Source organism: Phyllobates terribilis, unplaced genomic scaffold (assembly GCF_046119375.1).
Source record: "Phyllobates terribilis strain yellow unplaced genomic scaffold, ASM4611937v1 Scaffold_7__3_contigs__length_470593459, whole genome shotgun sequence".
NCBI classification, from domain to species: domain Eukaryota; kingdom Metazoa; phylum Chordata; class Amphibia; order Anura; family Dendrobatidae; genus Phyllobates; species Phyllobates terribilis.
Genome location: NW_027362767.1, coordinates 267,145,681 through 267,289,859, shown reverse-complemented (window position 1 = coordinate 267,289,859; position 144,179 = coordinate 267,145,681). Strand labels below are relative to the sequence as shown.

General features: G+C 42.5%; 1 protein-coding gene across 2 annotated transcripts; it reads left to right on the top strand.

Annotated features, from left to right (window-relative positions):
* The first annotated feature begins 32,822 nt into the window (after window positions 1-32,822).
* On the top strand, window positions 32,823-143,155 carry NTNG2 (netrin G2). Of its 2 annotated transcripts, none has more exons than XM_073640673.1 (8): window positions 32,823-33,806; window positions 69,709-70,561; window positions 90,624-91,267; window positions 100,133-100,305; window positions 102,467-102,490; window positions 112,270-112,437; window positions 131,242-131,376; window positions 142,427-143,155. In XM_073640673.1, the coding sequence occupies exons 2-8, from the start codon at window positions 70,349-70,351 to the stop codon at window positions 142,639-142,641; spliced, it is 1,572 nt and encodes a 523-aa protein (XP_073496774.1). In that variant the 5' UTR covers window positions 32,823-33,806; window positions 69,709-70,348; the 3' UTR covers window positions 142,642-143,155. The 2 variants fall into 2 exon arrangements, with proteins under 2 accessions (XP_073496774.1, XP_073496775.1); XM_073640674.1 differs by lacking the exon at window positions 32,823-33,806 and adding an exon at window positions 46,996-47,015.
* The last annotated feature ends 1,024 nt before the right edge of the window (window positions 143,156-144,179 follow it).

Here is a 144,179-nt window from a genome sequence, read left to right as displayed (position 1 = left end):
GAATAGTGAGTGCAGCTCTGGAGTATAATACAGGATGTAACTCAGGATCAGTACAGGCAGGGGTGGATTAAGAGTAGCAAGGGCCCCGGGCAGTTTAGAAGGCGCGCCCCCACCCCCCACACACACACACCTGATTTATCACGTGACATGTCACATGATCCCCTGTGATAGATCATGTGATAGTTCACGGGAAATTAATTTAGCACAATATTAATTGTGCTGCCCCATCTGAGAGCAGCACAATATAGGGGCAGATACCCTGATTCCAGCAATGTGTCACTTTTTCAGCTGCTTGTTGTCATTTTGAGAAAATCACTGTTTTATCTGCTGCAGATCTAGCAGCTCTCTGAATGCTGCGCTCTGTATAGCCCCGCCCACACCACTGATTGGCAGCTTTCTGCCCATGCTCAGTGTACACAGAAATCTACTGATCAGTGATGGGGGTGGGGTCCTACAGAACTTACTAGTCAATTACCTTCTGACAAATCAATGATTTTATCAAAACAACACTAAGCAGCCCAGTAAGTGACACATTACTGGAATCAGTGCCTCAAACCCTACATTATGCTGCTCTCAGATTAGGTGGCAAAAACCTTATGACAGATTCCCTTTAAAGGAGCTGTAAACACAAAAAAAGTTTGTATTAAAAAAAATACAAGCCATTTGTGAAATTAACTTTTTTTCATTGTTAATTCACATTAGACTGTATCTTCAACACTTTTGTCAGCAGGTCTTATTACAGACTCTGAATAGGGCAGCTCTCTCCCTCTCCCTCAGCAGAAAGTCACAGCATGGTTAAAAAACGGGATCTTTTATGATTTTCTCATAATAAATAAAAAAGGACATGCAAGTCCTCCAAACTATTTTCCGTTTCTGTATAGGGGAGGTCCTAAATCTTTCTTGTTCTTTAGTTGATCACATGTCAAAAAGGCAAAGCATTTACTATGAACTCGTCTAAAAAAATATGCACTTGGAGAGTAATATCATCATCTGCATGTAAATATTCCTTGACTCTAAGGGCTCTCTCACACTGTCGTATAACACGGCCGAATGCTATGTGATGTTTTATCGGATAGGACTCGGCCCTATGTTATACTATGGGACAGTGCAGATCTGCGATTATTGGCATCAGAAAATAATCTCATTCGATATTCGGACCATGTGCACCCATACAAGTCTACGGGTGCACGTAAAACATTGGACTGCACTCGGATGTCATCCAAGTGCAGTCCGATGAACACTCACAGAGACTATGGAGAAGATGGAGAAATTAAGTTCTCCATCTTCTCCATATCTGTGCTGCGAGAGAATCGGATCACACTCAGTTGAAACTCTGACAGAGTTTGAGCCGAGTGTCATTAGCATAATTGGCCCTATTCTCTTGCATGAGAGAATATATGGCTTAGTGAGTGGACCCTAAAACTGAATAGTAGTGACGGACAGGCACCTCACAAGCGGGATCCATGTAGCTCTCAGATGTCATGTAGGTAGGGCTTCATTCCATGGGGTAGGGCTTAATTTCAAGGTATATAAAAAAAATGGACTTCAAATAAAAATTAAATGAACACAAAAAGCACTAATTGAATTATTTTTTTCGTATTTATGTTTGCAGCCCCTTTAAAAACCCTTTGAGGACCAAGGCACATATATGTCCCATAGTTTTAAACTGGAAAAAAATTTGAAAAAAATTTAAGGTCCTCGAAGGTTTAAGTAGGTCATAGATTCATATGAATACTTGCTCATACAATTGCACATGCCAAAAGATGAAGAAGAACAGAATCAAAAATATGACATTAAGTGGAGCACTTACAGGTATTCAAGGTGAAAGAGACCAGCAAAGGCATCGTCTCGAATGACAGTAAATGAGTTAGAATTCAGCAAGCTGAAAATGAAGACAGCAGGTTAGAAGCGAACCAGACTTTATGGTGCTCAGAATTAGTCAAGCAGAATTTATTGACTGCTGTTGCAAAGCACTGAGACTCCCGCAGTGTATAGATGGCGCCGTGCGGCCTCCCGCTGTGTATAGATGGCGCCGTGCGGCCTCCAGCTGTGTATAGATGGCACCGTATAGATGGCTACGTGCGGCCTCCTGCTGAGTATACGTGTATAGATGGCTACGTGCGGCCCCCCGCTGAGTATAGATGTCGCCGTGTGGCCTCCTGCTGTGTATAGATGGCTACGTGCGGCCTCCTGCTGAGTATAGATGCCGCACGGCGCTCCCCCCAGAGACAGCAGGAGGCCGCACAGCGGCATCTATACTCAGCAGGAGACCGCACGTAGCCATCTATACACAGCAGGAGGCCACACGGCGACATCTATACTCAGCGGGGGGCCGCACGTAGCCATCTATACACAGCTTGGGGCGCACGTAGCCATCTATACAAAGCGGGGGGGCGCACGGCGCCGTCTATACACAGCGGGGGGCGCACGTAGCCATCTATACACAGCGGGGGCCGCACGTAGCCATCTATACTCAGCGGGAGACCGCACGTAGCCATCTATACACAGCGGGAGGCCGCACGGCGCCCCCCCAGAGACATCAGGAGGCCGCTCGGCACCAACTATACTCAGCAGGAGGCCGCATGCAGTCATACACACACACAAACATATACAGACACGCATAAACACATTTGAAACACAAAAATACATACAAACAGACATCACACAATGACATCTGCCCACACACACACACACACAAACAGACAGACATCACACACACACACACCTGCCCACACACACACACCTGCCCACACACACACACCTGCCCACACACACACACCTGCCCACACACACCTGCCCACACACACACACACCTGCCCACACACACCTGCCCACACACACATCTGTGTGTGTATGTATAGTGTGTGTGTGTATAATGTGTGTGTATGTATAGTGTGTGTGTATGTATAGTGTGTGTGTGTGTGTGTATAATGTGTGTATGTATAGTGTGTGTGTGTATAATGTGTGTGTATGTATAGTGTGTGTATGTATAGTGTGTATGTATAGTGTGTATAATGTGTGTATATGTATAGTGTGTGTGTGTGTGTATAATTTGTGTGTATAATTTGTGTGTATTTTTTTTTAAGTTAAAAACAAGTAAAATGCATGTGGCATCAATATCAAGACTCCAGATATAAGGGCCTATTCACACTGAATTTTGCAATGCATTCATCTCCTCTTTCCAGGCTTCTATCTGAATGTAGTGTGAATAGGTCCTTACATCCTACACCACCTCAGGGGATTGTTGTTATGGAGTATTGCCCCTGGGTGGCCGCAGTTATGACCACCACCAGGGCTCGCGGTCACCCACCCTAGCTTTGGTATTCTGGGGAGCTGGTATAATGAATATCTGAGAAGAGCCCTAGAGAAGCCAGAACATTGGAGAACCAAGAGGTGGTGGCCTCAAGTCAGGTGTAGTGTTCAACAGGGCAAGACTTTCTAACTTGCCCACACACACACACCTGCCCACACAGACACATACACACACACCTGCCCACACACACACACAGACACACACAACACACCTGCCCACACACACACACACCCACCTGCCCACACACACACACATATACACACACACACACACATATACACACACACACACCTGCCCACACACACACACACACACACATATACACACGCACACACCTGCCCACACACACACACACATCTGCCCACACACACCTGCCCACACACACACACACACACCTGCCCACACACACACACACCTGCCCACACACACACCTGCCCACACACACCTGCCCACACACACACACACACACCTGCCCACACACACACACCCACACACCTGCCCACACCCACACCCACACACCTGCCCACACACACACCTTCCCACACACACACACCTGCCCACACACACACCTGCCCACACTCACACACCTGCCCACACACACACATATACACACACACCTGCCCACACACACACACACATATACACACACACCTGCCCACACACAGCTGCCCACAAACACACACATCCTCACACATATACACACACACCTGCCCACACACACACACACCTGCCCACACACACCTGCCCACACAGACACCTGCCCACAAACACACACACACCTGCCCACACACACACATATACACACACACACACACCAGCCCACAAACACACACACACACACATATACACACACCTGCCCACACACACACACCTGCCCACACACACACACATATACACACACACACATATACACACACACACACATATACACACACACCTGCCCACACAGACACCTGCCCACAAACACACACACACCTGCCCACACACACACCTGCCTACACACACACACACATATACACACACACACACCTGCCCACACAGACGCCTGCCCACACACACATCTGCCCCCACACACACACACATACACACACACACTCACCATCCCCCGGCTCCATTCCTCCTGCCTGCTCTGTCTCTTTTCCGGTGCAGCACTGCAGGCCAGGGCGCACGGCGTGACGTCACAGCTAGGAGACACAGCCGCGCACAGGGCCGTGTCTCCTAGCAGTGACGCGGCCGGGCCAGCACAGGGTAGTTAACTGCTGCAGTGCTGACCCGGCCGAGGAAGAAGTAGCGGCGGCCGCTGCTGGGGGAGCGGTCCGGGCCCCCCCCTCCCGCCACTGCTACCGCTATGTGCCGCGGCGGCCCGCACATATAGTGAGGGCAATCCGGCATTAGACACCCCGCCTGGAGCCGCGGGCCCCCTGCCGGCTCAGGGCCCCGGGCGGTCGCCCGGATTGCCCTCATTATAATCCGCCTATGAGTACAGGATAAGTAATGTAATATATGTACACAGTGACTGCACCAGCAGAATAGTGAGTGCAGCTCTGAAGTATAGTACAGGATGTAACTCAGGATCAGTACAGGATAAGTAATGTAATGTATGTACACAGTGACTGCACCAGCAGAATAGTGAGTGCAGCTCTGAAGTATAATACAGGATGTAAATCAGGAGCAGTACAATATGGAAATTTCATGCACTTTGTTGATTTTCAGACAGCTGTAGATCCTCCTACAAAGCATAATCTGGGTCACTTCCGCTTGTGGTTCTGGAACTCTCTATAAGGATGCAGGTGCGTTCAGTGGAGATACCTGCTGTGCATAACAGTGAGGATCACAATATTAAAGGCTAAGCAGATGCAAACATATGTAAATGTTCTGTATAACGAGCTGCAACAGATTACAGGGTAATATTAGAATGGCATCAATGACATGGAAAACAACGCATGGTACACATCAGGATGATGGGTGATTGCCGGCTGTGGTATAATGGTTTATGCTGTATGTGACGATGATGTCATAGACCGATTGATCAGTGATGTCAGAGATAGATAGATACAGTATATAAATAGATACAGTAGATATATAGTAGATAAAAAGATAGATAGATACAGTAGATAGATACATAGCTAGATAGTTACAGTAGATTGATAGATACAGTACATAGATAGACAGATAGATAGATACAGTACATAGATCGATAGATAGATAGATAGATAGATAGATAGATAGATAGATACAGTACATAGATCGATAGATAGATAGATAGATAGAGAGAGATAGATAGATAGATAGATACATACATAGATGCAAAGATAGATAGATACAGTATATAGATAGATACAGTAGATATATAGTAGATAAAAAGATAGATAGATAGATAGATACAGTAGATAGATACATAGCTAGATAGATACAGTAGATTGATAGATATGGTACATAGATAGACAGATAGATAGATAGATAGATAGATAGATAGATAGATAGATAGATACAGTAGATAGATATATTATTTCTGTCTTTCTGTGATATATTTGGCAGCTGTTTCTCTGGTTTTTCCTTGACTTCCTTTGGATCAATAGAAACAAAATTATAAGCAGAGAATCCCAGAAGCCGCGGTCCGGGTGACGGTTGATGGAGCTCTGCCTGTTCTAAAACTCATCAATTATCCTTAGCCCCGGAGAGGGTCAGGGCAGCAGTATTGGATTATTAAATACTTAAAGCCGTCCGCATTGTCTCTTACACCTCTCTGTCAGGAGACAATTAATGGGCGCTCAGGCAACCTGGACCCCGGACAAGAGGCAAACATCACAGCGCAAACTGACTGTGGCCACCTAGATGCTTCTGTATAACTGTCCAACTAGAGAGATGTGCTGCCTACTAGAGAGCTGTGTAATTTCATATTAATCTGTCTACTAACCGCATATCTACTATAAAAAGTCTACACACCCCTATTAAAATTCCAGGTTTTTGTTATATAAATAAATCCTACCAAGAAGAATCATTTCAGAGCTTTTTCCACCTTTAATGTCTCACATAATCTGTACAAACTGAAATCATTTTGAGGTGGAAAATAACAAAACTAAAATAATGTGGTTGCATAAAACAGGCTGGCCAGTACTTGTTGTGCCAGCCTGTGACAACAATCTCCTGTATTCTTCATACAGGGGTAAGACAGAAGCCTTTTCTTACATAGAAAACATCAGAGCCCTGCTATAATTTGCCAAAAGCAGGGAACATAGTTGCGTCTAATGAGACCAGGGTGGAACTTTTTGGCCATAATTCTAAAAGGTGCAAAGCCAACATTGCGCATCATCAGAAGATCACCATCCCCATAGTGAGGCATGGTGGGGGCAGCATTGTGCTGTGGGGCTGTCTTCCAGCAGCTGAAACTGGGCCTTTAATCAAGGTGAAGGGAATGATGAGCAGTCCAAACATCAGGCAATTTTGCTTCAAAACCTTCATCCTCTGCTAAAAAGCTGAAGCTGAAGATGAAGAAGAATTTCTCGACAACGACCCTAAGCAACCTCCAAATCACCAAGAGAACAGCTTCATCAGAAGAAGATGGAAGTTCTGGAATGGCCAAGCATGAGCCCAAACCTGAACCCAAGTGACAATCTGTCGTGACCTGAAGAGGGCGCTGTACACAAAAGATTCCCCCGCAATCTGACAGATGTGGATGCAAGGCGGAACGGGCAAAGATCACCCATTCTCAATGTGCTTTACTGATAGTCTCCAACCCAAAAAGACTGAATGCTGTCAGAAACTCACAGGGGACTGCAACAAAGTATTAGTGTAAGGGTGTGCAGATTTATGCAACCACATTATTTTTCTTTTTCCACCCTCCCAATATTTCAGTCTATTTTTCAATGGATTTGTACAGATTATGGGCAACATTAAAGGGGAAAATCCTGAAATGATTTTTCTTGGTAGCAATTTTTTCATGACAAAAATCTGACATTTTTTGGGGTTGTGGTAGAGGCGCTCACTCTGCTGCACGTAGAGGTAGATACAGGACACTGTCTCTTTAAATGACTTAGTAGTTTATTTGTAGGAAGGAGCATAAACCACTGTCAAGTGCATAACATAAACGTAGCCATTCTGGCATAACAGGAGACACATAGGAAAAAGGTACAGAACAGTCTTTACTTCGGCCGGGGTCCGGCCACTCAGTGTTAGCAAGAGCACATGGTCCAGTCTTAGCTCAAACACAAGCTCCTCTCTCTCAGGAGCTAGATTCCACACACTGAACAACACCTGAGTGAAAAGGCTAGCTATTTAAAGCCCAGACCACACCCTGGGGTGGAGATATATTGGATGGCCTCCCGCCCGTACTGCAGCCATCCACCTATAAAATATGGCTGTTTAACCCTCTCTGCACCTACTATGCAGGTCAAACTTCCATGTTTCACATCACTGAAGCTAACAGCCTCAGTGAAACATATCTCCCCTCCAGTATTCTGCCAGTGACTTTGACACAGGGTGTATATGATATTTTATGATATATACTCCCCTATATTTATACAGGAGGTATATGATATTTACCTGCAGATTACTCAGATATCTGTATGCAAATGGCCTTTCTGGATGTGACAAGTTCCCTTTAAAAGTTACAATTGATAAATCTGTTTTTCTAAACAAAGTGGGTGAAGGTTCTGCACTCTTATCGAATCTATCTACAGTTCTGTTCATCGTTATTGGCACCCATGAAGTTTATGTACATAATGTGGAATATCTCCTGAAAAAAAAGAATCAAGTGAAAGTTTTTTTTGTATAGAGACTCGTGTTAAATACAAAAGAGCAAATGATAAACAATAATTTAAAACAAAAAACAATGGGAGGGAAAAATAGATAAAACCTAAAGCTTGCTGTGTCACTGGTATTGGCACCCTTTACATTAATTTAGTATGGAAAAAAACATTTTGACTCGCCTGTGGTAAATCAGAAAAGAGATTAATCTGTGATTAATTGTCGGTGCCCATGTGACATTAATTAGCCAATAAATGATGACTTCAGTATTGTAAAAAGCCACATGGTAGGCCCTGTTCCTTTGTCACAATGGTGAAGACAAAGGAGTTGTCTGAGGATATCAGAACTGCTATTATTAGCAAACACAAGACTTCCAAAGGGTTTAAGGCCATCTCCAAAGACCTTAGTATCCCAGTTTCAACAGTGCGCAATGTTATTAAGAAGTTTGCCAAGCATGGAACTGTTAAAAACCTTGCTGGACATGTGGGAAAGAGGAAAATTGACAAGAGATGTCTGCGAAGATTGGTGCGAATGGTGGAAAAAACACCACGTCAAACATCCAAAGACCTGAAAGCCAATCTGGAACAGTCTGGGGTCATGGCTTCAACAAGTACCATACGCTGCACACTAAACCAGGCAGAGCTTTATGGGCGAAGGCCAAGGAAGAAACTATTGCTGAAAAAAAACACAAAAAGTAACAACTGATCTTTGCCAAAGAGTACCTTGACAAACCACAATCCTTCTGGGAAAATGTTCTGTGTACAGATTAAACAAAAATAGAGCTCTTTGGCAATGCCAAGCAACAGATTGTGTACAGACGGCGCAATCAAGCTTATAAGGAAAAGAACACCTTACCAAAAGTTAAGCATGGTGGAGGATCCATAATGCTGTGGGGTTGCTTTGCTGCGTGTGGTACTGGAGTCCTTGACTGTATCATGAAATCAGAGAATTATCAAGAGATTTTGGAGCAAAATGTCCTACCCAGTGTAAGAAAGCTTGGTTTGAGTCAGAGATTATGGGTCCTCCAGCAAGACAATGACCCAAAGCACACATCCAAAAATACACAGGAATGGTTGAAAAAGAAACAATGGACTGTTTTAAAATGACCAGCAATGAGTCCTGACCTAAATCACATTGAAAATCTTTGGGGTGAGCTGAAATCTGCCCTTGGGAAAAAGAACCCTGCAAACATTCAAGAGCTTGAACAAACTGCAAAGGAAGGGTGGGAGAAAATTCCAGCTGAGAAGTGCAAGAAGCTTATAGATGGCTACAAGAAACATTTGGAGGCTGTCAGCAATGCCAAAGGGTGGGCAACCAAGTATAAATTACAGGTGCCTTTACTTCTGCACATGCTGTTTATTCTGTTTCTTCTTTGAATTTGCAACATGGAAGTTGAAAAACAATGTTTTATTGTTGTATTATTTTGGACCACTAATTAAAAAATCCTGAGGATATAACTTTGGTACATTTCCATTTATTTCTGAAGATATTGTACAGTCTATGAAAAAAATGAAGGGGTGCCAATAATGGTGACCAGCACTCTATCTATCTATCTATCTATCTATCTATCTATCTATCTATCTATCTATCTATCTATCTATGTATTATCTATCTATCTATCTATCTCGCTATTATCAATCTGTCCGCATATCTATCTACAGTGGGGGAAATAATTATTTGATCCCTTGCTGTTTTTGTAAGTTTGCCCACTGACAAAGACATCAACAGTCTATACAGGGAGGTTAATTTTAACATTGAGAGATAGAATATCCCCAAAAAAATCAAGAAAATCACATTGTATAAATTAGATAAATTTATTTGCATTTTGCAGTGAGAAATAAGTATTTGATTCCTCTGGTAAACAACACTTAATACTTGGTGGCAATACCCTTGTTGGCAAGCACAGCAGTCAGACGTTTTTTGTAGTTGATGATGAGGGTTCCACACATGTCGGGAGGAATTTTGGTCCACTCCTCTTTGCAGATCATCTCTAAATCATTAAGATTTTGAGGCTGTCGCTTGGCAACTCGGAGCTTCAACTCCATGCACAAGTTTTCTATGGGATTAAGGTCTGGAGACTGGCTAGGACACTCCATGACCTTACTGTGCTTCTTTTTTGAGCCACTCCTTTGTTGCCTTGGCTGTATGATTTGGGTCAATGTCTTGCTGGAAGACCCAGCCACGACCCATCTTCAATGCTCTTACTGAGGGAAGGAGGTTGTTGGCCAAAATCTCGCGATACATGACCCAATCCATCTTCCCTTCAGTACGGTGCAGTCGTCATGTCCCCCTAGCAGAAAAACACCCCCAAACTATAATGTTTCCCCCACCATGCTTCACAGTTGGGACGATGTTCTTAGGGTTGTACTCATCCTTCTTCTTCCTCCAAACACGGCGAGTTGAGTTAATGCCAAAGAGCTCAATTTTTGTCTCATCTCACCACAGCACCTTCTCCCAATAACTAAATCATCCAGGTGTTCATTGGCAAACTTCAGACGGGCCTGCACATGTGCCTTCTTAAGCAGGGGGACCTTCCGGGCACTGCAGGATTTTAAACCTTTAAGGCATAATGTGTTACCAGTGGTTTTCTTGGTGACTGTGGTCCCAGCTGCCTTGAGATCATTAACAAGTTCCCCCGTGTAGTTTTAGGCTGATCTCTCACCTTCCTCTTGATCAAGGATACCCCACGAGGTGAGATTTTGCATGGTGCCCCAGATCGATGTCGATTGACAGTCATTTTGTATTTCTTCCATTTTCTTACTATTGCGCCAACAGTTGTCTCCTTCTCACCCAGCGTTTTACTTGTGGTTTTGTAGCCCATTCCAGCTTTGTGCAGGTCTATGATCTTGTCCCTGTCATCCTTAGAAAGCTCTTTGGTCTTGTCCATGTTGTAGAGGTTAGAGGCTGACTGATTAATTGAGTCTGTGGACAGGAGTCTTTAATACAGGTGACTATGTAAGACAGCTGTCTTTAATGCAGATAACGAGTTGATTAGGAGCGTCTAACTGGTCTGTAGGAGCCAGAACTCATAATGGTTTGTAGGGGATCAAATATTTATTTCTCACTGCAAAATGCAAAAAAATTTATCTAATTTATACAATGTGATTTTCTTGATTTTTTTGGATATTCTATCTCTCAATATTAAAATTAACCTCCTCTTAAAATTATAGACTGTTCATGTCTTTGTCAGTGGGCAAACTTACAAAAACAGCAAGGGATCAAATACTTATTTCCCCCAATGTATCTATCTATCTATCTCAATATGCATTAGATAGCTATTTTGGCGCATGCCATTTTTACGCAATAATTTTAATTTTTTAACAATTTGACGCCGCTCTCGCCACTTTCAAAAACTAGGTGTCATTGTGGGTGTAGTTTGCTATATAAGTGATCTTCAACCAATATTTCTGAATTGCAACTTTCCAAAAACAAAAAATCTAAATTCTGCTCCAGTATTAGGGTTGGAGTAAAATGTGCAGAAACTGTTTTTGACAGGTCGTGCAACATTTTGATATATTTTGGGCAAATAACAGCAACGTAGCCAAAATTAAAAGTGATTGAAATAAAAAAAAGTCCTCTCCTAATTACCCCCCAACAGTAAAGTTCCTCCTTAACAGCAAAGGATTCAGTTTCTTACATTCAGGCTGAGTTCACACGATGCGTATTTCATGCGTTTCCGCGGCGTTTTTGCAGTTGCGTAAACGCCGCGGATACGCATGAAAAACGCATGGTAGAAGGGAAGCAATGTTTCCCAATGGAAATCCGCATGTGCTGTGCCCATGATGCGGATTTTTCCGCAGCGTAAACGCTGCGCTCAAAAATCCGCAGCATGTCATTTAATTTTGCGGAAACGCGGCGTTTTCGCCGCCATTGACTTGCATTAGAACGCGCCAATTCCGCAAGACAGCATCTGTACTTGCGTAATTGGTGCGTTCTAATGTGCGGATGGTACCCGAGTGTGGAGAAGATGAGACTCTCCTCCACACCCAGGTACCATAAAAAGCTGTAAAAACAAGAATAAAATAAAAAATATATATATACTTACCATCTGTCGGCCCGCGCAGCGCTCCTGCTTGCTTCCCGGCACTTGCAGTGAGTTGTAGGACCTGCGGTGACGTCAGAGTCATGTGACGGGTCACGTGACGCTGACGTCGGCAGGTCTTTCAATTCAAAGTTGCCGGCAGCCGGGAGAACGGAGTGAGCAGGACAGCGCGGGCCATCGGAGGTAAGTATATACACTCTCTCGGGTCACACTATATAAATCCATGCTGTTTGCATGGATTTATATAGTGTGACCTAGTTGTCAAGCACTTTCCAGGTGATGCTAAAATCGCCTGGAAAGCGCTTGTCAATCTGCATGCGGAAACGCATGTGAATCTGCATGTGGATCCGCATGTATTCTGCAGGAAAAACGCATGCACAATCTGCATGCGTTTTTTCTGCCAGGGAGATGCAGAAATGATGCAGAAATTTTCTGCTTCATTTCTGCATCGTGTGCACATAGCCTCAAGGGAGACTTGTGGCTCAGTATGACGTGTTATTATGTCTTAGATGTATCTGTTTCCGGAAAAGCAGGACGAGTCGGGGTCCTGGGTTTATATCCCATCAAGGACAACATCTGCAAGGAGTTTGTATGTTCTCCCCGTGTTTGTGTGGGTTTCCTCCGGGTTCTCCGGTTTCCTCCCACACTCCAATGACAGACTGATAGGGAATGACGATGCCTGTAGATCGCTGCGGAATGTGTGGACGCTATATAAGAAAGTTAAAAAAAAACAAAACATTTTAGCCACCATTATGGAGATTTTTATTCTGGAATCCTGGGTGGTAAACTGTCAGGTTATACTGTACATGCAATGCCCCCATTCAGGAATCTAGGAAAGCCTGGTACCTCTCTGATCTGTGATTAACCCTGCAATCACCACCTTTGTCTCTCACATAGGATTATGGCAAATCTGACTTTTTTGTATATTTTTCCACTTTTTGCTCATGCCAGATCCCCCAGGTACAAAGCGCACCTGCTGTATTACAATGTGAGCACAAATCCCTACGGTCGACCCAAACTGGTGATTCGTACTGGAAGAGCACCTGCATCGCTCGTTCTTAACCCCTGCTCCACCAGAACTTTATTGAGCAGGATTGATCGTAATTCTTCATGTGCCCAGTATCCATCCTTGTACCCGCAGGCTCTGATTGATAGGAAAGTGAGTGAAATGTGATCAGTTCTGCAGAGATTTACAGGATTTCTTCCACTGAATTAACCCTTGGCTCGCAAGAAGCGTCCTGGAAGGCCGCCCTGTAATATAATATGGCGCTCCACTATAATGCACATGCGGCAGAGGGTTAAGACTCAATTTCTGCAAGGTCTTATTAGATTTTCTGAGTTCATAATTCAGCATTTTCATCTAGAAGTCACCTTAAATAACCCAAGTGAGCACCTGCTGATGTATTCTGTGCTCCTCTACACGTCCTTATGAATGTAGCAGAGCTGACTTTGTCAGAGAAGCATATTGCTGATGGAATTTGTGTTCCGCAGCTCATGTATATGAATGTAGCAGAGCTGACTTTGTCAGAGAAGCATATTGCTGATGGAATTTGTGTTCCGCAGCTCATGTATATGAAGGTAGCAGAGCTGACTTTGTCAGAGAAGCATATTGCTGATGGAATTTGTGTTCCGCAGCTCATGTATATGAATGTAGCAGAGCTGACTTTGTCAGAGAAGCATATTGCTGATGGAATTTGTGTTCCGCAGCTCATGTATATGAATGTAGCAGAGCTGACTTTGTCAGAGAAGCATATTGCTGATGGAATTTGTGTTCCGCAGCTCATGTATATGAATGTAGCAGAGCTGACTTTGTCAGAGAAGCATATTGCTGATGGAATTTGTGTTCCGCAGCTCATGTATATGAATGTAGCAGAGCTGACTTTGTCAGAGAAGCATATTGCTGATGGAATTTGTGTTCCGCAGCTCATGTATATGAATGTAGCAGAGCTGACTTTGTCAGAGAAGCATATTGCTGATGGAATTTGTGTTCTGCAGCTCATGTATATGAATGTAGCAGAGCTGACTTTGTCAGAGAAGCATATTGCTGATGGAATTTGTGTTCCGCAGCTCATGTATATGAATGTAGCAGAGCTGACTTTGTCAGAGAAGCATATTGCTGATGGAATTTGTGTTCCGCAGCTCATGTATATGAATGTAGCAGAGCTGACTTTGTCAGAGAAGCATACTGCTGATGGAATTTGTGTTCCGCAGCTCATGTATATGAATGTAGCAGAGCTGACTTTGTCAGAGAAGCATATTGCTGATGGAATTTGTGTTCCGCAGCTCATGTATATGAATGTAGCAGAGCTGACTTTGTCAGAGAAGTATATTGCTGATGGAATTTGTGTTCCGCAGCTCATGTATATGAATGTAGCAGAGCTGACTTTGTCAGAGAAGCATATTGCTGATGGAATTTGTGTTCCGCAGCTCATGTATATGAATGTAGCAGAGCTGACTTTGTCAGAGAAGTATATTGCTGATGGAATTTGTGTTCCGCAGCTCATGTATATGAATGTAGCAGAGCTGACTTTGTCAGAGAAGCATATTGCTGATGGAATTTGTGTTCCGCAGCTCATGTATATGAATGTAGCAGAGCTGACTTTGTCAGAGAAGTATATTGCTGATGGAATTTGTGTTCCGCAGCTCATGTATATGAATGTAGCAGAGCTGACTTTGTCAGAGAAGCATATTGCTGATGGAATTTGTGTTCCGCAGCTCATGTATATGAATGTAGCAGAGCTGACTTTGTCAGAGAAGTATATTGCTGATGGAATTTGTGTTCCGCAGCTCATGTATATGAATGTAGCAGAGCTGACTTTGTCAGAGAAGCATATTGCTGATGGAATTTGTGTTCCGCAGCTCATGTATATGAATGTAGCAGAGCTAACTTTGTCACAGAAGGATATTGCTGATGGAATTTGTGGTCTGCAGCTCATGTATATGAATGTAGCAGAGCTGACTTTGTCAGAGAAGTATATTGCTGATGGAATTTATGTTCCGCAGCTCATGTATATGAATGTAGCAGAGCTGACTTTGTCAGAGAAGTATATTGCTGATGGAATTTGTGTTCCGCAGCTCATGTATATGAATGTAGCAGAGCTGACTTTCTCAGAGAAGCATATTGCTGATGGAATTTGTGTTCCGCAGCTCATATATATAAATGTAGCAGAGCTGACTTTGTCAGAGAAGCATATTGCTGATGGAATTTGTGTTCCGCAGCTCATGTATATGAAGGTAGCAGAGCTGACTTTGTCAGAGAAGCATATTGCTGATGGAATTTGTGTTCCGCAGCTCATGTATATGAATGTAGCAGAGCTGACTTTGTCAGAGAAGCATATTGCTGATGGAATTTGTGTTCCGCAGCTCATGTATATGAATGTAGCAGAGCTGACTTTGTCAGAGAAGCATATTGCTGATGGAATTTGTTTTCCGCAGCTTATGTATATGAATGTAGCAGAGCTGACTTTGTCAGGGAAATATATTGCTGATGGAATTTGTGTTCCGCAGCTCATATATATGAATATAGCAGAGCTGACTTTGTCAGAGAAGTATATTGCTGATGGAATTTGTGTTCCGCAGCTCATGTATATGAATGTAGCAGAGCTGACTTTGTCAGAGAAATATATTGCTGATGGAATTTGTGTTCCGCAGCTCATGTATATGAATGTAGCAGAGCTGACTTTGTCAGAGAAGCATATTGCTGATGGAATTTGTGTTCCGCAGCTCATATATATGAATATAGCAGAGCTGACTTTGTCAGAGAAGTATATTGCTGATGGAATTTGTGTTCCGCAGCTCATGTATATGAATGTAGCAGAGCTGACTTTGTCAGAGAAGCATATTGCTGATGGAATTTGTGTTCCGCAGCTCATGTATATGAATGTAGCAGAGCTGACTTTGTCAGAGAAGCATATTGCTGATGGAATTTGTTTTCCGCAGCTTATGTATATGAATGTAGCAGAGCTGACTTTGTCAGAGAAATATATTGCTGATGGAATTTGTGTTCCGCAGCTCATATATATGAATATAGCAGAGCTGACTTTGACAGAGAAGTATATTGCTGATGGAATTTGTGTTCCGCAGCTCATGTATATGAATGTAGCAGAGCTGACTTTGTCAGAGAAATATATTGCTGATGGAATTTGTGTTCCGCAGCTCATGTATATGAATGTAGCAGAGCTGACTTTGTCAGAGAAGCATATTGCTGATGGAATTTGTGTTCCGCAGCTCATGTATATGAATGTAGCAGAGCTGACTTTGTCAGAGAAGTATATTGCTGATGGAATTTGTGTTCCGCAGCTCATGTATATGAATGTAGCAGAGCTGAGTTGGTTGGACGGGCTTAATGTTAACTAGTTCCTTATTCTCATTATCTATATAGTTGGTTGGATGAATGTATTGCAACCCATATATGTGGCACCGCAGGGCTGAGTTGGTCACTAGAGCATATTCTTAATCTCCACTGATATGGGAGAACTGAGTTTGTCAAATGCAGCAGAGTTGACTTATTTGATTTTTTTTCCAGTATGACCAGAAGCAAACCTGCTAAATTTTTCTAATGCAGGTCTGTTTAGGTGACAAATTCAGCTCTACTACATCTGTTCCTTACAAAGGCTGTGATATATCATGCAGAGCCGAGGAGCAGGTGTGTGCGCGTCAGATGCATCGGCATGGAATGTTACCCTTGCAGTTTTTCAGGAGTAACAGTGCTGAGTTTGTCATTTAACCATAGTGGAGTCTGTGGCTGACTTTCGCAAATGGACAGAGCTGAGTTATCTTTAGATATTTGCATAGGACTGCAGCTAGAATTAATTCGCAAATCCAGCTCTGCTACATCTCTGTTATGCACAAATTCATTGGCATCATTGCAGAAAACAAAAATAAGGAAATCTTTGAAATGTGTATCAAATTGTTGCCATCTTTAGCACCAAATTCTTCAAAACTATTCATTATTGTGTTTGTGCACCTTTCTTTGCTTAGTTTTTCCTGTTTCAAGGCTGTTGTTTTGTTTTGTGCCACATCATTCCAATTTGCACCAAAAGTTTATTTTTTTTCTTCTGTTTTTTTTTTCCTTTGTTCATCATTGTGGCTTTTATTATAATTATAGCGCCATTTGTTCCATGGCACTTTTATAAACAATTCATTATTTGCAATGTTTCAAAAAGTGTCAAAATTTTTGCGCAAATGTGCTCCAGTCTCCCCTCCCCCACTCCAACAACCCCCAGAGTGATATTTTTGTGTATCATAAATTTTTACACAAATGGTAGTGTTCAACATTTTAATGGATCATGGGACTTTTTTTGCTCTAAAAAAGGCAATAATAAAGAGAATTTTTGAATTTGAGCAAAATTTGTGAACCTGCTTGTGCAGTTTTTGAAGAACTAAAGACATGCATGGAATGAAAAATAGAAAAGTGACTTAAAAAAAAAGGAAAATGATGAACTGGACCCTTTTATTTTTGTCTTTCATCTTTTTTGCACCTTTTTTTTTTAGAGCAAAAACTCACATGATCCGCTAAAAAGTTGCACGTAACTCTAACATTTGCAAAAAAAAAAAATGATATACAAAAACATCACTCTGAGGGGGAGGACTGGAGGATATTTGTGCCAAAATATTGCAACTTTTTTATAAAGTTGCAAAAAAAATGAACTGACACGTGAATTACAAAAACCATGTTACAATGGCAAATAGAGAAAATTACAAATAAGTAAAAATGGTGCAAAGTAATAGAATTTGGCGCAAAACAAAAAATGGCCTTAAACCAGGAAAAAGGAGACAAAAAATAGGCGCCACTGCGGTAAAGTATCGGACCCTCAGTGTTGCTGTTTTTCCTGCTTTCTGTATAAACAGATACAATGTTGCGCTGATTTCCTACAACATTCCGGCCTGGAATCCACATACTGTTCCCGCGCTCTGTGTCCGCCAGACGCCATCGTCTTACACTGAACACAGATTTGAGGAGGACGTGTGATATATTATCACTAATTCATTTATTCTCCTGCTCTCTTTCCATTTTGTAATCGCATTTTCACCAACCTTTTTCCCCAAATTTCCATATTCTTTGTGCGCGGAGCTTCCACAGATGTGACATTTGTAGGACAATCAGATTTAGCTCTGCAATGGAAATTTCAGGCTTTGGTTTGCAGCGAAGGCACAAGAAAAGATTCTAGAAATAGAGATATTGAAATAACTGATGAAGCCAATCCTCAGGGCCTGCCCCCTTTATAATGACCCCTCCCCTTATTTTCTGGGGATTTCGTTGCTTGTATGATATATTCATTCCTCCATTATTATAATGGAGATCAGCTCTCCATGCACTGCCTTCCTTCTGCTAATCTGAGCAAGAACAGCTGCAGTGCAAAGCATGGGGGACAAAGGAAAAATCTGAACCCCTAAAGGTTATAGCCATCATTATTTCAGCTTTCATTTAGACAAATAATTGTCAGCAGGTTTTGCTCAGTTGTTTCCATGGATAAGGATCATTCACCTGAAATTCAAGATACAATGGTTGCCAAAAATAGTCTAAATCAGTCATTTTGGCTGATCCTTAGCTAAGGCATATGCCAGATGTAAATGGCAGGAGGTAGATTTCAGACTACTGTAAACTTCAATAGACAATGCAACAAAAACTGGAATTCAAGACATAGTCTGGATTAATAAAGTAGAGCTGCAGTGTAAAGCATGGACACAATTACGGTTTAGTAGCCTTTGCTGAGACAATTCATACATTTCATACTACCACAAACTCCACAGACAATGCAGCAAGCTGGAGACACTAATCATAGCAATGTGGCTAATTCTAAGTCACTGACCACTGCTTCACTCCAATGGAGTAGAGCTGCAGTGTGAAGCACAGGGGACAGAGCTGCAGCCTCTGATAAGACATCCGTCTCCTGAAGTCAATGCAGCTAAACTGAAGTCACTCATCATGGCAATGCACCAAAGCTGGAGCCAGAAATCGCTGCTTTCCACTAATGGAGTAAAGCTGGAGTGTAAAGCATGAGGGACAGAGCAGAAACCAAAGAAGAAGAGATAGTAGCTGAGTTTCCGACTACCACAGACTCTAGGCTACGTTCCCATGATGAGTTTTTGGTGAGTTTTTGATGTTGCAGAATGTCTTCACCATTTCTGCACCTATTATATAAATTAGGTTACTAGAGTTTTTTTATTGCATATTTTCATTGCGTTTTTATCACGTTTTTGTCTCTGCTTGTTGTGTCATGCTTTAAATAAAGCTGCTTTGTTTTTGATACTTCCTGGTATTTGCCTTTCACAAAACTTTATTGACATACTTAGGTACAGATCACATGCATTTTTTATACGTTTCCGTGGCAGAACTGCACTTAAAATACATGTGCATTTGTAGCTGGCAGAATTTCCAGATCTAATGCAAGTTTATGAAAATCTGCACAGAAAACTCAGCGTACCCGCAAGAAAAACTGACATGCTGCAGATTTGAAACCCGCAGCACACGTCAGGAGATTTGGGCGTGGAGAAGAGTGAATATTCATTCTCTTTAGTAGCGGGCACAGAAGATAGCGGAGCAGCAGCAGGAGCTGCGGCCATGCTGACAGTGCGTGCTATTAAGGAGAATGACTATTCACTCCTCTCCACACCCATAATCCCGGCATGGAGAGGAGTGAATATCCCCGCAGCTCACCTCAGCATCTGAGGGCGCATGGCAGTGACGTCATACGCTGCTCAAATGCTGAGATCAGCTACTGACAGACAGGACACGGCACTGGAGCAGAGGGGAGGAAGGAAGGTGAGTAGAAGTGTTTATTTTTTTCATGTGTGCAGTGATGGGGGGCCATATATACCAGGATAGGGGGCCATACATGTCAAGATTGGGGATGAGGAGGCCATGTGTTATGCACACGCCCGGGCTGAGCGGCGTGTGCGTGTGATTGTAGTGATTCCACTGGACCATGAACCGGAGAGTGCCTGGAGGGGCGTGACTAAGTATCTGGCCGATCCGACCAAGATGGCACGACGGCATACGACGCCAGTGCACCAGGGAGAAACCGGGCAGAGGGACCAGGTGCTACTCCAGGTCAAACTCCGGACACGGGGGTTGACCCACACAGGGATTACTGGATCAGGCTGGTTAGGCTGGCGCACAGACTGGAGGGTATAGGCAGGCACGACTGGTATGCAGGCAGGCGGGTAAAGGCAAGCGCAGCTAGAGTGCAGACAGGGAGGCACTAGCAGGTAGGAACACAGGCGGGATAGGACCCAGTACACACTGGGACTCAGGAACAATACAGGTAGAGGGGTACAGGCAAGCACAGCTAGAGTGCAGACAGGGAGGCACTAGCAGGTAGGAACACAGGCGGGATAGGACCCAGTACACACTGGGACTCAGGAACAGGCAGGTTAGGCTGGCACAGACTGGTGGATATAAGCAAACACGGCAGGTATGCAGATGGGTGGATACAGGCGAGTATGCAGGCAGGGAGGTACTGGCCGAAAGGACGGGCTGGAGCACAGAAAGGTTAAGACCCAGTACAGACTGGGTCACAGAACCGCAGATGCGGTAGACAACCACAGCAGAGAGGGAACGCCCGAAGCGGTGGGCAAGAACAGAGCAGGACGGGACTGCAGGAGCAGCGAGCACAAGCAGGGCAGGACAGGACTGCCGGAACAGCGGGCAGAAGCAGGGCAGGACAGGACTGCCGGAGCAGCGGGCAGAAGCAGGGCAGGACAGGACTGCCGGAGCAGCAGGCAGAAGCAGGGCAGGACAGGACTGCCGGAGCAGCGGGCAGAAACAGGGCAGGACAGGACTGCCGGAGCAGCGGGCAGAAGCAGGGCAGGACAGGACTGCCGGAGCAGCGGGCAGAAGCAGGGCAGGACAGGACTGCCGGAGCAGCGGGCAGAAGCAGGGCAGGACAGGACTGCCGGAGCAGTGGGCAGAAGCAGGGCAGGACAGGACTGCCGGAGCAGTGAGCAAGGAGTCAGAGCAGACTAGAACCGCCGGAGCGGTAAGCAAAGGAGTCAGAGCAGACTAGAACCGCCGGAGCGGTGAGCAAAGGAGTCAGAGCAGGCTAGAACCGCCGGAGCGGTGAGCAAAGGAGTCAGAGCAGGCTAGAACCGCCGGAGCGGTGAGCAAAGGAGTCAGAGCAGGCTAGGCTGAGTAGGGGGGACAGGGCTCTGTTCACACGGAACAGACAGGAAGGGAAAGGCAGAGCCAGACACCCACAGGGTACTTGCAGTGAAGTAGCGAGTGGACCACAAACTCACAAACGGGAGTACAGAGACAACAAGCAGGAGTTAGGTACGAGTTCAGACTCTGCAGAAAAAGGAAGGGAACGGACATAGAGGCAAAACAGGTAAAGGATAGGAGAGAGTTCAGACTGGAACTGAGTGTACGGAGGAGACCGACACTGCAGCGGGATACAGTAGCGGGTCTGGGAATACGGCCCCCAGAGAGGCAGGACGAACAGGCAAGGAGCGTGTTCAGACAGGACAGACAAGATACAGGAGCGGGTCTAGGTAAATCAGCCCCTAGAAGGCGAGAGGAACAGGCTAGGAGCGTGTTCAGACAGGTCAGACAAGATACAGGAACAGGTCTAGGTAATCGGCCCCTAGAAGGCAGGAGGAACAGGCTAGGAGCGTGTTCAGACAGGCCTGGAAATACAGCCTCCAGGATAGGCAGACAAGAGAACACAGAACGGGACCTGGCACCTTCAGAGTGCAAGCGCACACTGAAAGAAACACTATGCTCAGGCAGGGATAGATGGGCGCAGCTGAGCTATATACCAGGTGACAGACAGCAATAGGCTGAGGACGCACAAGAGGTGTGACCCACAGCAGGTACAAAAAGCAGGAAGTGATCGGGCGCCGCCCTTAAGCAGCAGAAACAGACACAAACAGACAGCATGGAGGGAAGCCAGAGAGACATTCTGGACAGGAGATCAAGTGCGCGCTCTTGCACAGTGGGAGATGGACCACTATGCAAGGACGCCGCCAGGTATGTTACAGTACCCCCCCCCTTACGCCCCCTCTTCTTCAGGCCTGCCAGAATCTTCCGCAGGGAATTCGAGGGCCAATTCTTCACTTCGAAGAGATCACTTCCACTGTCCACCGGAAAAACTGGTCTCCTCTGGGTAGCTAGGATGCTACCTCCCATCCAGCCACCCTTAGCAACAGACGAAACGGGTGGAGTACCAGGAACAGCACACAAGGAAGTCTCTCTCCACATATTTTCAGGTGGCACCCCAGAGGGTACAGGAGACAACTGGAAGTCCTCCACCGGGTTGGAGGGGGACAGAGACTTGGGGGTAATCTCTGCTTCGAGGTACATCTTGTCAAGCTCACAGGAAGAAATAGACGGGTTATCAGGTACATAATGAGGAAAAGTCACTGTCTCTTTGTTTTCTGGTGGTACCCCGGAGGATTCAGGAAACAACTGGAGGTCCTCCGCCGGGTCAGAAGAGTGCAGAGGCTCAGAGAAAACATCTGCTTCAGAGTACACTAGGTCGGACTCACTGGACGAAGCAGGCGAGGTATCGGGTACCGAGTATAGGAAAGTCTCTGTCCATTCTCCACCAGGTGGCACCCCGAAGGGTTCTGGAGACAACTGGTGGTCCTCCGCCTGGTCAGAGGGGTGTAGAGACTCACGGGTAACCTCTGCTTCAGAGTACACTAGGTCGGACTCACTGGACGAAGCAAGCGAGGTATCAGATCCAGGATATAGGAAAGTCTCTGTCCATTTACCACCAGGTGGCACCCCGAAGGGTTCTGGAGACAACTGGAGGTCCTCCGCCTGGTCAGAGGAGTGTAGAGACTCGGGAGTAACCACTGCTTCGGAGCATCCTTGGACATGCACACCGGTTAAAGTGGGTGAAGCATCTGATGCCGGGTGCAGGAAGTTCTCCTGTGTGGAGTCTGGATGGGCAGAAGTCTCTTCGGGCAGGAGAACTGGTGCACTACCCACGCACATTACCCGTTGGGGCTTCTCCGGGATACAGGGAGATGAAGCTTCAGTAGGGACTTCAAGGTTGGGGTCAGGAGGTCTCAGGGAGGACAGACCCTGGCGTGACGGCTTGCCTCTACGTCTAGCACGTCTGGACTGCCTCTTGAGGTTGGGAGAAGTATTCCGGAAAGCGTAGTCACCCTGTGAGGATTCTGGGTGGGCAGTAGTCTCATCGGGCTGGAGGACTATTGCGCTACCCACACACATTACCCATTGGGGCTGCTCCGGGATATTGGGAAGTGAAGCTTCAGCAGGAGCCTCCGGGTTAGGATCATCGAAGACCATTAGAAAGGCCACCAGGAAGGCCATTAGGTCCAGGAGGATCGGATCCTGTGTTTCATATAGGGGGTTGATCCATTCCAAGGCATCACCCGCCAGGTAAGACATAATGAATGCCACCTTAACCCGATCGGTGGGAAAACATAGAGGGTAGAACTTGAAGTGTAGCATGCATTGCTCCACAAATGCACGACTTTGTCTAGGATCCCCATAATAACGTAGCGGATCCGCGGGAACGAGAGCAGATAGATCCATCTGGACGGGTGCGTAATTCGCCTGGAACTCAGCTAAAGGAAAAAAAAAATATTTATTTATTTATTTTAATGCATGTATTCGCTGGAAAACTTCTCAGAGAGCGAAGGCCGTGGGGCTCAATGGGAACCATGGCCTGAGCATGCTGTTATGCACACGCCCGGGCTGAGCGGCGTGTGCGTGTGATTGTAGTGATTCCACTGGACCATGAACCGGAGAGTGCCTGGAGGGGCGTGACTAAGTATCTGGCCGATCCGACCAAGATGGCACGACGGCATACGACGCCAGTGCACCAGGGAGAAACCGGGCAGAGGGACCAGGTGCTACTCCAGGTCAAACTCCGGACACGGGGGTTGACCCACACAGGGATTACTGGATCAGGCTGGTTAGGCTGGCGCACAGACTGGAGGGTATAGGCAGGCACGACTGGTATGCAGGCAGGCGGGTAAAGGCAAGCGCAGCTAGAGTGCAGACAGGGAGGCACTAGCAGGTAGGAACACAGGCGGGATAGGACCCAGTACACACTGGGACTCAGGAACAATATAGGTAGAGGGGTACAGGCAAGCACAGCTAGAGTGCAGACAGGGAGGCACTAGCAGGTAGGAACACAGGCGGGATAGGACCCAGTACACACTGGGACTCAGGAACAGGCAGGTTAGGCTGGCACAGACTGGTGGATATAAGCAAACACGGCAGGTATGCAGATGGGTGGATACAGGCGAGTATGCAGGCAGGGAGGTACTGGCCGAAAGGACGGGCTGGAGCACAGAAAGGTTAAGACCCAGTACAGACTGGGTCACAGAACCGCAGATGCGGTAGACAACCACAGCAGAGAGGGAACGCCCGAAGCGGTGGGCAAGAACAGAGCAGGACGGGACTGCAGGAGCAGCGAGCACAAGCAGGGCAGGACAGGACTGCCGGAACAGCGGGCAGAAGCAGGGCAGGACAGGACTGCCGGAGCAGCGGGCAGAAGCAGGGCAGGACAGGACTGCCGGAGCAGCAGGCAGAAGCAGGGCAGGACAGGACTGCCGGAGCAGCGGGCAGAAACAGGGCAGGACAGGACTGCCGGAGCAGCGGGCAGAAGCAGGGCAGGACAGGACTGCCGGAGCAGCGGGCAGAAGCAGGGCAGGACAGGACTGCCGGAGCAGCGGGCAGAAGCAGGGCAGGACAGGGCTGCCGGAGCAGTGGGCAGAAGCAGGGCAGGACAGGACTGCCGGAGCAGTGAGCAAGGAGTCAGAGCAGACTAGAACCGCCGGAGCGGTAAGCAAAGGAGTCAGAGCAGACTAGAACCGCCGGAGCGGTGAGCAAAGGAGTCAGAGCAGGCTAGAACCGCCGGAGCGGTGAGCAAAGGAGTCAGAGCAGGCTAGAACCGCCGGAGCGGTGAGCAAAGGAGTCAGAGCAGGCTAGGCTGAGTAGGGGGGACAGGGCTCTGTTCACACGGAACAGACAGGAAGGGAAAGGCAGAGCCAGACACCCACAGGGTACTTGCAGTGAAGTAGCGAGTGGACCACAAACTCACAAACGGGAGTACAGAGACAACAAGCAGGAGTTAGGTACGAGTTCAGACTCTGCAGAAAAAGGAAGGGAACGGACATAGAGGCAAAACAGGTAAAGGATAGGAGAGAGTTCAGACTGGAACTGAGTGTACGGAGGAGACCGACACTGCAGCGGGATACAGGAGCGGGTCTGGGAATACGGCCCCCAGAGAGGCAGGACGAACAGGCAAGGAGCGTGTTCAGACAGGACAGACAAGATACAGGAGCGGGTCTAGGTAAATCAGCCCCTAGAAGGCGAGAGGAACAGGCTAGGAGCGTGTTCAGACAGGTCAGACAAGATACAGGAACAGGTCTAGGTAATCGGCCCCTAGAAGGCAGGAGGAACAGGCTAGGAGCGTGTTCAGACAGGCCTGGAAATACAGCCTCCAGGATAGGCAGACAAGAGAACACAGAACGGGACCTGGCACCTTCAGAGTGCAAGCACACACTGAAAGAAACACTATGCTCAGGCAGGGATAGATGGGCGCAGCTGAGCTATATACCAGGTGACAGACAGCAATAGGCTGAGGACGCACAAGAAGTGTGACCCACAGCAGGTACAAAAAGCAGGAAGTGATCGGGCGCCGCCCTTAAGCAGCAGAAACAGACACAAACAGACAGCATGGAGGGAAGCCAGAGAGACATTCTGGACAGGATATCAAGTGCGCGCTCTTGCACAGTGGGAGATGGACCACTATGCAAGGACGCCGCCAGGTATGTTACACCATGCATATCAAGATTGGGGGTGAGGGGACCATGCATATCAAGATTGTGGATGAGGGGGCCATGCATACCAGGATTGGGGATGAGGGGGTCATGCATACCAGGATTGGGTCTGAGGGGGCCATGCATATCAGAATTGGGGATGAGGGGGCAATGTATACCAGGATAGGGGAGCCATGCATATCAAGATTGGGGATGAGGGGGCCTTGCATATCAGAATTCGGGATGAGGGGGCCATGTATATCAGGATTGGGGATGAGGGAGCCATGCATACCAAGATTGGGGATGAGGGGGCCATGCATATCAGGATTGGGTCTGAGGGGGCCATGCATACCAGGATTGGGTCTGAGGGGGCCATGCATATCAGGATTGGTGATGAGGGGGCCATATATATCAAGATAGGGGGGCCATGCATATCAAGATTGGGGATGAGGGGGGCCATGCATATCAAGATTGGGGATGAGGGAGCCATGCATATCAGGATTGGGGATGAGGGGCCCATGCATTCCAGGATTGAGAATGAGGGGGCCATGCATATCAGGATTGGGTCTGAGGGGGCCATGCATACCAGGATTGGGTCTGAGGGGGCCATGCATATCAGGATTGGTGATGAGGGGGCCATATATATCAAGATAGGGGGGCCATGCATATCAAGATTGGGGATGAGGGGGCCATGCATATCAAGATTGGGGATGAGGGAGCCATGCATATCAGGATTGGGGATGAGGGGCCCATGCATACCAGGATTGGGAATGAGGGGCCCATGTATACCAGGATTTTGGATGAGTGGGTCATGCATATCAGGATTCGGGATGAGGTGTGCCACGCATACCAGGATTGGGGATGAGGGGGCCATGCATACCAGGATTGGGTCTGAGGGGGCCATGCATACCAGGATTGGGTCTGAGGAGGCCATGCATATCAGGATTGGAGATGAGGGGGCCATGTATACCAGGATAGGGGGGCCATGCATATCAAGATTGGGATATGAGGGGGCCATGCATATCAGGATTGGGGATAAGGGGCCCATGCATACCAGGATTGGGGATGAGGGGCCCATGTGTACCAGGATTGGGTCTGAGGGTGCCATGCATACCAGGATTGAGTCTGAGGGGGCCATGCATACCAGGAATGGGGATGAGGGGGCCATGCATACTAGGAAAGAGGATGAAGGCCATCTGCTGAATGCCCCTCATTACCAGCGCTCCTCTGACAACTCCTCCTGCCAGGGGAGAAAGAAATGTTAAATGGGCGTGGCCAAAAATCTGTCCCTATTTCTCTTTTTCAAAAGTTGGAAGGCATGGTATGTCCGTAATGCAGACCGCCCCATGTAGTCAGGATTTCCAATAGATTCACTGCAGAGCAAGGAGGAAAAGGTGGTCTAATCGAGCATCATTGTAGGATCCACCCTTTTTACTTAGGCTTGTCCTCTATTTATATGCTCCTCCCCTTTACAGAGGCACCCTCTCTTTACCGAGGCCCCTCCCTTTTATGTTAACACCTCCCCTTTGCAGAAGCCCCTCCTCTTTACAAAGGCCCTCCCCTTTACTCAAGCCCCTCCTCTTTGCAGATGCTCCTCCCTCCGTGTGTGACAGTTTCCTCACTGGGGTTTAACCTCTTGTAGTCTGTAGCCTTCTTCCTCTGGTGATCATCTCTCCAGACACTGATTCCTGCAGAGCTTGTGCTTCTACACCGCAGCCAATCAGAACGAGCCGAGCTGCAGTGTATGGTTGAGGGACAGAAGAGCAACCTGGACCTTTGGTGAGACAGGAGGTGGACTTCAGACTATCTCTGATTCCAGTGCAGATAAGGTGGAGTCACTGATCATACCTGTATTCTGAAGGAGCAGAGCTGCAATGTAAAGTATAGAGGAGTTACAGATTTCAGCTATTGCTACACTCCAATAGGCAATGTGTTTACCTGGATTCACTGATCATAGCTGTAATCTGAAGGAGCAAAGCTGCAGTGTAAAGCATGTTGGAGAAACAACTAGCTGCTCGCATGCCTGTCAGTAGGCAGTGCCCCTTTAACCTTGACTTGTCATTGACATCTTCCATCCTGACCTGGCTGGTCCTGGGCTGTTCCTATCTGCTGTGCCCCAGACCCTCCTGGGCTGTAGGTTGCCAGTTTTCCCCATGGTACACACTGACTCAGAACTCTCTGCTGGTGCATGGGCTTCTATGTACTGTAGAAGCATTGGTCACTCAGCATGTAGCCTGCGCCCCCTCCCCCACTGCATAACACACCACATGGCAAAGCTTTTAAAAAATTGGGTCATTGTGTCTTTAAATAACACTGACATTAGTGCAGTCCTAGCTAAGGCCCCTGTCTCCCAGCAAACAACAGGCAGCCAGGGAATGGTTAATGCTTTGCTTCCAGCTCCTGCTCTCCCACACAGAGTCTCTGTATTAGTGAACTGCTCTGGAAGCCAAAAGAAGCATTTGGAGAGGTAGATCCTGAAAACAGATCCATCAATACAGATCCCAGGCAGCATCATTTATACTGCCCCACACGAATCACCCACTGCTATACACAGGGGAGCAGGTATAGGGCCGACATAGGGGACAGGAGAAGCAAAGGGGGCCCTGAACCCCAATAGACCCCCTCTGGGCACAGCACCTGGCAGGGGCTTGTGATCTGCCCTCTAGTGTCAGTGTCAGGACCTTGGTGAGTATGGTGCGGCTACAGACGAGGGCAGGTGGGGCCTGTATGGTACTATTATATATGGTAGTATTGCCCGGGCAATACAGGGGAGTGCTTAACTCAAGTGTGCAGAGACTGTCCATGCATGGGAGTGGTTAGCACAAATGAGCAGAGACTGTCCATGCAGGGGAGTGCTTAACCAAAGTGTGCAGAGTCAGTCCATGGAGGGAAGTGCTTAACCCAAGTGTGCAGAGTCAGTCCATGGAGGGGAGTGCTTAACCCAAGTGTGCAGAGACTGTCCATGGAGGGGAGTGCTTAAGCCAAGTGTGCAGAGACTGTCCATGAAGGGAAGTGCTTAACCCAAGTGTGCAGAGTCAGTCCATGGAGGGGAGTGCTTAACCCAAGTGTGCAGAGTCAGTCCATGGAGGGAAGTGCTTAACCCAAGTGTGCAGAGACTGTCCATGGAGGGGAGTGCTTAACCCAAGTGTGCAGAGACTGTCCAGGGAGGGGAGTGCTTAACCCAAGTGTGCAGAGACTGTCCATGGAGGGGAGTGCTTAACCCAAGTGTGCAGAGTCAGTCCATGGAGGGGAGTGCTTAACCCAAGTGTGCAGAGACTGTCCATGGAGGGAAGTGCTTAACCCAAGTGTGCAGAGTCAGTCCATGGAGGGGAGTGCTTAACCCAAGTGTAGAGACTGTCCATGGAGAGGAGTGCTTAACCCAAGTGTGCAGAGACTGTCCATGGAGGGAAGTGCTTAACCCAAGTGTGCAGAGTCAGTCCATGGAGGGGAGTGCTTAAGCCAAGTGTGCAGAGACTGTCCATGGAGGGGAGTGCTTAACCCAAGTGTGCAGAGTCAGTCCATGGAGAGGAGTGCTTAACCCAAGTGTGCAGAGTCTGTCCATGGAGGGAAGTGCTTAACCCAAGTGTGCAGAGACTGTCCATGGAGGGGAGTGCTTAACCCAAGTGTGCAGAGACTGTCCAGGGAGGGGAATGCTTAACCCAAGTGTGCAGAGGCTGTCCATGGAGGGAAGTGCTTAACCCAAGTGTGCAGAGTCAGTCCATGGAGGGGAGTGCTTAACCCAAGTGTGCAGAGACTGTCCATGGAGGGGAGTGCTTAACCCAAGTGTGCAGAGACTGTCCATGGAGGGAAGTGCTTAACCCAAGTGTGCAGAGACTGTCCATGCAGGGGAGTGCTTAACCCAAGTGTGCAGAGACTGTCCATGGAGGGGAGTGCTTAACCCAAGTGTGCAGAGACTGTCCATGCAGATGAGCGCTTAACCCAAGTATGCAAAGACTGTCAATGCAGGGGAGTGCTTAACCCAAGTGTGCAGAGACTGTCCATGCAGGGGAGTGCGTAAACAAAATGTGCAGAGACTGTCCATGGAGGGGAGTGCTTAACCCAAGTGTGCAGAGACTGTCCATGGAGGGGAGTGCTTAACCCAAGTGTGTAGAGACTGTCCATGGAGGGGAGTGCTTAACGCAAGTGTGCAGAGACTGTCCATGGAGGGGAGTGCTTAACCCAAGTGTGCAGAGACTGTCCATGGAGGGGAGTGCTTAACCCAAGTGTGCAGAGACTGTCCATGGAGGGGGGTGCTTAACCCAAGTGTGCAGAGACTGTCCATGGAGGGGAGTGCTTAACCCAAGTGTGCAGAGACTGTCCATGGAGGGGAGTGCTTAACCCAAGTGTGCAGAGACTGTCCATGGGGGTGGAGTGCTTAACCCAATGGTGCAGAGACTGTCCATGGAGGGGAGTGCTTAACCCAAGTGTGCAGAGACTGTCCATGGAGGGGAGTGCTTAAACAAAATGTGCAGAGACTGTCCATGGAGGGGAGTGCTTAACCCAAGTGTGCAGAGACTGTCCATGGAGGGGAGTGCTTAACCCAAGTGTGCAGAGACTGTCCATGGAGGGGAGTGCTTAACCCAAGTGTGCAGAGACTGTCCATGGAGGGGAGTGCTTAACCCAAGTGTGTAGAGACTGTCCATGGAGGGGAGTGCTTAACCCAAGTGTGTAGAGACTGTCCATGGAGGGGAGTGCTTAACCCAAGTTTGTAGGGACTGTCCATGCAGGGTAGTGCTTAACCCAAGTGTGCAGAGACTGTCCATGGAGGGAAGTGCTTAACCCAAGTGTGCAGAAACTGTCCATGGAGAGGAGTGCTTAACCCAAGTGTGCAGAGACTGTTCATGGAGGGGAGTGCTTAACCCAAGTGTGCAGAGACTGTTCATGGAGGGGAGTGCTTAACCCAAGTGTGCAGAGACTGTCCATGGAGGGGAGTGCTTAACCCAAGTGTGCAGAGACTGTCCATGGAGGGGAGTGCTTAAACAAAATGTGCAGAGACTGTCCATGGAGGGAAATGCTTAACCCAAGTGTGCAGAGACTGTCCATGGAGGGGAGTGCTTAACCCAAGTGTGCAGAGACTGTCCATGGGGGTGGAGTGCTTAACCCAATGGTGCAGAGACTGTCCATGGAGGGGAGTGCTTAACCCAAGTGTGCAGAGACTGTCCATGGAGGGGAGTGCTTAAACAAAATGTGCAGAGACTGTCCATGGAGGGGAGTGCTTAACCCAAGTGTGCAGAGACTGTCCATGGAGGGGAGTGCTTAACCCAAGTGTGCAGAGACTGTCCATGGAGGGGAGTGCTTAACCCAAGTGTGCAGAGACTGTCCATGGAGGGGAGTGCTTAACCCAAGTGTGTAGAGACTGTCCATGGAGGGGAGTGCTTAACCCAAGTGTGTAGAGACTGTCCATGGAGGGGAGTGCTTAACCCAAGTGTGCAGAGACTGTCCATGGAGGGGAGTGCTTAACCCAAGTTTGTAGGGACTGTCCATGCAGGGTAGTGCTTAACCCAAGTGTGCAGAGACTGTCCATGGAGGGAAGTGCTTAACCCAAGTGTGCAGAAACTGTCCATGGAGAGGAGTGCTTAACCCAAGTGTGCAGAGACTGTTCATGGAGGGGAGTGCTTAACCCAAGTGTGCAGAGACTGTTCATGGAGGGGAGTGCTTAACCCAAGTGTGCAGAGACTGTCCATGGAGGGGAGTGCTTAACCCAAGTGTGCAGAGACTGTCCATGGAGGGGAGTGCTTAAACAAAATGTGCAGAGACTGTCCATGGAGGGAAATGCTTAACCCAAGTGTGCAGAGACTGTCCATGGAGGGGAGTGCTTAACCCAAGTGTGCAGAGACTGTCCATGGGGGTGGAGTGCTTAACCCAATGGTGCAGAGACTGTCCATGGAGGGGAGTGCTTAACCCAAGTGTGCAGAGACTGTCCATGGAGGGGAGTGCTTAAACAAAATGTGCAGAGACTGTCCATGGAGGGGAGTGCTTAACCCAAGTGTGCAGAGACTGTCCATGGAGGGGAGTGCTTAACCCAAGTGTGCAGAGACTGTCCATGGAGGGGAGTGCTTAACCCAAGTGTGCAGAGACTGTCCATGGAGGGGAGTGCTTAACCCAAGTGTGTAGAGACTGTCCATGGAGGGGAGTGCTTAACCCAAGTGTGTAGAGACTGTCCATGGAGGGGAGTGCTTAACCCAAGTTTGTAGGGACTGTCCATGCAGGGTAGTGCTTAACCCAAGTGTGCAGAGACTGTCCATGGAGGGAAGTGCTTAACCCAAGTGTGCAGAAACTGTCCATGGAGAGGAGTGCTTAACCCAAGTGTGCAGAGACTGTTCATGGAGGGGAGTGCTTAACCCAAGTGTGCAGAGACTGTTCATGGAGGGGAGTGCTTAACCCAAGTGTGCAGAGACTGTCCATGGAGGGGAGTGCTTAACCCAAGTGTGCAGAGACTGTCCATGGAGGGGAGTGCTTAAACAAAATGTGCAGAGACTGTCCATGGAGGGAAATGCTTAACCCAAGTGTGCAGAGACTGTCCATGGAGGGGAGTGCTTAACCCAAGTGTGCAGAGACTGTCCATGGGGGTGGAGTGCTTAACCCAATGGTGCAGAGACTGTCCATGGAGGGGAGTGCTTAACCCAAGTGTGCAGAGACTGTCCATGGAGGGGAGTGCTTAACCCAAGTGTGCAGAGACTGTCCATGGAGGGGAGTGCTTAACCCAAGTGTGCAGAGACTGTCCATGGAGGGGAGTGCTTAACCCAAGTCTGCAGGACAGGTTTGCGCAGGTGGTCCTTAAACCTAGCCTGTAGGGAAGAGTTCATACACAGTGGTTCTGAATACAGATCGTCCAGTGAATTATCAATGCTGGGGAGTGCTTAGCCCTAGCGTACAGGTATTGTGAATACAGGGGGTCCTTACTCCCACCATGTGGATTTTTGTCCATACAAGCTGGTGGTGAATAGTTGGTGTGCAGAGATTGTGCATGTAGTGGGGCAGCGTGCAGGTACATGTCCATACAGACCAGTGCTAGCTAAGTAGTCAGGGAACTGTCCATGCAGAGGGCCTTCATTCCAGCATGCGAGGAGCTGTCTATAGGATGATCCTGAATAATGAGCGTGCAGGAACTGTCCATACAGGGTGGTGCTGATCAGATGAAGATCTCCATACAGGGTGGTGCTGATCAGATGAAGATCTCCATACAGGGTGGCGCTGAATTGTCGGAGTTCAGGGAGTTGTTCTTGCAGGGTGGTGCTGAATAGATGGAGATGTCTATACAGAGTGCTGCTGATTAGCAGGAACTGTCCATACAGAGTGGTGCTGATCAGACCAGACTCTCCATACAGGGTGGTGCTGATCAGACCAGACTCTCCATACAGGGTGGTGCTGATCAGACCAGACTCTCCATACAGGGTGGTGCTGATCAGACCAGGCTCTCCATACAGGGTGGTGCCGATCAGACCAGACTCTCCATACAGGGTGGTGCTGATCAGACCAGGCTCTCCAAACAGGGTGGTGCTGAACCGTGTAAGGAGCTGTGCATAGAGCTGGTGCTGAGCGGTGCTCCCTGCACACACAGTGAGGCGCCTTTAAGAAGCACATTGCTCTGTGGTGGGATGGTGCACGGAGCTCTGGAGGAAGTTACGCAGCCTGGATCATGCCCTGAGATAAAAAGCTGCGATTGAAAGTGATGGCTCAAGGATTTAGCCTCAGTAATAACTTGGAGAGGTAGGAAGAGCAGGAGATTTCCTAAGCCGCTGCCATCTGCCGGTGTCTGGAAGGAGCGGAGCGTCCTGCTCCGGGGGCTGCACACTGGACGGAGACCTGGGACAGAAAAAGTTTGCAGGTGATTTGTGCGCCGGGATCTGGGGAGCAGCCGCCGCTCCGGGATGTGAGGAGCCGTCTGATCGCTGGATCACTACCGGAATGTAAAACTCGCGGAAAACTGGAAGACGAAGCGGAAAGTGCGCGGCAGCGGTAAGGAGAGCAAACCTCAGGGGCACCGGGGGCGCCGACACTCACCTGGACCGGGGGGCAGCACAGGCGCCGGAGGGGTCAGCAGGGGGCTCATCCGGAACCACAAACCTCCGCTTCTGTATCCAGATCACACGAGAGCCCGGGAGGAGAAGGAGATCTATCTCCTATCTACCTATTATCCATCTCCTAGCTGTCTATTATCTATTATCTATCTGTGTATTATCTATCTCCTATCTGTCTATTATCTATTATCTATCTGTGTATTATCTATCTCCTATCTCCTATCTACCTATTATCCATCTCCTAGCTGTCTATTATCTATTATCTATCTCCTATCTGTGTATTATCTATCTATCTATCTATCTATCTATCCCATATCTATCTATCTATTATCTATCTCCTATCTGTGTATTATCTATCTATCTATTATCTATCTATCTGTGTTTTATCTATCTATTTAGTATCTATCCATATCTCTATCTCTATCTATCTATCTATCTATCTATCTATCTATCTGACTATCTATCTATCTATCTGACTATCTATCTATCTCTCTATCTATAGTATCTATCTATCTATCTATCTGACTATCTATCTGACTATCTATCTGACTATCTATCTGTCTATCTATCTATCTGACTATCTATCTATCTGACTATCTATCTATCTATCTATAGTATCTATCTATCTATCTGACTATCTATCTGACTATCTATCTATCTATCTATCTATAGTATCTATCTATCTATCTGACTATCTATCTATCTATAGTATCTATCTATCTATCTGACTATCTATCTGACTATCTATCTGTCTATCTATCTATCTATCTATAGTATCTATCTATCTATCTGACTATCTATCTGACTATCTATCTATCTATCTATCTCTCTCTCTCTCTATCTATCTATCTCATATCTATCTATCTCTCTATCTATCCCATATCTATCTATCTATCTGACTATCTATCTCTCTCTCTCTCTCTCTCTATCTCTCTATCTATCTATCTATCTCTCTATCTATCCCATATCTCTCTCTCTCTCTCTCTCTCTCTCTATCTCTCTATCTGTCTATCCATATCACACAGTGCGTGCTTAGTATGTTACAATCTGTGGGAAGTTTATCAGTTACAAAGTTCCTTTCCACTCTCCCCTGCCAGTTATACAGTGGAGTCCTGGACTGAGGAGTGAGTTAGCTGGAGGCACATCTCACAGCTGTGTATATGTATATATGTAGGTGAATATATGTATACTCTTACTGTGCTGTGTGGAGGGGAGTGAGGTTTCCCCATTAGTGTTTCAGGAGGATGTGATTGGAATAGAAGTTTGGCTATAAGCCCCCTCTCCTCGCCCCCTGGGTTGTGGGTTTGCAGTCAGCACAATGGAGCTGTAATGTCAGATTAGTTTGTGTGTGAGGTTCTGCCTCTCTCTCTCTCATAGTTAGTGGATCAGTTCATGGAAACATTTGCAGTGCAAGCAGATTCTCCCCGGATTGACAAATAAACAGCAGCCCTGATACTTGATCTGCATATTAAGCCATTTTATGACATATTCAGATCTGCATTCATCACTCTATAGTACCGTCATTTCTGCTGCTCTCTGGGAGTTTTCTAAACTGTTAGCACACATTCTGCACATAGATAGAAACTACTCCAATTACTGGGCAGGCAATCTGTGTGTCCGTGCAGAGAAATACTGGCATAGATAGATATGAGAGATAAGTATAGATCGATAGATATGAGAGATAAGTATAGATAGATATGAGATAACTATAGATAGATAGATATGAGATAACTATAGATAGATAGATATGAGATAACTATAGATAGATAGATATGAGATAACTATAGATAGATAGATATGAGATAACTATAGATAGATATGAGAGATAAGTATAGATAGATATGAGATAACTATAGATAGATAGATATGAGATAACTATAGATAGATATGAGAGATAAGTATAGATAGATATGAGATAACTATAGATAGATAGATATGAGATAACTATAGATAGATAGATATGAGATAACTATAGATAGATATGAGAGATAAGTATAGATAGATATGAGATAACTATAGATAGATATGAGAGATAACTATAGATAGATATGAGAGATAACTATAGATAGATATGAGAGATAACTATAGATAGATATGAGATAACTATAGATAGATATATATGAGAGATAACTATAGATAGATAGATATGAGATAACTATAGATAGATATGAGAGATAACTATAGATAGATATATATGAGAGATAACTATAGATAGATAGATATGAGATAACTATAGATAGATATATATGAGAGATAACTATAGATAGATAGATATGAGATAACTATAGATAGATAGATATGAGATAACTATAGATAGATAGATATGAGAGATAACTATAGATAGATAGATATGAGATAACTATAGGTAGATAGATATGAGATAACTATAGGTAGATAGATATGAGATAACTATAGATAGATATGAGAGATAACTATAGATAGATAGATATGAGAGATAACTATAGATAGATATGAGAGATAACTATAGATAGATAGATATGAGAGATAACTATAGATAGATATGAGAGATAACTATAGATAGATAGATATGAGATAACTATAGATAGATAGATATGAGATAACTATAGGTAGATCGATATGAGATAACTATAGATAGATATGAGAGATAACTATAGATAGATATGAGATAACTATAGATAGATATGAGAGATAACTATAGATAGATATGAGAGATAACTATAGATAGATATGAGATAACTATAGATAGATATGAGAGATAACTATAGATAGATAGATAGATAGATATGAGATAACTATAGGTAGATAGATAGATAGATATGAGAGATAACTATAGATAGATAGATATGAGATAACTATAGATAGATATGAGAGATAACTATAGATAGATAGATATGAGATAACTATAGATAGATATATATGAGAGATAACTATAGATAGATAGATATGAGATAACTATAGATAGATAGATATGAGAGATAAGTATAGATAGATAGATAGATATGAGACAACTATAGATAGATAGATATGAGAGATAACTATAGATAGATAGATATGAGATAACTATAGATAGATAGATATGAGAGATAAGTATAGATAGATAGATAGATATGAGATAACTATAGATAGATAGATGTGAGAGATAAGTATAGATAGATAGATATGAGATAACTATAGATAGATAGATATGAGAGATAACTATAGATAGATAGATATGAGAGATAACTATAGATAGATATGAGAGATAACTATAGATAGATATGAGAGATAACTATAGATAGATATGAGAGATAACTATAGATAGATATGAGAGATAACTATAGATAGATAGATATGAGATAACTATAGGTAGATCGATATGAGATAACTATAGATAGATATGAGAGATAACTATAGATAGATAGATATGAGATAACTATAGATAGATATGAGAGATAACTATAGATAGATATGAGAGATAACTATAGATAGATATGAGAGATAACTATAGATAGATATGAGATAACTATAGATAGATATGAGAGATAACTATAGATAGATAGATAGATAGATATGAGATAACTATAGGTAGATAGATAGATAGATATGAGAGATAACTATAGATAGATAGATATGAGATAACTATAGATAGATATGAGAGATAACTATAGATAGATAGATATGAGATAACTATAGATAGATATATATGAGAGATAACTATAGATAGATAGATATGAGATAACTATAGATAGATAGATATGAGAGATAAGTATAGATAGATAGATAGATATGAGACAACTATAGATAGATAGATATGAGAGATAACTATAGATAGATAGATATGAGATAACTATAGATAGATAGATATGAGAGATAAGTATAGATAGATAGATAGATATGAGATAACTATAGATAGATAGATGTGAGAGATAAGTATAGATAGATAGATATGAGATAACTATAGATAGATAGATATGAGAGATAACTATAGATAGATAGATATGAGAGATAACTATAGATAGATATGAGAGATAACTATAGATAGATATGAGAGATAACTATAGATAGATATGAGAGATAACTATAGATAGATATGAGAGATAACTATAGATAGATAGATATGAGATAACTATAGATAGATAGTTCTAAGTATATATATTGACTATATACATAGATATGTATTATTAGATGAATAGATAACTATGAGGTAGATAATGTGAGATTGATACATAGATTGATAGATACATCCTGGATAAATATGAGAGGGATATAAGATTGGTAGATAGTTCAGACATCATCAGGACAGTCGGGGATTATATCACACAGAACCATAGATAATAAATCTCTCAGACACATGATATTTTATCCGGAGGTTTCTTCCAGTCCTCACACCTCATCCTCCAAGACAGGAATAAATGGCTTCTCTGAGAATGAGCCTCTTTTTTAGAATATTGATATGATGTATCCACGTGATCCGCTCCCGGTGGTTATATACTCTGCTTACACCTATAGTTCGGCCTAGTGTAGGGGTCTGGGATTATTCCGACATGACCCTATATAAACACAATCACTAATATAATTTATTCATGAAGCCTTGGCGCTCCCTGGTACAGGCTGCTGCAGAACATCCCATCTGTCATCGCTTCTATGCCATGTCTGCGCGCTACATTAACTCATTGGGGCACATGCATGGTGGCTGTGGTGAGCTCGGATTTTTAGCCCTGTACTTAAATACCGTGGCCTATAGTTTCTTGTTCATGCCCCTGCCTGTCCTCCCCTTTGGATGTATATGGGCACCTACTATGCCCTGGTGCTGGACACTCATCCTGAAGTTCCCGGCAGAGGTTAATAGAGCAATGATTGGCATCACAAGTCCCCCAACTATCCCCTTCTCCTCCTCTCGGGCTCCAGGACCTGGTGTGGCTGCTGCCCCCGTTCTCCCTTTAATAACTATTCTAAATTGTGATTAAGGGGATGTGTATGGGGTGCAATTAGTGGGGTTCAGTCCCAACAATAAGGTCCTGGAGTCTCAGACAGTGGGTCCCTACAAGGCTGTACACGTCATACACCGAAATAATGACACAATGGCACTGATGGTATTATAGCCAGGGGGAGATACACCAAAATAGTGCACTATTAATTGGAAAGTTTGCGCCATCACATGACCCCATACTTGACTTGTAGACCTTGTTATAGGAAAAGGCAGGAACAAGTTAATGACAAAGTAAAGAGAGGCACATCAAAAATATTGCATCAAAGTAAAAGAAAGAAAGGGTTAATGTATCCTGCAAAATGTCGACTCAATAGAAAGGAAAAAAATAACAGAGAGAAAAGGGAAACTCAGGTTTATGTATCCAGCTACAATCTAATTTCATGTTCACAACACTCGGCTTATCAGTCCCCAGTGGTGAGTAAGTTCTTCTAAAAGGAGGGAAGAGTCATCGATCCTCAGCTCCGAGCCTGGATATAATAATGTCTGCTGCTGTACAGTCCCGCCAGGTCCCGGGGAAGAAACTTCTATGGGGTCATATTGACACCATGCACCAACGACCTTGGGGACGACTTGGAAGGTCGCCTTCACACACAGGGGCCGTGGTGCGGCTAGTACAAGGGCGACTGGGGTGATAGGGTGTAAAGTTCTACAGCCGGAAGGTGTAAATGTGAACGAGCGCGAGAATGTCCATTATTCCTCCAGAGAGTGGAAGTAATGAGAGGAAATATATTTCACAATTAAAAAAGTCCCCAAAGGATCAGACTGTAAAATTAACTGGTAGCGTGCCAGAGGAGGGGATGGATAGAGCGATGTGAGATAGGTGATAGAAAAGCAGATAGATAGTAGGGTAGATAGGTAAATAGAAAGGTAAGATAAAATATATTTCATAATAAAAAAAGTCCTTAAAGCCTCAGACTGCAATATTATAGTGCCAGAGGATGGGATAGATGGATGTGTGAGAGACGCCTTTTAAAAGAATTCATATTTTCAGTTTTTGCACATTTCTTAGCGTACGGTGGCTGCTGGATTCTGTAGTTGGTATATAATCCAATCACAGCCGCTTGTACCTGTTCACATTTGCTTCATTCCGTACAAAGGTGCTGGTCAGTTTTTGTCATTTTGTAGATTTATAGGTAGACAGAGACCTGGATGGACAAACCATTGGAGCAACCTGCGCACAGGGGCCCAAGAGGTCAGGGGGCCACATCCACCTCCAAAGCAGCAAGTGGCTTTGTCACAGACATATAAACAGCTGCAATGTGATGAGATCAGGGGCCCTCTTCTGTCCGATGGATAATAGACAGATCTATAGATAGAGAGATAGATCTATAGATAGATAGATAATAGAAAGATAGATACTAGAAAGATAGATAATAAAGAGATAGAGAGATAGATAATAGAGAGATAGATAGATAGATAATAGAGAGATAGTAGAGATAGATAGTAGAGAGATAGATAGATAATACAGAGAGATAGTAGAGATAGATAGAGAGATAGATAAGAGAGATAGATAGTACAGATAGATAGATAATAGAGAGACATAGTAGAGATAGATAGATAGATAATAGAGAGACATAGTAGAGATAGATAGATAGATAATAGAGAGATAGATAGATAGATAATAGAGAGATAGTAGAGATAGATAGATAGATAGATAATAGAGATAATAGAGAGAGATAGTAGAGATAGATAGATAGATAATAGAGATAATAGAGAGAGATAGTAGAGATAGATAGAGAGATAGATAAGAGAGATAGATAGTACAGATAGATAGATAATAGAGAGACATAGTAGAGATAGATAGATAGATAATAGAGAGATAGTAGAGATAGATAGTAGAGAGATAGATAGATAGATAGATAATACAGAGAGATAGTAGAGATAGATAGAGAGATAGATAAGAGAGATAGATAGTACAGATAGATAGATAATAGAGAGACATAGTAGAGATAGATAGATAGATAGATAATAGAGAGACATAGTAGAGATAGATAGATAGATAGATAGATAGATAATAGAGAGACATAGTAGAGATAGATAGATAGATAGATAGATAGATAATAGAGAGGTGGATAATAGAGAGATAATAGAGAGAGTAGAGATAGATAGATAATAGAGAGATAGATAACAGAAAGATAGATAGATAGCTACAGTATAAATATAAATATATATATATATATATATATATATATATATCTATAGATATATTATAGAGATAGAAAAAAAGGCTTCAAAAAGGCTGTATTCAGCCGAAACGTTGCCACAGCTCTTGCTGAGCTAATAAATCATCTATTTTTGGAGTGCTGTTTCTACTATTTTTTTCATATATTATAGAGATAGATAGAAACAGTAGAGAGATAGATATATAAATAAGTAGATAACAGATATATAGATAGTAGAGATAGATAATAGAAAGATAGAATAAATAGATAGATAATAGAGAGAGAGATAATAGATAGATAGATAGATAATAGAGAGAGAGATAATAGATAGATATAATAAATAGAGAGATAGATAGATAGAGAGACAATAGATAGATAGATAGATATAATAAATAGAGAGATAGATAGATAGATAGATAGATAGATAGATAGATAGATAGATAGATAGATAGAGAGACAATAGATAGATAAGACAAAATAGGAACTCTCCAGATATACAAAAGAAAAGTTTGGGCAGATTATTGATCCGTGGTGGGCAGCGTTTTGCCCCTGTGATTAGCCTGGATCTCAGCATTATGGGCGCTTCTCATTCCTCGCTGACACTTTGTAGCAATCTGTTGGATATAACGATGTGAATGAATGGATGATGTGTCCACACTTTGCATGTAATGAACTTTCTCATGCTTCAGAAAACCTCATTGTATTTTTGGGAGCTGAAACCTTACACAAGACATAGGCCAGTGATATACTCCACTGCTTTGCACACTTGGCTCGCTGCCCACATTGTCTTCCCTGTTATGTCATCACCCAGGGTTTACACCCCAATTGTGCCAGGGTGCTACTTTTACCTTACCCTACCTCTTGATGTGATGCATAGATGTGAGATAAATAGGAGAGAGTTTAGGTAGACAAAGTGATATGGGATCATAACACCACATTATCGGTGTTTTTACATAGGACTGCAATGAGCCCCATTGCATTAACTGTAGCCAGCTATCCAGGGGCTAGTTGTAGCCTTTTTCTCCTGTGCCCCTGTGGATGTATCGCACACAGGCCTTTCTGTCTGTATAGTGACTGTAGCAGCGCTGGTATACCGGAGACGCCGGCTGCTTCACATTGGTCGCCAATATATGGAAACACTTTAAATGACTGACTCTGCTCTGCTCCATCTCCATACACACAGATATACGTGTCATACGCGTGCGTATTTAATGAATGAGACCCAGATGTACCGGGACCATTAGTGGATGATTTCAGCACCTTGACTGCAGATAAATAATACATTGCCCGTTCTGTTACGTTACAGATACCTACAGGCTCATTACATCAAATCCCCTCATTAAGAAGCCTGGTGGCTGGTGCATCTGCTCACCGAGCCACTGTAAAGAGCCCAGCTGGGAGGGGGTCACAAAGTTTCCAGAATATCATCTCCCAGTTATGTGTTTATTTCAGAAAATGTGCAGAGCCGAATCCGTCCTACACACTCATTAGGGCTGTATTGGTTGTAAATTGTAATTATTCACTGGGTTTTCATATTATGGTCGGCTTTCCTGCAGTCCTGTGTAAAAAAGTATGCATCTCATCAACCTAGCAGCAAGTGAATTGAGGACTTCTGCCCAGTTTCTTTTTTACAATATTATATTTTATGGCTTCAGGTTTTCTACATTTCCAGAGGCTTATGGTTGCCTGCCCCTTTAAATCCTGGATATTTCTGTATTTTGTGTATGGAAATTAGGGAACACAATTGTTCTCCATGTAACTTACAGTGTAATATACCATCTAACAATATCTCTATACAAAATGACATAAAATTCATAATCTGTCCTCTCCCCATCTGCTGAGCAGGCGAATAAAATCTATTGTACTCTGTTATCACCCTAGGGTGAAAATGTAGTTTCTTTTAATACATGGAATGACAGGAAAGGCAGAAAACCCCTTGTCCCCCATGACAACTATTTTATGTCACATATCTCCGCCACAGACATTTACATCCCTACTTGTGACTGAAGTCAGCCGCTGCTCTTATAACTCTCCACACTCTGGGCGTATCGGACCTTTGATCACTGACTGCACTCAGGTTCTCAAAAGTAAACCCTGACATCCAACATAAACCTGTTATCATCTTTTATTCATGATTTCTATCATAACACGTACTCCTGGAGAAGACTAGAACTACTAGAATACCACACAACATGTACTGTATATTATAAAATACTACTGTTGCTACGTACAAGAATATATTACTATAATACTGACCAAATGTACAAGAATATAACTACTATAATACTGCTCCTATGTACAAGAATATAACTACTATAATACTGCCCCCTATGTACAAGAATATAACTACTATAATACTGCCCCCTATGTGCAAGAATAAAACTACAATAATGCTGCCACTGTGTACAAGAATATAACTACTATAATACTGCCTCCTATGTTCAAGAATATACTATAATACTGCCTCATATGTACAAGAATATACTATAATACTGCTCCTATGTACAAGAATATAACTACTATAATACTGCCCCTATGTACAAGAATATATCTGCTATAATACTGCCCCCTATGTACAAGAATATAACTGCTATAATACTGCTCCTATATATAAGAATATAACTACTATAATACTGCCCCTATGTACAAGAATATAATTACTATAATACTGCCCCTATGCACAAGAATATAACTACTATAATACTGCTCCTATGTACAAGAATATAACTACTATAATACTGCCCCTATGTACAAGAATATAACTACTATAATACTGCTCCCTATGTACAAGAATATAACTACTATAACACTACTCCCTATGTACAAGAATATAACTACTATAATACTGCCCCTTATGTACAAGAATATAACTACTAGAATACTGCCCCCTATGTACAAGAATATAACTACTATAATACTGCCCTTATGTACAAGAATATAACTACTATAATACTGCCCCCTATGTACAAGAATATAACTACTATAATACTGCCCTTATGTACAAGAATATAACTACTATAATACTGCCCCTTATGTACAAGAATATAACTACTAGAATACTGCCCCCTATGTACAAGAATATAACTACTATAATACTGCCCTTATGTACAAGAATATAATTACTATAATACTGCCCCTATGTACAAGAATATAATTACTATAATACTGCCCCTATGCACAAGAATATAACTACTAGAATACTGCCCCCTATGTACAAGAATATAACTACTATAATACTGCCCCTTATGTACAAGAATATAACTACTATAATACTGCCCCCTATGTACAAGAATATAACTACTATAATACTGCCAACTATGTACAAGAATATAACTACTATAATACTGCCCCCTATGTACAAGAATATATCTACTATAATACTGACCCCTATGTACAAGAATATAATTACTATAATACTGCCCCCTATGTACAAGAATATAACTACTATAATACTGCCCCCTATGTACAAGAATATAACTACTATATACTGCCCCCGATGTACAAGAATATAACTACTATAATACCGCTCCTATGTACAAGAATATAACTACTATAATACTGCTCATATGTACAAGAATATACTATAATACTGCTCCTATGTACAAGAATATAACTACTATAATACTGCTCCCTATGTACAAGAATATAACTACTATAACACTACTCCCTATGTACAAGAATATAACTACTATAATACTGCCCCTTATGTACAAGAATATAACTACTAGAATACTGCCCTCTATGTACAAGAATATATCTCCTATAATACTACTCCCTATGTACAAGAATATAACTACTATAATACTGCCCCTATGCACAAGAATATAATTACTATAATACTGCCCCTATGCACAAGAATATAACTACTATAATACCGCTCCTATGTACAAGAATATAACTACTATAATACTGCCCCTATGCACAAGAATATAACTACTATAATACTGCCCTTATGTACAAGAATATAACCACTATAATACTGCCCCTATGTACAAGAATATAACTACTATAATACTGCCCCTTATGTACAAGAATATAACTACTAGAATACTGCCCCTATGCACAAGAATATAACTACTATAATACTGCCCCCTCTGTACAAGAATATAACTACTATAATACTGCCCCTATGCACAAGAATATAACTACTATAATACTGCCCCCTATGTACAAGAATATAACTACTATAATACTGCTCCCTATGTACAAGAATATAACTACTATAATACTGCCCCCTCTGTACAAGAATATAACTACTATAATACTGCCCCTATGCACAAGAATATAACTACTATAATACTGCCCCCTATGCACAAGAATATAACTGTTATGCACACGCCCGGACTGACTGGCGTGTGCGGGTGTTGTGGTTCCACTGGACCATGGACCGGAGAGTGCCTGGAGGGGCGTGACTAAGTATCTGGCTGATCCGACCAAGGTGGCACGACGGCATACGACGCCAGTGCACCAGGGAGAAACCGGGCAGAGGGACCAGGTGCTACTCCAGGTCAAACTCCGGACACGGGGGTTGACCCACACTAGGATTACTGGAACAGGCAGGTTAGGCTGGCACAGACTGGTGGATGTAAGCAAACACGGCAGGTATGCAGATGGGTGGATACAGGCGAGTATGCAGGCAGGGAGGTACTGGCCGAAAGGACGGGCTGGAGCACAGAGAGGTTAAGACCCAGTACAGACTGGGTCACAGAACCGCAGATGCGGTAGACAACCACAGCAGAGAGGGAACGCCCGAAGCGGTGGGCAAGAACAGAGCAGGACGGGGCTGCAGGAGCAGTGAGCACAAGCAGGGCAGGACAGGACTGCCGGAGCAGCGGGCAGAAGCAGGGCAGGGCGGAAACCGCAGAAGCAGTAAGCAAGATAAGAGCAGAGCAGAGACCGCAGGAGCGGCAAGCAAGGCAAGAGCAGAGTGAAAACCGCAAGAGCGGCAAGCTAAGCAGGAGCAGAGCAGACACCGCAGAGCGGTAAACAAGGCAGGAGCAGAGCAGAAACCGCAAGAGCGGCAAGCTAAGCAGGAGCAGAGCGGACACCGCAGAGCGGTAAACAAGGCAGGAGCAGAGTAGAAACCGCAAGAGCGGCAAGCTAAGCAGGAGCAGAGCGGACACCGCAGAGCGGTAAACAAGGCAGGAGCAGAGCAGAAACCGCAAGAGCGGCAAGCTAAGCAGGAGCAGAGCGGACACCGCAGAGCGGTAAACAAGGCAAGGGGATAGGACTCTGTTCACAAAGAACAGACGGAGAAGGAAAGGCAGAACCAGAAGCACGCACAGTACTTACATAGAAGTAGCGAGCGTACACTAAATTCACAACAGAGGTACAGAGACGACGAGAAGGAATTTAGGAGCGGGTTCAGACTCTGCAGAAAGACGCAGAAAACAGACATAGAGGGAAAAAGGGAGACAAGGTTAAAGTAGAAACGAGGCACAGACAACAGGGAACAGAGGAACGGGAACAGAGACAGCAAGGCAGGAACACAAACAGGACTCTGTTCAGATGGGAACAGATACCACAAGGCAGGAACACAAACAGGACTCTGTTCAGACGGGAACAGATACCGCAAGGCAGGGACACAAACAGGACTCTGTTCAGACGGGAACAGATACCGCAAGGCACAGACAGGCAGATCTAGGAATACGGCCCCTAGAAGGCGAAAGAACAGGTAAGAGGCGTGTTCACAAGAACACAGTTCAGACACAGAACTGGAAAACAGGCAGGAAAACAGGATAGGACCTGGCATGTCAGAGACAAAAAGCCAACTGACAAGAAACAATGCTCAGGCGCCATCTTGAGGAAGAAGGTGGTATAAATACCCAAAGATGGACAGCAATAGGCTGAAGGTGCAACAGGGGCGTGTCCGCAGCAGGTACAAGAAACAGGAAGTTCAGCGGCGTCGCCCTATGCAGCCAAAGTGGAGCAGAGCAGAGCACAAGGAAAGAAGCCAGACCAGGAAGCTGGGCGGGAGATGAAGTTTGCGATCTTGCATGATGAGAGATGGAACACCATGCAAGAACGCCGCCAGGTATGCTACAATAACTACTATAATACTGACACCTATGTACAAGAATATAATTACTATAATACTGCCCCTATGTACAAGAATATAACTACTAGAATACTGCCCCCTATGTACAAGAATATATCTACTATAATACTGACCCCTATGTACAAGAATATAATTACTATAATACTGCCCCTATGCACAAGAATATAACTACTATAATACCGCTCCTATGTACAAGAATATAACTACTATAATACTGCCCCTATGCACAAGAATATAACAACTATAATACTGCTCCTATGTACAAGAATATAACTACTATAATACTGCTCCTATGTACAAGAATATAACTACTATAATACTGCCCCCTATGTACAAGAATATACTATAATACTGCTCCTATGTACAAGAATATAACTACTATAATACTGCTCCCTATGTACAAGAATATAACTACTATAACACTACTCCCTATGTACAAGAATATAACTACTATAATACTGCCCCTTATGTACAAGAATATAACTACTAGAATACTGCCCCCTATGTACAAGAATATATCTACTATAATACTGACCCCTATGTACAAGAATATAATTACTATAATACTGCCCCTATGCACAAGAATATAACTACTATAATACCGCTCCTATGTACAAGAATATAACTACTATAATACTGCCCCTATGCACAAGAATATAACAACTATAATACTGCTCCTATGTACAAGAATATAACTACTATAATACTGCTCCTATGTACAAGAATATAACTACTATAATACTGCCCCCTATGTACAAGAATATACTATAATACTGCTCCTATGTACAAGAATATAACTACTATAATACTGCTCCCTATGTACAAGAATATAACTACTATAACACTACTCCCTATGTACAAGAATATAACTACTATAATACTGCCCCTTATGTACAAGAATATAACTACTAGAATACTGCCCCCTATGTACAAGAATATATCTACTATAATACTGCCCCCTATGTACAAGAATATAATTACTATAATACTGCTCCTATGTACAAGAATATAACTACTATAATACTGCCCCTATGCACAAGAATATAATTACTATAATACTGCCCCTATGCACAAGAATATAACTACTATAATACCGCTCCTATGTACAAGAATATAACTACTATAATACTGCCCCTATGCACAAGAATATAACTACTATAATACTGCCCTTATGTACAAGAATATAACCACTATAATACTGCCCCTATGTACAAGAATATAACTACTATAATACTGCCCCTTATGTACAAGAATATAACTACTAGAATACTGCCCCTATGCACAAGAATATAACTACTATAATACTGCCCCCTCTGTACAAGAATATAACTACTATAATACTGCCCCCTCTGTACAAGAATATAACTACTATAATACTGCCCCTATGTACAAGAATATAACTACTATAATACTGCTCCCTATGTACAAGAATATAACTACTATAATACTGCCCCCTCTGTACAAGAATATAACCACTATAATACTGCTCCTATGCACAAGAATATAACTACTATAATACTGCCCCCTATGCACAAGAATATAACTACTATAATACTGCTCCCTATGTACAAGAATATAACTACTATAACACTACTCCCTATGTACAAGAATATAACTACTATAATACTGCTCCTATGTACAAGAATATAATTACTATAATACTGCCCCTATGTACAAGAATATAACTACTAGAATACTGCCCCCTATGTACAAGAATATAACTACTATAATACTGACCCCTATGTACAAGAATATAATTACTATAATACTGCCCCTATGCACAAGAATATAACTACTAGAATACTGCCCCCTATGTACAAGAATATATCTACTATAATACTGACCCCTATGTACAAGAATATAATTACTATAATACTGCCCCTATGCACAAGAATATAACTACTATAATACCGCTCCTATGTACAAGAATATAACTACTATAATACTGCCCCTATGCACAAGAATATAACAACTATAATACTGCTCCTATGTACAAGAATATAACTACTATAATACTGCTCCTATGTACAAGAATATAACTACTATAATACTGCCCCCTATGTACAAGAATATACTATAATACTGCTCCTATGTACAAGAATATAACTACTAAAATACTGCTCCCTATGTACAAGAATATAACTACTATAACACTACTCCCTATGTACAAGAATATAAATAAGATAATACTGCCCCTTATGTACAAGAATATAACTACTAGAATACTGCCCCCTATGTACAAGAATATATCTACTATAATACTGCCCCCTATGTACAAGAATATAATTACTATAATACTGCCCCTATGCACAAGAATATAACTACTATAATACTGCTCCCTATGTACAAGAATATAATTACTATAATACTGCCCCTATGCACAAGAATATAACTACTATAATACTGCTCCTATGTACAAGAATATAACTACTATAATACTGCCCCCTATGTACAAGAATATAACTACTATAATACTGCCCCCTATGTACAAGAATATAACTACTATAATACTGCCCCCTATGTACAAGAATATAACTACTATAATACTGCCCCCTATGTACAAGAATATACTATAATACTGCTCCTATGTACAAGAATATAACTAGTATAATACTGCTCCCTATGTACAAGAATATAACTATTATAACACTACTCCCTATGTACAAGAATATAACTACTATAATACTGCCCCTTATGTACAAGAATATAACTACTAGAATACTGCCCCCTATGTACAAGAATATATCTACTATAATACTGCCCCCTATGTACAAGAATATAATTACTATAATACTGCCCCTATGCACAAGAATATAACTACTATAATACTGCTCCCTATGTACAAGAATATAATTACTATAATACTGCCCCTATGCACAAGAATATAACTACTATAATACTGCTCCTATGTACAAGAATATAACTACTATAATACTGCCCCCTATGTACAAGAATATAATTACTATAATACTGCCCCTATGCACAAGAATATAACTACTATAATACTGCCCCCTATGTACAAGAATATAACTACTATAATACTGCCCCCTATGTACAAGAATATAACTACTATAATACTGCCCCCTATGTACAAGAATATAACTACTATAATACTGCCCCCTATGTACAAGAATATAACTACTATAATACTGCCCCTATGTACAAGAATATAATTACTATAATACTGCCCCCTATGTACAAGAATATAACTACTATAATACTGCCCCCTATGTACAAGAATATAACTACTATAATACTGCCCCCTATGTACAAGAATATAATTACTATAATACTGCCCCTATGCACAAGAATATAACTACTATAATACTACTCCTATGTACAAGAATATAACTACTATAATACTGCCCCTATGCACAAGAATATAACTACTATAATACTGCCCCTATGTACAAGAATATAACTACTATAATACTGCCCCTTATGTACAAGAATATAACTACTAAAATACTGCCCCTATGCACAAGAATATAACTACTATAATACTGCCCCCTCTGTACAAGAATATAACTACTATAATACTGCCCCTATGCACAAGAATATAACTACTATAATACTGCCCCCTCTGTACAAGAATATAACTACTATAATACTGCACCCTCTGTACAAGAATATAACTACTATAATACTGCCCCTATGCACAAGAATATAACTACTATAATACTGTCCCTATGTACAAGAATATAACTACTATAATACTGCCCCTATGCACAAGAATATAACTACTATAATACTGCCCCCTATGTACAAGAATATAACTACTATAATACTGCTCCCTATGTACAAGAATATAACTATTATAATACTGCCCCCTCTGTACAAGAATATAACTACTATATTACTGCCCCTATGCACAAGAATATAACTACTATAATACTGCCCCCTATGCACAAGAATATAACTATTATAATACTGCCCCCTATGTACAAGAATATAACTACTATAATACTGCTCCCTATGTACAAGAATATAACTACTATAACACTACTCCCTATGTACAAGAATATATCTACTATAATACTGCCCCCTATGTACAAGAATATAATTACTGTAATACTGCCCCTATGCACAAGAATATAACTACTATAATACCGCTCCTATGTACAAGAATATAACTACTATAATACTGCCCCTATGTACAAGAATATAACTACTATAATACTGCCCCCTATGTACAAGAATATAACTACTATAATACTGCACCCTATGTGCAAGAATATAACTACTATAATACTGCCCCTATGTACAAGAATATAACTACTAGAATACTGCCCCCTATGTACAAGAATATATCTACTATAATACTGACCCCTATGTACAAGAATATAATTACTATAATACTGCCCCTATGCACAAGAATATAACTACTATAATACCGCTCCTATGTACAAGAATATAACTACTATAATACTGCCCCCTATGTACAAGAATATACTATAATACTGCTCCTATGTACAAGAATATAACTACTATAATACTGCTCCCTATGTACAAGAATATAACTACTATAACACTACTCCCTATGTACAAGAATATAACTACTATAATACTGCCCCTTATGTACAAGAATATAACTACTAGAATACTGCCCCCTATGTACAAGAATATATCTACTATAATACTGCCCCCTATGTACAAGAATATAATTACTATAATACTGCCCCCTATGTACAAGAATATAACTACTATAATACTGCCCCCTATGTACAAGAATATAACTACTATAATACTGCCCCCTATGTACAAGAATATAACTACTATAATACTGCCCCTATGCACAAGAATATAACTACTATAATACTGCTCCTATGTACAAGAATATAACTACTATAATACTGCCCCTATGCACAAGAATATAACTACTATAATACTGCCCCTATGTACAAGAATATAACTACTATAATACTGCTCCCTATGTACAAGAATATAACTACTATAATACTGCCCCCTCTGTACAAGAATATAACTACTAAAATACTGCTCCCTATGTACAAGAATATAACTACTATAACACTACTCCCTATGTACAAGAATATAAATAAGATAATACTGCCCCTTATGTACAAGAATATAACTACTAGAATACTGCCCCCTATGTACAAGAATATATCTACTATAATACTGCCCCCTATGTACAAGAATATAATTACTATAATACTGCCCCTATGCACAAGAATATAACTACTATAATACTGCTCCCTATGTACAAGAATATAATTACTATAATACTGCCCCTATGCACAAGAATATAACTACTATAATACTGCTCCTATGTACAAGAATATAACTACTATAATACTGCCCCCTATGTACAAGAATATAACTACTATAATACTGCCCCCTATGTACAAGAATATAACTACTATAATACTGCCCCCTATGTACAAGAATATAACTACTATAATACTGCCCCCTATGTACAAGAATATACTATAATACTGCTCCTATGTACAAGAATATAACTAGTATAATACTGCTCCCTATGTACAAGAATATAACTATTATAACACTACTCCCTATGTACAAGAATATAACTACTATAATACTGCCCCTTATGTACAAGAATATAACTACTAGAATACTGCCCCCTATGTACAAGAATATATCTACTATAATACTGCCCCCTATGTACAAGAATATAATTACTATAATACTGCCCCTATGCACAAGAATATAACTACTATAATACTGCTCCCTATGTACAAGAATATAATTACTATAATACTGCCCCTATGCACAAGAATATAACTACTATAATACTGCTCCTATGTACAAGAATATAACTACTATAATACTGCCCCCTATGTACAAGAATATAATTACTATAATACTGCCCCTATGCACAAGAATATAACTACTATAATACTGCCCCCTATGTACAAGAATATAACTACTATAATACTGCCCCCTATGTACAAGAATATAACTACTATAATACTGCCCCCTATGTACAAGAATATAACTACTATACTACTGCCCCCTATGTACAAGAATATAACTACTATAATACTGCCCCTATGTACAAGAATATAATTACTATAATACTGCCCCCTATGTACAAGAATATAACTACTATAATACTGCCCCCTATGTACAAGAATATAACTACTATAATACTGCCCCCTATGTACAAGAATATAATTACTATAATACTGCCCCTATGCACAAGAATATAACTACTATAATACTGCTCCTATGTACAAGAATATAACTACTATAATACTGCCCCTATGCACAAGAATATAACTACTATAATACTGCCCCTATGTACAAGAATATAACTACTATAATACTGCCCCTTATGTACAAGAATATAACTACTAAAATACTGCCCCTATGCACAAGAATATAACTACTATAATACTGCCCCCTCTGTACAAGAATATAACTACTATAATACTGCCCCTATGCACAAGAATATAACTACTATAATACTGCCCCCTCTGTACAAGAATATAACTACTATAATACTGCACCCTCTGTACAAGAATATAACTACTATAATACTGCCCCTATGCACAAGAATATAACTACTATAATACTGTCCCTATGTACAAGAATATAACTACTATAATACTGCCCCTATGCACAAGAATATAACTACTATAATACTGCCCCTATGTACAAGAATATAACTACTATAATACTGCTCCCTATGTACAAGAATATAACTATTATAATACTGCCCCCTCTGTACAAGAATATAACTACTATATTACTGCCCCTATGCACAAGAATATAACTACTATAATACTGCCCCCTATGCACAAGAATATAACTATTATAATACTGCCCCCTATGTACAAGAATATAACTACTATAATACTGCTCCCTATGTACAAGAATATAACTACTATAACACTACTCCCTATGTACAAGAATATATCTACTATAATACTGCCCCCTATGTACAAGAATATAATTACTGTAATACTGCCCCTATGCACAAGAATATAACTACTATAATACCGCTCCTATGTACAAGAATATAACTACTATAATACTGCCCCTATGTACAAGAATATAACTACTATAATACTGCCCCCTATGTACAAGAATATAACTACTATAATACTGCACCCTATGTGCAAGAATATAACTACTATAATACTGCCCCTATGTACAAGAATATAACTACTAGAATACTGCCCCCTATGTACAAGAATATATCTACTATAATACTGACCCCTATGTACAAGAATATAATTACTATAATACTGCCCCTATGCACAAGAATATAACTACTATAATACCGCTCCTATGTACAAGAATATAACTACTATAATACTGCCCCCTATGTACAAGAATATACTATAATACTGCTCCTATGTACAAGAATATAACTACTATAATACTGCTCCCTATGTACAAGAATATAACTACTATAACACTACTCCCTATGTACAAGAATATAACTACTATAATACTGCCCCTTATGTACAAGAATATAACTACTAGAATACTGCCCCCTATGTACAAGAATATATCTACTATAATACTGCCCCCTATGTACAAGAATATAATTACTATAATACTGCCCCCTATGTACAAGAATATAACTACTATAATACTGCCCCCTATGTACAAGAATATAACTACTATAATACTGCCCCCTATGTACAAGAATATAACTACTATAATACTGCCCCTATGTACAAGAATATAACTACTATAATACTGCCCCTATGTATAAGAATATAATTACTATAATACTGCCCCCTATGTACAAGAATATAACTACTATAATACTGCCCCCTATGTACAAGAATATAACTACTATAATACTGCCCCCTATGTACAAGAATATAATTACTATAATACTGCCCCTATGCACAAGAATATAACTACTATAATACTGCTCCTATGTACAAGAATATAACTACTATAATACTGCCCCTATGCACAAGAATATAACTACTATAATACTGCCCCTATGTACAAGAATATAACTACTATAATACTGCCCCTTATGTACAAGAATATAACTACTAGAATACTGCCCCTATGCACAAGAATATAACTACTATAATACTGCCCCCTCTGTACAAGAATATAACTACTATAATACTGCCCCTATGCACAAGAATATAACTACTATAATACTGCCCCCTCTGTACAAGAATATAACTACTATAATACTGCCCCCTCTGTACAAGAATATAACTACTATAATACTGCCCCTATGCACAAGAATATAACTACTATAATACTGCCCCCTATGTACAAGAATATAACTACTATAATACTGCTCCCTATGTACAAGAATATAACTACTATAATACTGCCCCCTCTGTACAAGAATATAACTACTATATTACTGCCCCTATGCACAAGAATATAACTACTATAATACTGCCCCCTATGCACAAGAATATAACTATTATAATACTGCCCCCTATGTACAAGAATATAACTACTATAATACTGCTCCCTATGTACAAGAATATAACTACTATAACACTACTCCCTATGTACAAGAATATATCTACTATAATACTGCCCCCTATGTACAAGAATATAATTACTGTAATACTGCCCCTATGCACAAGAATATAACTACTATAATACCGCTCCTATGTACAAGAATATAACTACTATAATACTGCCCCTATGTACAAGAATATAACTACTATAATACTGCCCCCTATGTACAAGAATATAACTACTATAATACTGCACCCTATGTGCAAGAATATAACTACTATAATACTGCCCCTATGTACAAGAATATAACTACTAGAATACTGCACCCTATGTGCAAGAATATAACTACTATAATACCTCTCCTATGTACAAGAATATAACTACTATAATACCGCTCCTATGTACAAGAATATAACTACTATAATACTGCTCCTATGTACAAGAATATAACTACTATAATACTGCCCCTTATGTACAAGAATATAACTACTATAATACTGCCCCCTATGTACAAGAATATAATTACTATAATACTGCCCCTATGCACAAGAATATAACTACTATAATACTGCCCCCTATGTACAAGAATATAACTACTATAATACTGCCCCCTATGTACAAGAATATAACTACTATAATACTGCCCCCTATGTACAAGAATATAACTACTATAATACTGCCCCCTATGTACAAGAATATAACTACTATAATACTGCCCCTATGTACAAGAATATAATTACTATAATACTGCCCCCTATGTACAAGAATATAAGTACTATAATACTGCCCCCTATGTACAAGAATATAACTACTATAATACTGCCCCCTATGTACAAGAATATAATTACTATAATACTGCCCCTATGCACAAGAATATAACTACTATAATACTGCTCCTATGTACAAGAATATAACTACTATAATACTGCCCCTATGCACAAGAATATAACTACTATAATACTGCCCCTATGTACAAGAATATAACTACTATAATACTGCCCCTTATGTACAAGAATATAACTACTAAAATACTGCCCCTATGCACAAGAATATAACTACTATAATACTGCCCCCTCTGTACAAGAATATAACTACTATAATACTGCCCCTATGCACAAGAATATAACTACTATAATACTGCCCCCTCTGTACAAGAATATAACTACTATAATACTGCACCCTCTGTACAAGAATATAACTACTATAATACTGCCCCTATGCACAAGAATATAACTACTATAATACTGCCCCTATGTACAAGAATATAACTACTATAATACTGCCCCTATGCACAAGAATATAACTACTATAATACTGCCCCCTATGTACAAGAATATAACTACTATAATACTGCTCCCTATGTACAAGAATATAACTACTATAATACTGCCCCCTCTGTACAAGAATATAACTACTATATTACTGCCCCTATGCACAAGAATATAACTACTATAATACTGCCCCCTATGCACAAGAATATAACTATTATAATACTGCCCCCTATGTACAAGAATATAACTACTATAATACTGCTCCCTATGTACAAGAATATAACTACTATAACACTACTCCCTATGTACAAGAATATATCTACTATAATACTGCCCCCTATGTACAAGAATATAATTACTGTAATACTGCCCCTATGCACAAGAATATAACTACTATAATACCGCTCCTATGTACAAGAATATAACTACTATAATACTGCCCCTATGTACAAGAATATAACTACTATAATACTGCCCCCTATGTACAAGAATATAACTACTATAATACTGCACCCTATGTGCAAGAATATAACTACTATAATACTGCCCCTATGTACAAGAATATAACTACTAGAATACTGCCCCCTATGTACAAGAATATATCTACTATAATACTGACCCCTATGTACAAGAATATAATTACTATAATACTGCCCCTATGCACAAGAATATAACTACTATAATACCGCTCCTATGTACAAGAATATAACTACTATAATACTGCCCCCTATGTACAAGAATATACTATAATACTGCTCCTATGTACAAGAATATAACTACTATAATACTGCTCCCTATGTACAAGAATATAACTACTATAACACTACTCCCTATGTACAAGAATATAACTACTATAATACTGCCCCTTATGTACAAGAATATAACTACTAGAATACTGCCCCCTATGTACAAGAATATATCTACTATAATACTGCCCCCTATGTACAAGAATATAATTACTATAATACTGCCCCCTATGTACAAGAATATAACTACTATAATACTGCCCCCTATGTACAAGAATATAACTACTATAATACTGCCCCCTATGTACAAGAATATAACTACTATAATACTGCCCCTATGTACAAGAATATAACTACTATAATACTGCCCCTATGTATAAGAATATAATTACTATAATACTGCCCCCTATGTACAAGAATATAACTACTATAATACTGCCCCCTATGTACAAGAATATAACTACTATAATACTGCCCCCTATGTACAAGAATATAATTACTATAATACTGCCCCTATGCACAAGAATATAACTACTATAATACTGCTCCTATGTACAAGAATATAACTACTATAATACTGCCCCTATGCACAAGAATATAACTACTATAATACTGCCCCTATGTACAAGAATATAACTACTATAATACTGCCCCTTATGTACAAGAATATAACTACTAGAATACTGCCCCTATGCACAAGAATATAACTACTATAATACTGCCCCCTCTGTACAAGAATATAACTACTATAATACTGCCCCTATGCACAAGAATATAACTACTATAATACTGCCCCCTCTGTACAAGAATATAACTACTATAATACTGCCCCCTCTGTACAAGAATATAACTACTATAATACTGCCCCTATGCACAAGAATATAACTACTATAATACTGCCCCCTATGTACAAGAATATAACTACTATAATACTGCTCCCTATGTACAAGAATATAACTACTATAATACTGCCCCCTCTGTACAAGAATATAACTACTATATTACTGCCCCTATGCACAAGAATATAACTACTATAATACTGCCCCCTATGCACAAGAATATAACTATTATAATACTGCCCCCTATGTACAAGAATATAACTACTATAATACTGCTCCCTATGTACAAGAATATAACTACTATAACACTACTCCCTATGTACAAGAATATATCTACTATAATACTGCCCCCTATGTACAAGAATATAATTACTGTAATACTGCCCCTATGCACAAGAATATAACTACTATAATACCGCTCCTATGTACAAGAATATAACTACTATAATACTGCCCCTATGTACAAGAATATAACTACTATAATACTGCACCCTATGTGCAAGAATATAACTACTATAATACTGCCCCTATGTACAAGAATATAACTACTAGAATACTGCACCCTATGTGCAAGAATATAACTACTATAATACCGCTCCTATGTACAAGAATATAACTACTATAATACTACCCCTATGCACAAGAATATAACTACTATAATACTGCTCCTATGTACAAGAATATAACTACTATAATACTGCTCATATGTACAAGAATATAACTACTATAATACTGCCCCCTATGTACAAGAATATACTATAATACTGCTCCTATGTACAAGAATATAACTACTATATTACTGCTCCCTATGTACAAGAATATAACTACTATAACACTACTCCCTATGTACAAGAATATAACTACTATAATACTGCCCCTTATGTACAAGAATATAACTACTAGAATACTGCCCCCTATGTACAAGAATATATCTACTATAATACTGCCCCCTATGTACAAGAATATAATTACTATAATACTGCCTGTATGCACAAGAATATAACTACTATAATACTGCCCCCTATGTACAAGAATATATCTACTATAATACTGCCCCCTATGTACAAGAATATAATTACTATAATACTGCCCCTATGCACAAGAATATAACTACTATAATACTGCTCCCTATGTACAAGAATATAATTACTATAATACTGCCCCTATTCACAAGAATATAACTACTATAATACTGCCCCCTATGTACAAGAATATAACTACTATAATACTGCCCCCTATGTACAAGAATATAACTACTATAATACTGCCCCCTATGTACAAGAATATAACTACTATAATACTGCCCCCTATGTACAAGAATATAACTACTATAATACTGCCCCTATGTATAAGAATATAATTACTATAATACTGCCCCCTATGTACAAGAATATAACTACTATAATACTGCCCCCTATGTACAAGAATATAACTACTATAATACTGCCCCCTATGTACAAGAATATAATTACTATAATACTGCCCCTATGCACAAGAATATAACTACTATAATACTGCTCCTATGTACAAGAATATAACTATTATAATACTGCCCCTATGCACAAGAATATAACTACTATAATACTGCCCCTATGTACAAGAATATAACTACTATAATACTGCCCCTTATGTACAAGAATATAACTACTATAATACTGCCCCTATGCACAAGAATATAACTACTATAATACTGCCCCCTCTGTACAAGAATATAACTACTATAATACTGCCCCCTCTGTACAAGAATATAACTACTATAATACTGCTCCTATGTACACGAATATAACTACTATAATACTGCTCCTATGTACAAGAATATAGCTACTATAATACTGCTCCTATGTACAAGAATATAACTACTATAATACTGCTCCTATGTACAAGAATATAACTACTATAATACTGCTCCCTATGTACAAGAATATAACTACTATAATACTGCTCCTATGTACAAGAATATAACTATTATAATACTGCCCCTATGCACAAGAATATAACTACTATAATACTGCCCCTATGTACAAGAATATAACTACTATAATACTGCCCCTTATGTACAAGAATATAACTACTATAATACTGCCCCTATGCACAAGAATATAACTACTATAATACTGCCCCCTCTGTACAAGAATATAACTACTATAATACTGCCCCCTCTGTACAAGAATATAACTACTATAATACTGCTCCTATGTACACGAATATAACTACTATAATACTGCTCCTATGTACAAGAATATAGCTACTATAATACTGCTCCTATGTACAAGAATATAACTACTATAATACTGCTCCTATGTACAAGAATATAACTACTATAATACTGCTCCCTATGTACAAGAATATAACTACTATAATACTGCTCCTATGTACAAGAATATAACTACTATAATACTGCCCCTATGCACAAGAATATAACTACTATAATACTGCCCCTATGTACAAGAATATAACTACTATAATACTGCCCCTATGTACAAGAATATAACTACTATAATACTGCCCCCTATGTACAAGAATATAATTACTATAATACTGCCCCCTATGTACAAGAATATAACTACTATAATACTGCCCCTATGTACAAGAATATAACTACTATAATACTGCCCTCTATGTACAAGAATATAAATACTATAATACTGCCCCTATGCACAAGAATATAACTACTATAATACTGCTCCTATGCACAAGAATATAACTACTATAATACTGCCCCCTATGTACAAGAATATAATTACTATAATACTGCCCCCTATGTACAAGAATATAACTACTATAATACTGCCCCCTATGTACAAGAATATAACTACTATAATACTGCCCCCTATGTACAAGAATATAACTACTATAATACTGCCCCTATGTATAAGAATATAATTACTATAATACTGCCCCCTATGTACAAGAATATAACTACTATAATACTGCCCCCTATGTACAAGAATATAACTACTATAATACTGCCCCCTATGTACAAGAATATAATTACTATAATACTGCCCCTATGCACAAGAATATAACTACTATAATACTGCTCCTATGTACAAGAATATAACTATTATAATACTGCCCCTATGCACAAGAATATAACTACTATAATACTGCCCCTATGTACAAGAATATAACTACTATAATACTGCCCCTTATGTACAAGAATATAACTACTATAATACTGCCCCTATGCACAAGAATATAACTACTATAATACTGCCCCCTCTGTACAAGAATATAACTACTATAATACTGCCCCCTCTGTACAAGAATATAACTACTATAATACTGCTCCTATGTACACGAATATAACTACTATAATACTGCTCCTATGTACAAGAATATAGCTACTATAATACTGCTCCTATGTACAAGAATATAACTACTATAATACTGCTCCTATGTACAAGAATATAACTACTATAATACTGCTCCCTATGTACAAGAATATAACTACTATAATACTGCTCCTATGTACAAGAATATAACTATTATAATACTGCCCCTATGCACAAGAATATAACTACTATAATACTGCCCCTATGTACAAGAATATAACTACTATAATACTGCCCCTTATGTACAAGAATATAACTACTATAATACTGCCCCTATGCACAAGAATATAACTACTATAATACTGCCCCCTCTGTACAAGAATATAACTACTATAATACTGCCCCCTCTGTACAAGAATATAACTACTATAATACTGCTCCTATGTACACGAATATAACTACTATAATACTGCTCCTATGTACAAGAATATAGCTACTATAATACTGCTCCTATGTACAAGAATATAACTACTATAATACTGCTCCTATGTACAAGAATATAACTACTATAATACTGCTCCCTATGTACAAGAATATAACTACTATAATACTGCTCCTATGTACAAGAATATAACTACTATAATACTGCCCCTATGCACAAGAATATAACTACTATAATACTGCCCCTATGTACAAGAATATAACTACTATAATACTGCCCCTATGTACAAGAATATAACTACTATAATACTGCCCCCTATGTACAAGAATATAATTACTATAATACTGCCCCCTATGTACAAGAATATAACTACTATAATACTGCCCCTATGTACAAGAATATAACTACTATAATACTGCCCTCTATGTACAAGAATATAAATACTATAATACTGCCCCTATGCACAAGAATATAACTACTATAATACTGCTCCTATGCACAAGAATATAACTACTATAATACTGCTCCTATGTACAAGAATATAACTACTATAATACCAGTTCAGTCATTTAAATGATGATTTTCCTTTATAACGACCTCTTTCGTGCACACAGGACTGATTGCAGACAGTATATATGTTGCCTCTTGTACTTTAGACCTTTGCCCTTTGCTTCCACCTCCTTTTTTTTCAAATTCAAAGTTTATTAAAAGAGAAGATTTTTGTTTTTAACAAGAAGTAAACAAAAGCTTAATACAGAATGTCTGAGGTCTAGTGAAGTATTGCAATACATTGAAATAGATGGCTTTGATTATTACTATTGAACATTGATGGGTAACTGATAATCTAGGCATCGCTTATAACACTTGACCACATATAATTGTACGAAAAAGGTGTTTAACCTAAGACTAGGCCGAGAGACCATATAAAGCCGAGCTACGTAAAGCACACAACAGACCAAGAAGTTAAGGGGAAAAATGAAATAGGGGAGGAAAAGGGGGATGAACCAAGAGAGGTAATTTGGAGCGGGGTACTTCTGAGACCAGCTTCACGTAGAAGCCATTTTCGCGAGGTGAAACCTAATCTGGGCTCCCACCTCCTTTTAATAATCCTAAACTCCTAATATAATCATCCGAGGTCGCCATCTTGGGTGACACTAAAGTTCGGAATTTGTCATCTATTTATTTTAACCTTTAATAATCTGATCGTTATTAATTAACCCCCAAAGCTTTTGTTCAGTGTTTGGGTGTTTTGGTATAATATTGCCTCTAACAGTAGGTGCTGTCCCTTTAAAGCTCTCCATTCCCGTTTGTTGCCTTTTAAGGGTTAATTATTCTATTATCGGAGATTTAATGAGGTTTTTTTTCTTTTTTTTCTTTTGGCCGCACAGTTTCCCTCCTGCACTAGTGACACTTGTGGCTGAAAAGTCTCCGACATTAATTGGGAACCGCATGAGACGTGAGGTTGTGTAGATGAGATGGCGGACAGGAGCCGCTATGTAATAATCCTCCGCAGGCATTAATGGCGGGGCGGGGGGTGAAGATGAGGTGCCCTGCTCCGTGCAATCTCAATAACGTTCGGATCTATGGGATGAGAGATGGATTTTTAGCCGCTCCAGTCATTTGTCTCAATCAGGTGGTCTTCACATTTGGGAGAGGGACGAAAGAGACCTTAACGTAGATATATGAATGCTATAACTCAGATCAATGTGTGCATACTATTCCCGCAGCGCCCGGCCTGCAAAACCTAATATTTGCTCTTGATTTTCTTCTAGATTTCAGCTCTGACCCTTATAACATGAACACGCTTGGTCGCTGTGTCATAATAAAGTCCTAAATCCTCTTAAAGGTGCAGGACGCCATTTTCTGTGAAAACTGCGAAAATGCAGGCAAGCTAAAAACGCATAACAGAGATTTTATTGAGTGTAATCTCATTAACCTGGCATCCATTGGTCTACAAATTCCTTTAATTTGGCATCTGATGGTCTATAAATTCTGATAATCCAGGAGCAAACCAAAGAAAATGGAATCAGAGACTACAGTTTTTTCTTAGCATTTTGATTTTCTGCATATTTTACTTTTTTTTTTTAATAGATATTTGATAAAATCTCCTAATCTGGTACATCCCTTTAATTTCAGATTAAAGGAATTTCCTTCAAATGATGGTTTTGAAATTCTGATAATCCAGAAGTAGACCGAACATAATTCACTCAGAGACTGCAAAATTTTTCATTAGCATTTTGATTTTGGGTATTTTTTTTTTTTTTTCAATGGCCATTTGATAGTCCAGAAAAAATTCGGAATCTGCCATATCCTTTTAATTCTAGATTTAAATAATTTACTGCAAATGATCTAGAAATCTGGATAACTCAGCATAATCCAGGAGCAAACCAACAAGAAGATAATTCGCTCAGAAGCTGCAATTTCTTTATTAGCGTTTCGATTCTTTGTATTTTTTTCATGGCTGGTTGATAATCCAGAAAATCTCCTAATCTGGCACATCCCTTTGGTTCAGATGATAGGAATTGCCTGCATATTTTATAATATTATTAATTTCTAATGTGAAAATAGACCTGTCCTGTAATAGTCTATGGCCCAGCTGCCAGTGCTGGGCTTGGGGGGCATGTAGGAGCCTCGCAGCCATGGCCGGGGCATAGCTCCAGGAGATGGGAAGGTAGCAGGTGCAGCTGGGCCCTATTATCTGGGGACCCAAAGGCTCCTCTACCCATGATTATAAATGGGATGTGATACATGGGGGGCCCTGCTGTAGATTTTGCATTGTGACCCACGAGCGTTGAGTAGATACAATGGGGGGGCCCCAGGAGCTCCCATCTCTGACTGATGGAAACCTCTGCAGAACTCTGCAGAGCATTAGGCAGTGGTCATGGTCTCTGCACCCTGTTGGGGGCACAGTGGGACTTTTGCTTTGACGCCCCCTTTTTTTCCGCCTCTGCCCTAGGCCACGCCTCCCCTTCCCGTCGCCCTCGTTACACTATAATCTCCGCTGTTTTTTAATATACACATTTAATATATACGGAAGTGAAATTTTAATTTTTAATTCGCTTCTGTTACGACCTAAATTGCTTTTTTCTTGTAAAATATTTAAACCCTGTTCACGGACGCCGCACCGGTCGGCGGCAACAAACACGACTTTTCTATTAGTTTTATGGGATTTAATTGCTGCATCTCCCACGTTGCCCTTTGTCGCTTTGTTTAACGGTTTAACGGTTAATATATGTTTCCCAATTAAATACCGTCCATTTCCTCATCCTAATAATTCCCCCTCGGGGGCAAAAACATCTTTCTAAATATCTTATTCTGTTTGATAAGAGCTCCTCTGGCTGTGTCCTCATGACAACACTTCCTGTTCCTGTGATTTCATTAGAGCAGTGGGCCTCATAGCTACTGATCGGGTCATATGCTGAGCTCAATTCTGATTGGTTAGTATGGTGCTGCGTGTCCCTGTGATAAAACAGATTATTAAGAGCCCAAGGCCAAGAAGTGTTGTCAGAGAGACACATACATCATCTGCATTTACTGACACATTGCAAAGCACTTCTGGGCTTTTTACTTAGATTCAAATGGATCTGTCCTTGTAGTAATGGAAATCTGCTCTCAATGTGCTCACTCCCTGCTGGGCTTGTTACCCTGTAACCAATCTAAAGAAGCAAAGCTGCAGTGTGAAGAAGCAAAGCTGCAGTGTAAAGTAAGGAGAGTCAACAACCTGATCCTCCAGTGAGACACTAGGTGCCAAACGAGTGCAGCCAGTGATCATAGCTGTATTCTAATAGAGCAGAGATGTAGTATAAAGCATAGAGGAGCAGAAATCTGAATACTGAGACAAGAGAGGTGGATTCAGACTACCTCTGAATCCGGCAGACAATGCCGCTAAGCTGGTGTCACTGGTTATAGCTGTATTCTAATAGAGCTGAGATGTAGTGTAAAGCATGGAGGAGCTCCGGTCTAGTGCTGAGACAGGAGGGGTGGGTTCAGACTACCTCTGACTCCAGCAGACAATGCCGCTAAGCTGGAGTCACTGGTTATAGCTGTATTCTAATAGAGCTGAGATGTAGTGTAAAGCATGGAGGAGCTCCGGTCTAGTGCTGAGACAGGAGGGGTGGGTTCAGACTACCTCTGACTCCAGCAGACAATGCCGCTAAGCTGGAGTCACTGGTTATAGCTGTATTCTAATAGAGCATAGATGTAGTGTAAAGCATGGAGGAGCTCCGGTCTAGTGCTGAGACAGGAGGGGTGGGTTCAGACTACTTCTGACTCCAGCAGACAATGCCACTAAGCTGGTGTCACTGGTTATAGCTGTATTCTAATAGAGCTGAGATGTAGTGTAAAGCATGGAGGAGCTCCGGTCTAGTGCTGAGACAGGAGGGGTGGGTTTAGACTACTTCTGACTCCAGCAGACAATGCCACTAAGCTGGTGTCACTGGTTATAGCTGTATTCTAATAGAGCTGAGATGTAGTGTAAAGCATGGAGGAGCTCCGGTCTAGTGCTGAGACAGGAGGGGTGGGTTCAGACTACCTCTGACTCCAGCAGACAATACCGCTAAGCTGGAGTCACTGGTTACAGCTGTATTCTAATAGAGCTGAGATGTAGTGTAAAGCATGGAGGAGCTCCGGTCTAGTGCTGAGACAGGAGGGGTGGGTTCAGACTACCTCTGACTCCAGCAGACAATGCCGCTAAGCTGGAGTCACTGGTTATAGCTGTATTCTAATAGAGCTGACATGTAGTGTAAAGCATGGAGGAGCTCCGGTCTAGTGCTGAGACAGGAGGGGTGGGTTCAGACTACTTCTGACTCCAGCAGACAATGCCACTAAGCTGGTGTCACTTGTTATAGCTGTATTCTAATAGAGCTGAGATGTAGTGTAAAGCATGGAGGAGCTACGGCCTAGTGCTGAGACAGGAGGGGTGAGTTCAGACTACTTCTGACTCCAGCAGACAATGCCACTAAGCTGGTGTCACTTGTTATAGCTGTATTCTAATAGAGCTGAGATGTAGTGTAAAGCATGGAGGAGCTCCGGTCTAGTGCTGAGACAGGAGGGGTGGGTTCAGACTACTTCTGACTCCAGCAGACAATGCCGCTAAGCTGGTGTCACTGGTTATAGCTGTATTCTAATAAAGCAGAGATGTAGTGTAAAGCATGGAGGAGCTCCGGTTTAGTCTTGAGACAGTAGGGGTGGGTTCAGACTACCTCTGACTCCAGCAGACAATGCCGCTAAGCTAGAGTCACTGGTTATAGCTGTATTCTAATAGAGCTGAGATGTAGTGTAAAGCATGGAGGAGCTCCGGTCTAGTGCTGAGACAGGAGGGGTGGGTTCAGACTACTTCTGACTCCAGCAGACAATGCCGCTAAGCTGGAGCCACTGGTTATAGCTGTATTCTAATAGAGCTGAGATGTAGTGTAAAGCATGGAGGAGCTACGGCCTAGTGCTGAGTCAGGAGGGGTGGGTTCAGACTACCTCTGACTCCAGCAGACAATGTCGCTAAGCTGGAGTCACTGGTTATAGCTGTATTCTAATAGAGCTGACATGTAGTGTAAAGCATGGAGGAGCTCCGGTCTAGTGCTGAGACAGGAGGGGTGGGTTCAGACTACCTCTGACTCCAGCAGACAATACCGCTAAGCTGGTGTCACTGGTTATAGCTGTATTCTAATAGAGCTGAGATGTAGTGTAAAGCATGGAGGAGCTACGGCCTAGTGCTGAGACAGGAGGGGTGGGTTCAGACTACCTCTGACTCCAGCAGACAATGCTGCTAAGCTGGTGTCACTGGTTATAGCTGTATTCTAATAGAGCTGAGATGTAGTGTAAAGCATGGAGGAGCTACGGCCTAGTGCTGAGTCAGGAGGGGTGGGTTCAGACTACCTCTGACTCCAGCAGACAATGTCGCTAAGCTGGAGTCACTGGTTATAGCTGTATTCTAATAGAGCTGAGATGTAGTGTAAAGCATGGAGGAGCTCCGGTCTAGTGCTGAGACAGGAGGGGTGGGTTCAGACTACCTCTGACTCCAGCAGACAATGCCGCTAAGCTGGAGTCACTGGTTATAGCTGTATTCTAATAGAGCTGAGATGTAGTGTAAAGCATGGAGGAGCTCCGCCCTAGTGCTGAGACAGGAGGGGTGGGTTCAGACTACCTCTGACTCCAGCAGACAATGTCGCTAAGCTGGAGTCACTGGTTATAGCTGTGTTCTAATAGAGCTGAGATGTAGTGTAAAGCATGGAGGAGCTCCGGTCTAGTGCTGAGACAGGAGGGGTGGGTTCAGACTACCTCTGACTCCAGCAGACAATGTCGCTAAGCTGGAGTCACTGGTTATAGCTGTGTTCTAATAGAGCTGAGATGTAGTGTAAAGCATGGAGGAGCTCCGCCCTAGTGCTGAGACAGTAGGGGTGGGTTCAGACTACCTCTGACTCCAGCAGACAATGTCGCTAAGCTGGAGTCACTGGTTATAGCTGTGTTCTAATAGAGCTGAGATGTAGTGTAAAGCATGGAGGAGCTCCGGTCTAGTGCTGAGACAGGAGGGGTGGGTTCAGACTACCTCTGACTCCAGCACACAATGCCACTAAGCTGGTGTCACTGGTTATAGCTGTATTCTAATAGAGCTGAGATGTAGTGTAAAGCATGGAGGAGCTCCGGTCTAGTGCTGAGACAGGAGGGGTGAGTTCAGACTACCTCTGACTCCAGCAGACAATGCCGCTAAGCTGGAGTCACTGGTTATAGCTGTGTTCTAATAGAGCTGAGATGTAGTGTAAAGCATGGAGGAGCTCCGCCCTAGTGCTGAGACAGTAGGGGTGGGTTCAGACTACCTCTGACTCCAGCAGACAATGTCGCTAAGCTGGAGTCACTGGTTATAGCTGTGTTCTAATAGAGCTGAGATGTAGTGTAAAGCATGGAGGAGCTCCGGTCTAGTGCTGAGACAGGAGGGGTGGGTTCAGACTACCTCTGACTCCAGCACACAATGCCACTAAGCTGGTGTCACTGGTTATAGCTGTATTCTAATAGAGCTGAGATGTAGTGTAAAGCATGGAGGAGCTCCGGTCTAGTGCTGAGACAGGAGGGGTGAGTTCAGACTACCTCTGACTCCAGCAGACAATGCCACTAAGCTGGAGCCACTGGTTATAGCTGTATTCTAATAGAGCTGAGATGTAGTGTAAAGCATGGAGGAGCTCCGGTCTAGTGCTGAGACAGTAGGGGTGGGTTCAGACTACCTCTGACTCCAGCAGACAATGCCGCTAAGCTGGAGTCACTGGTTATAGCTGTATTCTAATAGAGCTGAGATGTAGTGTAAAGCATGGAGGAGCTCCGGTCTAGTGCTGAGACAGTAGGGGTGGGTTCAGACTACCTCTGACTCCAGCAGACAATGCCGCTAAGCTGGAGTCACTGGTTATAGCTGTGCCCCAATGCAGCAGAGCTGAATAGAAGCTACTGCAGTATCACCCACAGGTAGTGTCTTCTATGTGGACATTTTGTTTATTTTTTCCCTTGTGTTATGAAATAAATGCAGTAATTCTGAAAGGAAAGCGATGTCTCCATAGAAAAGACAAAGCATCTGTTGTGTGGATGTGGTTGGCAGATATAATAGCTGAAGACGAGTTCCAAGGCACGTTGTTATTTTTTTCCCCATGTAAACATGTCCGCTATATCCTTGCAGGCGCTGCTGGTGGATAACATCCCTCAGTTCCTGGACTGGAGATGAACACGAGGACGTCTCACCTAGAAGACAGCAGCGGACCCTGAGCGCACAGGCAAGCTCACCTCTCAAGGTTTGGACCCAACCTCAGCGGGTGACACCTACGGAGTCTTGGGTCTAATGATCCTGGAGTTTAGAGTTCTCACATGACCAATCTTGGATCCAACAAGAGGGTGAAAGGTCACTGGACCATTCTTGTGGACCTTCGTGCCTAAAGATGAGAAGATGTCCACCCTCTAGACCTGTGAAGTGTAAAATGAGTCCATGCTCTTGTCCTGATCTGTGCACCAGAGGTAACTGTCTAAGTCTTGCCTAACACCTCTATGAATCAATGCAGAGACAAAGAGACCCAGATTGTTGGGAAATATCTATGCATATCCTAGAACGTCTTCTAGATGTTCTGTCCAAGCTTTCCAGATCTTTGAATGTACCACACATGACTATCATCCAATAGCCGCACAGCCCAATTGCATCTGTATAAGAGCCAATGAGGTGTTTCCATGCTGATCCTGACAGTAGCAGATAAGCCCCCTGAAGTTTCCCCTCTACATTACTTGGTCATCTCCACTCCAGGAGGACACCACTGTCCGCTCCAGCTGCCATGCTGCCTTTGGCTGTCTTCGTCTTACACTGCCTGCCTATGGCATTGGGACACTATGACATTTGTAAATCCTGGGTGACATCTGATGATGGCCCCTCCTGGGAATATTATGCCTGTCAACCAAAGCCCATGGTGATGAAAGAGTATGCTATCCTCAAGGTGGACCCTCCTGGAATTACCTGTGGTGACCCCGCGGAGTACTTCTGCACACACGTAAGTACTGTTCTGCCTATTGGTTAGAAATCAATACAAAACTGGTCCCTGAATGTCTCATTTCATGGCGTCCTACCAAATCTTGAAGATGGGATTTGTCTAAGGCTTAAATCCAAGGACATGCATCCCAAATAGACAGAAAAAGCAGGTGCCAAGGGGCCCATTGGGTGCAGTTACAAAGCTCTGGTTGGCTGATCCCGGCTTCCAATCGGGTGCTCCAACCTAGCACTAGTTAATTAGCAACACAGAAGGGGTTAACTATCTCAGGAGTAACATCCCCTACTAGTTCCAGATGCCCCCCAAGCCTATTAGATCTCACATCTGCCTTTTTTGCCTAGCAGTGACCCCAGTCCTTGGACCTTTGGTCCCAATAGTCCTGTTTAGTTGGGGGGTTCTGGGCAAGTAAATCCACACCAACAAAGAGACCTCATTTAGAATTTTTCTTTGCTGCTTAATCTGACAATTTCTCAGTATTTTCTATAACTAATTTGCAAATTGAACCTACAACAAATGTAAATACAAATTAGAACCTAAATTTGCAAACATTAAAGATAAAAAAAAGATTTGCATACAATTAATGTTTTTGATGGTTTGCAAAAAAAAATTGCTCCTATCAGACTGGATGACATATTGAGACGTGCCATCATAAACATTCCACAATTATCCCGGGTGATCAGTATTCCTCTTCAATAATCTGTCTTTCAAATGAGCTGATTTTTATTTTCCGTGATGAAATATTGATGTGTTTGCTGCAAGGTCCTCTCAGAAGTCTCTCCGTATCCAGCGCTCATCCCGCATAAGCTTTTAAACATCACTACCCTTTTCCTACTTTGTAGGCATTTCTGAGTCTTCCAATCAATAATGCACTTAGGGCCGATGGTACTTTATGATGAGCACAAGGCCTGGACCACTATCCTGGGGCCACTGCTCCGGAAAAGAGAAAGACACAGCCCCAGAATTTCCTTCTATTCTATCTAATTACATTTTGTACAAGGATATAACTACTATAATACTGCCCCCTATGTACAAGAATATAACTACTATAATACTGCCCCTATGTACAAGAATATAACTACTATAATACTGCCCCTATGTACAAGAATATAACTACTATAATACTGCCTCCTATGTACAAGAATATAACTACTATAATACTGCTCCTATGTACAAGAATATAACTACTATAATACTGCCTCCTATGTACAAGAATATAACTACTATAATACTGCCCCCTATGTACAAGAATATAACTACTATAATACTGCTCCCTATATACAAGAATATAACTACTATAATACTGCTCCTATGTACAAGAATATAACTACTATAATACTGCCCCTATGTACAAGAATATAACTACTATAATACTGCCCCTATGTACAGGAATATAACTACTATAATACTGCCCCTATGTACAAGAATATAACTACTATAATACTGCCCCTATGTACAAGAATATAACTACTATAATACTGCCCCTATGTACAAGAATATAACTACTATAATACTGCCTCCTATGTACAAGAATATAACTACTATAATACTGCTCCTATGTACAAGAATATAACTACTATAATACTGCCTCCTATTTACAAGAATATAACTACTATAATACTGCCTCCTATGTACAAGAATATAACTACTATAATACTGCCCCCTATGTACAAGAATATAACTACTATAATACTGCTAATATGTACAAGAATATAACTACTATAATACTGCTCCTATGTACAAGAATATAACTACAATAATACTGTCCCCTATGTACAAGAATATAACTACTATAATACTGCTCCTATGTACAAGAATATAACTACTATAATACTGCTCCTATGTACAAGAATATAACTACTATAATACTGCCTCCTATGTACAAGAATATAACTACTATAATACTGCTCCTATATACAAGAATATAACTACTATAATACTGCCCCCTATGTACAAGAATATAACTATTATAATACTGCTCCTATGTACAAGAATATAACTACTATAATACTGCTCCCTATATACAAGAATATAACTACTATAATACTGCCTCCTATGTACAAGAATATAACTACTATAATACTGCTCCTATGTACAAGAATATAACTACTATAATACTGCCTCCTATGTACAAGAATATAACTACTATAATACTGCTCCTATATACAAGAATATAACTACTATAATACTGCCCCCTATGTACAAGAATATAACTACTATAATACTGCTCCTATGTACAAGAATATAACTACTATAATACTGCTCCCTATATACAAGAATATAACTACTATAATACTGCCTTCTATGTACAAGAATATAACTACTATAATACTGCTCCCTATATACAAGAATATAACTACTATAATACTGCTCCCTATATACAAGAATATAACTACTGTGATAAGAGATTATGCACATAAAGGGGGTGTCCATCCTTAGAATGTCATTGGCAGTGTGTGGTTTGGGGGAGATATCATATAGTGACTGCTCAGGATGTTCTTTAGTTTTCTGCACAGGTGGGCTCCTCCTTCCCTTTCTTGCCATACATGTTGTTAGCGGTGGAGGGTCCCTATAGGCAGTGATCAGATTGTGGCAGCGGAGAGGTGAGAGCTCTTTAGCGCCTTCTCTTGGGAGCTGAATGTGGTGTCAGGCGGGTGACTAGACGTGTGCTGCGATGTCTGCCCTGTGGTTGGGTTTACTGCCTTCTTGTGCTGTCATTGCATTGTGCAGGTGTTAAGGGCCAGTCGGCTTGTTAGGTTCTCGTGCATGTAGGGTGGGTACCGCTCGTCATTCAGTGTGTGGCCCTTTAAATTCTCTTTGAGTACACCTTGTAGCAGTAAGCTCCAGTTGATGGAGACATTTTTATGAAGTTGCTTGGACATCTTTGTGCAGAGCTGATCTGTGCTGTATCCAAGGGCTGTACATGGTAGAGCAGCTCTGAGAGGAGCACTTGGTCCCCACAATGGCAGAGATTGGAAGAAGTAGTGCAGCAGTGTGGGCTGTCATGCGTCCGTTGCGTCGGTTGTAGTCTGGCCAAACCTCCTGGATCCTGTGGAAGTGTAAATCATACATTATGCAAATGAGCCATTACTTGGAGGATGCAGTTGCCTTAATGGAAGAAGCATAAGGAAGCTGCAAGGATAAAGACGTTCTCCTAATCCCAGGCGGAGGATGTGGCGTTCTCCTTGTGTTGCAGGGCTTCGCTGTGCATTGTAGCTAATCACTAAAATTTTAAGGGGCTGTCCAGATGTATGTAAATGAGCCCGTTGTACTACAACTCCCAACATAGCTAAGACTCACTGCCTGATATAAAGGTTCTTGGAGGTCTGATACTTCTGGATATAAGCAATGATTGTCCCCATTCACTGACTGCCAGCAGAGTCCTGAGAAAGGTAAGGAGGAATCAAAATGTAAAGTAATGAGAAAACCCACGCCCCCACAGGATGCTTGTGATATTGCAGCTCAGCTCCGTCACTACATACAATGCAGGTTAGTTACAATACCAGGCACAACCTGTGAACAGGGGAGGCGCTATTTTAAGTAAGGAAGACATGTTGCTTCTAATCCTGGATGACCACTTTAAGATTTGATTACAGAAGACAAGCTCCTTAAAGGTACAGTACATTGCTGCATGAGTAGCAAGAGCAACTGGTGACCCCGACTCTGTCTCGCTCATTGACGTTTGGCTCCGCACCATGTGACTGAGGTAGCCCGTCTCCGGCTGCATTACTCATTACTGCAGACCACCATTGGCTGCCATGAGGCTGTTGGGTCCTAGCGGTATGAGTCCAGGGGGCACCGTGGGGGATCCCTGCACAGGATTGGTCGCTCCTGCCGGGATTAAGAGACATTATTTCCAATGTGTCCCTCTGTAAGTCCACGGCCCCACTATCAGTATTTGGTCAGTATTCAGTCAGTATTTTTTCTCAGGAGTGGGAGTCAAAACCAGGAGTGGGTGATAAAGGCAGAATTGGTGACTTGTTTCTATTAGGCTACATGCACACGATGCGTTTTTAATGCGTTTCCGCTGCGGTTTTTCCGCCGAGTAAATGCATTATTAAAACCTCTTGGTAAAAGGTCTGCTAATCCGCATGTGCTGTGCACATGATGCGGAAATTTCCGCCCCGAATTATCATTGCGGCACAAACCGCAGCATAACCAATTCTTACGCGATTCCGTGGCGAATTCACGCCCATTGACTTGCATTGAATCACAGCAGACCCGCATGTATAATATCTATACATCCGGATTTGCTGCGTTTCAATGTAAATCAATAGGCGTAAAATCGTGTCGGAATCGTGCCGAGGCTGGTACCCGGGTCGTGAGAGGAGGCTGCAACTCCTCTCATCCGACCGCTGCTCTGGCTGATAACAACGAGAGCAGCGTGGATTGGAGAAGCTGCGGCCTGCTCCTATCAGCCCGCGTGCCTGCGGCAGTAAAAAAAAAAAGATTAAAAAAGTAAAAAGAAAAGAAAAAAAATTCATGCTCACCTGTCCGGCGGCCCCCGGCGACGATGTTCTCCTCCCGGCGGCCAGCGGTACACTAGAGGGCGCGGGCTCGCGCCCCACAGTGTACTGGCAGGACCTGCGGTGACGTCACTGATCACCTGATGGTCATGTGACCATCAGCTGATCGGTGACGTCAGTGATCACCTGATGGTCGCGTGACCATCAGGTGATCAGTCCTGGCAGCAATCTGCTGATGGTCATGACCGATCAGCTGACCGTGGGGACATTCGCAAGACTCTTCCCACGGTCTCTAACTCACCGGGGCTCATCAGATGATGAACCCCAGTGACCTCCTTCAGCACTGTATACTGACAGTGGGTGATTTTACACCCCTTTCAGTATGCAGTGCTGTATTCTACAGCTGTGACATCAGTGATTTCTGATGTCACAGCTGTAGAATTGACAAGGATCGTTGTGGGACCTGTATGTGTACTGCGTCGTTGACGGCGGACAGATGAGGAATATTGTTGTTTGTTTTTTTACGTTTTTTTCAGGAGATTGAGGGCTTCGTGGAGGCGTGTAATAAAAAAAATTGTAGAACCGTGTGTGTTTTATTTCATTAGAATACTTTACTCTGGCCATGTCTTTTATTGAAAAAGCGGTGACCATTTTACCAAGAGGTCAGTAATGGGGGCGTCTTATAGACGCCCTCCATTACTAACTTGGGCTTCACGTCAGTCGCCAATACAAGGCTGACGTGAACCCCAACCCCATTACCCCCTGCCACTGCTACAGGGCAGTGTGAAAGAGCGAGGCTAAGCGCCAGATTTGGCGCATCTTATAGATGCACCACTTCTGGGACTGCTGAGGGGTGATATTAATAGCCGCGGAGGGGGCTAGTATCCATGGCCCCTTCCATGGCTATTAATATCAGCCCGCAGCTGTCTAGTTTAGCCTTTGCTGGTTAGATTTAATAGGGGGACCCCACGTCAATTTTTTTCTGGGGTCCCCTTGTAATCTAGCTAGTAAAGGCTAAGCAAACAGCTGTGGGCTGATATTAATAGCCAGGCAACATTTTTGGCTAATGGCCCCTTCCGCGGCTCCTAATATCAGCCCCCAGCGGTTGGCTTTCCCTCTGCTGGCTATAAAAATGACGCGGGAGCCCACACTTTTTTTTTTTTTACATTTTAGGCTCTGTGCCCATAATTCAGACGTAGAAGTGCTTTGGATGCAAATTTTTGTTGCGTCCAAAACGTTGTATTCTATTGAACGCAGGTAAATCCATATGTGCTCACTGAACCATGCAAATTACCGCATTCAATACTTTCTAGTGTGTCAAATTTCTGTTGCGGAGACTAGCGACTCCACAAGAGAATTTTGGCATGCTGCGATCCTGAAAGACGCGCTGCATGTCAGTGTCCAGGGGTGAGCCACAGTCTCTGATGCACACATAGTGTACGTGGGATTTCTAGAGATCCCATTCACTATGCTGTAACATCTGGACGCTGCGGGTTTGACGCTATATAAACAAGTAGCGTCAAACCTGCCGCGGCTCCTGATCGTGGCCACGTACCCAAACTCACCCGCAGCATGTCAACTTCTGTAGCGGACACGCTAGTCTCCGCTGCAGATTTTTACTGATTGAAGTGTCATTATATGCGGTGGATTCACATGTACAGACAACAAAAGTGCGGTATTAGAACACCGCATTTTGAATGCTACATAAAGATGTTGTGTCCAAAGCGCTGCTGAGTGCTGATAGGGGGGACATAGCGGCTAATGAACTCGCTGTGAGATGTTATTTAATGGCCAGGGACCATGTTTGCCTAATGGCACCTTCCCTGACTAAAAAAACAGCTCACATTAGTCGCATAAATTACATGAATAGAAATGCTAATGAAGATTGGGTGAATGGGACTAGCTGACACCCAGCTCTTTTATTTGGTTTTGACAAGGTGTCAATCAGACCTTTTCATGACCAAACAAAGTAAGGAAATACACAGACAAAATGTAAACACTTTATCTGAAATAGAACAGACACATTCTTTAATCATTAAAATTAACCAATATACTCACCCCAGTTCTGAAGGTAATCCAAGGGCTTAAGCAATGTCCCACCAAATAACTTTATTTAGCTGCAAAAATCATTCATTGATGCTCAAAACGCTTCAATTCAATGCAGGTAAAAACGCCTCAAAAACGCATGTAAATCCGCATGTGTTTTTTACTGCCAGGGAGAGGCAAAAACGCCCAGGAAATTTCTGCTTCAAATCCGCATCGTGTGCACATAGCCTTATACCTTTTCTCTGATTGTTCCTCACCTGGTTTTGGCTCCCACTCCTGAGAAAAAATACTGACCAAATACTGATAGTGGGGCCGTGGCCTAAGAGATAAGATCTGACAACCACTATGAAAGCTGCAGCCTGAGGAGTTGTCAGTTGGAATTTGCTATGTTCATGTGATCTTGATACTTTGTAGGTGACGGGTCACTGATTTTTCGGTTTAGTGGCCGGGAAGGGTTGGTCCGTAATTCCTTTCGTGCCACGAGTTCGTACATTGGACAGTCCCCCTGCCCGACCCCTCTAAGCCCCCCACGTGAATATGTGGCTTAGTTTCCAGCAGATGGGTGCGGAGGCCTCTGCGCAGATCAGGATGCTCGGCGTACAGATGGCGGGGAGGGAAGGCTGGGGGACGGGTGACCTGCCCGCTCCTGCCGCTCTCAGCCCAAACAGGCACAGATTATCCTCTTATCCTGGTACAGAAAACTCCGGGCGATTAACCCCCAGCACACCAGGGCTGATCCCTCCTGTATGGACCTTGTCTGTTTCACCTCCATTGATCACCTGCGCCTCTCGGCTCTGGCACCGCTGTAGTCAAGATCAGCAGACAAATCCTCACTGCCACATCTCATCCAATAGCAAATTAATGAGAATTAACACCATGGTGCCACTTGTACATTGACCTGTTAGGCCACGTTCACACCTTCTGTATTTGGTAAGTATTTTACATCAGTATGTATAAGCCAAAACCAGGAGTGGGTGATAAATACAGAAGTGGTGACGTGTTTCTATTATACTTTTCCTCTCATTGTTCCACTGCTGATTTTGGCTTACAAATACTGAGGTAAAATACTGACCAAATACTGAACGTGTGAACGTGACCTTATGCAGTGTTACCTGGGTGTAGCCGGCATTGTTCTGCAGCAGGTGCTGTGTACTCTTGGCCTTGCCTCTTTGCACTATATTCTACAAACCCCATACTGTATATAACCATTGTCCTGCGCAGCGAGTGGCGGCAGATCTGGTCGTGTTCAGGGAGGTCCTGGAGTTTGTTGTGGTGCTGAGCGTCCTCAGGATTAGTGATAACATGTAATAACCTTGTAAGAGGATCACAAATCCCCGAGGCCTTATTAAAGGGTCCCACCATCTATAAGTGCAGAGCGGGCTGTCCTAGAGCACAGCTGTCTGAAATCCTCCGCCCTGAGACACCCTGGATAGTGACGGAAAGACCATTCATAGTGGCCGCTATACAGCTCAGCAGACAGGACCACACATGAGTGGATTAGATACACAGCTCAGCAGACAGTATCACACAAGATACAATTAGATACACAGCTCAGCAGACAGTACCACACAGGATAGGATTAGATACACTGCTCAGCAGACAGTATCACACAGGATAGGATTAGATACACAGCTCAGCACACAGTATCACACAGGATAGGATTAGATACACAGCTCAGCAGACAGTATCACACAGGATAGGATTAGATACACAGCTCAGCAGACAGTATCACACAGGATAGGATTAGATACACAGCTCAGCAGACAGTATCACACAGGATAGGATTAGATACACGGCTCAGCAGACAGTATCACACAGGATAGGATTAGATACACAGCTCAGCAGACAGTATCACACAGGATAGGATTAGATACACAGCTCAGCAGACAGTATCACACAGGATAGGATTAGATACACAGCTCAGCAGACAGTACCACACAGGATAAGATTAGATACACAGCTCAGCAGACAGTATCACACAAGATATGATTAGATACACAGCTCAGCAGACAGTATCACACAAGATACAATTAGATACACAGCTCAGCAGACAGTATCACACAGGATAGGATTAGATACACAGCTCAGCAGACAGTATCACACAAGATACAATTAGATACACAGCTCAGCAGACAGTATCACACAGGATAGGATTAGATACACAGCTCAGCAGACAGTACCACACAGGATAAGATTAGATACACAGCTCAGCAGACAGTATCACACAAGATATGATTAGATACACAGCTCAGCAGACAGTACCACACAGGATAAGATTAGATACACAGCTCAGCAGACAGTATCACACAGGATAGGATTAGATACACAGCTCAGCAGACAGTATCACACAAGATATGATTAGATACACAGCTCAGCAGACAGTACCACACAGGATAAGATTAGATACACAGCTCAGCAGACAGTATCACACAGGATAGGATTAGATACACAGCTCAGCAGACAGGACCACACATGAGTGGATTAGATACACAGCTCAGCAGACAGTATCACACAAGATACAATTAGATACACAGCTCAGCAGACAGTACCACACAGGATAGGATTAGATACACTGCTCAGCAGACAGTATCACACAGGATAGGATTAGATACACAGCTCAGCACACAGTATCACACAGGATAGGATTAGATACACAGCTCAGCAGACAGTATCACACAGGATAGGATTAGATACACAGCTCAGCAGACAGTATCACACAGGATAGGATTAGATACACAGCTCAGCAGACAGTATCACACAGGATAGGATTAGATACACGGCTCAGCAGACAGTATCACACAGGATAGGATTAGATACACAGCTCAGCAGACAGTATCACACAGGATAGGATTAGATACACAGCTCAGCAGACAGTATCACACAGGATAGGATTAGATACACAGCTCAGCAGACAGTACCACACAGGATAAGATTAGATACACAGCTCAGCAGACAGTATCACACAAGATATGATTAGATACACAGCTCAGCAGACAGTATCACACAAGATACAATTAGATACACAGCTCAGCAGACAGTATCACACAGGATAGGATTAGATACACAGCTCAGCAGACAGTATCACACAAGATACAATTAGATACACAGCTCAGCAGACAGTATCACACAGGATAGGATTAGATACACAGCTCAGCAGACAGTACCACACAGGATAAGATTAGATACACAGCTCAGCAGACAGTATCACACAAGATATGATTAGATACACAGCTCAGCAGACAGTACCACACAGGATAAGATTAGATACACAGCTCAGCAGACAGTATCACACAGGATAGGATTAGATACACAGCTCAGCAGACAGTATCACACAAGATACAATTAGATACACAGCTCAGCAGACAGTATCACACAGGATAGGATTAGATACACAGCTCAGCAGACAGTATCACACAGGATAGGATTAGATACACAGCTCAGCAGACAGTATCACACAGGATAGGATTAGATACACAGCTCAGCAGACAGTATCACACAGGATAGGATTAGATACACAGCTCAGCAGACAGTATCACACAGGATAGGATTAGATACACAGCTCAGCAGACAGTATCACACAGGATAGGATTAGATACACAGCTCAGCAGACAGTATCACACAGGATAGGATTAGATACACAGCTCAGCAGACAGTATCACACAGGATAGGATTATATACACAGCTCAGCAGACAGTATCACACAGGATAGGATTAGATACACAGCTCAGCAGACAGTATCACACAGGATAGGATTAGATACACAGCTCAGCAGACAGTATCACACAGGATAGGATTAGATACACAGCTCGTCAGACGGTATCACACAGGATAGGATTAGATACACAGCTCGTCAGACGGTATCACACAGGATAGGATTAGATACACGGCTCAGCAGACAGTATCACACAGGATAGGATTAGATACACAGCTCAGCAGACAGTATCACACAGGATAGGATTATATACACAGCTCAGCAGACAGTATCACACAGGATAGGATTAGATACACAGCTCAGCAGACAGTATCACACAGGATAGGATTAGATACACAGCTCAGCAGACAGTACCACACAGGATAAGATTAGATACACAGCTCAGCAGACAGTATCACACAAGATATGATTAGATACACAGCTCAGCAGACAGTATCACACAGGATAGGATTAGATACACAGCTCAGCAGACAGTATCACACAAGATACAATTAGATACACAGCTCAGCAGACAGTATCACACAGGATAGGATTAGATACACAGCTCAGCAGACAGTATCACACAGGATAGGATTAGATACACAGCTCAGCAGACAGTATCACACAGGATAGGATTAGATACACAGCTCAGCAGACAGTATCACACAGGATAGGATTAGATACACAGCTCAGCAGACAGTATCACACAAGATATGATTAGATACACAGCTCAGCAGACAGTACCACACAGGATAAGATTAGATACACAGCTCAGCAGACAGTATCACACAGGATAGGATTAGATACACAGCTCAGCAGACAGTATCACACAAGATACAATTAGATACACAGCTCAGCAGACAGTATCACACAGGATAAGATTAGATACACAACTCAGCAGACAGTATCACACTGGATAAGATTAGATACACAGCTCAGCAGACAGTACCACACAGGATAGGATTAGATACACAGCTCAGCAGACAGTATCACACAGGATAGGATTAGATACACAGCTCAGCAGACAGTATCACACAGCATAGGATTAGATACACTGCTCAGCAGAGAGTATCACACAGGAGAGGATTAGATGCTCAGCAGACAGTATCACACAGGATAGGATTAGATACACAGCTCAGCAGACAGTATTACACAGGATAGGATTAGATACATAGCTCAGCAGACAGTATCACACAGGATAGGATTAGATACACAGCTCAGCAGACAGTATCATACAGGATAGGATTAGATACATGGGTCAGCAGACAGTATCACACAGGATAGGATTAGATACACAACTCAGCAGACAGTATCACACAGGATAGGATTAGACACTCAGCTCAGCAGACAGTATCACACAGGATAGGATTAGATACACAGCTCAGCAGACAGTATCACACAGGATAGGATTAGATACACAGCTCAGCAGACAGTATCACACAGGATAGGATTAGATACACAGCTCAGCAGACAGTATCACACAGGATAGGTTTAGATACACAGCTCAGCAGATAGTATCACATAAAATAGGATTAGATACACAGCTCAGCAGATAGTATCACACAGGATAGGATTAGATACACAGCTCAGCAGACAGTATCACACAGGATAGGATTAGATACACAGCTCAGCAGACAGTATCACACAGGATAGGATTAGATACACAGCTCAGCAGACAGTATCACACAGGATAGGATTAGATACACAGCTCAGCAGACAGTATCACACAGGATAGGATTAGATACACAGCTCAGCAGACAGTATCACACAGGATAGGATTAGATACACAGCTCAGCAGACAGTACCACACAGGATAAGATTAGATACACAGCTCAGCAGACAGTATCACACAAGATATGATTAGATACACAGCTCAGCAGACAGTATCACACAGGATAGGATTAGATACACAGCTCAGCAGACAGTATCATACAGGATAGGATTAGATACACAGCTCAGCAGGCAGTATCACATAAGATAGGATTAGATACACAGCTCAGCAGATAGTATCACATAAAATAGGATTAGATACACAGCTCAGCAGATAGTATCACACAGGATAGGATTAGATACACAGCTCAGCAGACAGTATCATACAGGATAGGATTAGATACACAGCTCAGCAGACAGTATCACACAGGATAGGATTAGATACACAGCTCAGCAAACAGTATCACACAGGATAGGATTAGATACACAGCTCAGCAGACAGTATCATACAGGATAGGATTAGATACACAGCTCAGCAGACAGTATCACACAGGATAGGATTAGATACACAGCTCAGCAGACAGTATCATACAGGATAGGATTAGATACACAGCTCAGCAGACAGTATCACACAGGATAGGAGTAGATACATTATGAGTCAGTCTTTTAGGCCATGGCCCCACTATCAGTTTTCGGTCAGTATTTTTTCTCAGGAGTGGGTGATAAATGCAGAATTGGTGACTTGTTTCTATTCTACCTTTTCTCTGATTGTTCCTCACCTGGTTTTGGCTCCCACTCCTGAGAAAAAATACTGACTGAATACTGATAGTGGGGCCGTGGCCTTAGGACAGTTCTGCCCTTTCATCAGTTCCAGGCCCCTCTGCCTCCTGCAGTATCAGTTATTGTATTGGATCGTTTTGGACATTGATATGCTTATCCGTGAACAGTTGTGTGAACGCAGCCGTAGTATCCACCAGTCCCTGTGATCGGTATATACTCCACACAGAGGCCAGAGCAATATATTAGAGCGGCCGCTCGCTCCTTAGTTCACATTGCGCGGCTTTTTGCCCTCACATCTGTTGTAGTTAATGAGGAGGGAGGTGACGGATCAGACGAGAAGCTTCCGAAACAGCCGAGTACAGAGATCGTCTCATCCTCTATCCAACAGACTAAAACCTGGAGCCTTTGGCCACGGCCCCGTCACATTGGAGGGGGCCGTCTATGGTTATTGTTCGAGTAACATGACTCTCTCAGGTTCCAGTGATGTATGTAATAAACGATGAGAGGAGTATTCACTGCTATAGTCCAGTGCAGGCTAGTGCTCTCTGTTATCAGTCACTTCAGTGTCTGCCTAGAGTGGCCTCCAGAGAATCCTGTTTGTTTAGAGGCCTCCGTCCTCTACAGTAATGTGCAGACAATGTGGCCCCGGCAGGCCTCCATCTGCCAACATTATATCCAAGGGCATGCGTACCAATCTATGTGATAGCTATGGGTCCATGCTTCCCAACTCCAAGAGACTGACTCACACTCCTAAACCTGCCTCAGTCCTTCTACAGTGCCCACACAGAAATAGTGGTCCAAGTGAAGCCCATTAGTGTCTTCACACAGTTTAATACATCTTTTCTGGCCTCATTGCAGTATGATGTTCCACAGATGACCCACACACACATTAATACAAACACATCGCCACAGTATAATACCCCCACACAGTATGATGCTCCACAGTACCCCACACAGTATGATGCCCCTACAGTACCCCCACACAGTATGATACCCCCACAGTACCCCCACACAGTTTAATGCCTCACAGTACCCCCACACAGTTTAATGCCCCACAGTATCCCCCACACTGTATGATACCCCCAAAGTATCCCCCACACTGTATGATACCCCCACAGTATCCCCTACTCAGTACGATGCCCCCACAGTGCCCCCACACAGTACGATGCCCCCACAGTGCCCCAACACAGTACAATGCCCCCACACAGTATGATGCCCCCACAGTGCCCCCGCACAGTATGATGCCTCCACAGTATCCCCCACAAAGTATAATGCCCCCACACAGTACAATGCCCCCACACAGTGCGATGCCCTCACAGTATCCCCCACAAAGTATGATGCCCCCACACAGTACGATGCCCCCACACAGTACAATGCCCCCACAGTATCCCCCACACAGAATGATGCCCTCACAGTTTCCCACCCACAGTATGGGCCCCCACAGTATCCCCCACAGAGTATGATGCCCCCACAGTATCCCCCAAACAGTATGATGCCCCCACAGTATCCCCCTATGATGCCCTCACAGTTTCCCACCCACAGTATGGGCCCCCACAGTATCCCCAACACAGTATGATGCCCCCACAGTATCCCCCAAACAGTATGATGTCCCCACAGTATCTTCCACACAGTATGATGCCCCCACAGTATCCACCACACAGTATGATGCCCCCACAATATCCCCCAAACAGTATTATGCCCCCGCACAGTACGATGCCCCCTCAGTACCTGCCACACAGGCTGTTTCTGGGAGGCACTGTGGATGCACCAAACAGTTAAAAGCATGGTCTGCTGCCCACCTCCCAGGACAAACTGCCAAATCCAGTACTGTCCTGGTGGATCTAGGATGATTGGGAGGCAGAGCTCTGCGTCATGAACTAGCAAAAAGGTGTAAAATAATGCCGAGGGTCATGGAAATTGTTTCGAAGGGAAAACTCCTAATGAGGGACATTATTTTTTTCTTTATCCACCACCAATCAGACCCTCTAAGGCCAAGTTCCCACTTACCCGCTGTGCTTTTTTTTCTTAACATAGTGTAAGTCAACCTGCTGTGCATTTTTGAAATCTGCAACATGTCAGCTTCTATTTGCGATAAATCTGCGCTTATTTGATGATTTTACGCATAAACCTGAATGATGTGAGGAAAATCTGAAGGTAAAAATGCATATTTCTGCTGTGGAAACGCACTAAAAACGCATGTAACTTATGAGTTTATCAATAAGGTTTCATCATAGCGGGACGTTTCCAAACCAAAACCGCTTTATTTAAAACATTTCCTACAAAAGTAAGAAGAAAAAGAAAGCTGAAAAAACACTATAAAAATGTAAAAATGTGCACAGTGAAAAAATGCAAGTAGCCTAAAGTAGCAAAGAAATGCTGCCGAAAATCTGCAACATGAAAAACGCTTCAAATCCTCATTGTGGGAACGCAGCCTCAGGTCACCAACCTGCGCCTCTCCAGCTGGCGTGAAACTATAATTCCCAGCATGACAGAACAGACACGGTGAGAGTTGTAGTTTCACGACAGCTGGAGACCAGTGATCGCAGCAGGATGCTGGTGTGAGAGAGAGAGAAAAACTGTTTTTTTAATTAACGACTGTACAAGTTTTGTATAGATTGGAAATAGTGCGCCAATTACTCCGTGATGCCAGCAGACAAGCGACTGCTTTATCTAATGCATTTAGTGAGTGCCATCTAGGGGAATCCATAGGTACTGCAGCACCCGCTTCATGGGGCCCAGAAATGTACAAAAAGATCTCTAGATTCCTATTCGTTTTCCAGATTTTTTATATTTTATGTCATTATTTTCATGTTCTTATTTTGTATCCTCCTTTTCATAGATAATCGTGTTCATTCTCTGCAGGTATTGCCGAGTATTTTTCACTTGTGGTCCCCCCGGGCACTGGACTGAGGCCCCCTCTATCAGGTGTCACCCTGGTAAGAGGGCACCATCGCTGACCTTGCAGTCCAGTCACTTATGGATTGTACACGGAAGATGCCAGCAAAACGCAGCAATCGATAAAATCCTCAATGTGAGAGCGAATGAGCGCATTTAGGAGCCAGATTTAGAAACTCTGCGAAACAAGGGCCCCATTTCCGCCGCGTGAATAATTTATCTCGGCTCAGAGTTGTCTTACCAGTAGGCAGGAAATAGCTTCTTTGCAAAGAAGGCTTTTTTTTCCGCCTGTCCCTTTATTTTTTTGCTTACAGAGCAGATGGAATTGCTGTGCAAGCGCTTTTAACCCCTTTATAGCCAATAGAGATCACATGATTATTCTGGGGAGGAGGGGGAGCACCTGGATATGATGGGGTTAAAGACGTATTCTGGTTTTGGCATGAATGTGATTTCTTACATAACATTTTGCAATTTTCCATTTTACTTTTTGTATTTTTTTCCCACGATCTCTGCTTGCTGCCATTTAATAGCAATATAAATGCAGGTTTGGCGACTTTCACAAATTTATCTTGACAACCAAGCGGAATTCATGCACAAATTGTGTTAGTAAATTGTAGATACTTTATTTAGCTGTATTCGAAATATCCTTTTAAATAAATGAAATTTGCCTCTTAACCCTTTTACGTCTGGTCTGGGATTTGGGGTTTCTCACAGCCTTCCGTTGTAGGTGAGGGCTGGGGCCGGATTTAAACACCGCCAGCAATGGTAGCGACTCTGAGTTTCCTGATTATAATAATTATATCCAGGGCCATTTATATTTTGTTATGTCTAACTATTAAAAAACACAATTACAATTGAGATCCCTGGATGGAGCCATCACCGCCGCAATGAAAACCACCATTCTTTACACTGCATGCTGCAGAATTATGTGACATAGGAGCAAGCTTTCTATTACAAAGGGACGGGTTTGTTCCAGATAATATGGGGTCCCTTTAAGTGTGGGTACAATGCAGTGCAGGACATGTGGCGGCACAGTGGGGGATGGGTCTGTGATGGATCTGCTGCGCTGTCCTGACACCTGTTCTGCAGCTGTGGAATATGTAGAGCAAAGCATCTCCATCCCGGGCAGAAAGTGCAGACAGCGAGGTTCTGCCAGACGACAAGTGCAAAGTCAGAGTAATGAGCCCAGGATACGAGCGATGAATGGCGCCCCCCAGCTGTGTCATGTCATCCCAGGATCCTACAAGAGGAACGCCAAGGTTTGGGTGCCTGATAGACTTGGAGGGGAGATTTCATCCTTCCTTTTTGCACCTTTTTTCTTGCTTTCCTTCCTGTCCGGCTTCTCTCCAGTTGCTTTACTTTCTGTGCCTTCTCCATCATTTAGAGACTTATTGGGTAGTAAGGGGCGCAGTTTTCATGGCTTGTGTTCGGCTCCTTTATTAAATGCGACTTGTATACAAAGTTGCACATTTTTGGAGCTTCGGTGCCTTAGAATCTGTTATTCCGCAACCTGTAAACTATCCAGGTGTAAATATTCTATACGTGCACAAAAACGGATCAGTCTTATCAGTTTGGTGCAAATTATTCCAGTGGTCAAAAAGGCGCAATAGAAATATATTCACGAATGATCCATTTTTGCCATTGGTGTTTTCTTTTCACCATGTTTAGGATTTCTGCTTCCTGTCAGTGAATGGAGAACGCTCCGATTTACACGCAGAACGCTTTCCTCAGCTCAGTGCAGGAGTGCAGTGGAGGGGGAATTTAGGCCGTGTCCCCCGGAGTTAAAGGGGTTTTCTCATCATCATAAAAGGGGACAATTACAACCTGCTTATAAACACAAGCAGCTTTGCAATTTACCTAATTCAAAATCTTCTCTGGAGGCATTTTTAATTCTATAGTTTACAGCACCTGTTGCCTAGGTTACCAGACACCTCTGCCATCTATCAGTGGTGGCCTGTCTACTAGACAAGGGGCGCTGCGCTTAGAAGCCCTTTGCTGTGGAGTTTGTAAGCGCTGATCTGAAGCTCGCCGGATCGCTGAATTTGCCCACAGGTTCCCTGCGCTGCTCTTATGCTCCAGAGGTAAAGCTGTCTGTGCTAGTGGCACCAGAGAGCGCACAGTTCGGACCAGCGGTGCAGTTTTGACACTGGTCCGAACTGTCAATCATCAGGACCGCACCACCCCACAGCAAGTAGGAAGAAAGGGGACCGGTGAGGAAACCTCTTTAAGTGTCAAGCATGGTGCCGACCAGCGAGAGTACTCAGATCCAGGCTTATCATGCTCTTGTCACAATTGTATCCATTCTAGACCATCCAGACCGATACATTGTAGCAAACTATCAGCACAGGAGATTTGTGATGCTGCTGTATCTAGCTCACAGAGGACTGTATACATTGTAACAAACCCTCAGCTGCGAGCTGTATTAGTGTCAGTTTCCACTGTAGTTCTGGAGTTGTATTCATGAACCAGGATGAGAAGAGCTGTAGAGTGTATGTATATATACATATATATATATATATATATATATATATATATATATATAAAACATATATTGGAACAGCACCATTTCACATATACTCACAATGGGTGCCAGGCCTCCAAGCAACCTGTCCAAATTGCATCTTAATAGAAAAAATATATTAAGGCAGCACTCCAAATAGATTTAATTCTTAGAAAAAATGGACTTTATTGAGCCCAAATGGCAACGTTCTCAATTCTTGAGAAAGGTTCTGTGAACCGAAACATTGCCATATATATATATTCCATATACTCCGTCTGCGGCGCGGTGCGTTTGTTTGCTTCGCCGCCATTATCACTTAGTATTCACGCCCCATTGCACATCATTTCACAATCATTATATGGAGTTTTTGCTTGATCCTTTAAACCTCGTCTCTCAGGATCCACGAGAAATCCCGGCAAACGCAGCGCAGCTTTTATATGACCTTTATACATTACCAGGGGAAATGTTCTGCTAAGTAGCATCCAGAAGAATCCTGCCGATGGATCAGGTCGGTGTTTTTGGAAATCTATACAGAAGTGATGGCATCGGGCATTTAAAGGGGAAGTGTCTTCTTAGTGGGGGTTTGTGAAAACGGGGTGATGTTGATTTAATCGCTGCTGGCAATAGTGGTCTTTATATCACCCATTTATCTGCACCGTGCAGAATGGACTTCAGGTTCTCATGGATTTCAATAGAAAACAAAGTTGACAGTCTGTTGTGGTATTGTGTACTGTATGTGTATTGTGGTTTGTGTGGCACTATATGGTGGAATGCTGTATTATGTGGGAATATCAGTGTTATGTGGGCACTGTATGGCATTTTATATAAGCACTGCTTGGTGGTATGTTGTGCTGTGTGCCCTGTATGGAGGTGATATGTTTTATAATGTGGGAATATCATGGTGTTATGTGGGCACAATATGGCAGCTTTATATTGTTTTGTTATTTGGGCACTGAATGGTGGTGGTATATTGTAGTATGTTGGGATATGTTGGTATTATGTGAGCACTGGTGGTATATTGCGGTGTTGCATACTGTATGGCAGTGGTGTGTTCTGGCATGTGTACTGTATGGTGGCGGCATGATGTGGTATGTGTGTACTGTATGGCGGTGGCATGTTCTTGTATGTGTGTACTGTATGGTAGCGGTATGTTGTGGTGTTGCAATCTGTATGACAGTGGCATGTTCTGGTATGTCTGTACTGTATGGTGGCGGTATGTTGTGGTATGTGTTTACTGTATGGTGTTGGTATGTTGTAGTGTTGAGTAGGCGCTGTATGGTAGTGTTTTATTAGCACCATTTGGTGGTATGTGTGTATTGTATGGTAGCAGTAGGTTGTGGAGGTGCTGTATGGCAGTGTTTATTAGCACCATTTGGTGGTATGTGGGTACTCTATGGAGGTGATATGTTGTAGTATTATGTGGGCATTATATGGTAGCGGTGTGTTTTGGTATGTGTGTATTGTATAGTGGCAGTAGATTGTGAAAACGCTGTATGACAGTGTTTATTATCATCATTTGGCGGTATGTGGGTACTCTATGGAGGTGGTATGTTGTAGCATTATGTGGGCACTGTATGGTGGTGGTAAGTTGAGTGTGATATGTGGATACTATATAATGGAATTATGCAAGCACTGTTTGATGATATGTTGCGGCATTGTATGCTCCATGTATGTTGTGTAATATGGGCACTGTATGGTGCGGCTATATCATAGTGATAATGGTATAATCCATGTTGGAACCTTTGGATCCAGGGCTGTACCACCATGGTGCCAATGGTAATGCATTGACTGTGAGATCATGGACTGGGCATTCTCATCACTGGATACTTTCTGCAGATGGACTTCCTCCGTGTCTAGATCTCTTGACACTGGACCAGTTGAGCCTGTGTTGTAGGAGCGGTCAGCTATGTGATGTAATGTAGCCCTGTGAACTATGTGTTAGTTACCAGTCACCAATCCTTTGTTTGTCACCCTTTCTAGGAGAACCCATACCTTTGCAGTGATGAATGCGATGCCTCCACGCCTGACTTGGCCCATCCCCCCAGTCTCATGGTCGACAAGGACGAGGAAGGTCTGGCCACTTACTGGCAAAGTGTCACATGGAAACGATACCCGGAGCCACTGGTTGCCAACATAACCATGTCTTGGAACAAAACCATAGAGTTAACCGATGACATGGTGGTGACCTTTGAATATGGACGTCCTACCGCCATGATGTTGGAGAAGTCTTTGGACTATGGAAGGACTTGGCACCCGTACCAATACTATGCCGATGACTGTATCGAAGCATTTGGCATGACACCCAAGAAGGTGGTGAACCTGATAGCCAGCAACGTTAGCCGTGTGCTGTGCACCGAGGAATACTCCCGCTGGGCCGGCTCCAAGAAGGAGAAGAACGTGGTCTTCGAGGTTCGAGAACGCTTTTCAATCTTTGCTGGTTCAGACTTAAGAAAGATGGAAAACCTGTACACAAGGATGGAGAGCGCCAAGGGTCTGAAGGACTTCTTCACTTTCACCGACCTGCGGCTCCGGCTCCTGAGGCCAGCACTGGGTGGGACCTATGTGCAGCGAGATAACCTGAGAAAGTATTTCTATGCCATCTCCAACATAGAGGTGTCTGCGAGGTGAGTCTCCCAAGATGAGTGATACTCCGGTCACAGCCAGAGCTGCATTCATAATTCTGCCTATTTCCTGATATTATTGAGTGTCACAATGTCGGTGCTAGTCACATTAATGAGACCGTGCACAATTACTGCTTCTTAGGGCAACTGAATGAACTGTGAATACAGCTCTAGATGTGACTAGAGTATAAGACATAACTACCCCCAACCTTGCTATTATGGGTTAACACCTTGTATCTCTTGCTTTCCCTTCCTTTATAAAGGCCCAGCCAGGGGGTTGGGGAGGTTGTGATTGGCAGATATTGTGCCCCAGGTCCTGGAGACCCTCACAAGCCATTCTGACTTAGCCCAGACTTTAGTACTTGCCTCCAAACTAAACAGCTATGTGCATGTGGCCATGAGCCTCTGGTAGTAGTTGATGCAATATGGAGTAAAAATGTTTTTTACTGCGCTGCTGGCTGACCATGTGGAAAAGGCACATCAAATCCAAAGAAATCCCAATAGAGGATTTTTTACTTTTTATTTCTTGTCTGTTAAAGATTTAAATCAACGCATTTCAAAGTTTTATCCAACTTCTTCATCAGGATAGGATGAGACAAATCAAACGAATAAGGATTTATCCTATCCCATCCTGATGAAGAAGTTGGATAAAACTTTGAAATGCGTTGATTTAAATCTTTAACAGACAAGAAATAAAAAGTAAAAAATCCTTTATTGGGATTCCTTTGGATTTGATGTGTCTTTTCCACATGGTCAGCCAGCAGTGCAGTAAAAAACGTTTTTACTCCATATTGCATCAACTCTTGATCCGTCGGATCCACGGCTATGCAGCAGCTGGTTAATGCTGACATATAGTTGCAGGTTGCAACTTGCTAAGGTGAGTGCAAGATTTTAATTTATTTGCACTGTTTGTAATCAGGTAAAGCCCTATTTGTGCTCATTATCTTTCCAGCCTCTTCACTTTATATTACGTCTGGTGGTAGTGGGCTCTCGGGCACTCCTGAATACCCAGCCCACCCTTGGCTAGTAGCTGTGATACATAAGCCCCACTCCGTGCACTGTGCTTATATAGTTAATGTGCAGGGAACCTTCTGATCTTCCCCCTAACCCCGTGCACCATCACAAGGCCGGCAAACGTCTAATTAAGTAATGAGAAGTGCAGAGCTAGTTGTATCTCCGGCATATTCGCTGCAAAAAGAATCCCATCTGCTGTGCCCAAGACGAGCCCGAACCCCCCAAGGAATTCCCAAAACAGACCTCGGCCATGGGTCGTGTCTACGATTGCAGCAGGATAGGACTCCGTGCACTCGCTGCTAATATTACAGATTATGGATATTTTTAGCAGAAAGGTCCAATGTTGGCAAAGTCTAAGTTAAGCATCGGTGTATCCGGACACATGTTCTCATCACAGCTCTGCATGGAGGAGAGGAAACCAGGAGGTGCCCATCCCAGACTGTGCTAAGGGCTGATCTCATTGTGCATTCTCCTGATAATGGCACCAGGCTGTGCCCGTATTACCAAGGTCACAAGCTGACATTTAGAGTAAGCTTTTTCTGCAAAAAGTGGGGACCCCCATGTCCATTAGACTCTGGCTGGATATTATCTGACTAGGCTAGAGACGGAACATGAAAATTGCACAATGGTCATTATAAATAATGGCGCCCTTCTTGCAGGCTACCTGTATGCAGGCACGACAGAGACTCAGAGTCACCACATTCTGCACTCAGGGGCCCCAAATTCATAGCACTCTGGATTGTTCTTATAGTTTACCAATAGACCATTGTGCAATATTGGTCTTCTAGCATAATGGTTCCATACAGCGCCCGAAAAACAAGGAATATTGCAGAAAAAGTGAATTAACCCAAGGTGGTGGCTCCTGGGCATTTACCCCCTCTCTCTCTCCATATATTCCTCTTGGGCATTTGCCCCATTTATTTTATCCTGCAACCCATCCCTGGCCCATTAGACATATGTTGCATGTGAACATCTCCCTGTTCCGGGGGTCACGCACAGTGGTCCGCACAGCTCCCAGGGCAGCAGTAACCAGTAGGATAATCCCAAGTAAATTGCTCGGCACTGCGTTCCAATTGTCAGCTCTTTGTCCAGGACTCGTCAATATCAGAAGACTAATGAAAGGCAGTAAAAATAGAGAAATGTCAGCACACGGCTAAATTGGAGTAAGGTTATTGTTAGCCCTCGATCGATAGCGGACAAATGCTTAACGCAGCGCTGAGACTACTAACACATTAGAAGCCCCCTGGGGGCGCTGGGGTGACATCATGAAATGCTGGGGGCACCCTTTAATTGCCAGGAGGGGTAGACACATGCACAGCATTACTCCATCCCTCTCCGGTTACACTATAATCAATGACTTCCTGGGGTCCATCATCATCCTGACCCTTACCCCCATCCTCCTTCTGTCAGGGAAATCGTCTCCTGCCTCTACATTAGAAGATGATCGGAGCTCCCTGTCCCCGGACCCCCCTCGCTCTGCCTCCGACAGCCCTAATAGGGTCTAATTGGAGTTAATCAGGCATGGGGTGATATTTAGATCCAGTCACTTAAACTGAGCAAAGTGTCACAAGCGAGCACAGCTCGGGGAAGAGCGCGGAGGAGGGGGAGACTGTCAGCAGAACGTGATATTTATCCCAGCAGAGGCTCCTGGGCCCCATCACACAATATATAGCATGGGCCCCAAACCTTTCATAGGATACTTATAATAGGGGCCCGCTTTTATCTCTAGGGCCACAATGCTACTGCTTGCTCTTCACCCCTTATACCTATGCCCCTATATCTGAGCAGTGCCATATAGACTACAAGTCATAAGGCAGCTATGTTATAATTAGGACTGCACGGAAATCAGCTAAAATCAAGTCGGGCCCCACGAAGATTTCTGTGAAGTGTGCCACACACCTCCGCTCTTCCTATTTAATAACTTGTATAATTAGCTGCTTGTAGCTACTACTAGAGGGAGCTCATTACATACAGTTATATAGCCACCACTAGGGGGAGCTCATTACATACAGTTATACAGCCACCACTAGGGGGAGCTCATTACATACAGTTATACAGCCACCACTAGGGGGAGCTCATTACATACAGTTATACAGCCACCACTAGGGGGAGCTCATTACATACAGTTATACAGCCACCACTGGGGGGAGCTCATTACATAGTTATACAGCCACCACTAGAGGGAGCTCATTACATAAAGTTATACAGCCACCACTAGAGGGAGCTCATTACATACAGTTATACAGCCACCACTAGGGGGAGCTCATTACATACACCTATACAGCCACCACTAGGGGGTGCTCTTTACATACAGTTATACAGCCACCACTAGGGGGAGCTCATTACATACAGTTATACAGCCACCACTAGGGGGAGCTCATTACATACAGTTATACAGCCACCACTAGGGAGAGCTCATTACATACAGTTATACAGCCACCACTAGGGGGAGCTCATTACATAAAGTTATACAGCCACCACTAGGGGGAGCTCATTACATACAGTCAGAGGTGGGATTCAAATTTTTAACAACAGGTTCTGTGTTTGTGTGTAGGAAAATTACACCCATTTTCTTAAAGCCACACCCTTTTTAAGCCACCCCATTTACACACACCTTTTCCTCAATCATATACAAGTAGGGGCGCAGTCAAACAGTAAGCCGAGGTACCTAATTTTACCACAAAAAACTGGGAAAATTTATTGACTCGAGTATAAGCCTAGGGTGGTAAATGCCGCAACTACTGGTAAATATTCCCATCCTGGCATGTATGGCCCCCTCATCCCCCAATCCTAGTACGCATGGACCCCTCATTCCCTCTTTTCCTGGTATGCATGCCCCCTCATCCCCCCCAATCCTGGTATGCATGGCCCCCTTGTCCCCCAATCCTGGTATGTATGGCCCCTCTCATCCCCCAATCCTGGTATGCATGCCCCCTCATCCCCCCAATCCTGGTGTGCATGGCCCCCTCATCCCCCAATCCTGGTATCTATGGCCCCCTCATCCCCCAATCCTGGTATGTATGGCACCCCTCATCCCCCAATCCTGGTGTGCATGGCCCCCTCATCCCACAATCCTGGTATGTATGGCCTCCTCATCCCCCAATCCTGGTACATATGTCACCCCTCATCCCCCAATCCTGGTACGCATAGACCCCTCATCCCCCTTTTCCTGGTATGCATGCCCCCTCATCCCCCCAATCCTGGTATGCATGGCCCCCTCATCCCCCAATCCTGGTATGTATGGCCCCTCTCATCCCCCAATCCTGGTATGCATGCCCCCTCATCCCCCCAATCCTGGTATACATGGCCTCCTCATCCCCCAATCCTGGTATGTATGGCCTCCTCATCCCCCAATCCTGGTGTGCATGGCCCCCTCATCCCACAATCATGGCATGTATGGCCTCCTCATCCCCCAATCCTGGTACATATGGCACCCCTCATCCCCCAATCCTGGTGTGCATGGCCTCCTCATCCCCCAATCCTGGTATGTGTGGGCCCCCCTCATCCCCCAATCCTGGTATGTGTGGGCCCCCTCATCCCCCAATCCTGGTATGTATGTCCCCTCATCCCCCAATCCTGGTATGTATGTCCCCTCATCCCCCAATCCTGGTATATATGGCCCCCCTCATCCCCCAATCCTGGTATGTGTGGGCCCCCTCACCCCCCAATCCAGGTATATATCGCCCCCTCATACCCTAATACTGGTATGTGTGGACACCCTCATCCCCCAATCCTGGTATGTATGGCCCCACTCATCCCCCAATCCTGTTATGTATGGCACCCCTCATCCCCCAATCCTGGTGTGCATAGCCCCATCATCCCCCAATCATGGTATGCATGGCCCCCTCATCCCCCAATCCTGGTATGTATGGCCTCCTCATCCCCCAATCCTGGTATGTATGGCCTCCTCATTCCCCAATCCTGGTATGTGTGGGCCCCCTCATCCCTCAATCCTGGTATGTATGGCCTCCTCATCCCCCAATCCTGGTATATGTGGGCCCTCTCATCCCCCAATCCTGGTATGTGTGGGCCCCGTCATCGCCCAATCCTGGTATGTATGGCTTCCTCATCCCCCATTCCTGGTATGCATGGCATCCTCATCCCTCAATCCTGGTATGTATGGCATCTTCATCCCTCCATAGTATGGTCCCATCACTGCACACATAAAAATAAAAACACTTATACTCACCTTCCTTCCTCACCTCTGCTCCAGCGCTGCTGCGTCCTGTCTGCCAGCAGCTCATGTCAGCATCTGAGTAGCGCGCGCTCTCCGAGGCCGAGGTGAGCTGCTGCTGTTGCTGTCGGCACATTCACTCTTCTCCATGCCGGCACTATGGGCGTGGAGAAGCGTGAATATGCATTCTCTTTAGCAGCGGGCACTGACCGCAGGAGCCGCTGCTCAGCGCTCCTCTGTGCTCACTACTAAAGAGAATGAATATTCCCTCTTCTCCACGCCCATGGGAGTGGAGAAGAGGGAATATTCATTTCCCTTTAGCAGTGGGCACACGTGGTAGCTGCAGCAGCGGCTACTGCATTTGCACCGCTCCTCCGTCGCCGTAACCTCCTTCCCCACTGCTATGGAGCCCCCGGCTCACGGGCCCCATAGCAGTGGCGTGACCTGCCACCATTGGCGGTACACAACTGGGTCACTGAACCGGGTCACTGAACCGGATCACGGCTCTTTTAACAAGCGGTTCCATGGAACGGGGAGAACCGGCTTAATCCCATCCCTGCATGCAGTTATACAGCCAACACTAGGGGGAGCTCATTACATACAGTTATAAAGCCACCACTAGGGAGAGTTCACTACATACAGATTTATAGAGCCACCACTAGAGGGAGCTCATTACATACAGTTATAAAGCCACCACTAGGGGTAGCTCTTTACATACAGTTATACAGCCACCACTAGGGGGGAGCTCAGTACATACAGTTATAAAGCCTCCACTAGGGGGAGCTCATTACATACAGTTCTATAGCCACCACTAGGGAAAGCGTACTACATACAATTATACAGCCAACATTTGCACAAACAAGGATGTCATGGAGACACAGATGACAACCACAAGAATATGTTCACAATTCAATTTTAAACTTAAGAAAGTAATTTAACTATTTCTTTCATACCCTTCGTCTAAAAAACCCCAGAAGATCCATGATGTAATGCCCTTCGAAGGCTCATTTTCATGCACATGGTGGAGTCAGCTTTGCGCATCCAGTCCATGAATGTGGAGAGTGATGGAAGCTCCTGAGGCATTTCTGTGTATCGAATGGTGAACATGGCCTGTGCTCGCTCATGTGTGCCCGCACCAGGCAGGGTGTGTATACATATGTGCCTGTCTTACAGTAACCTCACTGATTAAAGTGGCAGGTGCAGGATGCAGCCGGCCGTGGACATTAAATAATTCACATCCTCATTGTTTCCTTATGCAAGTGGACAGGACAGAAATGCAGATTGTGCTCCGTTGAATCAGGGCTTTGTCTATAAACTGCTGATTAATGTTCACCTGTCACCTCGTACCAAGAAAGAGGAAAATGACTGATGGATCAAGGAATTCTCCTCTATTAGCCTGTGCGGTGACATAAGTGAGCAGGTCACTACCAACATAAGGGCCATACACTGCTCTGCTGACATACTCTGTGCTGCTGGAACCCTGCCCTTTCCTCTATGTAATCTTCAGTTTCTAACCTTCCAAAAGATCAGCACACACCTCTCCTGAAACACTCTGTGCTGTGGGGTGACCCTGCTTCTTCAGCTATGTAATTCTATGTGACTAGTCCTCATCATTACATCCTCATATCAGAGCACTACCCCCATCATCCTCTTACCCTGGTGAGTTCTTCTCCAGCAGTGGCGACCTTTCAATGTCACGTTAGTCAGTGCATTTAACCAATTCACAATCCGTCCTTCCAGTAAAGCTTATAAAATTTACATCTAAGCTGTGGGGCCTCTCATTGCAGATCAAACACTGAGAAAATTACTAATTCCTGCGCCATCTCCCCAACTCCTCGTTAATATATAATCTGGATGATATATCAAAGGATCCTCAGTAGAGATGAGCTGCTCTATGCAGGCAGGACTGGAGACTGAGCACCTTGTCAGAGTCACCTCTCCTGGGGCCTCCACCAAAGTGATGTCATGTGCCACCGCCTGCTGCTGGGACTTGTATACACCATGGAAAGGGGACATAAATATATGTGTGTGAGGGTGTTACATTATCAGGTTTGCATGCATTTCCTATAGTCACCTCAGTGTACAGCTCCCTGCATGCAGACATACATGAGATTCTCCCTGCAGCCTCCACTAGGGGGAGCTCCCTGTATACAGAGATACATGATAAGATTATTCCTGTAGCCACCACTAGGGGGAGCTCCCTGCATGCAGACATACATGAGATTCTGCCTGCTGCATCCACTAAGGGGAGCTCCCTGTATACTGAGATACATGATAAGATTCTGCCTGCAGACACCACTAGGGGGAGCTCCCTGTATACAGAGATACATGATACGATTCTGTCTGCAGTCACCACTAGGGGGAACTCCCTGTATACAAAGATACATGATAAGATTCTGTCTGCAGCCACCACTAGGGGGAGCTCCCTGTATACAAAGATACATGATAACATTCTGCCTGCAGCCTCCACTAGGGGGAGCTCCCTGTATACAGAGATACATGATCAGATTCTGTCTGCAGTCACCACTAGGGGGAGCTCCCTGTATACAGAGATACATGATAAGATTCTGTCTACAGCCACCACTAGGGGGAGCTCCCTGTATACAGAGATACATGATAAGATCCTGTCTGAAGCCACCACTAGGGGGAGCTCCCTGCATGCAGACATACATGGGATTCTGCCTGCAGTCTGCACTAGGGGGAGCACCCTGCATGCAGATATACATGAGATTTTGCCTGCAGCCTCCACTAAGGGGTGCTCCCTGTATACATAGATATACATAGATACATGATAAGATTGTGTCTGCAGCCACCACTCGGGGGAGCTCCCTGTATGTAGATATTTATGATAAGATTCTGTCTGCAGCCACTACTAGGGGAGCCCCCTGTATACAGAGATACATGATAAGATTCTGTCTGCAGTCACCACTAGGGGGAGCTCCCTGTATACATTGATACATGATAAGATTCTGTCTGCAGCCACCACTAGCAGGAGCTCCCTGTATACAGAGATACATGATAAGATTCTGTCTGCAGCCTCCACTAGGGGGAGCACCCTGCATGCAGACATACATGAGATTCTGCCTGCAGCCTCCACTAGGGGGAGCACCCTGTGTACAGAGATATATAATAAGATCCTGTCTGCAGCCACCACAAGGGGGAGCTCCATGTATACAGAGATACATGATAAGATTCTGTCTGCAGCCACCACTATGGGGAGCTCCCTGTATACAGAGATACACGATAAGATTCTGTCTGCAGCCTCCACTAGGGGGAGCACCCTGTGTACAGAGATACATGATAAGATCCTGTCTGCAGCCTCCACTAGGGGGAGCTCCCTGTGTACAGAGATGTATGATAAGATTCTGTCTGCAGCCACCACTAGGGGGAGCTCCCTGTGTACAGAGAAATATAATAAGATTCTGTCTGCAGCCACCACTAGGGGGAGCTCCCTGAAGATAGAAGATGTGTAAATCTGTGATTGTCCTATGAAGTTCTGGGCACAAAGATACCGTAATCTTAAAGGACACTGGCAAGGGATGGAGCATTTTGTGTTTTTTACCACTGTTCGTTTTCTGCCTGGAGCATGTGTTCGCCTCCTGTTATTTGACCAGATGATATTACAGCATCTTGCTTGATGGCCGGCTGTCAATATTCACATGACTGTTCCCTGTCCACAGGTGTAAATGTAACTTACATGCCAACGCATGTAACTTCCGAGAAGGGGCATTGCAGTGTGAATGTGAGCATAACACCACCGGGCAGGACTGCGGCAGGTGCAAGAAAAGCTTCCGTAACCGATCGTGGCGAGCAGGGTCCTACACACCTCTGCCTCATGGGTCTCCAAACTCATGTAAGTAACACAGCCAGGGTTATCTTTCATTACTGTTGTGCAGGATTAGAGAAACATGGCTGCTTTATTCCAGAAAAGGCGCCACCCTTGTCCACAGGCTTTGTGTGGTATTGCATCTCGGCACTGCTTAAGGACGTAAGGACACAGCCCTGTGTTTCTAATCCAAGACAACCCCTTTAAAAACACACGGCAGAATTGTTGATATTTTGGTCACTTCAGCGAAAAAAGAACAAAAGTGGAATAAAAAGAGCTCAGAAAGTTATTTGGACCCCAAATCGTACCAGTACCGAAAACTAAAACCCGTTTCTGCAATAGATGAGTCCCGGGCACCGCTCTGTGGTCCGTGCACGCCTGGTGCAGCCCTCCACAAGGTTGTAGAAGGAGCCCGGACACCGCTCTTGTCCGGGCACTGCACGTCCTCCTTTTGGTAACTTTATTTGTCCAGAAATATCACAACGTCCCGGCAGCACAGGGCCTTTATCAACCAATAAAAAATGCATCTCTCTCTTTTTCTCTAATAGTTTTTGGTCATGGAAGGCGAAGAGGAATAGTCGAAAGTGAAGAGGGGTCCCTGGGACTTTGTAACCCAAGGTCCTGTATAAACCTGGCATTGGCCCTGGATTTGGGAGACCGCCATTGACAGCAAGCAAGTGGTATAGGGCCGCAGTAGCTGGACTCCACCTGTCTTCACCCCCATTATATGTGACTTGTCCATGGTGTCCTCTGCAGACGGTGGATTCAGTGATCGCTTGGGGTCGGTTCTGGGGGTCTTCCTGGCAGACAGACCCCCTCTCCTCTTCCGCTTTCCCTTTAAACATCTGTACTTTAAATTGATCACAGCCACGAGTGCGTCGCTGAGACTCGGCTGTCACCCAACGGAGGAATTCAAAGAGAACAAGCTTGTCAGCAGTCCGCATCCCTTCAAAGGACCTGACAACCACCGGCCGCTGCAGCCGCCGAGCCTTGTTCTTCTCCGGATTCCTTTTTTTGTACGTTTTCCTCTCCGTCCTCCGCTTTGCCCTTTCTCTGGGCTAGATTTAACCCCTGAGAGGCTGGTCGTGGATATAAAGCCATAGGCGGGCAGATGGTCAGTTCCCTACACAAGGCTTTGTCTTTCCATTCCTCTGCTTGCTGTCACAGAATTATTTTCTTTACATCATTTTCTTTACATCCAACTTGATCCGACTGTAACAAACCCTCAGCTGTGGGAAGTGTCCGGTCTGGACTGTTCTCTGTGCAGTGATACATTGTAGCGTCTGGCGGATTTTCTGGATCCCTGGTTGTTGAAGGGCAGTATTAGATCAGTAGTGAAGAAGACATTTCACATTCACTGGCAGCAAGCAGAGATATGGAAAGTGGTGAAGAATAGAAGCACAAAGCGCCTGCAGGTAGGAAACAAGTGCAGCGAGGGGAATCTCAGAGCGGACGGAGGAACAAGACTGTGCATCTGCCGCGGGGTCATATGACTGAGGACACTATATAGGCACTATAATGGGGGAGGGGAGTGTATGATCCCTTGTACTAGATCCAGGTGGGAGGAGTCAGGTGCAGGGGGTGTGGCTCTGTTTTGCCCCTCCTCTGGCTCCTCCTATGCCAGTAGATCACCAAGTGACTTCCTGGGCTCTGGTTACAGAAGTTGTCACTTGCCTGATACATTGGAGCGAATTTTCTAATGTTGGACCTATTTATTGTGTTTTGTGCCTTATTAGACAAGGGGGCATGGCTTAGATGGAAAGGGGCCAGGTTTAAAATGTTGCAACATGTGCTAACATTTTTTGGGACAAAAAGTGGCGCCTACGAATTGGGCGTGTAAAGTTTGACAAAAGTGTCTACGGATCAAATCTACCCCCCATGAGACCGGTTCAGACTGGGCGGGGTCTCAGTGCAGGGGCGGAGCCTGACACCTCCGTCCTCTCTGGCCTGTCTTGCTCCGCCCCCTCAGCACCTGCACCAGGTGAGATACAATGTAGAATGGGGGGTTATTCTCTAATATGCTTTCTTTCCATTCCTTACTATTTTCCAGACCTCTGCATGCTGTTAGTGAATGGACACTTTACAATTAACCATCGCTCTGTTCCAGTGTTGCATCGATATGGGGAGGTTGGCGCCGTTGCGTTCTGTCTCCGCAGCCTACTGACTAATCACGTGTTTTTCCTTCTAGGTGCAGCGTCGGGGTCCTTGGGCAGTGAGTAGACCCCTTGTATTCCTCCGTCTTGTCCCCTCCATCTGCGCCCCCCATCTCATCTCTCCTCCCCGCATCCTGGTAGCACGTTGCCTGGCTTCCGTGACCCGTTACGTTGTGGTGTGCGCCCAGGACGAGGATGTGTGTGTGCGGCCCCCTGTACAGGTCTCTACATAATACTGATGTGTCCAAGCGATTGCTCACTGTTATCAGCCACCAGTACGTCTCCTGGTGTACACTGAGGTTGATCCTACAGAAGGGGGTGCAGTCGCTGTACATTTACCCCCTCTCAGTTTTTTATGATTTTTTTTACATCTGCAGTCCTATGTGTCTGAACTATTGTGTACCAGCATCACCACCTTATGGCGAGATGAAGTAACTGCAAGTGCCTAAACCTAGACAGGTCAGGGGTCCACTTAGCAGACATGTCCTAACTAACGCCCGTCTTCTCTCTATTTTGCTGTGCAGTTGAAAACGATTGATTTTTCTCTGTTATCAGCCATTTCATGTTGGGGAGATTCCAAGACCATTTAAATTAAAAGACTGTGGGGTATGATATTCGGATGAACGCTGTGGCCACCAATTTTCCAACAATTGTGGGGGTCACAGGGCACAGTCCCCCATTAATAATATCTCAGATGTGTAAAGGTGCACTGTCCCTTTAAGTGTCCAGCGGGTTTGTCATCTTTTTGACTTTTCTGATTGTTCATTCTGTCTACTCCAGTCACATCCGGAGCTGCAGTCACAAGGAAACACACGGGCTCCATTCATTATCGCATTTGCGCCTGTTTTAGATATCGCAAGTTTTTGCTCTAAAAACGAAAAAGCAGAGGAAAAAATAGGTGCAAATGCGATAATGAACCCGACCCTACATCCTCCAGAATGCAGCACAGCGGTGCGAGCAGCAGGGACACCAGAGGCCAGCAGGTTCTGGGGAATGAGCAGAATTTTGATTGCAGCTCTGCATGTGATTGGAGTGCGAGTCCAGACTTTACAAACCTCAGACTCCTGAGCTGTGCAGCTGCCACCAGGCATTGGGAGCACGTGGTGAATAGACATATCTTGTCTTTGTGTCTCACTAGTATCAGACACGGCAAGGCCTGAGGTCACCACGGCCAGACAAGTCCTCACATCAGACCCAAAAACTTCTTACACGACCCTTGTTTCCATCACTACGGCAGGTTTGTGACTTACAGTAAAGCAAGTGCCACAATCCCCCTCCCTCTGCATAGCTCCTCTCCGCTCACTTAGAAATGGCTCCAACCTCCTTCTGCTATATCCCTGGGTGACCGAGACCAAGGCTCCTTCCTCCTTCCTTTACCCTGCGCAGAGTATGAGCCACATTATAGATCTAAGCTGTCATGACAATTCATAAACTAAAAAAAACTGGAAACCATCAACAAGTAGATTAGTTTATGGATATATATTTCCAATATAGTGTGAATTCACAGGAAAGCTCAGCTCAAAAATGTGCTCAGTGATATCTGATTCTGAAATCTCATGCTTGGAATCTGTCAGCAAGCTGCTGCTGATGATATATTCGAGCTTTACTGCCTTCCAGATATGGTCTCTGTACCCACAATAATACTGGAGCTGATGATCATCTGAGTAGACTGATTTTAAACTCTCCCTACTAACTGGAAACTGTCAGCAGGCTGCTGATGACTGATATCACAAGTCTTTCTGACAGTACCATGTTCTGCGCTCTGACTCATTGACACTTGTATTTAGTTGCGTTCAAACTTTGCTCTTTTTCTCAGTATTTTCCGGTAGTTTTGGAAAATCGTAGCAAAAGAAGCCAAGACGGGAACAGTGAGGTCACAGCCAATTAAAGGATTTGGATGTTCGTGTGTTAATAAGCTGAGCTCCAGGATTTACTAAGGAACACAAGCCATAAATAGAAACCCATGGCCTACTTACTGATGGTTTTCATGGTCACTACTGAATTGTGAAATGGGGCTTCAATGTAATAAGTCACCACCACGACCCCATCCCAACTCTCTAGTAACCGGCTTTCCAGGTGCGCGATGGCACCTTCTCTTAAACATTTCTTGTTAGGGAATTGTCCACTAAGCGATTTTCCAACACAACCCGTAACATTTCTCTACTTTCAGTGCTTATCTGAGAGGCTTTCCCGGGTATTAAAATGCTATAAATTTGGTGGCGGTGGTAGCGCCGCTGTTCTATTACACGTCCTGTCTGTGCACAAGTAAATTACAGAGCAATTCATCAGCGGGTGAAGGGAGCTGGCACCCGCAGCGGCACAAATCCTCAGCTCATTTTCCGTGGCAGAAAGCAGTCAATGCTTAAAGATTGTGTAATTCAATGAGATTGGCTTCCCCTTCTCTCTGCTGAAGGTTACGCTTTCTAAATGTGCGAAAATTTAAAGGGGAAATCCGCCAGCCATCCAAACGTTTCCCCCGTTGGGAAGTTGTGCAGCACTTGTATCTGCCAATCTTGCCAGTTATTGCATAAAATATACACATTCTGTCTCCACTCCCTGCACAAGCTGCATCAAATTTCTAAGAATGTCACCAAAAATGCATTTTCCAAGCAAGATCGTGACTTACAGATGACACATTGATACACGGCCCCCGACATACTGATTGCTGCATTCACTTGTAGATGATGGGAGTAGTAGTATGCTGTATGTAGCTCTTAGAAGCCAAAGTAGACACTTCTCCTTTTAGTAGTTTGGACTGACTCTTTTTATTTTTTTTGCAATCTATGATGATCTCAGGGGATCCGGTCATTCAGACGTCAGATGTCGCTCGTACTGAGGAAACCAAGGAGAAAGCAGGTATCATCCAGTGGACGAGATGTAGAGTAGAATCCCGACCTTCTCCATAAAGGGAATTGCTAAAGGAGCGATTGCGAATCCATAGTGAGAAATTCCTCTACTCTATGTGAGGTGGATGGATTATCTCGGCAGAGGAGAAGATCTCGCTAACACTGATTTACACACATTTGTGAACAATACTTGAGTAATAGGCCTCTTGTGTCCATAGAAAAATGGGAGCAAAAACAAAAGTGGTGCGTTTAAATTTGTGTTCAATGTAGAAGGCCGGCTGTGGCCCCCAGTGCATTGCCTCGGACCACCTGCTGCTATTAGCCCGGCTCTAAGCTCCACTGCTTTAGATTGGGCGCCTCTTGTAGAAGTGAGCAGCACTGTCAAAAAAGTGGGAATCTTTATGCCTAAAATATTAGAACTGTCCTGAAGGGGTTTTGTACACGTTACAAAACCTCATAGCCTTTCATTTTATAAATTAAGGGTGATTACAATTTTTAGAATCCCTATCTGGTAATTTGCCCCTTGAGTTGTCATAGAGGCAGACCAAGCAGCTGCTGAGCGTCCAATGGAAACTGTTGCACAGTGCTTGCCCATAGCCACCACTAGGGGGAGCTCACCACATAGAGAGGTTTACGTTTGCCCTTGCTTTCACCACCAGTTCTATGAATCTCTAGGTAGTGAGCTCCCCCTAGTGGTGACTGTAAAAATCTGTATGTAGTGAGCTCCCACTAGAGGTGACTATATAAATCTGTATGTAGGGAGCTCCCTCTAGTGGTGGCTGTATAAATCTGTATGTAGGGCGCTCCCTCTAGTGGGGACTGTATAAATCTGTATGTAGTGAGCTCCCTCTAGTGGGGACTATATAAATCTGTATGTAGGGAGCTCCCTCTAGTGGTGGCTGTATAAATCTGTATGTAAGGAGCTCCCTCTAGTGGGGACTGTATAAATCTGTATGTAGGGATGTAGGTATTTCTCCCTAGTGGTGGCTGTATAAATCTGTATTTGGTAAGCTCCCTCTATTGGTGGCTGTATGTGGTGAGCTCCCTCTATTGTTGGCTGTATAAGCTGTATGTAGTGACCCCCCCTTAGTGTTGGCTGTATAAATCCGTATGTAGTAAGCTCCCCCTAGTGATGGCTATATAAATCTATATGTAGTGAGATTCCCTTAGTGGAGACTGTATAAATACGCATGCAGTGAGCTCCCCCTAGTGTTGGCTGTATAAATGTATAAATCTGTATGTAGTGAGAAGGTATTTGGAGATCTGATAAAGAAATTAACTATTTGGGGTTCTAATATTTGCGGAGAATCTTTTTTGTCTACATCTCTCTACACTAGAGGGCGCCCCTAACATATACCCCCTTCTTTAACTCTGCCATCCGCTGCACTTATTTTGCACCACCGCTCTCTACGAGTACTAGGAGACAGCGCCGCTCCCTGTTCTTGACACCTATAGATATCTCATCCTTTAATCTGTTTGTTTGAAGCACCCTGGATTTCACCAGCTCCTCCATTGCTAGAACCTAAACTTCAGCGTCAGGAACTTCCAGAGAGAATACGAGGTACGTCCATGGCTAATACACACTCATCACCCCCCCAAATGACCCCTGTGTCAGCACAGACCAGTCAATACAAAGTATCACTTGGAACTTTCCTATTCTGTAGCAAATGCCAATTAAATGTTACCCAGGAGACTGGTGCTGCCATGACCTCACCTGGCAAGGAAATGGTTAAATAAAATTCTCAAGCCTTGAAGTTTATATTTAGACAGAAGTTTGGAGTAAATCCTGGAGCGAAGGAAAAGCAGTAATGCCGCTGCAGACGAGAGGCTCCACAAAGCTGGCAGGGGCTGGCAAGCATTAAAGCCAAGCTCAAGCCCAAGTATTAGGAAACTGCATGCATAGCAACTCCCTAATTAACTTCTATGAATGGGTTCGCACCTATCAGAAGTTATAGTAGAGCAGGAAAGGAAAGATCAATCCCCTGCAACCTGTGAGCAGTCATATTAATATTAACACACCCCCCCCCCCCCCTCGGAAGACCTGACTCATTAAGGAGACCTGCACATGTTTTTCCAAATATTCAATTTTTAATATTTGATAATTATTAGCATATATTTTATGTAGGTTGGTGCTTTTCTGATACAGAGCTCCAAATTCCCTGCATAAACAAAGGTAAATTATAAAATTATGGCTTCCAGCAGCCACCACTAGGTGGAGCTCCCTGTGTACCGAGATACATGATAAGATTCTGTCTGTAGCCCCCACTAGGGGGAGCTCCCTGTATACAGAGATACATGGTAAGATTCTGTCTGCAGCCTCCACTAGGGGGAACTCCTTGTGTACCGAGATACATGAAAAGATTCTGTCTGCATCCACCACTAGGGGGAGCTCCCTGTATACAGAGATACAGGATAAGATTCTGTTTGCAGCCACCTTTAGAGGGAGGCAGAATCTTATCGTGTATCTCTATATACAAGGAACTTCCCCTAGTGGTGGCTGCAGACAGAATCTTATCATGTATCTCTGTATACAGGGAGCTCCCCCTAGTGGTGGCTGCAGACAGAATCTTATCATGCATCTCTGTATACAGGGAGCTCCTCCTAGTGGTGGCTGCAGACAGAATCTTATCATGTATCTCTGTATACAGGGAGCTCCCCCTAGTGGCGGCTGCTGACAGAATGTTATCATGCATCTGTGTATACAGGGAGATTCCCCTAGTGGTGGCTGCAGACAGAATCTTATCATGTATCTCTGTATACAGGGAGCTCCCCCTAGTGGTGGCTGCAGACAGAATCTTATCATGCATCTCTGTATACAGGGAGCTCCTCCTAGTGGTGGCTGCAGACAGAATCTTATCATGTATCTCTGTATACAGGGAGCTCCCCCTAGTGGAGGCTGCAGACAGAATCTTATCATGTATCTCTGTATACAGGGAGCTCCCCCTAGTGGTGGCTGCAGACAGAATCTTATCATGTATCTCTGTATACAGGGAGCTCTCCCTAGTGGTGGCTGCAGACAGAATCTTATCATGTATCTCTGTATACAGGGAGCTCCCCCTAGTGGTGGCTGCAGACAGAATCTTATCATGTATCTCTATATACAGGAAGCTCCCCCTAGTGGTGGCTGTAGACAGAATCTTATCATGTTTCTCTGTATACAGGGAGCTCCCCCTAGTGGTGGCTGCAGACAGAATCTTATCATGTATCTCTGTATACAGGGAGCTCCCCCTAGTGGTGGCGGCGGCAAACAGAATTTTACTTTTTGTCTATGCAGAGGATTTGGTGATCTTTTCAGGGTGGATATTGAATTGAGGGCTATGTTCCCACGATAAGTTTTTGGTGAGTTTTTAACGCTGCATATTTTTGAAAAAATGCCAGTAACCTATTTTACTTAATAGGTGCAGAAAATCTGCACCATGATAAACTCACCAAAATCTCATTGTGGCAATGTAGCCTAGGAGAATCCTACTGCCCAGTGTTTTTTTGTATTTGTTTTTATGGGAAGGCGAAGAAATAGGTGAAACATTTGCCATCTCTATTGGTGGCCCTTTTACCCCATTTGTCCCCATACCAATGATGGTGCCCGGTACCCCACTTTATGAGCGATTATTAATCTGTTGCACAGAAGGAAAATAATTATTTTTGCTTTGGATATTAGTAAAGTGATTTTACGCGGGAGGCAATTATTATTCACCCCGCTTGGTAAGAAGAAAATTCTCGCTGACCATCTCTCATTCTCTCTCATCACCACTGATGAAACACTATATCAGACAGTATTTGGGGGGCGCTGTCACCATGGTAACATGGATCTAAGGCTATTGCCCTGAGCTAGTGCCAGCTGTCCTATGGTATTTAGGAGTCCTGCGTTCTGTGGATGTTCACAGGAGAACACTTCTGCTGCTGCCATGTTAGGCACGGCACACAACTCTGGACCGTTCCTCTGTCAGACCACTAGATCACACTTGGCCCCTTTGGTAATTAATTGCCAACCCCCGCCCCCCCCTGCAGCTTGTCCTTCTATCTCATTGCATGCATTTTAACATAACAGGTGGTCTGCAACCTGTGGCCCTCCAGAGGTTGTGACACTACTACTCCCAGCATGCTCTGACAGTTGCAGAGTGGAGGGGTTGGAGTTGGTGGAGGCAACCTCAGGCTATGCCCAGCTCCCATCTCAGGGCAGAGCGGTGGCCAAGGAGGACTTGCACCAATATCATTTGTATTAAAATAAGTTTGATACATTGTAGCAGAATGTTAGTCTTTGAAGGCCTCCAGCATTGCTTGTTTATTACCTGGAGCTGCTCCTTGAGGTTCCTCCTTCATCTTGTCTCTTACACCCTTCACATTTCTAACACAGCTAACCCACCGATTCAAAGGGAGCCACCGCCACCCGCCAAGATACATCCTAAAACAGGTACCGTGAGCCCGCGGGCCCCCAGTAGACATGTGGTAGCCTAGATGCCTGTGGTACATTACACGGTGTGGACGTGCTTGTATTGATTAGCCTAGACGCAATAATCCTATCTCATTTCTCCAAATTCAAGAATCCTCCAAGGTTTTCATTCGTCTTGAACCCACTCCGGCCTATGTCACCGATACGATCAAGAGTCCGAAAGATACTGATGACACTGAAGGTTCGTCTGTCCTGCCGGGATTTATTCACCTATTTGGGCACCCAGAGGTCTTAGGGGGGTCCTGTAGATGGAGCCGAGTGTGTCTTTGGTTGTTGTTGTGGGGGAAGTGCACATGTTATAGCCACTTTGGTGGCCACAGTTTATCACTCGGGGTCTCGGCAGAGATTCTTTCCACTATAACTTATCATTGGATTCGGCTGGTATACTCTCCTGGTATCTTCACCACTAGCACATGCCACTATCATGCGGCCATACACATGGATTTACCCCTCGGAGATGGTTTGAGTGTTTTTTCCTAATCCCTGTGTTATACCTATATGCTGCACTAGTGTTTATAAACGATGCTGAATCCTCCCTGCGGTCAGCGGACTAGTTTGAGCCACCATCAATCGTTGCTTTAGTCTGCTGATTGACATCCCAACATGTCTCGGGAGAAGAGGGACTTCTCCTCCTCCCTGCTCATACTTTGATGTCAGTCACGTCACTGTGAGCGTTATCCCAGTGATTGACAGTGGTCCCAGACCAGTCCGCCACCCGCAGGCAGGGAGGATTCAACATCGTTTTTGGAAACACACACATGTAAAGTTTAGATATAACACAGGAATCACTAATAACAAAGAGGCTGATAAAGTGCTCCTAATACCCCCTAGAGGTATAACCTGCTGACAGGTTCCCTTAAATATCTGTTGTTGGACTCATCCTGATTACTCCTGACCCCTACACACATGCACGCTCGATATATAGGGCGTGCACGTGCTCTGTATGGGAAGAGGTGAGCATGCCAGTGTCAGACATTTCTTATCTTCCTGAAGAGCAGGGGATGGGACATGTTGAAATTAGATATGCCCTATCTTTTTTTATCCCATCATAGTCCAGACATCAGGCACATTAGATTGTTGGCCAATCCCCCAAAGTCGTCAAGTTGGAGCAACCTTAGTCTTATGTGCATAGACCACCTTTTACAGTCTGTGGCAGCCAGGCTCGGACTGGCCAACAGGAGAATCCTCCGGTGGGCTCTTGTGCAGGAGTGACCACCACCCTCTTATATGAGCAGTATTTGACACAATACCCTTAATTCACAATGGACAGACAAAGGCAGCGCCTTTTTAATTCAACAATCCATTTTATTGCTATGGAAATTTTGAATGAGGATAAAGTCATATTTGTATGTAGCTGAAAAGTGGGGCCCTGGAGTTGATGTTACTGGTGGGCCCTTGGCTCCCCAGTCCGACACTGGTGGCAGCTGTGACCAGAAGTCCTAATGGTGGCTATGACCATCGCAAAGTCCATTTACCTGTTGGCGGCCTACACTGCAGCTTCTCCTTATTACATACCCTATGGGTGCTGATTATCTGGGACCACCTGCAGGTGAGATTGACTTGAGTGTACCCCTGGGCCATCTTCCTTTGGATTAATCTCTTGGATCCAGGCCTTGGAGCAGCCTCAGGACTGGGTTGTGCACCTACCTCCCCTGAGACTCGGACCAGGGGGACACATCAGGAGTCCATTCTGGACATGTGACTATTTTACCAGGCTGGTAATAAATGCTGAGATACTGGAAGACCCTATAAAATGCCTTGTATGATTTATGATGCTGGTGGGTATTTGGGGATGTTCTTCTATGAATGGCGGTGTGAATGTGACTTGAGACTTTGTATATCTTCATCCCGTGTCACCCCTTTCACATCAGCATGACTTGTCACCACCGTGCATGTAAATGACCCCCCAGCTCTGATGTTCATGTCGACTTCTCATGACTTTGGGATGTCCGAGATTTTGATCAGCGTTACCCTTGTGAAGTAGTCGCTGCCCTTGGCTCCTGCCCTGAGGCCGAGCTGCAGGGAGAGGGACACTTACATGTGAGGTTCGTTTGATTAAATCTGGTAGCGACGTCCATAGCCCTCGGCAAGGTCATGGATCCGGCACCATTCTCTCTGCGCACAATCAAGCTTAATTGAAACATCCATAAGCTCGGGGAATTGTGATTGACTGGGGATGGCAATGACTTTGGGTGTCACTGACCTTGTGGAAGGGTTAAGATTAAGAATTTAAAGGGCAACGTTAAATCCGGCTAGAAACAAATCAGATTTGCTTGGCAGCCTATGGCGTAGTCCATGGAGGGGAAGAGACATATTTTTCAGAGCTTATATCAGATCCTTGAGTCAGCCATGTGTCTCTATAGAATTAACGCTTTTAGTAATGGATAATTATGAGATCCTTGTGATCAGCCATGAGGTCCCGATGTCTCTCCGGCGCGGGCTGAGATGATCTATGCGATGGATTAGGTGATGAGACATCCCTGGTTGTTGAGGAGTCGGGTCCTTCTTTGTTGGTTCTCATTGGGTTTTCCTCCATCTCCAGACTGTGAATGTTATGGACATTCCAGCAGATGCAGCTTCATCGACTTCCTGAATGTGGTCACCTGTGTCAGCTGCAAGCACAATACTCGGGGTCAGCACTGCCAGCATTGCCGCCTCGGCTTCTACCGCAACGTGTCTGCCGAGCTGGAGGATGAGAATGTCTGCATACGTGAGTGACCGACGGTCAGCTGTGAGACCAGACCTACATGTCCCCAGAATGATGGTGGGATGTCCTAGTGGCCACCACCACCTGCTCTCAGCCGTGTTATGCCAAAAGTACCAGCAGGTGGCAGAAATATCTAATAAGGTCTATGCTAAAAGCACATACCTGTCAAAGAAGGGGAGAAATAAGGGTGCAAAATGTTTTTACTTAAGCATCACTCAATTACAAAGGACACTTCCAAAACTACGGCCTCAGAGTCACAAAAAGCACATGACCCCCTTAATACATCTCAAAATAAATACAGATTACACACAAGACCCCCCACATGAAGATACAAACACCAGACCAGACTTCCTAAATATAGACATAAACCCCAGGCTTGACCCCCCTAAGTAAAGATCTCAACCCCAAATCAGACCATCTAAATAAAGACATCAACCCCAGGCCAGTCCCCCCTCCTTCTTTATATGGAACCCGCCTTTATAAAGATTCCAGGTCAGACCCCTCCTTTCAACTTATCCCAAGCCAGACTCCTCCTTTATACAGACACCAGTACAGCCCAGAACTTTATACAGAGCTCAGGCCAAACGTCTCCTTTATATACACTCAGTATAGAACAAATCTTTTTACAGACCACAGGCCATACCTCTCATTTATACAGACCCCATTATAGCCCAGATCTTTATAGAGACCCCAGGCCATTTCCATGCCCCTCTACACAAACCACAGGCCAGTCCCCAATTTATACAGACCCAGGCCAGCCCAGACACTTACACTGATATTTGCTTAATCCAGCCATTAATACAGATGCCAGACCAGTCCTCCCTAAACCAAGGCCACAGGCCATTTCCACACCCTGTATACAGGCCTCAGCACAATCCTTTATGCAGACCCCAGACTGGACTATCCCCTATATACAGAGCCCAGGTGTGACTGTCCCTAATTATACAGACCCCAGGTGTGACTGTCCCCAGTTATACAGACCACAGGTGTGACTGTCCCCAATTATACAGACCCCAGACCGGACTACCCCTATATACAGATCCTAGGTGTGACTGTCCCCAATTATGCAAACCCCAGACTGGACTAGCCCTATATACAGACCCCAGGTGTGACTGTCCCCAATTATACAGACCCCAGGTGTGACTGTCCCCAATTATACAGACCCCAGACCGGACTACCCCTATATACAGACCCCAGGTGTGACTCTCTCCAATTATACAGACCCCAGACCGGACTACCCCTATATACAGACCCCAGGTGTGACTGTCCCCAATTATGCAAACCCAAGACTGGACTACCCCTATATACAGACCCCAGGTGTGACTGTCCCCAATTATACAGACCCCAGGTGTGACTGTCCCCAATTATACAGACCCCAGACCGGACTACCCCTATATACAGACCCCAGGTGTGACTGTCCCCAATTATGCAAACCCAAGACTGGACTACCCCTATATACAGACCCCAGGTGTGACTGTCCCCAATTATACAGACCACAGGTGTGACTGTCCCCAATTATACAGACCGGACTACCCCTATATACAGACCCCAGGTGTGACTGTCCCCAATTATGCAGACCCCAGACTGGACTACCCCTATTTTCAGACCCCAGGTGTGACTGTCCCCAATTATACAAACCACAGGTGTGACTGTCCCCAATTATACAGACCGGACTACCCCTATATACAGACCCCAGGTGTGACTGTCCCCAATTATGCAGACCCCAGACTGGACTACCCCTATTTTCAGACCCCAGGTCTGACTGTCCCCAGGTATGCAGACCCCAGACTGGACTACCCCTATATACAGACCACCGGTCTGACTGTCCCCAATTATGACCCCAGACTGGACTACCCCTATATACAGACCACCGGTCTGACTGTCCCCAATTATGACCCCAGACGAGGCTGCCCAATCATTGCTGGTTATCTGTCTGTGATCTTGGCAGCCTTGAGACTGAAGATCATTGGAGGAATGGGTATTGGTGACTTTGCCATCTCCTGATATCACTATACAACCTTACTTTTGCGGCTTCCATGCCACCATATTGGGCAGTAGCAAGTTTTGTCTTGAAGGTTCTTCCAGCCACTTCTTTAGATGAGTAGAAGTTGTATCAGGGTGAGACGTCAGACGGTCCCGTGCTCCCCCCTTCTCGAGTCTCTCCATGTTCTACGTCCCGTCACTTACAATTAATGTCCCTTCTGCAGCAGGAGAGAATAGTTCACTCATTTCTGTATAAGGACAAGCTATAAACACATTAGAGACCCTGCACCGAGCTGGTGACTGCAGAGACGTGCGGCTGAGTAATGGCCTGTGAGGCTGTGCTAATATGATTACACTGAACAGTGGAGCGTCTGAGCGGAGGAGACACTGGAGTGGATCACAATATTCCCGCTATAGATTATCCTGACTCTTAACAAACTAATAACAGCAGAAGTGGCTGCAAACCCATCCAAGATTAACCCAATTACCTGTAATAAAGTGCTGCCTGCACTGACCAGTACACCACCACTAGGTGGCGAAATGCTGCTTCACAATGAAGGTGACAAATTGTAAGAGAAGACAGAAATGTAACAAGAACTTCAAGAACATAACGACGACCCCAAAAACATGTCAGAAACACAAAACATTTACATAAAACCCATTATTTATTTTTCTTGTGAATGTCCCTCACATCACAAGACTCAACAGAGATTTCATGTTCTCTTTATCCCACAGGAATAGCTATTGTCATATTATCCCAAATATTCAAGAATATAACTACTATAATACTGCCCCCTATGTACAAGAATATAACTACTATAATACTGCCCCTATGTACAAGAATATAACTAGTATAATACCGCTCCCTATGTACAAGAATATAACTACTATAATACTGCCACTCTGTACAAGAATATAACTACTATAATACTGCCCCTATGTACAAGATTATAACTACTATAATACTGCCCCTATGTACAAGAACATAACTACTATAATACTGCCCCCTATGTACAAGAATATAACTACTATAATACTGCCCCTATGTACAAGATTATAACTACTATAATACTGCTCCTATGTACAAGAATATAACTACTATAATACTGCCCCTATGTACAAGAATATAACTAGTATAATACCGCTCCCTATGTACAAGAATATAACTACTATAATACTGCCCCTATGTACAAGAATATAACTACTATAATACTGCCCCCTATGTACAAGACTATAACTACTATAATACTGCCCCATGTACAAGAATATAACTACTATAATACTGCCCCCTATGTACAAGAATATAACTACTATAATACTGCCCCCTATGTACAAGAATATAACTACTATAATAATGCCCCCTATGTACAAGAATATAACTACTATAATACTGCTCCCTATGTACAAGAATATAACTACTATAATACTGCCCCTATGTACAAGAATATAACTACTATAATAATGCCCCTATGTACAAGAATATAACTACTATAATACCGCTCCCTATGTACAAGAATATAACTACTATAATACTGCGCCTATGTACAAGAATATAACTACTATAATACTGCCCCCTATGTACAAGAATATAACTACTATAATACTGCCCCCTATGTACAAGAATATAATTACTATAATACTGCTCCTATATACAAGAATATAACTACTATAATACTGCACCATATGTACAAGAATATAACTACTATAATACTGCCCCTATGTACAAGAATATAACTACTATAATACTGCTCCCTATGTACAAGAATATAACTACTATAATACTGCCCCTATGTACAAGAATATAACTACTATAATACTGCTGCTATGTACAAGAATATAACTACTATAATACTGCCCCTATGTACAAGAATATAATTACTAAAATACTGCTCCTATATACAAGAATATAACTACTATAATACTTCCCCTATGTACAAGAATATAACTACTATAATACTGCCCCTATGTACAAGAATATAACTACTATAATACTGCTCCCTATGTACAAGAATATAACTACTATAATACTGCTCCTATGTACAAGAATATAACTACTATAATACTGCCCCCTATGTACAAGAATATAACTATTATAATACTGCTCCTATGTACAAGAATATAACTACTATAATACTGCTCCTATGTACAAGAATATAACTACTATAATACTGCTCCCTATGTACAAGAATATAACTCCTATAATACTGCCCCTATATACAAGAATATAGCTACTATAATACTGCCCCCTATGTAGAAGAATAGGAATACTATAATACTGCCCCCTATGTACAAGAATATAATTACTATAATACTGCCCCCTATGTACAAGAATATAACTACTATAATACTGCCCCCTATGTACAAGAATAGAACTACTATAATACTGCTCCTATGTACAAGAATATAACTACTATAATACTGATCCTATGTACAAGAATATAACTACTATAATACTGCTCCTATGTACAAGAATATAACTACTATAATACTGCTCCCAATATACAAGAATATAACTACTATAATACTGCCCCTTTTGTCAAGAATACAACTACTATAATACTGCCCCCTATGTACAAGAATATAACTACTATAATACTGTCTCCTATGTACAAGACTATAACTACTATAATACTGCCCCCTATGTACAAGAATATAACTACTATAATACTGCCCCCTATGTACAAGAATATAACTACTATAATACTGCTCCCTATGTACAAGAATATAACTACTATAATACTGCTCCTATGTGCAAGAATATAACTACTATAATACTGCCCCTTTGTACAAGAATATAACTACTATAATACTGCCCCTATATACAAGAATATAGCTACTATAATACTGCCCCCTATGTACAAGAATATAACTACTATAATACTGCTCCTATGTACAAGAATATAATTACTATAATACTGCTCCTATGTACAAGAATATAACTACTATAATACTGCCCCCTATGTACAAGAATATAACTACTATAATACTGCTCCTATGTACAAGAATAGAACTACTATAATACTGATCCTATGTACAAGAATATAACTACTATAATACTACCCCCTATGTACAAGAATATAACTACTATAATACTGTTCCCTATGTACAAGAATAGAACTACTATAATACTGCTCCCTATGTACAAGAATAGAACTACTATAATACTGCCCCCTATGTACAAGAATATAATTACTATAATACTGCCCCCTATGTACAGGAATATAACTACTATAATACTGCTCCTATGTACAAGAATATAACTACTATAATACTGATCCTATGTACAAGAATATAACTGCTATAATACTACCCCCTATGTACAAGAATATAACTACTATAATACTGATCCTATGTACAACAATATAACTACTATAATACTGCTCCCTATGTACAAGAATATAACTACTATAATACTGCTCCCTATGTACAAGAATATAACTATTATAATACTGCCCCCTATGTACAAGAATATAATTACTATAATACTGCTCCTATATACAAGAATATAACTACTATAATACTGCACCCTATGTACAAGAATATAACTACTATAATACTGCCCCTATGTACAAGAATATAACTACTATAATACTGCTCCCTATGTACAAGAATATAACTACTATAATACTGCTGCTATGTACAAGAATATAACTACTATAATACTGCCCCTATGTACAAGAATATAATTGCTATAATACTGCTCCTATATACAAGAATATAACTACTATAATACTGCCCCTATGTACAAGAATATAACTACTATAATACTGCCCCTATGTACAAGAATATAACTACTATAATACTGCTCCCTATGTACAAGAATATAACTACTATAATACTGCTCCTATGTACAAGAATATAACTACTATAATACTGCTCCCTATGTACAAGAATATAACTACTATAATACTGCTCCTATGTACAAGAATATAACTACTATAATACTGCTCCTATGTACAAGAATATAACTACTATAATACTGCTCCCTATGTACAAGAATATAGCTCCTATAATACTGCCCCTATATACAAGAAAATAGCTACTATAATACTGCCCCCTATGTAGAAGAATAGGACTACTATAATACTGCCCCCTATGTACAAGAATATAATTACTATAATACTGCCCCCTATGTACAAGAATATAACTACTATAATACTGCCCCCTATGTACAAGAATATAACTACTATAATACTGCTCCTATGTACAAGAATAGAACTACTATAATACTGATCCTATGTACAAGAATATAACTACTATAATACTACCCCCTATGTACAAGAATATAACTACTATAATACTGCTCCCTATGTACAAGAATAGAACTACTATAATACTGCCCCCTATGTACAAGAATATAACTCCTATAATACTGCTCCTATGTACAAGAATATAACTACTATAATACTGATCCTATGTACAAGAATATAACTACTATAATACTGCTCCTATGTACAAGCATATAACTACTATAATACTGCTCCCAATATACAAGAATATAACTACTATAATACTGCCCCTTATGTCAAGAATACAACTACTATAATACTGCCCCCTATGTACAAGAATATAACTACTATAATACTGTCTCCTATGTACAAGACTATAACTACTATAATACTGCCCCCTATGTACAAGAATATAACTAGTATAATACTGCCCCCTATGTACAAGAATATAACTACTATAATACTGCCCCCTATGTACAAGAATATAACTACTATAATACTGCTCCCTATGTACAAGAATATAACTACTATAATACTGCTCCTATGTGCAAGAATATAACTACTATAATACTGATCCTATGTACAAGAATATAACTACTATAATACTGCTCCTATGTACAAGAATATAACTACTATAATACTGCTCCCAATATACAAGAATATATCTACTATAATACTGCCCCTTATGTCAAGAATACAACTACTATAATACTGCCCCCTATGTACAAGAATATAACTACTATAATACTGTCTCCTATGTACAAGACTATAACTACTATAATACTGCCCCCTATGTACAAGAATATAACTAGTATAATACTGCCCCCTATGTACAAGAATATAACTACTATAATACTGCCCCCTATGTACAAGAATATAACTACTATAATACTGCTCCCTATGTACAAGAATATAACTACTATAATACTGCTCCTATGTGCAAGAATACAACTACTATAATACTGCCCCTTTGTACAAGAATATAACTACTATAATACTGCCCCTATATACAAGAATATAGCTACTATAATACTGCCCCCTATGTACAAGAATATAACTACTATAATACTGCTCCTATGTACAAGAATATAATTACTATAATACTGCTCCTATGTACAAGAATATAACTACTATAATACTGCCCCCTATGTACAAGAATATAACTACTATAATACTGCTCCTATGTACAAGAATAGAACTACTATAATACTGATCCTATGTACAAGAATATAACTACTATAATACTACCCCCTATGTACAAGAATATAACTACTATAATACTGTTCCCTATGTACAAGAATAGAACTACTATAATACTGCTCCCTATGTACAAGAATAGAACTACTATAATACTGCCCCCTATGTACAAGAATATAATTACTATAATACTGCCCCCTATGTACAGGAATATAACTACTATAATACTGCTCCTATGTACAAGAATATAACTACTATAATACTGATCCTATGTACAAGAATATAACTGCTATAATACTACCCCCTATGTACAAGAATATAACTACTATAATACTGATCCTATGTACAACAATATAACTACTATAATACTGCTCCCTATGTACAAGAATATAACTACTATAATACTGCTCCCTATGTACAAGAATATAACTATTATAATACTGCCCCCTATGTACAAGAATATAATTACTATAATACTGCTCCTATATACAAGAATATAACTACTATAATACTGCACCCTATGTACAAGAATATAACTACTATAATACTGCCCCTATGTACAAGAATATAACTACTATAATACTGCTCCCTATGTACAAGAATATAACTACTATAATACTGCCCCTATGTACAAGAATATAACTACTATAATACTGCTGCTATGTACAAGAATATAACTACTATAATACTGCCCCTATGTACAAGAATATAATTACTATAATACTGCTCCTATATACAAGAATATAACTACTATAATACTGCCCCTATGTACAAGAATATAACTACTATAATACTGCCCCTATGTACAAGAATATAACTACTATAATACTGCTCCCTATGTACAAGAATATAACTACTATAATACTGCTCCTATGTACAAGAATATAACTACTATAATACTGCTCCCTATGTACAAGAATATAACTACTATAATACTGCTCCTATGTACAAGAATATAACTACTATAATACTGCTCCTATGTACAAGAATATAACTACTATAATACTGCTCCCTATGTACAAGAATATAGCTCCTATAATACTGCCCCTATATACAAGAAAATAGCTACTATAATACTGCCCCCTATGTAGAAGAATAGGACTACTATAATACTGCCCCCTATGTACAAGAATATAATTACTATAATACTGCCCCCTATGTACAAGAATATAACTACTATAATACTGCCCCCTATGTACAAGAATATAACTACTATAATACTGCTCCTATGTACAAGAATAGAACTACTATAATACTGATCCTATGTACAAGAATATAACTACTATAATACTACCCCCTATGTACAAGAATATAACTCCTATAATACTGCTCCTATGTACAAGAATATAACTACTATAATACTGATCCTATGTACAAGAATATAACTACTATAATACTGCTCCTATGTACAAGAATATAACTACTATAATACTGCTCCCAATATACAAGAATATAACTACTATAATACTGCCCCTTATGTCAAGAATACAACTACTATAATACTGCCCCCTATGTACAAGAATATAACTACTATAATACTGTCTCCTATGTACAAGACTATAACTACTATAATACTGCCCCCTATGTACAAGAATATAACTAGTATAATACTGCCCCCTATGTACAAGAATATAACTACTATAATACTGCCCCCTATGTACAAGAATATAACTACTATAATACTGCTCCCTATGTACAAGAATATAACTACTATAATACTGCTCCTATGTGCAAGAATATAACTACTATAATACTGATCCTATGTACAAGAATATAACTACTATAATACTGCTCCTATGTACAAGAATATAACTACTATAATACTGCTCCCAATATACAAGAATATAACTACTATAATACTGCCCCTTATGTCAAGAATACAACTACTATAATACTGCCCCCTATGTACAAGAATATAACTACTATAATACTGTCTCCTATGTACAAGACTATAACTACTATAATACTGCCCCCTATGTACAAGAATATAACTAGTATAATACTGCCCCCTATGTACAAGAATATAACTACTATAATACTGCCCCCTATGTACAAGAATATAACTACTATAATACTGCTCCCTATGTACAAGAATATAACTACTATAATACTGCTCCTATGTGCAAGAATACAACTACTATAATACTGCCCCTTTGTACAAGAATATAACTACTATAATACTGCCCCTATATACAAGAATATAGCTACTATAATACTGCCCCCTATGTACAAGAATATAACTACTATAATACTGCACCTATGTACAAGAATATAATTACTATAATACTGCTCCTATGTACAAGAATATAACTACTATAATACTGCCCCCTATGTACAAGAATATAACTACTATAATACTGCTCCTATGTACAAGAATAGAACTACTATAATACTGATCCTATGTACAAGAATATAACTACTATAATACTACCCCCTATGTACAAGAATATAACTACTATAATACTGTTCCCTATGTACAAGAATAGAACTACTATAATACTGCTCCCTATGTACAAGAATAGAACTACTATAATACTGCCCCCTATGTACAAGAATATAATTACTATAATACTGCCCCCTATGTACAAGAATATAACTACTATAATACTGCTCCTATGTACAAGAATATAACTACTATAATACTGATCCTATGTACAAGAATATAACTGCTATAATACTACCCCCTATGTACAAGAATATAACTACTATAATACTGATCCTATGTACAACAATATAACTACTATAATACTGCTCCCTATGTACAACAATATAACTACTATAATACTGCTCCCTATGTACAAGAATATAACTATTATAATACTGCCCCCTATGTACAAGAATATAACTCCTATAATACTGCTCCTATGTACAAGAATATAACTACTATAATACTGCTCCTATGTACAAGAATATAACTACTATAATACTGCTCCTATGTACAAGAATATAACTACTATAATACTGCTCCATATGTACAAGAATACAACTACTATAATACTGCTCCCTATGTACAAGAATATAACTACTATAATACTGCTCCCTATATACAGGAATATAACTACTATAATACTGCCCCTTATGTCAAGAATACAACGAATACAACTACTATAATACTGCCCCCTATGTACAAGAATATAACTACTATAATACTGTCTCCTATGTACAAGACTATAACTAGTATAATACTGCCCCCTATGTACCAGAATATAACTACTATAATACTGCCCCCTATGTACAAGAATATAACTACTATAATACTGCCTCCTATGTACAAGAATATAACTACTATAATACTGCTCCCTATGTACAAGAATATAACTACTATAATACTACCCCCTATGTACAAGAATATAACTACTATAATACTGATCCTATGTACAAGAATATAACTACTATAATACTGCTCCCTATGTACAAGAATATAACTACTATAATACTGCTCCCTATGTACAAGAATATAACTATTATAATACTGCCCCCTATGTACAAGAATATAACTCCTATAATACTGCTCCTATGTACAAGAATATAACTAATATAATACTGATCCTATGTACAAGAATATAACTACTATAATACTGCTCCTATGTACAATAATATAACTACTATAATACTGCTCCATATGTACAAGAATACAACTACTATAATACTGCTCCCTATGTACAAGAATATAACTACTATAATACTGCTCCCTATATACAAGAATATAACTACTATAATACTGCCCCTTATGTCAAGAATACAGCTACTATAATACTGCCCCCTATGTACAAGAATATAACTACTATAATACTGTCTCCTATGTACAAGACTATAACTAGTATAATACTGCCCCCTATGTACAAGAATATAACTACTATAATACTGCCCCCTATGTACAAGAATATAACTAATATAATACTGCCCCCTATGTACAAGAATATAACTACTATAATACTGCTCCCTATGTACAAGAATATAACTACTATAATACTGCTCCTATGTACAAGAATATAACTACTATAATACTGCCCCCTATGTACAAGAATATAACTACTATAATACTGTCCTTATGTACAAGAATATAACTACAATAATACTGCCCCCTATGTACAAGAATATAACTACTATAATACTGCCCCCTATGTACAAGAATATAACTACTATAATACTGCCTCTATGTACAAGAATATAACTACTATAATACTACTCCCTATGTACAAGAATATAACTACTGTAATACTGCCCCCTATGTACAAGAATATAACTACTGTATTACTGCTCCTATGTACAAGAATATAACTACTATAATAGTGCCCCTATGTACAAGAATATAACTAGTATAATACTGCCCCTATGTACAAGAATATAACTACTATAATACTTCCCCCTATGTACAAGAATATAACTACTATAATACTGCTCCCTATGTACAAGAATATAACTACTATAATACTGCCCCATGTAGAAGAATATAACTACTATAATACTGCCCCTATGTACAAGAATATAACTACTATAATACTGCCTCCTATGTACAAGAATATAACTACTATAATACTGCCTCTATGTACAAGAATATAACTACTATAATACTACCCCCTATGTACAAGAATATAACTACTGTAATACTGCCCCCTATGTACAAGAATATAACTACTATATTACTGCTCCTATGTACAAGAATATAACTACTATAATAGTGCCCCTATGTACAAGAATATAACTACTATAATACTGCCCCTATGTACAAGAATATAACTACTATAATACTGCCCCCTATGTACAAGAATATAACTACTATAATACTGCTCCCCTATGTACAAGAATATACCTACTATAATACTGCTCCTATGTACAAGAATATAACTACTATAATACTGCCCCCTATGTACAAGAATATAACTACTATAATACTGTTCCCCTATGTACAAGAATATACCTACTATAATACTGCTCCCTATGTACAAGAATATAACTACTATAATACTGCTCCCTATATACAAGAATATAACTACTATAATACTGCCCCTTATGTCAAGAATACAGCTACTATAATACTGCTCCCTATGTACAAGAATATAACTACTATAATACTGTCTCCTATGTACAAGACTATAACTAGTATAATACTGCCCCCTATGTACAAGAATATAACTACTATAATACTGCCCCCTATGTACAAGAATATAACTACTATAATACTGCCCCCTATGTACAAGAATATAACTACTATAATAATGCCCCCTATGTACAAGAATATAACTACTATAATACTGCTCCCTATGTACAAGAATATAACTACTATAATACTGCCCCTATGTACAAGAATATAACTACTATAATAATGCCCCTATGTACAAGAATATAACTACTATAATACCGCTCCCTATGTACAAGAATATAACTACTATAATACTGCGCCTATGTACAAGAATATAACTACTATAATACTGCCCCCTATGTACAAGAATATAACTACTATAATACTGCCCCCTATGTACAAGAATATAATTACTATAATACTGCTCCTATATACAAGAATATAACTACTATAATACTGCACCCTATGTACAAGAATATAACTACTATAATACTGCCCCTATGTACAAGAATATAACTACTATAATACTGCTCCCTATGTACAAGAATATAACTACTATAATACTGCCCCTATGTACAAGAATATAACTACTATAATACTGCTGCTATGTACAAGAATATAACTACTATAATACTGCCCCTATGTACAAGAATATAATTACTATAATACTGCTCCTATATACAAGAATATAACTACTATAATACTGCCCCTATGTACAAGAATATAACTACTATAATACTGCCCCTATGTACAAGAATATAACTACTATAATACTGCTCCCTATGTACAAGAATATAATTACTATAATACTGCTCCTATGTACAAGAATATAACTACTATAATACTGCCCCCTATGTACAAGAATATAACTACTATAATACTGCTCCTATGTACAAGAATATAACTACTATAATACTGCTCCTATGTACAAGAATATAACTACTATAATACTGTTCCCTATGTACAAGAATATAACTCCTATAATACTGCCCCTATATACAAGAATATAGCTACTATAATACTGCCCCCTATGTAGAAGAATAGGACTACTATAATACTGCCCCCTATGTACAAGAATATAATTACTATAATACTGCCCCCTATGTACAAGAATATAACTACTATAATACTGCCCCCTATGTACAAGAATATAACTACTATAATACTGCTCCTATGTACAAGAATAGAACTACTATAATACTGCTCCTATGTACAAGAATATAACTACTATAATACTGATCCTATGTACAAGAATATAACTACTATAATACTGCTCCTATGTACAAGAATATAACTACTATAATGCTGCTCCCAATATACAAGAATATAACTACTATAATACTGCCCCTTTTGTCAAGAATACAACTACTATAATACTGCCCCCTATGTACAAGAATATAACTACTATAATACTGTCTCCTATGTACAAGACTATAACTACTATAATACTGCCCCCTATGTACAAGAATATAACTACTATAATACTGCCCCCTATGTACAAGAATATAACTACTATAATACTGCCCCCTATGTACAAGAATATAACTACTATAATACTGCTCCCTATGTACAAGAATATAACTACTATAATACTGTTCCTATGTGTAAGAATATAACTACTATAATACTGCCCCTTTGTACAAGAATATAACTACTGTAATACTGCCCCTATATACAAGAATATAGCTACTATAATACTGCCCCCTATGTACAAGAATATAACTACTATAATACTGCTCCTATGTACAAGAATATAATTACTATAATACTGCTCCTATGTACAAGAATATAACTACTATAATACTGCCCCCTATGTACAAGAATATAACTACTATAATACTGCTCCTATGTACAAGAATAGAACTACTATAATACTGATCCTATGTACAAGAATATAACTACTATAATACTACCCCCTATGTACAAGAATATAACTACTATAATACTGTTCCCTATGTACAAGAATAGAACTACTATAATACTGCTCCCTATGTACAAGAATAGAACTACTATAATACTGCCCCCTATGTACAAGAATATAATTACTATAATACTGACCCCTATGTACAGGAATATAACTACTATAATACTGCTCCTATGTACAAGAATATAACTACTATAATACTGATCCTATGTACAAGAATATAACTGCTGTAATACTACCCCCTATGTACAAGAATATAACTACTATAATACTGATCCTATGTACAACAATATAACTACTATAATACTGCTCCCTATGTACAAGAATATAACTACTATAATACTGCTCCCTATGTACAAGAATATAACTATTATAATACTGCCCCCTATGTACAAGAATATAATTACTATAATACTGCTCCTATATACAAGAATATAACTACTATAATACTGCACCCTATGTACAAGAATATAACTACTATAATACTGCCCCTATGTACAAGAATATAACGACTATAATACTGCTCCCTATGTACAAGAATATAACTACTATAATACTGCCCCTATGTACAAGAATATAACTACTATAATACTGCTGCTATGTACAAGAATATAACTACTATAATACTGCCCCTATGTACAAGAATATAATTACTATAATACTGCTCCTATATACAAGAATATAACTACTATAATACTGCCCCTATGTACAAGAATATAACTACTATAATACTGCCCCTATGTACAAGAATATAACTACTATAATACTGCTCCCTATGTACAAGAATATAATTACTATAATACTGCTCCTATGTACAAGAATATAACTACTATAATACTGCTCCCTATGTACAAGAATATAACTACTATAATACTGCTCCTATGTACAAGAATATAACTACTATAATACTGCTCCTATGTACAAGAATATAACTACTATAATACTGCTCCCTATGTACAAGAATATAGCTCCTATAATACTGCCCCTATATACAAGAAAATAGCTACTATAATACTGCCCCCTATGTAGAAGAATAGGACTACTATAATACTGCCCCCTATGTACAAGAATATAATTACTATAATACTGCCCCCTATGTACAAGAATATAACTACTATAATACTGCCCCCTATGTACAAGAATATAACTACTATAATACTGCTCCTATGTACAAGAATAGAACTACTATAATACTGATCCTATGTACAAGAATATAACTACTATAATACTACCCCCTATGTACAAGAATATAACTACTATAATACTGCTCCCTATGTACAAGAATAGAACTACTATAATACTGCCCCCTATGTACAAGAATATAACTCCTATAATACTGCTCCTATGTACAAGAATATAACTACTATAATACTGATCCTATGTACAAGAATATAACTACTATAATACTGCTCCTATGTACAAGAATATAACTACTATAATACTACTCCCAATATACAAGAATATAACTACTATAATACTGCCCCTTATGTCAAGAATACAACTACTATAATACTGCCCCCTATGTACAAGAATATAACTACTATAATACTGTCTCCTATGTACAAGACTATAACTACTATAATACTGCCCCCTATGTACAAGAATATAACTAGTATAATACTGCCCCCTATGTACAAGAATATAACTACTATAATACTGCCCCCTATGTGCAAGAATATAACTACTATAATACTGCTCCCTATGTACAAGAATATAACTACTATAATACTGCTCCTATGTGCAAGAATATAACTACTATAATACTGCCCCTTTGCACAAGAATATAACTACTATAATACTGCCCCTATATACAAGAATATAGCTTCTATAATACTGCCCCCTATGTACAAGAATATAACTACTATAATACTGCTCCTATGTACAAGAATATAATTACTATAATACTGCTCCTATGTACAAGAATATAACTACTATAATACTGCCCCCTATGTACAAGAATATAACTACTATAATACTGCTCCTATGTACAAGAATAGAACTACTATAATACTACCCCCTATGTACAAGAATATAACTACTATAATACTGTTCCCTATGTACAAGAATAGAACTACTATAATACTGCTCCCTATGTACAAGAATAGAACTACTATAATACTTCCCCCTATGTACAAGAATATAATTACTATAATACTGCCCCCTATGTACAAGAATATAACTACTATAATACTGCTCCTATGTACAAGAATATAACTACTATAATACTGATCCTATGTACAAGAATATAACTGCTATAATACTACCCCCTATGTACAAGAATATAACTACTATAATACTGATCCTATGTACAACAATATAACTACTATAATACTGCTCCCTATGTACAAGAATATAACTACTATAATACTGCTCCCTATGTACAAGAATATAACTATTATAATACTGCCCCCTATGTACAAGAATATAACTCCTATAATACTGCTCCTATGTACAAGAATATAACTACTATAATACTGCTCCTATGTACAAGAATATAACTACTATAATACTGCTCCTATGTACAATAATATAACTACTATAATACTGCTCCATATGTACAAGAATACAACTACTATAATACTGCTCCCTATGTACAAGAATATAACTACTATAATACTGCTCCCTATATACAAGAATATAACTACTATAATACTGCCCCTTATGTCAAGAATACAACGAATACAACTACTATAATATTGCCCCCTATGTACAAGAATATAACTACTATAATACTGTCTCCTATGTACAAGACTATAACTAGTATAATACTGCCCCCTATGTACCAGAATATAACTGCTATAATACTGCCTCTATGTACAAGAATATAACTACTATAATACTACCCCCTATGTACAAGAATATAACTACTGTAATACTGCCCCCTATGTACAAGAATATAACTACTATATTACTGCTCCTATGTACAAGAATATAACTACTATAATAGTGCCCCTATGTACAAGAATATAACTACTATAATACTGCCCCTATGTACAAGAATATAACTACTATAATACTGCCCCCTATGTACAAGAATATAACTACTATAATACTGCTCCCCTATGTACAAGAATATACCTACTATAATACTGCTCCTATGTACAAGAATATAACTACTATAATACTGTCTCCTATGTACAAGACTATAACTAGTATAATACTGCCCCCTATGTACAAGAATATAACTACTATAATACTGCCCCCTATGTACAAGAATATAACTACTATAATACTGCCCCCTATGTACAAGAATATAACTACTATAATACTGCTCCCTATGTACAAGAATATAACTACTATAATACTGCTCCTATGTACAAGAATATAACTACTATAATACTGCCCCCTATATTCAAGAATATAACTACTGTAATACTGTCCTTATGTACAAGAATATAACTACAATAATACTGCCCCCTATGTACAAGAATATAACTACTATAATACTGCCCCCTATGTACAAGAATATAACTACTATAATACTGCCTCTATGTACAAGAATATAACTACTATAATACTACCCCCTATGTACAAGAATATAACTACTGTAATACTGCCCGCTATGTACAAGAATATAACTACTGTATTACTGCTCCTATGTACAAGAATATAACTACTATAATACTGCCCCCTATGTACAAGAATATAACTACTATATTACTGCCCCCTATGTACAAGAATATAACTACTATAATACTGCTCCCTATGTACAAGAATATAACTACTATAATACTGCCCCATGTAGAAGAATATAACTACTATAATACTGCCCCTATGTACAAGAATATAACTACTATAATACTGCCTCCTATGTACAAGAATATAACTACTATAATACTGCCTCTATGTACAAGAATATAACTACTATAATACTACCCCCTATGTACAAGAATATAACTACTGTAATACTGCCCCCTATGTACAAGAATATAACTACTATATTACTGCTCCCTATGTACAAGAATATAACTACTATAATACTGCCCCCTATGTACAAGAATATAACTACTATAATACTGCTCCTATGTACAAGAATATAACTACTATAATAGTGTCCCTATGTACAAGAATATAACTACTATAATACTGCCCCTATGTACAAGAATATAACTACTATAATACTGCCCCCTATGTACAAGAATATAACTACTATAATACTGCTCCCCTATGTACAAGAATATACCTACTATAATACTGCTCCTATGTACAAGAATATAACTACTATAATACTGCCCCCTATGTACAAGAATATAACTACTATAATACTATCCCCTATGTACAAGAATATAACTACTATAATACTGACCCCTATGTACAACAATATACCGTAAGCGCTATAATACTGCCTCATTTTTTATTGTTGCTGATTTTCCATGTTTTCTGGTTTGTAGCATGTAACTGTAACCAGCACGGCTCTGAACATGAACGCTGCAATGAAACCGGTGATTGTGTTTGTCGGCCAGGAGCTACTGGAACAAAATGTGAAGAGTGCCTACTTGGCTACCACTGGAGACAGGGTTGCCAACGTAAGTTGTATTGTGCTGGTACATATTGGTCTGATGAGGATTTGTTGTAGGTGAATAATCTTCATTAATGACTGACAGATGATGCTGACCAGGAGGATGAGCCAATCTAGTGCTGTGTAGACCTGCTCCACACAGTATGAGCCCTACACCTTTACTGGCGGGAGAGTAAATGATCATGCGCATTAACATGTGCTCCCCTTTGTTCTGATACATTACAAGATTTATGTCTCTACTTAAATTAACACCTAAAACTACAATTCTTGTAAATAAGCCAAAAAGAATAATAGTAGATACGAGTATACCAAAGAAAGAGCTTTATACACAGGCCAAGTAAAATACAATAACTTTATTTCAACAATCATAGATAAATATATCTACTGTGTATGTATATATATATATATATATATATATATATATATATATATATATATATATATATATATATATATATATATATATATATATATATATATATATACACATATATATATACATATATATATATATATATATATATATATATATATATACATATGTGTGTTTTAGGGATTCACTCTATCTGGTAGCCATTAGGTAGCGTTCATACAGGCAATGCAGCTTTAGTCCAAATACATGCAGTTTTTATTGCTTTCCACAGGTTGCACAACACCAAAAAAATCCTAAATCCTAAACATAAATCCCTAGCCTTGTCAAGGGACTACCTACACAGAACGGACCCTGCAAACTCATACATGGCTGAGCTAGCTCCAGCTCAATCAAACAAAACAGCTATTGTCCATAGCAATCACTGATACTTGTGGTTCTCTGCAGACTATTCTCAGAGAGGGATCAGTCCTGTCTCTCTCTTTTGCTCCAATAAAAATCGACTCTGGTCAGCTTCCCTGAGCTGACTTACTAAGGCAAACAGCTATCCTAGTTATATGCAGGGCTAGCCAGGTGATTTAATCAGAACCTGTAGGGCTAGGATGTAACCCTATCCTACCTGGCTTTGCTACATACTTTCCCTCCTCCCTGCCCAAAGCTGGATGCTGGGCACCATCTGTCACTACACAGAGCATACAGGGCTTTAAATTGACCCAAACTTGAAGCTCATACTTGATGACACAAGGGTGACCTAGTAACTCCTAGACCCTACACCTAATTTTGGGTACTAATTTTCATCCCTGATGATTTTTGGAAGGCAACAAAGTTCTTGCCACTTCGACACCTGCAAAATTGCAACACGAAGGGAAGAGGGGAAGGAAGCCCAAACACTAGGGAGTGGAGAACCCTAGGCAGATCTAATAAGACCCTGCCTACCCTACCATCCCTATATTGGTTCCACACCAATTGCCGAGCAGGACCCTAAACCCTGTATATCCCTAGAGCTTGGCCCTACAGAGGTAGGGGGAGGGGTGAGCACTGGTCAGACCCCACTACAAACTAAAGACAACAAGGTAGACAAACAACAGGGATAAACTTAGCTTGAGCAGACACCAGAGAAGTAATGCCAACTGTCCTCCAATGGCACCAGAGAAGAAGCCAGCCAACAGCTAGTGCTCCAAGTATGCACAAAGGAACAAAGAAGTATCACAGGCAATTGCCTGGAGAAAACTGAGAGTTTTTAACTCCCATGCAAGGGTGTGTCAATCAGCAGCAGGAGGGAAGTCGCCGCTGGGTCTTAAAAGAAGAAGGATTACGAAGGTGTCTGCAATGCCAAGCACAGTGACCTTCTACAGCTAGATCCAGAGCGACTGTCTATCACACCTGACACACCCGTGACAGTTGACTTCTGAGTGGGCGAACGAGCAAGGAGTATCAAGTAACCCTACGGGAAAGGCCTTCCTTTTCCCCGGTCGGTGTACTTTATAGTTGACCTCTCTCACCTTTTCCACCACCCTATAGGGCCCCTGCCACTGGGCAAGGAACTTGCTCTCTCCTGTGGGTACTAACACAAGTTCCCGATCCCCGGGCTTAAATTGTCTCACTCGAGCCGACCAATTATACCCCCTAGATTTTTCCTCTTGTACTTTGAAAAGGGTTTCTTTTACCTGTCCCTTCACTTTGTTTCCATGACACAACAAATCATTACGTCTGGCCCCTTGCAGAAACTGATTATCATCTCCCGGCTCCTAGGGAACCTCATTTACATTTTCCAGAGTACCTTTTAATGTTAAGTCTCTGAGCTGAGCAGTCTCAAAGTTGTCCTGGGACTCCTCCAGGTCAGGGATATTGGCTTCAGGGGATGCTTAAATCACCACTTCCGTGTTTTTGGGGTTATTTCAGCGCTGGAGTGGCGTTTTAAGTGTAAACCCTCTGCCCCTGGTCATATACTCACCCTCTGGCATCTTCCCCGGTTTTCAGCACCGCTCCGGTCCTGCGACGCCATCTTGTGAGCGCAGCTTACAACTGTCCGGAAGTCAGAAGCTACGTCACAAGCTCTCAATGCAAGTCTATGAGAGCCAGAATGAGGCCAGAACAAGGCCAGAACAAGGCTCTCATAGACTTGTATTGAAAAGTGACCACCGATGCTGTCCAGCATACACTGGAGCGAGCCGGCAGGTCACTTTTCACAGGAGACGGACTGAAGCAGCGGAAGGCGAGTACAGTTGTGCCCAAAAGTTTACATACCCTGACACAATTTTTGCTTTCTTGGCCTTGTTTCAGAGAATATGAATGATATAAAAAAAAAAAAAATTCTCCACTCATGTTTATTGGTTGGGTGAAGCCATTTATTGTCAAACTACTGTGTTTTCTCTTTTTAAATCTTAATGACAGGGGGTAGGGGACTTACATTTAAAGCACAACTTCAGCGGTGCAACAAAAAATAACATTGGGGTGGTGCTTTAATCATCCTCTTCTCTAGCCAGTACAGTGAACGGAAATTTACCATTTACATCATGTGTCCTTGTTACCATTGCCGCATCCTGGCGACATACTGGACTACTGGGTGCTACAGCTCTAGTTCATGAGTTCCAAAAGCAAAGGAAAATCTCAACCGATAACAATAACATGCAATAAGTCCTCGAGCATTCCTACTTTGTGGGACACAGAACAACAGTGTGTAGGTTTGTCAACCTGGGCCTTGGAATAGTTCTTGGCATCGCCATGGATACACCGTACCCCCAGCCCTTTCCCAGGGACTAGCACATATAGAATTTTGGCCCTTACCAAGGTCACCAAACTTCTTGAGTCCAGAAGTCACGTCACTTGGAGACCATTCACAGTCACCTGGTATTCCTGAGGCCCCTTGCCAGGATGAGGAACAGCACTGCAGGCGAAGTAGGAGCAGCGCCAGCCTAGGCTGCAGTCCATCCGATCCAAACGGCTGATATATGACCCAAGACTCGACAAATCTAACAGATAATGATAAGAGATGTACACTTTAAACCCGCTCTGACCCCTGCTGGGTCTTTGTGTACCCCTCAGATGTGGTCTTGGGCTCCTTCTTTTGGGACTTCCAGAAATGAGACCTCAGGCTACCTTGATTGTGCAGGGAGTTCTCCAAGGCCAAATATCTTTGTACAAGGCTCACAAGGTCATCTGTATTCTGGGGATCTCCTTGGGGAACCCAGGTTTGCACGGATTTTAGTAGTGAGTGGATAAATCGGTCTACTGCAACTCTTTCCACCATCTGTGTTGGAAAGCAGGTCTCGGGCTGCATCTATTTTTGCATCAGGTGTAACAGGTCCAACATCTGGGACCGGGGAGGTTTGTCGCTTTGGTAGCGCCAGAGGTGCACCCATTGCACTCTGACTGCAAGAGTGGCTCCCGCACGTGCCATAATCTTCGCCTTCAGCTTGTTGTACTCCTTGGCATCCTGCAGAGCAAGGTCGTAGCTCGCTCTCTGCGGTTCCCTAGTAAGGTATGGAGCTAGAACCTCTGCCCATTGCTATGGGGGCAGTTTCTCTGTGTCTGCTGCCCTCTCAATGATAGTCAGGAAAGTCTTGACGTCATCCTCCTGAGTCGTCTTCTGTAAGGCCTCCTGTACTGTTCGCCTCACCCGGATACCTTCACTTTGGCTGGCGGGTGGTGCCATCATCCTGGCCCAGACACTTTCTGCCAGAATAGCTGCTGCTGATGCTGCTGTTGTAACTGCTACCGCAAGTCCTGCTGCTGCTGCTGAAACTGCTGGATCAGGAGTTTACTTTGCAGTTGGGTCTGGTGTTGCTGAACTAATTGTTAACAAGCTCCTCCATGCTTTTACACTGTGTTCGCAACGCTGTAGCTGCCTTTACCCAGGACATTCAGTTTTTACACTGCAATCGCCTGTGCTGTCTGGAACTTCACACCGGCATTACATCTACCAATTGTAGGGGTTCACTCTATCTGGTAGGCATTAGGCCTTAGGTAGCGTTCACACAGGCCATGCAGCTTTGGTCCAAATACATGCTGTTTTTATTGCTTTCCACAGTTTGCACATCACCAAAACAAACTTAGAAACATAAATCCCTATACTTGTCCAGGTGCTAACTAAACAGAACAGACCCTGGTTACTCATACATGGCTGAGCTCGCCCCAGCTCGGTCAAGCAAAACAGCTATTCTCCATAGCAACCACTGATACTTGCGTCTCTTTGTACACGGCCTGTGCAGACTATTCTCAGAGAGGGATTCTGTCCTGTCTCTCTCTTAAGGTCCAAGACACATCCAATCTGGTCAGCTTCCTTGAGCTGACTGACTAAGGAAAACAGCTAGCCTAGTTATGTGCAGGGCTAGCCAGGTAATCTAATCAGAACCTGTTGGGCTAGGATTTAACCCTAGCCTATCTGTCTTTGCTACAATATGTATATACAAAAAAAAAATATATATATATATATATATACATACACATAACAATCCACAAAAACAGCAACACAATACTTTGATATAGGGTGATAGAATGAGTTATATGGCAGAAAACAATCAGGTATGCCACACATAAAGCATCTCTATCATCTACTTAAGGTTATACATACATAAATAAATATAGTGCGAAACGCGCTTTGGGTGTGGTGGGCCCCTGGACATTTATCCTAAAGGTAATAACCTCCTGCTCATGTATATCTATATCTAAATACTATAACTACTCAGCATACCTATATTTATATCCTCAAGTAGATAATAGAGGTGTTTTATGTGTGGCATACAGTCATGGCCGAAAGTATTGGCACCCTTGAAATTGTTTCAGAAAATGAAGTATTTCTTACAGGAAATTATTGCAGTTATACACGTTTATTTTATTTGTGTATATTTAAACAACACCAAAAAAAAAACAGAACAAAGGGCAAATTGGACATCATTTCACACAAAATTGTTGGCACCTTTTCAAAATTGTGGGTTAACAACTTTCTTTCAAGCATGTGATGCTCGTTCAAACTCACCTGTGGCAAGTAACAGATGTGGGCAATATGAAAATCACACCTGAAGCCAGATAAAAAGTGGAGAGGTTGACTCGACCTTTGCATTGTGTGTCTGTGTGTGCCACACTAAGCATGGAGGACAGAAAGAGGAGAAGAGAACTGTCTGAGGACTTGAGAACCAAAATTGTTTGAAAATATCAACAATCTCAAGGTTTCAAGTCCATTTGCAGAGATCTTGATGTTCCTTTGTCCACGGTTTGCAACATAATCAAGAAGTTTACAATCCATAGCACTGTAGCTAATCTCCCTGGACTTGGACGACAGACAAAAATGGATGAAAGTTTGCAACGCAGGATAGTCTGGATGGTGAATAAGCAGTCCCAATCAAGTTCCAAAGAAATTCAAGCTGTCCTGCAGTAACAGTGTGCATCAGTGTCAGCGCGAACTATCCGTCGACATTTGAATGAAATGAAACACTATGGAAGGAGACCCAGGCTTACTCCACTGCTGACACAGAGACATAGGAAAGCTAGACTGCAGTTTGCCAAAATGTACGTGAGTAAGCCAAAATCCATCTAGGAAAGCGTCTGGTGGACAGAAGAGACCAAGATAGAGCTTTTTGGTAAAGCACGTCATTCTACTGTTTACCAAAAACTAAATAAGGCCTACAAAGAAAAGAACACAGTACCTACAGTCAAATATGGTGGAGGTTCAGAGATGTTTCGCGGCTGGTTTGCTGCATCTGGCACTGGTTGCCTTGACTGTGTAAGGCATCATGAAATCTGAAGATTACCAAAGGATTTTGGGTCGCAATGGCCCATTGTCAGAAAGTTGGGTTTGTGTCCTAGATCCATAGGCAGATTATAATGAGGGCAATCTGGGCTACCGCCCGGGGCCTCGGGTCTCCAAGGGGCCCGAGGCTCCGGGGTGTCTATGGCCGGATTGCCCTCATTATATGTGCGGCCCCGCGGCACATACCGGCAGACAGTGGCGGGGGGGGCCCCGGACCGCTCCCCCAGCAGCGGTGCACGGCCGCTGCTTCTTCTTCGGCCGGGCCAGCACTGCAGCAGTTAACTTCCCTGTGCTGGCCCGGCCGCGTCACTGCTAGGAGACACAGCCCTGTGCGCGGCCGTGTCTCCCAGCTGTGACGTCACGCAGTGCGCACCCGGCCTGCAGTGCTAGTTACCACCGGAGAGGAGCAGGAGCCAGGAGGACTGGAGCCGAGCGGGGGATGGTGAGTGTGTGTGTATGTGTATATGTATGTGTGTGTGTATGTGTGTGTGTGTGTGTGTGTGGGCAGATATCATTGTGTGATGTCTGTTTATATGTATTTTTGTGTTTCAAATGTGTTTATGCGTGTATGTATATGTCTGTATATGTTTGTGTGTGTGCGTGACTGCGTGCGTGACTGCGTGCGGCCTCCTGCTTAGTATAGATGGCGCCGTGCGGCCTCCTGCTGTCTCTGCGGGGGTCGCTGTGCTGCCTCCCGCTGTGTATAGATGGCACCGTGCGGCTCCCTGCTGTGTATAGATGGCACCGTGCGGCCTCCCGCTGTGTATAGATGGCTCCGTGCGGCCTCACGCTGTGTATAGATGGCACCGTGCGGCTCCCTGCTGTGTATAGATGGCTCCGTGCGGCCTCCCGCTGTGTATAGACGGCTCCGTGCGGCCTCCCGCTGTGTATAGATGGCACCGTGCGGCTCCCTGCTGTGTATAGATGGCACCGTGCGGCCTCCCGCCGTGTATAGACGGCTCCGTGCGGCCTCCCGCCGTGTATAGATGGCTCCGTGCGGCCTCCCACCGTGTATAGATGGCACCGTGCGGCCTCCCGCCTTGTATAGATGGCACCGTGCGGCCTCCCGCCGTGTATAGGTGGCTCCGTGCGGCCTCCCGCCGTGTATAGATGCCTACTTGCGGCCTCCCACCGTGTATAGATAGCTCCGTGCGGCCTCCCGCCGTGTATAGATGGCTCCGTGTGGCCTCCCGCCGTGTATAGATGGCTCCGTGCGGCCTCCCGCCATGTATAGATGGCTCCGTGCGGCCTCCCGCCGTGTATAGATGGCTCCGTGTGGCCTCTCGCCGTGTATAGATGGCTCCGTCTGGCCTCTCGCCGTGTATAGATGGCTCCGTGCGGCCCCCGCCGTGTATAAATGGCTCCGTGCGGCCTCCCGCCGTGTATAGATGGCTCCGTGCATCCTCCCGCCATGTATAGATGGCTCCGTGCGGCCTCCCGCCGTGTATAGATGGCTCTGTGCAGCCTCCCGCCGTGTATAGATGGCTCCATGCGGCCTCCCGCTGTGTATAGATGGCTCTGTGCGGCCTCCCGCCGTGTATAAGATGGTTACGTGCTGCCTCCCGCCGTGTATAGATGGCTACGTGCGGCCTCCCGCCGTGTATAGATGGCTACGTGCGGCCTCCCGCTGTGTATAGATGGCTCCGTGCGGCCTCCTGCTGTGTATAGATGGCTACGTGTGCTCAATATTGAGTCATACAATTAATGTAAGGCTATGTGCCCACGATGCAGAAATGCTCCGGATTTTTTTTGAGCGTTTCTGCATCTCCCTGGCAGAAAAAACGCATGCGGATTGTACATGCGGATTGTACATGCGGATTGTACATGCGTTTTTCATGCCAGGGAGATGCGGAAGTGAAGCGTTCTTCACATGCATTTCCGCATGCGGGTTGTCAAGCGCTTTCCAAGCGATTTTAACATCACTTGGAAAGTGCTTGACAACTTGGTCACACTATATAAATCCATGCAACCGGCATGGATTTATATAGTGTGACCGTAAAAGAATGGTAAAAAATAAATATATACTTACCTTCTGATGGCCTGCCGACGTCAGCGGTCGCGTGACCCGTCACATGACTAAATGACGTCATGGCAGGTCCTTTTCAGACCATCGCGAGCTGCCGGCAAGCCAGAACGCATCGGATAAAGACACCGGGGGCCATCAGAAGGTAAGTATAATATTTATTTTTTATTTTATTATTTTTTTACAGGTTCTATGGTACCCGGGTCCGGAGGAGAGTCTCCTGTCCTCCACACCCGGGTACCATCCGCACATTGAAACGCATGGATTCTGCATGTACAGATGCAGTGATGCGGATTCCATGTGTTCCAATGCAAGTCAATGGCGGCGAAAGCGCCGCGTTTCCGCAACATAATTGTTAGTGCTGCGGATTTTTCCGCAATGATAATCTGCAGCAGAAATTTCCGCAGCATGTGCACAGCATATGCGGATTATCATTGGGGAACATGGCAGACCTTCCACCAAGCATTTTTTAAGCGTTTCTGCAGCAGAATTGCCTCTGCGGAAACGCTTAAAAACGTGCAGTGGGCACACAGCCTAAAAAAAATTATAATAATTAATACTGTGCCAAATTAATTTCACGTGAACTATCACATGATCTATCACAGGGGATCATGTGACATGTGATACATCAGGTGTGTGTGTGTGTGTGTGTGTGTGTGTGTGTGTGTGTGTGTGTGTGTGGGGGGGGGGGGCGCCTTCTAAACTGCCCGGGGCCCTTGCTACTCTTAATCCACCCCAAACAAACTTCAAGAAGCCCCCAGAAAAGGATGGAAACAAAGCTGGAGAGTTCTGAAGTGGCCAGCATTGAGTCCGGATCTAAATACCATTGAGCGCCTTCACATATGAAAGACCTGGAGGAGTTTGCAAAGAAGAGTGGTCAGAAATTCTAGATGAGAGTTTAAGAAGCTTGTTGATGGTTATAGGAAGTGACTGATTTCAGTTACTTATTCAAAAGGGTGTGCAACCAAATATTAAAGCACCACTTTCTTTTTTCAGTGCTGAAGTGACGCTTAAAATCAAAGCCCCCTGCATCCGATCATATACTCACCCTGCGGCGTCTTAATAATTTTTTCGGCCCCCCGCGCTATCTTCTGACTGGCCGTAATTCAGAAGCTACGTCACACTATGAGGGCCAGAATGAAGCTCTCTTAGACTTATATTGAAAAGTGACCTCCGCGTCACTCCATGAAACACTGGAGCTGCCAGCAGGTCACTTTTCGATCGTTGCGATGCTGGAAACAGATGAAGGCGGCGGCAGGTGAATATGAGACGGGGGCAGGGAATTACATTTAAAGCACCACTCCAGCAGTGCAATAAAAAAAATGTTAAAGTGGTGCTTTAAGTTGAGAGTGCCAACAGTTTTTCCAGCCCATTTTTGGGGTTTGTGTAAGATTTTCTGGGAGAAATACTTCATTTTTTGGAACAATTTCAAGGGTGCCAACTCTTTCAGCCATGACTATACCTGATTGTTTTCGGCCATACATCTCATTCTATCACCCTATATCAAGGTATTATATTGCTGTGTCTGTGGATTGCTATGTGTATGTACATATACAGGTGCATCTCACAAAATTAGAATATCATCAAAAAGTTAATTTATTTCAGTTCTTCAATACAAAAAGTGAAACTCCTATATTATATAGAGTCATTACACACAGAGTGATCTATTTCAAGTGTTTATTTCTGTTAATGTTGATGATTATGGCTTACAGCCAATGAAAACACAAAAGTCATTATCTCAGTAAATTAGAATACTTTATAACAACAGCTTGAAAAATGATTTTAAAATCCGAAATGTTGTCCTACTGAAATGTATGTTCAGTAAATGCCCTCAATACTTGGTCAGGCTCCTTTTGCATCAATTACTGCATCAATGCGGCAATGTGGCATGGAGGCGATCAGCCTGTGGCACTGCTGAGGGGTTATGGAAGCTACGATTGTTGAAATAAAGTTATTGTATTTTACTTGGCCTGTGCATAAAACTCTTTTTTGATATATATTTACATAACTTAAAAGAGTTTAATTTATATTTATAGCGACCGCACACAGAAATAAAACCCACTGTAACACCCAGAAAATCAGGCCTAGAGACTTTAAGAAAATCTGTAATTTGGGGATTTGGGAGCCTTAATTCTCTAATGCAGTGCTCCACCATTCCCCAACATCAAAGACTAAATAAATTTACCTGCAGTTGCCGATAGGGGAGCTCATCATCTATTATTGTGGCACTGATCTCCCCATAGTGACTGCAGACAGAATCAAATCATTATCTCAGTATACAGGGAGCTCCCCCTAGTGGTGGCTGCAGACAGAATCTTATCATGTATCTTTGTATACAGGGAGCTCCCCCTAGTGGTGACTGCAGACAGAACCTTATCATGTATCTCTGTATACAGGGTGCTCCACCTAGTGGTGGCTGCAGACAGAACCTTATCATGTATCTCTGTATACAGGGAGCTCCTCCTAGTGGAGGCTGCAGACAGAATCTTATCATGTATCTCTGTATACAGGGAGTCCCCCCTAGTGGTGGCTGCAGACAGAACCTTATCATGTATCTCTGTATACAGGGAGCGCCTCCTAGTGGAGGCTGCAGACAGAATCTTATCATGTATCTCCATATACAGGGAGTTCCCCCTAGTGGTGGCTGCAGACAGAACCTTATCATGTATCTCTGTATACAGGGAGTTCCCCCTAGTGGTGGCTGCAGACAGAACCTTATCATGTATCTCTGTATACAGGGAGCTCCTCCTAGTGGTGGCTGCAGACAGGATCTTAGGTATATCTGTATGCAGGGAGCTCCCCCTAGTGGTGGCTGTAGACCTATAATTTTATCATCTCTGTATACAGGGAGCAGTAACAACTGATTGGTCCATTATTCTATGCCCTAGCTTCTAATCTCTGTCTTTTTATTTCAGCAAATGTGTGTGATGACGAACTGTTAATTTGCCAGAACGGTGGCACATGTCACCAGGGACAGCGATGCATCTGCCCCAGTGGCTTTAAAGGAGCCCTGTGCCAAGATGTCAAATGTGACTCCACCCATAGGAACTGTGACTCCGCCTCTGGCACGCTGATGGTTTCCTCTTTGCTTCTCATCTGTACAATCCTCCTGAGCATGGAAGGCATTTAACGACCCTGCACCACGGTTCTTCATGTGGGTGCACAACTGCAGGAGGTATCTACAAGTCATGCAATCCCCCTGTGAGGATGCACCATCCGATTCACGGGGGACGGTAACTCCACTTCTGCAGTGCCTTACTGTCGCGTGTCACATGGGACTTTAGAAGAGCGTGAAGAAGCCCATGTTCTAGCATCCAAGGTGGAGATAGATGCCACTGCGGCCCTCAGGTGGAAGAATCATATTCAGGCTTCTGTAGACTTGGTGGCAATATCTACCCACACTTTAGATTCTCGGGAGCTGGTGTTTAGCCCGGGCCCCAGCTGAGTCCATGCCCGGTTATACAAGATGGACGTCACTTTAAGCACCTCCCCCTTTCAATGTTAAATAGGGGCGGAGACATAGACCGATGATATACAACTTATCACTAAGCAAATATGGACCTTGTGCCAAAAACAAGACAGACACAAATCCGGAGGGTTGATATCGCTCGCCACCACCAGGGGATTTTTTTTTTTGGGGGGGGGGGGGGAGTGAAGGACTGGGGGAGGGGAGCATCTAAATCAAACCCATTTGGCTCTGACTGTTTGACGTTCTCTCTGTCTGTTAACCATTTGCTGCCTGTGTTACGCCCCCCTTGGCTTTATTTGGGGAGGGTGGGAGGAAATTTCTAATCCCATCTGTCCACTTTTCCCCAGAGATATCTAGATATTTTATTTTCTGAAATTCCAGTAAAATCTCATTATCCATCGTCCTAGTGTATATGGAGCGATCACCTTCACTGTGACACACCAGGATTGGAAAGTTTCCAGGTGGGAGGAGTCTCAGGAGGCATCGGGGGAAGGGGTGGGGGAAGAGAAGGGGCTGGGACGGTTGGGAGCAATTAATATATATATAAAGATATTGCGGGGCGGAGTGAGAGAGAGAGATTCTATTCATATATTGTATATTATGGATTTTTTTTGTAGAGAATTATTTTTGTTTCAATTTAAATGTTATATTAAAAAATAAAAAAAATTCAGAAAGACGAGAAGGATGAATCCCGAGACCCAGACGTGGCGAGAAATATCCAAAGTAAAGAAATTGTGTATTTACACCGCCCCAGTGTGTCGTCTGTTGTATCACGTCGTTACGATGTCGCAGATTGAAAGAGATACTCACGGAAAATGCCAGGATCCTGCCGCATTCATTACAGTCGATCATTTTACCTGTTTCTTTAAAGCTTTATTCCCAGATTTGCAAGTTATCACCAGAAGAGCTGAGACGTTTCTGATCTGACGGCTAGGACCCTCAATAATCCTGTATGAATGGAGTAGTGCAGCGCTCCATCCTGATGGGGAACTTCAGAGCTTCGATTTTAGGATTGATGGGGGTTCCGGGGGTCGGACCCCTGCAGATCGGAAGGGTCTCATCTATGGGGAAAAAAAGCTGCAACTGTAAAAAGGTCTGCTGCTCCACTGCCAAAACTGTGCATCTCTGCTGCCCTCTAGTGGTAGAAGTCTTTCACAGCACCACCGGAGATATTTCTTGTAGCGACTATTGCTGGTGTC

What these genes read in the sequence shown, in the direction of transcription:
- NTNG2 (XM_073640673.1), top strand. Translation starts at nt 70,349, where the DNA reads ATGCTGCCTTTGGCTGTCTTCGTCTTACACTGCCTGCCTATGGCATTG. An exon ending in CGGAGTACTTCTGCACACAC is followed by an intron (nt 70,562 to 90,623) that starts GTAAGTACTGTT and finishes CACCCTTTCTAG; the next exon opens with GAGAACCCATACCTTTGCAG. An exon ending in TCATGGGTCTCCAAACTCAT is followed by an intron (nt 100,306 to 102,466) that starts GTAAGTAACACA and finishes TTTTCCTTCTAG; the next exon opens with GTGCAGCGTCGGGGTCCTTG.